We start from the raw sequence: 144,179 nt of genomic DNA, 5'->3' as shown, positions 1-144,179 counted from the left end.
CAAGGAATAATGCCGAAAAGCTGTACAAGGTCGACGATGAATTTTTAACTGGTATCACGAACATTGAATCCAAGAACATATTTTTAATGGGTCAAACAGGGAACAAGACATAAACAATGGTGTGCAAGTGGACACAATTCACAGATATCAGAGAGAGGAAGTTTAGACTGCGATTCATCAGATAGGAACAGTCTACACACGCTAAAAGGAATTTGATATTCTATTAATTTAACGAAGAGTATTTTGTAAATTCATGACTAAGTTATGAAGTCACTCCATTTGTAATCTACATAATGTATTAGAGATTATACAAAAGTCCTTATGCGTAGTCCCACATCGAAAGGGAAAGTAATTTAAATACAGCTCAGCGCAAATTTCAAGAGAGATGCACCATCGTCAATGTTGTAATGAACCCCGTTGTCAGAAGTATATTCAACGATACAAAAGTAGAGAATTTCCATTTCTTATTAAAATAAATTGATGGCGGTGACTGCGCGTTATCTGAAATAAAGAAGTAAATAAAAGAAGTAATTTGTTGTTGTTTATCGTGGTCTTACGCTTTCTGACATCCGCTCGTACTGTAAAATGCCAGAGGCAGTGTGCTTTTTAAACGTGGCACTGTACGTAAAACTTTTGTTGACTGTGGATTATATTGCTGAAGGCGCTGGGGGAAAGCTTTGATGAGACGAAGGCTTTCGTGTAAACGCTGAAAAAGCAAAGACGCACGGAGTTGGAGGGAGTTTAAGAGAGCCGTAGCTGGGAAGAAGAAAATAAACCGAGCTGAGAGAGAGAGACGGTTGCTATTTTTTTCCTTTTAACATTTTAAAATATGAAACATTCCCTGTAGGAAGCAAACTGTTCCCTACGTATTTCACAAATGGATAAATTTTATCTTTTGGTGTGGTGGCATTATAAGAAGTGCCTACGGTTTTCGGACTTAATAATTTCACACCACCCTTCCACGATATTAGATAATGCAGTTAAAAACGATTTGGTCCTCTTTTAGCAGCAAGAAACTGCAATCTAGTTTTACAAGGAGTGCACGGGGATTCATGGCGATAAGCTCTTGAAATTCGACATGAAATCAATCTAACAAATCTTTACGTTCTACTTTACGACTTTAGCATCTGCCCATTTACCAACTGCTGGTGCAAGACCACAACCATTTATATACTCGGGTATTAATTGATATTCAAAAACACAGCTTTTTGATCCTGGCTACTTCGTTTGCCCATTAACTCAAGTTGGATGTGACACTGAAAGCTACGAAGAGTTCACTGAGATTCGAAAATTTCTGGGTGTGTAGGTAATATAGCAGTGCATCAAGAGTACGAGAAATCGCCCAGTGATGAAACAGCTGAGCTCCAGACCAGCATATGGGTTTTATTCGAGTAAATACAACTTGTATGGTGTGCAGGACGCCAGTCTGGCGAGACCACTTTGGCTAGCCGACAAGTTCTTTTCACTGTAGGAAGTGCTCTACGGAATGTTTACCAAATACGAGCAGCGATCGTGGATAAAAATCTAGATCGCCTGAGGATGTAAGGTTAGTAAGCTATGTCGACACTACGTTGTGCTGGCGTCGTCCTCGTGAAGGATGTGGAAGCGGTTCACTGCCGTATCAGAATGCCATTCTTTTGTGCTGGATGGTTGGTTATAATTAGAGTCAAGCTTACTAAGGCTATGAAGAATCGTTATAAGATGCTTCCATGAAGCTATTAGCAACTTTCTGGTTTGATGGATCGATGGAACAGGAAGATGCTGCAGCGTGTACCATATTTCCTGGAAACGAGATCTTCAGACTTTGACAGCCTTTTCAACTTGACAACATTTCAGAGAATCTTTATACCTTAATGCAGTTGCATTTCAAATCTCAAATAAAGCAGTTGCTGTATTAAAGAATATGTAAATAAAAGAAAACACTACTTCATGTGAGATGAATAAATCTGAGGTTATTGCAGAGCTTAGTAATTGCACAACCACACTTAGCAGTAACCAATCAAAAATAACAGAGGATAAGAAGGGAGGGAGAGCCATCAGTGGATTAGGAACTGGTTGAAGAGTAGCAGACAGAAAGTGGGCATAAGGTGGGTATTCTTCATAGTGGACTGGAGCAGCAAGTGGAGTCCCTCGGGAATCAGTACTCAGACCACTCTTCTTTCTCATCATTCCTAAATAAAATTGATGAGAGAATACGGGGGAAGCTTTCAAAGTTTGCTGACTACTTAATGGTTGGGGGTGGTTAACTATTAGAACCGGCTATGCTGCTTTAAAAGGATTCGGACTCTCTAAGTTCTAAAAAAATGGCAGCTAAAATTTAATGCTACCAAACCTGTTCTCCAACACTTTGCAAAAGTGTTGGAGAACAGGAACTTAGAAGTAGTTATAGATTAGGAGGAAAGGAATTAAAAGCTGTTTAAGACGAGAAGGACACGGGAGATTACAATACAGAAGGACACGAAGTTCAGATGGAGCGCAAGCAGCGGAAAGAAGTACACGTGGTATTCTGGCTATGAATTATCAGAATTTTGCAAGAAGAGAGAAAGAGGTCATTATTCATCTTCATAAGATGATGGTACGGACAAACCACCGTCTTTTAAAGTATTGAAATATTGTATCAAAGCATCGTGAAATATTGTATCGAAGCCTGGAGGCGGCATAAAGAAAGACATAAACTTCTGGAAGAGGTACAAAGAACGGCGAGTAGATCACGAGGACCAGCTTAGAAGATGCGGCCTTCAAATCTTAGTAACTAGACACCCTGGGGAGGATTTGATTGAAGTATACAAGGCTCTGGAGGATCAGTAAAATGAACGAGAGCGAATATTATCGCTGGTGAATGAGACAAGAATCAGAGTGCACAGATATAAAATTTTAGGAAAGAACAGTAGATTAAATCTGATGAATTTACATTCGGGCAGTATGTTGTGGAACTTGGGATAAGTTGCTTGCAAGGGTAGCTAAGGGGAAAGCTCGATAAAATTGAAAGACGAATTGGATAGGCACTTTTTTGGCGATGGGAAAGTTATTTATTTATTTTTTTAATCCTGGCAGATTTAGAATAAATTCAATTCCTTACACAACTGTGTCATTTTTATACTAATATTAATACTAATACTAAATACGAAAATATTCTGGTTTCTGGATTCTTGCTGAAACCTATCATCAGTGTCATCAAGTGTGGAGGATGTTAGGCAGTTCCTTTCAAGATGAGATCTGTAGAGACGCTGTTCAATTTCATCGTAGTTGTGCCATAAATAAAGTAAAAAATATCATTTCGCATGTGCCCTCGCGTTGGTTAATAATTATAATCTTTGTCCCTGCGCACCCTGTGGAAAAGGCCGGGGTTCGAATCCTGTCTGAACTGATGGAATTTTTACCTACTTTTTTCACAACATAGCGGTATTAGTTGCTCTCGGTTGAGGAGTGCCTGGTTCCATTTCTTATAAATTCGGTTTTTCATCCAGCAAGAAACAAACCGACCGAAGAACAGATATAATATACTGATCCTCTCAACGGATTAGTGTTATCCTTTGACGCTTATTGCTATGATTTGATTGACTTTTGGATCCGAGTTTAAATGTATAATTCTTTCTTTTTTTTTTAAATTCTAGCTCGAAGCATTGGAGGAATAATGGTGCATTGGCCTTCTGTAATATCCTGTACCAGTTAATGTGTACGAGAATGATATACGTAGAGTGAGAGAGTTCAGAGATACAATCATTACGAATTTGCTATTTGCAAACCTCCATTATTGATATACGAACTAGTCAGGTTCTGTCATAGTAAATATTGAATGGTACCGCTGGATGTCTGTCCGTATAAACAAGGAATGGTGTTAGATTCAGTGGCTGCTCTCCTTATTTATGCCAGTTGCGCATAGCGTATGTTTCATCTCTCACTCTCATCTGTAATACCTTTTGAATGAGTTTACTAGCAGGGATTTGCAGTAATCGACAGCCTTAAGGCGTTCTTAAGCAAGTGACAATAATCTCATTAATCTCCTACTCTGGTGAGCTAATTGAATATGAGGATCTCATCGCATTCTTCTTCGATATGCGGTCAGCAACCTTACTAATTATAATACACACGCGTGTTTCACAAGTAAATTTCATCGAGAATGTTGCAAAACATGCTATTAAAACCATAATTTTATAACTGAGGACGAACAATAGGCAAAAGTAAAGCCTAATGTTTACAGGATATGTTTGAAATGAGTCACATTGCTGATCACGTGCAGGAAGATTAGTTGCTATCCTCAGCAAGGTTTATACGAGGTTTTTATTGTTCAGAGTTCATATTTTTAAAAAGTTGTATATGGATGGATAAAGAGATTGAGTTTGCCAGTATGTTGCAAGAGTTGCTGTGAGACCAGGAATCGCGTTGCGATCATGTAATCCAAGGGTTTTGGAGGCCTAGTGTAATTTGTGTATTTTTTATATTGTGATGTAAAGTAATGTAATGTGTTCTGGGTTGTAGAGAACCGCCTCTCTGATGACAGGGGATATAACTGTGCCACTAGGTCTAATTTGATTAAGCAGTGACAGGAACTAAGTGGTCAAATAGACGCTTTTAAATTTAGTGTTATTTTGAGTTGATAAAAGATGCCCTAATGGGGATGGGCCTACGGCTCGGGTAACGTGAAGCGGAGGTTAAGAGAAAATTAAAATGAAATAATGAAAACATCCTTAGGAAGGTATTCCACACTGCCTGGCCCCTTTATTAGGACGCCTAAGAACCTGCGCTTTGAAGCTCATATATACAAATCTAGAAAAATAAGTCTGATTTAAGGGTATGTGTGACTTATTCAAGAGATTTCGAATCTCTTGAATCGAATTCTGTTCTCTAGCAATCGGAAAAGGAAAAGAATGGAGCCCCGCAGCTTTAAAACAGCTGTGATTGTACTCGAACAAAACGCAGTTTTTCCATGTCAAACGATAGAATTCGCAACAAGCCGAGAACTCTCAAAGAATGGACTCTGATATCTGGAAAACACTCCGAAGGCGATCGATCTCAGAAAAAAATCAGAAAAAAGTAACGCACTGGTGGAAAGAACGGAAAGAGTGGCGCGATTAATCTTGCTTTACATTATTTTTAAGTTATGGCACCGTTTAGAGTGCGCCAACAGTACAGGCGCACTCTAAACGGTGCCATAACTTAAAACTGTACTTCCCACGAGAGCCCTCCTGCTGGTACAGTGGATGTAATCACCGTAAAGGTCTGAGTTCGAATCCTATCGTTAGAAAGTCTGAGTTCGAATCCTGTCGCTAGAAAGTTTTATTGTTTTTTTCATAATATGGCTGAGTTAGTCGGTGTCAGGTGAGGGTAGCACGGTTCTTTCCTCCCGGAAACTCTGGTTTTTAACTCAACAAATAGCAAATCGATCACAGAACACATCCAATTTACAGTCGTGTTCTATACGGCACAATATGGTCTCATTTGCTGATGTACATCAAACCCTACGACAACCAACCAACCAAATGTGCATGCTTGTTTCAAAAACACGAGGAGGCTTAATACATTTGTGGGCAATGCAATCCCTACATTTAAATTTAACCATGGATCTTTGAGATGACTTTATCGATCCCTTTCGGGAAAGTGGTGTCGCGAGTTTTGCTAGGTTTCCAGTCTACACCTGCTTTTTCTCTTTAAATCATTGCTAAAAAGTCCTATGTCTTTTTTAGGCAAGGATCTCAGATTTCTACATAATGTTCCAAGTTCTGTGTCACCTTCATTTTATACCGAGGGACAATTATATCCTTTCTCCTACTTGCAATGGTTCGATTAATTGTTGATAGGATACCATGTACTATCCTGGCAGCCTGTTTATACTGAACGGTAAACTTCGTGTTTGATTTTGAGAATTATAACACAATTTATAATTCTTAAAATATTTTTCATCCTCAACCACATTTAATTCCTCGTCCAATGAAGAAAAACCATATAACCCTCGACTGAGAACGACTAACTCAGCCATATTGTGAGATAACCCATAAAAATTCCTCGCTTCAGTAACGGGATTGGAATGCAGACCTTTTCCATCCATTATGGGAGGATTGTGATTATAATCATCCTGCCCTACGGGAACGCCTATTTGAAACTACGTATATTAAAAGCTTTGATAGTTTCAAATGCCAAATTATTATACCAAAATTATTTCTTGCATCCAATTATTTTATGATCTGGTAATAATAATTAATCAGACTCGTCAGACAAGACTTCTTCCTTCATAAACCCGAGCTGTGGTATCTTTAGGTTTCCATCTTTATTCAGGTGGTATCGTAATGTCCCCTTAACCATAGACTCCTGATCTTGCTAATCTGAAAGTTACACTAATTGATCTACAGTTCCGTGATCTCTTTAGGTTCTACTTTACGGATTGGGGAAATATTAACCCTTTTCCAGTCCAAGAGGATCATCTGGACTTTTATAATATTTTTAATACAATACCTTTAAGCCCTCCCGCGAAGAAATCTCATGAATATCCCATCAGGCTGTCGATCATCGAAAGACAGCTACACCTGGTTTTGATGGTTAAAGAACCAATCTTGCAAACAGCTTTTTAGTATTGATTAGATTCGATAATTTTCTTTTAGGAATCGGTACCAAACTTAAATAACTTATTTACAAAGACCACCTGAAATAGGGATATTCTATCTCTTCCTGACAGTATTAAACGCGCTCCAGATTGGAGAGCTTGGAGTATGCTTTAAACTTTAAATGTACCTTTACTCTTTAAAGGATTCTTTCATCGAATTATGACATAACCTTCAAATGCCTCAAATACTTTAGAAAGGAGATATGAATTGCCAACTCTCGAGATGATCTGGGGGGTAAACACCTCGAAGGCATGTGTTTCCAGTCTTCGCTGAGAATTTATCTGTGTTCTTTCCAAAATAGCGAACGCAGAATGTGGAAAATTAGAACTGTGACGAACAAGAGATCGGAATGATTACCTGAAAGGAAAATGCCTATGTAGAATCTTATAGAAAACATGCCCAACTTATTCTACACGAAGAACAAATTTCTCAAGTGCGGTGTGAACACGAAGCTTTTCTCATATTTGCACTTCTCTAAATATTGGACAGTCCAGCGAAGGAAACTGTCAGAATGATCACGTCCATGAAATGGAAGTCACTTTGTATTGCATTGCCGGGTTAATATTTGCTGACTTTGTCCTGTTTGTAAAAAGTTTTTAGTTCTGGACAGCTTCCGGTAGGCAGTAGGCACCTTTTGATATAAAACCTGATGAAAACTGATTGCCACTCATGCCAAGAAAAAACCCTGGAACTTGTTACCTATGTTACTTGGTTATTTAGAAATCACTGATGGATATATTATGCAATTAAGCATCAGTTTGTTTTTTCCTGAGCTACTCTCTCTCCTGCTCAATAGTGTTTGAGAAGCTTAATTTCCTCGTTAAAGTTTCACTCGATCCCAGGAAATTAACTTCATCATGCTGCACTAGGTACCAAGGGTTTCGCCTTTTCTTCTATCTTTTTATCGTGTTTTTTAGATTAAAATCTCACCGAGACAATGTTTGATCAAAGACGGGTTGCAGTAGAAATGCCCTTGAACGGCTCCTGCTTTTATCGAAATGGTTACCCACCCTACTCTTCCACTGGCATGAATAATAAAGACTGAGTTCGATTAACATGGCCAATTGATTCGCCATGTGAGAAAAACTCACATGGCGAATTAACTGGTTTTTGTTGAATTGGTTTTTCACAGGATACCTTATTTTTTTTTAATAAGAGTTTATGTTAGCTACTTAGATGTTAGGATTTTTCTCAATGCCACTGTTGTCATCGAAAAGACAACCAGTAGGATGGAATGCAACTGTAAGAAGCGGTTCTCAAGAATGTCTTCTGGATCTGTAAAACAAGTGTCGTAAAGACCATTGAGGGTAAGCGTGATGTCCTTTGCAGAGAGATGGATGAGGATAAGAGAGTATTTGCTTCGATGTAGAAGTTGAAAGCAGTATTGTAACCAACAATGAGATTGGCAAAATGATCATCAATCAGTTTCAGAAATGTCTCGGCTTCTCATCCTCATACTCGGCAATTGCGAGTACGAGGATGTCGCGACTGTTTGTTGCTCGTCTTGAAATAATAAATAATTCTAAAAGCCTTTAAAGGCTTCTAGAATGTCAACTTAGTGTTTCTTTTCAATAATATGAACCGATTATAATGCTTAGAATTTCATTCTGTTTTAAATTGTTCTTTGCTTGTTCAACAGGAAAAATCGTGATGACAGGACAGCGTCGGATTAATATCTGTTATCTGAGGACAAAAAGGTGTTAGCGTCTTTAATTTATAGTGAGTCATTTTGAGTAATAAAGGGATGGGTCGAATGGCAAGGCCAATCGATTCAGCTTAGTCTTGTCTTTTATTAGTTGTTTTTTAAAGTAGCGCAGGGAAGTAAATATGGTCATAAGTGAACTCTTTCATTTATTTGAAGGTAAATGATTAAGTGATCGAGTTCTCATTGTGTGTATTAATACAAGATAATAATCCAAAAATTAGCAATATTAAAACAAAAAGCAACTAGCGATCTGTTTTGAAGTGTAAATTATTGATTAAGGTCAGCGAAGGGAGTCTGACAAATACCAGAGGGAAGGGGAGGGGAAGAAGACAGCAGCTTATAGTCTTGTTGGTTTTGTGGTTAGCGTTTTAGAATAAATTCCGAGACTGATTAGGCTGTGAGGAATTCTGTATCTATTCTGGAGTTTGTTCGCCTAGTTTCAGAGCAGGGACGAGGGTGACTGAAGTCCCACTTCGGATGCAAGATGGAAGGGGCCCAGTTACCCACTGATGAAGGATAAATAATTGTCGATAGGGTCCACCGGGTAATGACCGTGAATGGAATTACAGTAGTGTTCTGAATTTAATGAACAAACACAAAACTCGTGTACATTTTTAAATATAAATAAAATAAAACAGAACTGAATATTTGTCTGAAAATAAAACAGAATAGTTTCAGTCCTACCCAGTTGTCGCAAAATCTGTTACAACATACAAATCGGTAACTAGATAAAAACCCTGCATTTATCGATTTCAAGGAAGCCATAATTTTGAAAGTGTTACAATGAAACCGTTTTGTGATTCTTTGAGGCTGAGGGCAACAGGGAAATTGGAGGCAGGACAAAGTCAAAGTAAGGAGTAGCCAGGTGGCTGAATGTGACTATCATCGCTGTAAGCAGACTGTGAAACTCATTCAAAACCACGCAGACACACTCTTGAATGAGGTGTCTCTTCAACAGGGTGTCTTATTGCCTTTATCTGGTCCTAACTGCGAGACGTCATAGAACGCTTACAGCGCGGCAACTTTCCTCACAGCTGGCTGGATTTGCAGAGTTTTATCCAGGCATATAGTCAATAGAAGGCTTCACGAGATCTTGTATGGTCGGACTTCCAGCCAGCTTCCCCAGAGCATGCCTAGGATGCTCTAGATAAGACAGTCGACAGCTACATTCCTGCCTTTCCAGAAACCTCTCCAAACTTGAGTCAGCCCTCATGCAAGAATAATTGATAACTCCAGCACTAATCAACAGTATTGTTCCCAGTATGAAGAGTAGAAGGCACGCCACAGATTATTAGCCTAAACAGAATATTCGTACATAAATTATCGATAAATCATTTTGGCAGCCCACATCTTGTTGTAATCTAACAACAATGTTCTTTTATAATCTGGAGTATAAGTGGAATTCTATTTTTTTCCTCGAAAATTCGAGCTTAATCGCATATTCTTTGTATAAGCCAACCATATTTTTAGGCATATTAGCATATATGCTTAAAGAACTCATTGTGTTCACCACCTCTTTCTCTCTGTCCATGTCTACTCGACTGCCAGTGGATGGATTTTCACAAATTTTATTATTTGGCTTTTTTAGGACGATTTGTCGAGTCCTGTCAAATTTTATTAAAATTAGATTAATAGAAATACGGCAATTATTATTATTTTGCGTAACACCTATCATGTAGGCTGTCCATTATGGCGCATATTGTAGCTGAAGAATTGGATATTGTTACCATTCGCAGACTGGAGGAATCAATAGACAATATGGTGGATGCGCAGAAAACAATCTCTGTTTTTTCTGTAGCCTCCATTGATGTGATTTGTTAGTACAACCTTTCCACTTCAATTAATCATCTAAGAAAACACCCGATTACATGCGAATTGCAAACACGGTTTAAGTAACAGGAACGGAATTTCTTGGATATTGTCAAATGGATGATTTTTTTCCATCTTCGTTTATGGTATTTAATTTTAATTTCATTAAGATCAAATTACTTCGTGAATACTTTTATACAGGAAATGATTAGATTATTGACGTTGGAAAATAGTTCGAGAGTTAGATTTCCCCCAATTTCTCATTTTCTTGCTGTCTGTCGCGGTATCCTGAAAGGAAACTGCCTTCAATCTCAATGGTGGAAAGAATCCACTCACAGCAATAGAATGCAAATGAAGATACAAATTATTCCGAACTTTTAGCAACGAGGTTGATTTTTACATGGCCATTGATCAGAATCCAGAGTGTCGCTAACAAAAAGAGGTGATGAAAGCCGGTACCACCGAACATTTCTTGGCAAGGTAAATTCTTAGTACTGCTGAGAATATTCGCATTCTGCTCTTGAAGAAACGTCGAGAACGCATTTGTAAAATCGATCTGTACTCGCTTTAATTTCTTAGAATTCTAAGTTCTAACACCGCAACATGTCTCACGTGAGTTACAAGGATTTGAAGCTGTGAGGAGTTGAGGGAATTGAGATATCGAATGTGGAACAAATTCCTAGAGCAGCGGAAACAAACGAAATCAGATACGAAAGAAACATAACGCTGAAGAAAAGAGATTTCTCTACTATTGCAAACTGTACATCCTAAGATAGAAGGAAGAGACGGATCAAAATAACTGTAATCGTTTTCCGAGCTTGATATTCGGTATCATCAGAGAAAATGGTCCTCTGATGAGGACTTCAGTTAAGCAGAAAACGCTATTTAAATTCTAAGTCTAGAATTGGGGAATTTCGCTGAATATAGGAAATTTTCCCCCAATCTATTGAATGTATCGAATTCCTGAAGAGATAAATTAGAAAGGGCATTTGAAATGCGGTGTCTCTAATTTCTGTTTTTAGAGAACCACTGCTTTTCGACCAGATTACTGACTGACCCAATTTATTATGTCTTTCGTCCAGTTGACGTGTTGAATTCCTGGAATACACTGAAATGACAGAATTCATAGGATTCCTGGTACCCGGGAAACGCGACACTGTCTGCCCTCTCGCTAGTGGACGAACTCACCGCTTGGCATGTATATAGGTACACTGCTTCACTCCATTCACATAGACGGTAATTCGATGTTAGAATGGATAAACGTCGTGAGTTAACCGACTTAAAAAAAGGGTTGATAGTGAATGCCCAACGCATGGGTCACTATCGCGGTGATGGTACAAAAAAATTATGATATTAGGGTCCCCAGTAAATGATTATATCTACCCATATATTTATATTGTCTGTAAATTTACATGTGTTCTCTGGTCGATTTGCCTGTTTGCTGTACGAAAAAACCCCAGTTTCTGGAAGAAAAAAACCTTGCCACCTACGCTTGAGACCGACAAACTCAGCCACGGAATGAAAAAAGACCACTAAAGTTTTTCGGACCATCAACGGGATTCGAACCCGGGCTGTTTCAACCCGGTGTTGGGAGGACGGTGACGATACCACTGTGCTACACGCGCATACCGGGGAGGTGGTACAGAGATTGCACTGTCGCCGTTCGACAGTAACAAGAGTGTATTGGGAATACGCCATTTCCGGAACAATATCTCATCGTGGACAGCGCTGTGGGCGGAGGAAGGTGGCGGATGGACGTGGTCGTCGACGTCTGTCTCGCATTGTTTCAGCCAACCGGAGAGCGACGGTGGCACAAATCACCGCCTGCCGAATTCAACGAGGGAGGTGCTAGAAACGTCTCCACCAAGATCATCAGGCGATCATTAGACGCAATGGATTATGGGAGCTCCCGATCCACAACAGTCCCATTACTAATACCACGACACAGGACTCTACGCCTCAACTGGGCGACAGAACATTGACACTGGATCTTGGATGACTGGAGACGGTCTCCTGTTCCGATGAGTGCCGTTTCCAATTATTTATAGCGGACGGGAGGGTATGTATCTGGTGGAAACCGCACGAAGCTATGCATCTGTTATATCAACAAGGAACTGTTCAGGCAGGTGGGCGGTCGGTAATGGACTGGGGCGTGTTCAACTGGCACACGTTGGGACCTCTGGTACGACTAGATGCATCGGTGAACGGACCAGGTTACGAGCCCATCCTTGTAGACAATCCGCATCCCTTCATGGTCATCGTGCACCCACAGGGCAATGCGCCTCCCCACAGAGCCGTGGTGACTAGAACATGGTTCGAAGAGTATTCCGCAGATTTCACCACTATGGAATCGCCTACCACGTTCACTGGACAGCCTGTGAGCCATCTTTGGGGTGTTGTGAAAAGGTCCGTTCGAGCTTTGAATCCTCCACCCAGGAATGCGAAGGAATTATGGACAGCGGTGAAGCAGGCATGGATGGAAATACTTGTGGAACGCTTTCGTGAACTAGAGGACTCAATGCCTCGCCGCGTGACTGCCGTCATCCGGGTGAAAGGTGGGTCTGCTTGTTACTAGTTAGGTATACCATGATTTCCGTCCACTCAGTAAGTTCCTTGCTTTGAATTGCATCGGATATTTTCTCTTTACAGAACTAACAGTTCATCCACTACATCCGACAGATCATTTTTCTGGACAGAGCATGCTATTTGTATGTTTTTTTTATTATTATTATAAACGGCTAGCACCGTACTGTATTAAGTATTCCTTGATAAATTTCTTTTGAACACCTTGAGAAAGCAATTTCAATAGTACTTTTTCGTTCAATGATGGATCTGTGAATCGTTTTGGATTGGTGGATTCTATGGATCATTTTGGATCTACGTTTACCTATTCTCATTTCTCAGAAACATCTTCAGTCGCGATATATTTTATGTCCGGTAATTGCGGTAAGTTATTTAAGCAGATCCTCTGATTTGGATTTATTGTTCAGATAAAAGAATTACACAGACGATTAGTCATCCACTCTCTGAAAAGCAATGTGGACATGGGTGCTGTTGTTAAGTTCAAATTAATTCTTGAAGCAGTTTTGATAACAAAAGTTGGCACTGTCTGCTGATAGGGAGGGAGAGGTGGGTCGGTCCACTTGGACTATAGAGTAAGAGGAAATGATCTCTGATTAAAACATAGAATATGGCATTATGTTTGCAGTCCTTTGTTCAAGTGATCTGCGCACTCTGGACTATGGTAGCTTAAAGAAATACTTCGTTTGACGTGAGAGGATTCCTCGACGACCGTCTAGTGGTTTTCTGGTAGATTCAGAGTGTGAAGATTTGGTGAGAGGATGTCGTTTTCGAGAGCTTCACCATTCCTGGTAGCCGAGCGGTCCGGTGTTAAGCTGTGCCACATAAGGGAGCAGCAGTTTGCATCAATTGCTATCAGCAGCTTAACCCCACTGGAAGAACATTGGCGTTGATACAGTGTGAAATATTTTCTTACGGAGAGAGCAGAGGTGATCTGAGAACAAGAGCTAATAGGTGTGCACAATATAGTAATCTTCGTGACCACGACGTGAGTATTTTTAACGACAATTGCAGCCCATGGCGTGTCCGTGGAGGTGTATATTATCTGGTAGTGGTTTGGATGGCCTGATACTTTATGACAATGGGGTTCATGCAGAAGTAAGACGTCTATTTGTTCCTCCCGTGCCTTAGATTTGACCTGATCAGCCACTGCTCTGGCTCTTTGTGCGTTTAGCTGCATGAATTTGAGGTTGTGTACAGTTTCTGAATTTGATCTTCTATCCGTAATTAATACGTGATTGGTGCACACTCTTGGCCTTCAAGTAAATGGCACAGTTTAAATCTCGTATTGAGTGCAGGTGAGGTAACTTTGCTCCTTTGCAGTTTGCACAGATTGGTGATCAATAAATAAATAAAAACTAAGTAGGTAAGGAAATACAAATTATATGTTTCCCTCCTCACACAGGTAACTAACTATCCAGTTGACCTTTGAATTTATTAAAACTCTCAGCCTCAACTACCTGCGAAGGCAACTTTTTCCACCAATCAATGGCTCACTGGCTAAAAGTAAACTTCCTGCAATCGAATCTAAACCTTAACTGCTTTAATTTGAATTTATGGCCTCTAGTTCTGGAGTTCTTTAGAACAGTGAAAATTCCACCTTCATCCATGTTACTAATCCTTCTCAGAGCCTTATAAACCTTAATCAAGCCACCTCTGAGGTGCCTGGTTGCCAAGCTCTGTAGCCCACACAATCGCTGTCTTTCCTCGCATGGTCGTCCTTTTGCCAATCTCATCATTCGAGTTTCACGTCTTTTTGGATCCTTTCAAGAAGCTCAATGTATTTTTGCCAGATGAGGTGCACAGAGAGAGAGAGAGAGAGAGAGAGAGAGAGATGGAGAGAGAGAGAGAGAGAGAGAGAGAGAGAGAGAGAGTGCATGGAGTTATTGATAATACCCCCACGTTCTCTCACAGATCACTTTTATTTGCCTTTCTCTCTCAGTAAAACTTCTTAGGATTTTGTTTATTATCTGAAAAGAACCTTTTGTGTATTTTCCTTAATTTCCAATATCAAACTGTCTATACCTTGAAAGATAAATTTAATTCTTTCGAGCAATCAGAAGCAATAAAGTTCTACGCTGATAGCCGAAGAACTATTAACTATAAATCACAGAAATTGCCAGCAGAGGGTGTGCTGTCCTTGGAGTTCACAATCAGAACTATAAATATCATCTGAGAGATTGCCTTCAGTAACACATGAAATTTCCTTGCCCCATTTCTCGTGTGGAACCTCGAAAAGTAAACTGTTAACTTGCAAAGAATCTTTTTACTGGAATCAATAAGGGCATTCGCATTAGAGATTTAATACAAGTGATTGTTTTGGGAGAAGAGTACCCCTGGGAGGTGGTAGATAGAGTGTAATAAACCACTGTTGTGTTACTGGAGTTTTTTTTTTTTTTATTCTCTCTCTCTCTGTTAATGACATTTCGAATGAAACTGGAAGCATCCAATAAATATTCTAATATATATATTAAATAAAACCATAAATTTAATTAATATAAATATAAATAAATTTATTAAATAAGTGCTGATTTGTGTAAAATACTGGTTAGTAGTGCAATACCAGTGGGTGCCTGAAATCCCGCCCTCAGGTCAAAATTCAAGTCTAGCTTGCCAGAATCCAGTTTAGAGAAGATCACCAACAACCAGGTTCAAAGTTCAGGATCAAGATCAAAATTCAGTGATCACAATCAATATCAAAGTTCAAAGTACATCCAAACCAAGCCTAACACAATGAGCTGGGTTCAATACGTAGCAGATCGCATTACAGCTCGTCTTTGAAGACTGAAATTTGAAAACTCCTGGAACATGTTGAACTTATCAATGTCCTCAAGAAGGACAGACACATTATCTTCATTTAAATTTGGAATTCCGGTCAAGAGAAGTCGACGTTCTTCTGTGTACTCTACACAAGAGAACATTACATGTGTTCACGTTCATTAGCCTCACAGCAGCAAAAGAGGTTTGGCTCCAATCTTCTCTCAAGTAATTTAGCTCGAGGAGATCCATGACCCGTTAACAAAAAGAACATAGGCATTAAAAGAGAAAACGAAGACCTCTGCGACACATATTCCATTGCTCTAATATATCTTTTGGTAACGTTACCATGTTCACTTGTGTCCAATCTACGCTGACAAATTCCTATTAAGTGGTTCCAAATACGTGACTTCTCTTCTTTGATATTATTAGCAAGATCCTTGGTAATAACTAATATATTCACAGAGATGCCCTTTCTTGGTTTATACAGCAAGCCTCAGTAAGCAATATATAAGTCCAGTGGCAAAAAAACTTGCAAGGACTTGTAAGGCATTATTCGATACTGTTCTAGGTACAGAAGTTATTGACAACAGCATTGTACGCTGTAATGATAAGAACTTCGATTCAATCTTAACTATATTCACTACAGGTGTTCAAAAAAACCAAATTATGATATTAGGGTCCCCTGTAAATGATTACATCTACCCATATTTATTTTGTCTGTAAATTGCCTGCATTCTGTGGTCGATTTTCCCGTTTGCTGAACGAAAAACCCCAGTTTATGGGAGAAAAACCTTGTTATCTACGCCTGAACTACAGGTGTTCAGGATTGTGGCTTTCTGGAGTTCCATGTAAGTGTTCTCTGGGAAGTCTATTGCTGCTAAGTTCTTATGGAGGTTCTTTGGCACCACGCCGGTGGTTGACACGGCAAGGTTGGAGGATCATTACTTGTTTCATATGCCACATATCTTTGATTTCCTCTATTAGGTCTGAGTAATTCGTAATCTTTTCCTCATATCTTTTCTGAAGGTTGCTGGTGTTGGGCACCGCTATATCGATCAGGTAGGTTGCCATTTCCTTCTTGTCGATGGCGGTTATGTCTGGTCTGTTGTGTGGGATCGTCTTGTCCGTTATTATGGCACGATCCCAGTATAGTCTGTAAGTAGAGGTCTTTAGTACGGTCTGAGACTCGTACTTGTAATTTGGTAAACCTTTTTTGATTAGCTAGTATTTTTGCGCTAGCTTCTGATGTATATTCCTGGCCGCCTGGTCGTGTCTATGACTGTGATCTGTCTGTATGATCATCCTGCATCCTGGGATGATGAGTTGGATTGTTTCTGGGGCCAGGCATCGTCAACGTGTGCTATCTGTTTCTCCGGGCTCCTTTACGATGTATTTCCTGTAGTTCCTAGGATTGATTACCTGTTCTTGGATGGTGAGCACGAATCCTCCGGTCAAGTGTATCCATTATTTTGTCCATATATAAGTCGAAACTTTATAACGAAAATGTAATTGAAGGACATCGCCTTATTTTGTACGTAGCAATGAGCAAACTATGTTCTTACTTGGTACATCGATCTTGTGTTGTGGAGGCACTTCGCCACGAGTTGTCTTGTATTGCACTATTCTAAAAAAGTACTGCTCCAACGGAGAAGTATATTACTGTTTTATTTTAAGTGTACGCTACTTCTTAAGCCTAGATATCGATCCTTTTTTAGGATCTCAACGGTGGACAGTTAGGCAACGTGAACACTAACAATCCAGTGAGGAAATAACCATACTATGAGAGATATGAGATAGTGCAGTAAATGACAAGGCAAGTAAACTTATGGGTAAGACCTCATAAAGTAGTGCAATACCAAAACAACTCGTTTTGGTATTGCACTCAACAATTCGAGATCGATGCACCAAGTAGTAATCTAGTTTGCTCAATGCTACGTAGAGTTTACTGCTTGGTGCATTTGGTAAATTGATATTTTATAGCTCTCCTAGCACGAGGCCTTTATAATGATAGATTTTCTTAGTGGTATGAATTTTTATTGTGATAAACTGATATTCGTTGCAATGAAACATTTTTACAAAAAGGTACAACACATATTGGCAGAGGAGGAGGAGGAGGAGGAAGTAATTACGTTGTAGCGAATACGTTGTTGTTATACTGACATTCCACTATATACAAGTTAACCTTCCTGTACCAATTTTATCGACTTCGCTAAGGACATTCACCGCTGAGTGGCAACAAAAACACTATTATTTCTTTCTTTTTCTGCCTTTTGTTCCCACGCATTCTGTTTTTCCGTTTTATTTGCTGGCCCAGTTATTCTTCTGTGACACGCGTACGATTTTCTGATGAACGCCATCCATTCCTGGGTGCAAACCTAGCAGTGGGAGACGTAATGTGGAGTCAAGAAGCGCGCTAAACAGTCCACATATCAGATGGAAGCAGCAGAGTGTTGCATAATTGATTAGCTGGCTACATATATTTATATGTAATCAGTTTTCTGCTTCTGCCAAATGTGAACGGTGGATTTCTCAAGGGCCATCCTGGAGCCTCCATCATTCTTCATATCCTTGGATTGTATAGCAACGGAAATCAAGCATTCAAATATTAAAACGGTAACCTAAGTTGCCGATGTAAATATTTATAATAATACTATTAACTCAATAAAATTCCAATGAATACGTTGCAAATTATCAAGTTGCACATTTTTGGCAGGCATCATGGGACTTGCAAATCAATTGGACCTCGATAGATCTCTAAATTATAAAATGTTTAATACGGCTCGATGAAAATTGGACTTTCCATCAAATTTTAAAATTTGATGAAAAGTAAGTGAACGTTTGTTTTGTTCTTTTATTTATTATTATTTTTTTAAATTTTAAATAGTTTTATGAAGTTTATGTATTCTTTTATTTTACTGTTTTATTTCTACGCTCTTTGTGTTTATATTTCATTATTATTATTATTATTTCAATTTTTATATCATGTTACTGTAACTTTTAGTTTGGAGGCCAAAAATTTCTCTGAATGGATAAAATAAAATAAAATAAAATAAAATAAAAATGGGCGAAGATTCCAATTACTACATATTAAAAACTTATAGAAAGATTCTTCTTCTACATCAGGGTTACTGAGAATCTCCATAAAGTGGGAAGTCAGTCAGTGAACATACACTGAGTGGACAGAAATTATGGGATACCTACCTAGTAACGGGTAGGCCCACCTTCCTCCCGGAAAAGCGCAGTCACACGACGAGAAATAGAGTCCACTAGTTCACGAAAGCATTCCACAAGTATTTCCATCCATGCTTGCTGCACTGGTGTCCATAATTCTCTCGCATTCCTGGGTGGAGGATCCAAACCTCGAACTGACCTTTCCACAGAATCCCAATGATGCTCCACAGAATTCATGCCCGGTGAACGGGGAGGCCATTTCATGGTAGTAAATTCTGCGGAATACGCCTCGAACCATATTGTAGTTACCGCCGCTCTCTGGAAAGGCGCATTGTCCTGCTGGAAGAGTCCATTGCCCTGTGTGTGCATGATGACCATGAAGGGATGCAGATAGTCTGCAAGGATGGAAACGTAACCTGGACCGTTAAGAGATGCGTCTAGACATACCAGAGGTCCCAACGTGTGCCAGTTGAACACGCCCCAGACCATTACCGTCCGTCCGTTTGCCTGAACAGTTCCTTGTTGACATGACGGGTGCATAGCTTCGTGTGGTTTCCGCCAGATACGCACCCTTCCGTCCGCTCGAAATAACTGGAAACAGAACTTATCGGACCAGGAAACTCGTCTCCAATCATCCAAGATCCAGTGTCAATGTTCTTTCGCCCAATCAAGGCGTAGAGTCCTGTGTCGTGGTGTTAGCAATGGGGCTCTGGTGGTTCGGTCGCTCCCATAACCTATTGAGGCGAATGATCGCCTGATGGTCTTGGTGGAGACGTTTCTGGCACCTCTCTCGTAGAAGTCGGCGGTGATTTGTGTAACTGTCGCTCTCCGGTTGGCTTAAACACTGCGAGACAGACGTTGATGGTCGGCCACATTTATTCTCCACCTTTCTGCGGACAAGGGATACTGTCGAATGGGGATAATGTAATTTCTGTACCATCTCCGCGATAGAGTGACCCATGTGTCGGGCACCCACTATCACCCCTCTTTCAAAGTCGGTTAACTCACGACGTTTATCCACACTGACATCGAATTACCGTATATGCGAATGCAGTGATGTAGTGTACCTATATACTGTACTTGCCAAGCAGAGGATTCGTCCACTAGCGACAGAGGTGACAGCGTCGTGTTGCCCTGGAACCAGGTGTCCTATGAATTCTGTCCTTTTAGTGTAGTTCACAGTTCATTTAATTTATTCTCTGGTTATTTTCCTTTGTGAACAGCATAGTCCAGTCCATATAATCACCGTCCTCCCAACACCGCGCGGAAAAGACATGGTTCGAATTCCATTAAATGAATCGAGGAGTTTTTATGGGCCTTTCATAACGTGATTGATTTAGTGAGTGTCAGCGATGGATACATGGTTTTTTCTTCCAGAAGCTTTGGTTTTCGTCAGGCAAAAAGGTAAATTCACCACAGAATACATGCAATTTTCAGAAATAATATACTGAAGCCCCTTATACTGAAATGTTTAACACACGCACATAACCTATCTGGTTATTTTGTATAGCCCCCTTCACACGATGTCAAAGATGGTTGATAAAAAGGCTGTGTGATATACACTGTGCTGCCACTTTATTAGGTACACCTACCTAGTAGCGTGTTGAACCTCCTTTAGCCTTCAAAACAGCCTGAATTCGTCTAGGCATGGATTGAACAAGATGCTAAAAACGTTGTGCAGGAATGGAGTACCATGCAGACATAAGTGTGTCACGCAGTTCCTTGAGATTCGACGGAGGTGTAGGCCTGCAGCGAACAGTCCTTTCCAGCTCATCCCAAAGATGTTCAATAGGATTGAGATCTGCGGACTGAGCGGCCCACTGCAGCCAAGAGAATTCATTCTCATGTTCCTGGAACCATTCCATAGTGATTGGGGCTTTGTGCACCGGCGCATTATCCTGCTGGAAGTAACCATCTGACTGAGGATAAACTGACAACATGAACGGATGCACTTGGTCAGCAACAATGTTTAGGTACGATGTGGCATTCAGACGTGAATCTATGGGTATCAATGGAGTGAGCGGAAAGGTAGTTTAATTTCTCTGAGATTAATATTTATACTGTCTCGTCGTGAATGGAAAATTTACGTTTTGCCTTGAATATTTCATCATTTTGTTCTCACCAGTACACCACTTTGTGTGCTTTTCCCGAGTACACGATATACAGGAATATCCATACATACTCCTTTTTCCTTTTCTGGCTTTTCAATGTGCCTTCTGAGGTTAACGATACAGGGGTTATTCTCCAGAGGATGTTGCCGTTAATCACCAGATTTAATAACTTACGCCAAATTAAAATGTATAATAACTTCCTCGATTATTAGTCGTAGAACAAATAATGGAGGGCAGAGACAGAGAAAGTATGATTTCGAGAAATTTGATAAACCCTGTTTGCTTTAAATAAACTCGTGGGAATCGCATTCTAGATTAAATTCTATTTGTCGGCAATGCTAAACTGATTACTTCTCTTCCGTTCTTCGTTTAAGCCTTGTTTAGGGACGGAGAACAAAAGGTGTAGGCTTCGGATTATTTCCAAATTAGTTTTCTGATTGAATTTCTATCAAGAACGATTACGTTAAAGTTTCCTCGATTTAAATGATAAATAAGTCTTTAAATGAAACGAAAATGATGATTCCCGTTTCCGACTGGTCTTTTTCAAATAAATAATTTGGATAATTCGATTACGCGGAAAATACTTTAAGATCTTTTACGAATTCTAATGCTATTGCGCTTCTGTTGATTATGTCGAAAAATGCACATTGAGCAACATAAACTGTCTTATCAAAAGTGTTGGGACATCGAGAGATATTCGTATAAATGGTTAAAATTCAAAAACAAACCGCCTACGTGGCAAATTTTCCATCTTTGGAAAAGTTTTAATGGAAAAGATTTCGCCAGTCTCCATGCAGGAAATCTTTTGACGAACCCCATTAACTCGGTCAATTACAAAAACATTTATTGAATTCATCTTTCAAATGTTCGGTGAGGTTAAGATCCGACTTCCAAGTCATTCATTTCCAGTGATAACACGTGCTCTTAAAATCAGGACGCGCATTGTGCTTTATGGTAGGAAGGGTCATACATTTCAGCAGAACAGTTCTGCTGAAATGTATGACCCTTCACCATAAAATCCCACCGGCGCAGAAATTGCAACAATTGTCCAGAACATCATGGACGGGGAATATCACAATCTGCTGACGCCTATTGCACCTACTACAATGGATACAGCAATTCAATACCATATCACGAAAAGCATCCCGACGCCATCATAAGTCCACCACTGTTTTTAAGAGATAATGCAGCTTAACAGCACACGGAAACATTGCATACAGATTCATCATTCCAGCGAAGAAGTTGTAATCTTTGTTATTTCTTCAAGACCTGCATTATATCGCTAAGTTGAGACAAGGCTGCCAGTCCACAAACAATTAGACATCTTGATGTAAGCCACACCATACAGGAACATTTAAAATTGCACTTCAACGCCAGCTTTACAAGGAAGAGATTCTGTCCATCCTGTTTTGTTTAATTCTCTCCATCCTGTTTTGTTCTCTAATAATGCCGATATGCGGACGATCTCCAGCTCTTTATGTAGTCTTATGACCCAAATAAATTCCTCACAAAACCCTAATCTCGAAGTTCAACTTCTAGATTAGGGCATGACGTTCTGGATAAATGTGAGATTCCCATATAGCACTTCAAAGAAACAAACATCAAAATGTTAGTAGCACTGTGGAACAGCAATCAGGAACTTACCAATTAAAAAAAATGATCACAATCAACGATAAATTGACACCAGTATGCATCGGTAATTTAGTCTTCTTCTTCTTCCCCCCCCCCCCTGCCTCGTGGGTAGCATAGTTTGTATAATCACCATCCTCTCCACACCTGGTGGAAAAGACCCGAGTTCGAACCCCGTCCATGGCGCGAGGAATCTTGATGGGTCGTTTTCACAACATGGCTAAGTTAGCTGGTCTCAGGCGAGTGCAGCTTGTCTTTTCTCCCAGAAACTCTAGTTTTTCGTCCAGAAAACAGCAAATCAATAACAGAACACACCAATTTACAGACGTATTATATACGGCGCAATATTGCCTGAGTTGCTGATGCGACTGAAATCCTATAACAACAACAACGATAACTTCTTCCCATCCCCCAACCAAGTCATCTATAAAAATTTCTTCATATTGAATAGTGGATCATCCGATGGCTAAATAAAGTTACTCGGACTCAGCCAACTTTCCCAAGTCAGCGATGCTTGCTGATCTCAAACTTAGGTCTTAGGTCATGCTGCATCTGAGTTAGAAAATCGTCAATGACGCGAGACATTTTAAGGGCTTTGCCCCCAACATGGCTGAATTAGTCGGTCGCAGATGATCAGATGATGATTGCATGGTTTTTCTCCCGGATACTCGGGTTCTTCGTCCAACAAACAACAAACAGACCGAAGAATACACGCAATTACGACATTGACGTTTCATAGCCATAGTTGCTTTGGCGCTTAAAACGCACATCCAATCTGTCTTGAAATTAATCGCAGATCAGAAATGAAAAAAATACAAAGAATAAAGAAACCTGTAACTCACTTTTTAAGTTAATAATCGAGAGCAGCGCAGATAATTGATTTACACGAAGACGCCCGCAGCATTTTAATATTTGGCTGATCAATTCGGTTACAAAAATTCAATTTCTGCGTTATTTGTTTCTTGGCTCATTAATGAAATTCTTCTATCCATCCCTGGATGATGTAGGATCCCTTTTTATTTGACAGCAGTTTTATGGAGTACCGTATTTAACTTCAGAATGAGAATGCAGTGGGAACGGTTAAGTCAAGGAGTCAACACACACAAATGGATACGTTTCGATGGTGTTGATTAATCGTTTTGGTTTCATCGCATTTATTTTTCTTTACAGAAAAAGTAAATTTTAAATTAAATGGAGAAGGGACATCATTTAGAAAGAAATGCTGCTACTACAACTACTACAAAAAGACCAAAAAGAAAGCTTTTAATCTAAAATTTTAAAGATTACTTCGTCATAATTTAAATCGCGAATTAAATGTTCATCTAAGGGATTCTGCGCTGTTATATTGACAGGACTTATCCTTGATAACCGTCTGGTTATTAAGCTGTATATTCCAAAAACATAGTGGAACTTGAGGAAACTAAGAGTGTCGCGAGCAAACCACACGGACGCGTATACAGTTTTTGAAACATATACGTGAATAGCATTCGGGCAGAAGCGAAACTTCGCATTAGTGCATTCAGTTTGCATCAGCTTTTAGTTGCACTTTCTGTTTATTTATTTATATTCACGTATAAAGAGAAATTATCTAATTACAACGAGGGTAAAGTTGTACGAGGTCAATAATGTGTTACTTCGTAAATGTTTCCGTGACTCCGGTCATTTAGTGGTACTGGGAAAAAGGAAGCTATCGTAAACAAAATAAAAAGGAAATACACTGATGGGAAAAAGTTGTGTTTTTGTTTGTTGTAGGGTTAGGCATCGCTATATTAAGCCGTCGTACTGTTTGCTTCTCGAAAAACTGGAGTTTCCGGGAGAAAAAACCAGCTACCAACCTCGCCCGAGACTAACTAACTCAGCCACGTGCTGAAAGCCAATAAAATAGCCAGTAAAAGTTTCTTACGCCATCCACGGGATTCAAACTCAGGTCATTCCCATCCAGTGGGTCGAAAACGGCGGTTCTACCAACTGTTAATACAACTTTGTGTAGTCTTATGAAACTTAACAAAAGAAAGTGAAGGCCATGAAAAAATAATCACCAAACTATCAAAATAAGTCAAATAAAACTCATATAAATCCATGGTTATAATACAGATTAGCAGACACACCACCCCTCACTGCTAAAAACTCCGAGAGTTAGTCCTTATACTGCCAACAAGGCTATTCAGGAGTCTAGTAGTCAATAAATCCCATTCCTCTTTGAAGGCAAAGTTTAGCTCTTGTACGGTTTATGGGTGACGACCTGCAATCCGCCTTTCCAAAGCATCCCAAGCATGTTCTATAGAGTTCACGTTTGTGGATCTGGTAAACATCTCAATTCTCTAGACATCTTCGCTTTCAGAATATCACTAATCAACGGAATCCAAGGGGAAGTTCTTAGTTCACTTGTTCATTTATGAACTAAAGCGAACTTCCCCTTGGATTCCGTTGATTGAGAACGAAACCGTACGTGTTATATCGACACACACGTACGGTTTCGTTCTCAAAGAAAAGAAGGTGGTTTGTGGCCATTAATGGTTAATCTCCCCCATCATCAGAGCTGTCCCCTTCCCATACGCTGGAAGGGCCGATATTGCTCGCTAATTTCTCTCCAGACGTTACATCTTCGAAAATCACTATTCGACTTGAATCGAAACTCCACTCACCAGAGAACTGGTGGTAGGCTTTCAGGCGCCTCAGCAACTTAGGCTACTGGATTAGAACTCAGGTCTTTTCTACCCAGTATGGGGAGGACGGTGATTATACCAACAAAAATATGTTTAAACCTATTTCTAGAAAGATTGTGAAAAACTGAAGATTGTAAATACAATTAAACACAGAAATAAAATTAGCCAAGATTATGACTGGAATGTTGCCCTCAGTATCAACACAAATTCTAAACGTTAAAGTCGCACATAATACTTGTTATCATTAAGAAAGTGAACGAGCATATTGTAGTGAAAGTATTTGCTGCTCATCTTATGAAAAATAATATTTTTGTTCTAAAAAAATGCGTCCAAATGATATCGGGACCAAATAACATAGGTACCATCGTAAGAACAAGTTTTAATCAAGATCTTCTCACTCTAGAAATTTTTTAGCTGATGTTTAATTGAAACGTAAACACCTGGGATGCTTCACGAACCACGCAGTCAATATGTTCTCAAAAACTGCACGTGCCAGTGAAGAAAGTGCCAGAATCTACCGCATTATTAAATTTACAAAATGAGGTACACCAATCTTATAATTAAAGGCGAATCTAAAGTATGCCTAACAGCTTAATACAATTACTGTAACATTTATTTAACTTATAAGTAGCCTTTATTAATTTATTAAATTTATTAAAAATAAACTATATTATCGAGTAGTTAATATTACAAGGAAAATAAACAAACCAGCTGTTTAGTTTTCTTCCCATTATAAGCTATATTAAGAATTAATGCAATAAAACGACAGTCCAAGAATAAAGCAACTCCTGGTGTAGATGGAAGCCTGTTATAAAGGCCCTGTTCTGTTCCAAGCAAATTTCATTCATGCACCTTCGCAAGAACAGGGATTTTGGAACAATATTCTATAACTTATTGAATCAAAAGTTTAGTTCCAGATGTTGCTGGAAGGAGAGCAGTGCTACAAAAAGTGATGTGCATTACTTTCAAAAGTACGTCGGTCATTCATTTTCCATTAATCATCACGTCAGACCAAGATATACCGATTAAACTGTACTACAAGAATTCTACGTCTGAGATAGTTGCTTTAAGGAAGTTTCGTTCAGAAAGATACACTAGAAGCGGAACCGGGTCAGTCTGGATTATCTCCGATGAATTAGGAAGGTCGAGGAAACAGGATACCCGGCGCTTTGCTAATGAAGTGATTGGAGTTAGTTTAAGGCACACAGATAGCCATCAACATCCATTACAGTTGTGTCCGCAGTTACAGTGCATCTACGAATTGGGTGCTTCATGGACGGATGGGAAAACAAGTGCTCTTGCAGTTTCACATCAATCAGGCGTTTCACGTGTAATAATGTGGCGAGAAATAAGGAATACGTTAAACTTTATAAAATCCAGCATTTTTAAAGGAAACTCCGAACACGAAAGGTATTAGAAGTGCTAGTATTTAGTACTGTGTACGGGTTAAAGGCTGAGAAGACAGAAGATACTTGTTGACATTAGACTTGAATTTCTTCGGATTGTGATTTTGGAGAAATATATCTGAAGGAAGGTCGTTCCATAAAACACAAGTAGAAGAGGTAAATAAGGAAGAGAAAAAGTTGGTTCTGTTCTGTGAGTTTGGAGTTGAAAAGTGAATGGATACGGCACGTGTTAGGGCTGGTTTGGAAGAGAATGAGGGAATTTAAAATGAAGCAACCCTCCAGATGCAGTGAAGCCTATCAGCAGAAACAGAACGTCTGCGAGACAGAAGGTGGAGAGAATTTGTAAGAGATGAGTCATTATTAACGTGACCGCTTTTTGAATAGTCTAGAAGCCTGAGAGACGTTTTGGGTGCACAATCCCAGGTGCGGGAACAATATTCCGTGGTAGGGAGGATTTGAGATTTGTACAGCGTGAGCAGTTAGTTAGAATAAAGGTAACTCCGAGAGCGAAAGAGAAAACCCAGCTTTTTTTGATGCAGTGAAGCAACAGGTACTACAAGGTTTACTAAAGCGACTGGATTTTGTTCAATGAGCCTTCGCTCATTGAACAAAACAATGAGTACAGTGAGATTTTTCAACGTGATTTGGACGGATTCAGCCTATTTTTCGCTAAATGGGGGAATGAACACCTCACAACTGCTGCAAAAGGACTACATCGAAAAGGCCTCCATCGAATCAGTTTTGCAGATTTGTTGGAGACTTTTTTTATTCAGGGAAAGTTGAGTTCCGGTTTTAAAATCTGGGTGATGGGTTGGCGACACAACAATATTCATACACGTTGGGTGCCCATTAAAACAATTACTCGAAACCTTTAGTGCAGACTGCCTAGTTGACTGGAGTGGGGATAACCCCCGGTGTCGCTTGACCTGTAACACTAAACACTAAACTGCCCAGTTGGCAGACATTGTCTACATTAATGGATTTCTTCATCTCAGATTTGACGCCATTGTTAGACGCTGATCTCGTGTATGTAGAAGTAATCTTGCATTTCGAATATCAATAAAAGATTCCCGATGCCGAGAAGTTGCAGAAATTCCTGGTAATTTTCCTCCATCGATACACTGAGCAGTTTCAGTTGTAAGGTTGTCATGAAGCACATCTCACTGATGTCACTTCCCTCTACTATAATATTTGGAATCCTTATCGAGTTCACAAGCTTACGAGAGAGAGATAGCTGTTGAACCAAGCACCGTTAGAGAGAGAGCCGAAACCCACAACTCAATTCGTTATGATGGACGTATTTCTCTGCGTGGATGTCCAAAGAATACTTTTGTTGGTGGTAAGCATTGCAACTATAAAAGCATTCATCTTCGCAGAAGATAAAGAGCCTTTGTACTAAACAGCGTGACAACTTTAGTGGAAGGTTTATTTTTTTCTCTTATGGCGTTGCTATCATTAGTTATTAATAATAAACATCATTATTTTTGGCGTATCTATATTTGATTTCGCATAACACAGAGATTTTTTTAATTAAAAACGATAAAAAAATTAAATTCAATATAATTGAGAAAAGCATCTTAGAAAAATTAGAGAGAGAGAGAGAGAGAGAGAGAGAGAGAATACTAATTAGGAAGTTGTGAATGTGTAGAAAACAATCAATAATACACGCAATAGCATTTTACAGAATAAGAGCTAAGAAAGGCATCTTAGAAAGAGCTATCATCTTATATAGCTACTTATTAAGTCAAACAACGAAAAGCAACAACCTAAAAACTTTTTACACCTGGAGAAACAGAAACTGGCAGAATATTTATCAGAAAGTTATTCGTCGAGCATAAATTCAGTGGTGCAACCGGTCAAATTCTCCAAACTAAAAGAAAGCAAATATCAAAATTAGCTATCTCATAGGAGGAAAACTGTGCTGCTCTTCTGTTGTCTGAACACAAGATATTAAGAAGATAAAAAGAAAAGTTATCTTACCGGTTCATATCCCGAGTTACGAACACCCGACTTACGACCATCGTACATTCGAAAAAGCTCAATAACAATCATCACCTTTCGCATATTTATTTATTTTTTCCCTGAATTAGATAGTGTAAAGATTGCTATATCGATGTTGTATAAGAAATTAATTATGAAATGCTTTCCAGGTAACTTTAGTTTTCGTGCTATCCTAACAAAAACCGGATATGATTTATTGGACTATTATCCTTCCACGCGTTCTCAACCGGTACAAAATTTACAGTTGCCTGGAAAGTATTTAACAGTATTTAAGTTCAATCTAACAGTCGCTAGACCGACTTGTAAAATTATACTCGTCAAGTTGTATTTTGTGGTCGCCATGGCCACCATGGCAATGTTTTTGGAGCCCTACTTATGAATCCAGATGTGTATTTACTTTGCGCTTCTGCCCCTAACATGAGTGATATCCATCCACAGTGGCACATCAGGCAGTCTCTACTCTCATTACCACTATACTCTCACTGAGGACAGCCTCTGAGGAGCAGTATATAGTCTAGGTGGTTAGTGCAGAGATTCAGTTTAAGTACTTCAATGATATGAGACCTGTTGTAGCTCTGGTAGACGGTTGTTGTTGTGTGTGTGTCTGCTATGAAAGAGCAGTCATCATCCAAATGAAGTATACGAAGGAGAAGAAGGACTATTAAGATCCAGTCTATAAAGGAGCTAAATGCATTGGGCTTGATGAAAATTTGTCTCCAAGTCAACTCTAAGCTTCAGAAATAGAGAAGTTATTGGGAGTATCAACCCATCAGCCCAGTGAAGAGTCGGTAGGAATTTTTACAGTGATTCTTTATTAGATGACGTTTTTGGTCCAATCTTGAGATCGAAGGGGAAAGAATGTCATTTGGGGGAGGTGATCTGTCCTGAGAACATCTTGACTGTGGTTGTCATCCTTCTAAAGCTGATTAGATTCGGGGAATAGAGCGATAGTTAACTGATCAGTCACAGCAGTGGTTCCTAGTTGGGAAGAAAGTCGCTGTTTGTGGGTAGCCCACCTTTGTAGAATTCGCATACCGAAATTGCTTTTGAAGTATGGGAGGGATTGATGCCCATAATTCCAAACCATATAGGATTGACGGATGCACAATAGATTTATTGTGTTTGTTCATGATTTGTTTATAATATTCACAATATTAACAAAAAAGAAACGTGTACTACTCTGGGAGAGCATTTGAGGTGAGCGAGAGAGAGAGAGAGAGAGAGAGAGAGAGATGAGAGAGAGAGAGAGAGAGAGAGAGAGAGAGAGAGAGAGAGAGATTTCTGGCGTTTCTTGGTTGAATGACTCTCAGATTCTTTCACCGGATCCAGACAAATATTTCTCGCTTTGGGAAATATCTGCGTAGCGAGGTTCCAAATTCCGCTCTTAAGCTCGAAAATGCTATTGGCAGGAAGACCAAAACACGAAAAACATGCTGGATGAAAGGGCAAAAATTCAACGTAACTACTGATCTCTGAACATAGAATTGTGTAAAATCAAATGCGAATGCAATAATATCTCCAATTAAAAACTTCTAACCGTATAAATATTGAGCAAATTCTTCGTATATTAGAGATCCAATTAACTCAATAATCCTTCACTCAACAGTTATGACAATCCACTTTGTGATTCATTTTCAAGTTTAGGTTCGAGTTTCCACTTACACTTTGCAGTACAGTATAGTGAGAGTGTGTTTGAGGAGTGGAAGTGGAAACTCGTATTTCGACTTGTAAACGAATTCCAAAGCGGATTAGAATCATTGTCATAATTGGGCAGGATTGTTTACTTAATTGGATTCTGTTTCTAATTATTACTTAGAACTAATAAAGTAAAAATTTTGCTCAGTATTTGCATAATGAAAAGTTTTTGAATTGTAATAAATTCTTTTATAAAGTGGATGCAATTATAGAGCAACAAAGCGCTCTTATTAGCAAACCTTGGATTCTCGCATTCGAGAGCACGAGGAGCATGGTAACCACTGTAAAAAGCTTCAGAAGACTACAACCAACCATTGTCAATATAATCGACCCTAAAGTGACAAATTTTCTTTATAAGCACCGTGTATATATTACCCTACTCTGTTTGCATTGTGCTCTGTGCAGAGTTGAATACATTTTCATGTGTATCACGCCTGTTTATGTACCATCTTGCACATTTGTTGGTAACTCACGATGGAAATGATACATCTCTGACTGAGGACAGTTAACTACAACTCCAGTTGAAAAGACATCTAAGAAATTCTTCCCAAGCTTTCCAAAGTAATGGAGAATAGTGAAAAAACTACACCATCAAGTGGAAGAAATATGATTATTTTTATGTTAGGATTTAACTTCAGAATTAAAGCACTTTCAGATTTATTCATTTTTTAAATGTTTTTTATTCTCAAGGGCAGCCATATGGAATGAAGAGTATTAAGGACTTCATTATGACGCAGACACATGCAGTATTCAGTTAAGAAAGGGCCACGCATTTTGCGGGGGTCGTGAGGATTGGAACATGCGATGTTCGTAATTTCGAACACTTGCGTTACATACAGTTATCTTTTTTACAGTTTCTTTTCCTTTCAGCCATTTATATAAAAGGTATATTTCAATTAATACTATGTTGTTTGTTAATTAAGCTGGTAGTTTTAGAGGTTAACCGCTGTTTTTATTCAAGTTATCAACCCAATACCATTTTTAAATAACTGAACTTCCCCTGTAATACTCGCTTCACAGCACAGCAACTCACTCATACAGGGAAGCTACAACAAGATTAATGAGATTTATTTCTCATGAAAAAATTAAAGCAGAAATGCCATAAACATAAGAAATTCATAGTTTATTCAGGAATCGGGACAGTTATTAAATTCACAATATAAACAATTGACAAAAGAGAGAAGTTAAAAAATAGGACAGTCTTTTTATTAAAATAAACACCCATCGAAATTTTCCCTCTCAGAACTTGTTGCATGTGTGTTAAAGCTGCTGTTAGTTGGGTGACGTTAAAAACACACGAGATTGCTTTCACGCAATTGGGTAGAACGCGTGCAGATATCGAAGAGATAATTTACTTTCGCCTTCGTTAATCACCTCGCAAAACCTGCTTGTTTCCATCAGTGTGCCGCTGTGTCAGTGTCAAGCAGCTGCACGATCCCATGAACTTGTACGTGAACGTAATTCTATGCGGAGATAAACTAGTGTCATTGTGCCAGTTAAAGTTCTAAATAAAAAAGTAGGGTAAACATACTTCGGAAAACGCGAGGATCTTAGCATACAACTTGAAGTGCACTCAAGATGAGGTCCGTGTTACTCTGTCTTGCTGGGCAAACTGCGGAACATACAGATCATGACGTTCAGGTGCTCGCTATGTTTCTAAGTGTGTTGTGAGATGCCAGTTTTCTCATACCTGGGGGAGTTACAGCGATATCTACCTTTAAGTGGACAGCAAGCGTGGGTGCTGAACGGTGACGTTGAAGATAAACGAACCACTAGCGACGACGCCTTTTAAGACGTCATATATAGGCGGTGTTGCAAGTTTCCGCGGCTAAATTCGTGCGCGTGCGAGCACGAGGGACACCACGGTCTAGTGCAGGAAGCCCGAAATCCTTAGCATCATATATCAAGCACCGGTTCACCTTGAAAAAAAAAATCCGCTTCAAAGTAATTCAGGTGCAACTTTTTTTCTCCCTGCCTGTCTCTCTCTTCCTCTCTCTCTTTTTTCTCTTTCTTACTTTCTCCCCCTTTCGCTTGACACCTGGTTTGTGCATAGAAGGCTCACTGGCTGCAGGAGTCCTGCACTGTTCAGTAGAAAATTCAATCTGAGCAACAGCAGGTAAATCCATCACTCCCTGGCTGTACCACGAATGAGAGCGATGCGCTGTACGTACGTATTCTGGATAGTCACCTTTGCAGCTGCTGTCGTTACAACAGGTAAGACTTGTTATAGTTTTTAACCGTTTGGCAGAGAAAGAAGTTCTTTTAATATACAAAAAATTACCCTTAAAAACTTGAAAAAAAAAAAAGGTTTTATGGATCTCGTCGAGCAATGCAAACATACAGCAAATACGAAGTCCTTACTTCTTATCAATAGTTTCAACTGCGTGAGATTGATAAGCTTTGCTTGATATTACTGCGGTTGACTGTTACGATTATAAAGTTTCATTCTTTAAGAAGATCTTCCCAGTTTAGTAAAAGAAAGCAAAAGAAAGTACATTAAAACTGTAATGAATGTTTCGCAAAGGGTTTTCATTTGTCGACTTCTACAGTACATTTCGGCTGGAGATGTATGCATTATCATAAGCTCGGTATGGAGTAAATTTAATGTGAAGTTAGTGTTTTTTTTCGTAAGCGATCTTAAAAGTCTTTATATAGCTCTGGTTACTAACACTTGTTGCTGTCCGAAACGAAAACCACCAAAATACTTTGATATTATGAAGCAATGTACCGGAAGAAATAATAAACACATTTAACAAAATCATAAGAATTAATTCATTTGCTATTCGCCTTAATTTAAACTTTGTATTCCACTTATTTTTTCTTTTTAAAATGGATCCAGATAAGTATTATATATAGGTATTTGTTTAACCTACAAAATCGCATAGTTAGTTTTCGATCTTTAGAAAATAAAAATACGCATGATGCTAATTAAACCATTAGCTATATATTGGTTTAAAAAAAGCAGATCATTTTGTTTTTTGTTGGTTTCTTTTCCTGAAAACTTAAGTCATCCAATACAACCGTTAGCATGTTATATACCGAGGTTTTGGATTTTTTCTAGAATGTTTTTTCACGTCATTTTTTGGTGGGTACATAGTCGTTTGAACCAATCTAGTTCGATTCTTATGGTGTTCGCTTTAAGCACGTTAATAATTGAAATTTTTTTGAAATGGAAGGAATTATCGAAAAAGAGTTGAAACACACTGTTGTTAACCGCAAATAACCCGAAATTTGCCGTTTTTAAACTATTGAATCAATAAAACTTCAAATCAAAACGCAACTAAAAGAATTATAAAAATAAAAAAATGTCTTTATGACTACATTTATTTGGCCTCGATTTTACATTCCGGTAGTAAACAGTTTACTACTTTTGATAATAAAAGTTACTAATCGCATTCCAGGCAAAACTAATTAAATAAAACATTATTTATTACTGCATACTTATTTGCAGAGAAAGAGAATGTTTCAGCTTGCTTTTAGCGTTGATTATGATCTGCTTCGACTGTTAAGATAAATAAGTTAAATGGTAGAAAAGTGAATTATATTTTGAAGAAAGAAGGGAAGATTTTGAAGAAAGAAAGAAAAGGGAACAGAGAAAGTAGATTTTGCATGCATTAGAGCTTCTACAAGTCCGTTTTGTCTTTTCCCCTGCAAAAGCCGCTTCCTTGCATCACCATACTGATTTACAGGAAAGCTACCTCGCAATAAATGGTATATTCACATGAACAGCATATGTTTGTATTGTAAAATTCAGTAGTTACACATTTATTATGAATTTCTAGTTTTTTTTATTTATTAAACTAGGCGACTCCAGCCAGCCTTTTGGCAACTTCGCCACCTATTTACAACACAGTACACATACATAACTCCTCTGGCAAGTTGAGCCAGACCAGGAATCTACTACCTAGCATTCTGATCCAGCATTCCTATGAATTAGAAGTTCTTTTTCTATGATGATAATAAGCCCAATTCAAATGCAATTGTAACGAATGACGAATACAATACATCAAATGTCAGTTCCGGTATCCAGGCCAATAAATGTAATAGCTATTACCAATAAACGCAAAAATTCAGTCCACCTTACATGCACACGCACAAAGATTCACATAGGAGACAAGGAATGGAATCCAGCGCTCGTTAAGGAGAAATCAATTTGACTGGAACGCGATTTTGTATAAATAGTTGTCGTACCTGGGATATGAAACTGGCAATTGTCATTTCTATAGCCGAAGGAAAAAGGGTGTCAACTTCTTATGACGAAATAAGGAGCTCTTGACCTGTAACTAATGTTAGAGATGGAGAGGAAGAAACTAGATGGTTTAAGAAGATTCTCAAACCGAAAAAAAGTGATAAGATGCTCTGTAAGTTTGTTTAAATGTACTTGAAAAAGGAAAACTCCCATAACAACCACCAAAACAACAGTAAAAACACTGTCATTTTTGTGCAGTGTTCCGAGGTACCGTGGATTTCTTAATCTTATAATTCTGTCGCGTTCTAATTAATACCTTTATAAATACGAAGGGGAGAGTTTCATAATTCTCGCCTTCTTAATTCCGCTATTTAGTGAATCAGACTTTATTATGGAAAGATGGAGAGCTTAAAATATTATACGGTACATAGGTTATCTTGTCATCCATAACTGATAATTAAAGGAAAAGAAGACTGGATAAGACTTTTGTCCAAGCCCTGGAGTGTGCAGTGAAATTTCTGAAACTGGTTTAAGTTCGCAATAATAATAGTAGAATGGTTTTGAGGGATGCTGAAAAACAGCGGAACACGCCCCTCTTTATCATGCTCCACTTCATCACTCCCTATAACAAAATAACCGTGGTTAAATATGGTTAGTTTGTTAAATATGGTCACACATTTAAAAATTTTATGGATTTTGGGAATAACAAGTCTGATGGAAGATGTGGGATACCGGGGATTCGGGGAAGTTTTACATTTCCTACAGATGATTCATTTTATTTAATGATTTTTAAATACAGTACATCTTTTCCGATTCTTAATAACTAAAAATACCATATAACCAGAGGAATCTATTATATGGAGACAGGTATGTATAAGTTAAGCTGTTATATATTTGTATACATGTAATATATAACGTACTATAAATTAAGTTAACATCTTCCAAGACGATTACAATAAACACACATTATTCTCAATAGGGCATGCATCTTGAAAATGATTTATAGAAATTATCCCACAGTGTCCACCTATTCTATTTTCCATCCGCAAGTGTCACAACATCACACTATCAGAACCATGGAGCATCTTGTAAGAACCTTTCTGTGTGCTTTCCTTCGACAAAACAAAATCTACTAAAATTCCACATATAGTGAAATTTTAGACCATTTTGATAAGACCAAGAAGGAGGGGACCCAAGATTTATGAAAAGATGTTTCACACCTGTAGCTGGTCTTCGCGGATAGCGCAGTGGTTGTAATCTCTGTCCTCCCACACAGTGTAGAAGAAGTCTGAGTTTGAATCTGTCAAAATGACGCTAGAAATTTCTGATGTGTTTTCTCAACATGGCTGAAATAATCGATCTCAGGTGAGGGTTATATGCTTTCTCTTTATTCCCGAAAATTGGTTTTAACGTCCACCGAACAACAAATTGGTTCAAGAATTCACGCAATTACAGATATGATATATGGACAGTTTTTGTTGCTTTGGCTCTTAGCACACGCCTAGTCTCGACAGCAAAGTTAAAATTGTAAGGTTCTCTCGACCGCACAGAAGAGTATTGGAGAAAATTTTGAAGCTAAGGTATACGTATTTTCTGCTATTTCAAAGAAAAGATTAAGGGCCGCCGTTCCACTCTGCTGAACAACCACAGTGGTAAGGCTTCCTCCATACATTGAAGAAATAGCAGATCCCACAGAAAAGAGAAGGCATTAAGAAAACCTTGATTTTCCAGCAAAGTAGAGCTAATCTGTATTATCACTTATGAGGTGTGGTGGGTTAGCAATGAAATGTTAGAAATAAGATGGATTAGGCGAAGTTGTCCGCGAACGTGGCAATCCTTCCATTACCTCTGATGATAAATCACAGTGCGACGTGAGGCGGAAATCCTTTAATGGAATTCTTTCATTGTAATAATCTTAGAGAAAAATTAACACTATTTACGATAATCCTGTAGATTATTCATAATTAGGTGCCCCATTTAAAATTTTTGAAAAATCACGTTACAGCCGTTTTAATTTTTGAACACAAAATTTCAGTGTAAGCTCTTTGGTTCCCAGAATGATGTTGACAAAGTTTTCAATAGCCGCTTAAGAGAATCCTTTGGCAAATTTTCGAAAAACACTGCAGATAAAGTTTACAGTTGGTCCAAATTAGGGTATTTTTAGTATGGGCATTTTCCTTAGTGTATCCCTATAGACCTGTTGCATGAAGTGAAATCACTACGCTTGGCCAATCACTCCACCAGCTTTTGTCGCCCGATCCATGCTTCTGCATGAAAAGTGGGTAATCAACCAACTACGATCTTCATTCGGGAAGTACAGAGGAAGCACTATTACCTCAAAAGCCCTTTCATCTACGTTGTCCCACCCACAAATTTTAAGGAAAGAACAAAGTTTTGAAGCATTTTAAAGTATACTATTGCTATTCGATGAATTATCATATCGCGAAGATGAGTTGAAGCCACTTTGCAACAAATAAACAATTTTGGATAATTTCTCTTGGTTATTTTGATTGCCATTTCTTGATTTTTAAATTATCTTCGTAAGACGCATATTTTGATTCCTTCTGCAAAATTTCTTGAACTGTACGGAAACTGATTTCATTCTCTCTTATCACTTGTTTAACTGACTTATTCGTTTCCAGCAAGTATCTCTAGTTCTCAGATGTTAAGGTTTTAACTGAGTCAGTTGTTATAAAGTTTTGTTGACAAAAGATTATTTTGTTCCTTTTCATTCTATTTTTTGTTGTACTTTAAAACTGTATTTACAGACTGCTAGACTTCATACTGTCTAGAAATCTCTGCTATTTCATTGACGGCTGGCTGACAAAATACCGAAATAAAACGCAGAGCCATTTTAAGTACTCAATAGTCAATTTAACATCCAAATAAACCACCGCACATTGACCTTGTAAGACATTACTATGACGCTGTTCAAGATAAATGAATTAGAGATTTTTATTTGGTTGGATAAAAATAGCAAAGAACATCGCGTTCCAAAATCCATTACTTCAACGGTAATTTCATTTTCCACTAACTTGCAAAACTGACGTTGGAGTAGCGGTCTAAAATGATATTAACAACTGCGAATCCTTTCTTAATTTTATTTAACTGATTAAAATTTCTCGGAAATAACATAAAAAGCTTTTTCAGCTATTTGAGTAGAGGATATTTCATCTATATTGCGTCACCTGCGATGTCACTATCGCTCTTTGGATGAGCGATGGCATTCATAAAAGTGCCAGACGGGAAACTTGTCTCTAATGCAAGACCAGAAGTACCAGAATGCCGAACAAAGTTATGGTAGGTGTCAAGCGAATAGCAAATTAGGATTTATCGTCTCTCTACCTTTTCTGAAATGCAAAATCACACGATATACTTTCAAAAACAACAATTCTTTTCAGAACAACTTATCAATTTTAAATTTCTTTTTGATTGTCGCAATAAATCTGGCTTTTGTGATAATAACAAGTCATCTTCTTGCATCTTCTCTTCCCAACCTTTAGTTTATCTTTCATTTGCGCAATTATTCTGGTTTTAACGTTGATATTTTATTTGGAAAACGAATGATGGAGCTAGACAATAATATTTGTCAGAAAAATAAATAAATAAAGCGACTCTGTCATTTGCTGTTCACTTTACTCAACAAATGAAGTTTTTATAAATAACTCTTAAGTATTTCGACACATAAAACAACACAATCCCTTCTGTAAAGATTTTCCAGCAAGCTTTTGTTGTGTGCATTTGGCTGCAAAGTGTGTTAAATAGTTGATTTCGAGAAGACGTTTTTCTTGATGAAGTCTTTCATCACAATTTTTCCTTTATATCGTGGAAATTTGTATTAAAAACATAAAAATGTTTTCATTTATTGATTGAAAGTTATTGTAACATTTAAAAGATGAAAGATTCGGAATAGAAGCAAGACAAAAGTATAAAAATAAAAAGAAACCCCGCTTATTGAAAGAGCCGGAAGAAAACAAGTCTATTATTTTTGTTAAAAACGTGTGCCACAAAACTCTGACAAGGAAAATTAAGTTAATGGTTAAAATGTAATGAATCCCGAATGTTGTAACTAGAGTTTTCTTGCTTGAAGAAGATAATTACTCTTTCTTCTGATAATTTAAGTCATCGGATTACACAAATATCAAGCTGATGGACTTCTGACTCTTTTACCATAGCACAATTCAATGAGTTTTCGAAAAATATTCTCATTCTCTGATATTGTTCATTCTCTCCATTGTGTACTTTATCAAAGATTAATTTTCGCTGGCCTCAAAGAAATGTTAACTCTGCGAATTAATTAATTTTGATTTTGGGAAACTTATCTTAAAATCTAAACCTTAAGACATAAAGGGTTATAGAAATATGTCTATAACTAATAATTTTCTGTGTTAGAGACTTGTAATGCGATGCCTGATACCTTTAAAATGTATTTAGTGTATCGAGTGAATGGAATTAGTCAGTAGGGATTAAAAAAGAGAGAAGCTCGCTATAAAGGCTTTTAGAAACTTAGATATCGAGTCCTTGTTTACTTAGGAATTCAAGATTTTTCTTCAGTCTTGAATCTTTCTTAAATCTGTAACTTACTCTCTCCTTAATTCGGCCAAGACTTATAGGAACCCTGAGTTATGAAATAAAAATTGGATGTGGGTGAAATATTACCATATTATGTGGTATTATCCTTATTATCCTGTTTGAGCAGATGTGGATGCTGCTGTTTTGCATCACAAATATTTCAATAATTCAAGAATAATTCATTATTCAAGACTAAAACTCACTGGACTCAAGAATAAACAATAGACTAAAATTACTAGTTCATCAGAAGTCTCTATTACTCCACCATATCTTTATTGCTTTGAATAAATTTTTCATATTTAAATATCCATGCCTGCTATATCGATGGATGCTCTAACAAGACCGTTGAAGTTTCTAGTTGTCCAGACTATAGACCTCAGGTTGGGGGACTTTGGATACGCATCTAACTTTTGAAGTGTCAAATAAAAATTATTAAAGGATTAAATTAAGAGAATTATTATTGTGGATTTTTCCTTATCAATTGGATTCAAAATTCGCGCAACAAAGAGTTCAAGTTTTACTTTAAGCTTAGTAAACCATCTCCAGAAACACGTGAGAGATTACAAACAACTTTGGAAAAGACGCATATCGAACATTACATTTAAACTCAGTTCCATATCTATACATACCCAAATCTATGGAGGTGGGGGATGCTCGAAAATTTCCCCTTCATATCATATTAGTATAACTTCATCGAAATTATGTGGTTGATATGTTTTCAGTTCATCTGACTTCCAATCATAGTTGCTGTTATTGTCACTGAGTCTTACAACAACGGTCTGTTGTCATCAGGTTATTAAATTTTAGGAACAAACCGACATTTTCATTGGCTATCGAAATAGTTTAATTCAGCCAAAGATGTCTGATATCTGAGATAGTAATCACATTTCGCGATTTATAATTAAATTCACTTCAATATCGACCTTGGTCTTCCACTGACAGTTCTAATCTTGGAAATATAAATGCAGCTCGTTATCAGCCATGCTATTCCTCTCTCTTAATATTTATCGCGTTTTACTTTCTCTGTTTCTTGTTTCCTTAATTATATGCAGCTCCCTATTGCCACTCCTTCGTAATATTGTGCCCCTTCGTTCATTTTCACTCCTTCGTAGTTGTAAATATCAATTAACTTCACAACGAACTTTAGTAATAAATAAAATTTTCTTCGAAAGGTAATCACTATTATATAGACTGCAGTGGTAAGAATTTCGAAGAAGTAATTTATTCACAGTCTAACTAGATTAAAGTTGAGGTAAATGTACTCATCAGTTTTAATTTTTTGAATTTATTTACTGTACGAATATTTTGAAATGGTTGCGTGTTATAGCATTGTATTTTATGGATGCCGTGAAATTATCTGCATCAGTAAACGCGGTCTTGTGTTCCTAAAATAACCGACAAGTGGTAAGATAATTTTTCAATTTAGTTTGTTTTATTATCATTTTGTCATTGTAGAATGAAATTATCTTCAATTATGAGCAAACTATAATGGCTGGTGTTCTCTACTGAAGTTGAATAACTATTTCGAATTATAATTAAGGGGATAATTAAAACGAAACTTCCAGGTTGCAGTAAATTGAACCAGTGCAAAACCATCCTAAAATTTTTGTGGCCTGTCATTTCTTTAAAATTTTCTGGCAACGCTAAGCTCATTCGCTGCTTCGTCCCTCGATGCTGTCTCTTGTCGATACCATCAACAAAAGATAGTATATAAAAAAGTGGCTTCACTGATGCCATTTCATGAAGATTGATTATGTGATCTGTAATTAATTTGTAGAGCAGAGAATGAGTAAAAAAAGAACCGAAGGATGCATAATTCTTTAGCGTTCTAGGTTTGAGTTGATATAGATGATTCCGCATGGCGCGTTACGTCATTCTCCATAATTACTACACTTGATACCCACTGATATTTATCTTTTCTAACCCCCTGAAAGGAACACTCGAAGAATGTCCCTTCCCCTCATGTGAAAAGATTAAGACAGCGGCTGTGATTAAACGAGATATTTCGCAAAGAAATTCTTTTTACAAGGAATGTACTTATTGGTTCAACGCTGGAGGAAGTGCGTAGAACATCATGAGGAGTAAATTGAAGATTTAAATATGTTAATATGAAGCGTCAGTATATTTTGTCTGTAATTGCGTCTATTCTTCGATTGGTTTGCTGGATGAAAACCCAGAGTTTCTTTTTCACTCGACATGACCGATTTCCATTTATCCAATCCAGGTCCAGTGAACCTTTCATGCTAATCAAGGATATGCATGTTTTTGTTATCAAAGGGCAATGCGTTGCATGCCTGGAAAATTAATGATAGGGGATCTGTACATGTTGGATACACTTAGTAGGTAGTTTGCCTATAGTCGCTCATAGCTTCAAACAAATCTACAAACCTGTTAGTGCTCTGCCAAAGACATATCTGTGTCATAAATCTTACCATCCGATATTCCACGTCTTCTTATCCTCAGCTCTCCTTTCATCATCTTCTCTCAATCTATCAATAAAATTTTTCCTTAAGTTTCCCTCTAAGCTTCTTACTCTATGTTTCCCTCCACCACATCCTTCATAATTTCAACATGTGTCCAATTCAATCTCTTCTCTTAAAAGACCAACTCTTCTTAAAAAGTTCCTCATTTGTCACTTTATTAACTCATATTTTCTTTTTCCGTACTTCTCCATATCCGCATCTCAAAACTCTCCTATCTTCTAACATCTCCCGTTGTGGGTATCCACTTGCTTCCTTGCTCCATAAAGTACCGCGCTGCCCACACCAACTCTCTTATCCATATTTTACTTAAACTAATTTCTAAGCTCCCATACAATATTCTTCTTGTATTCTCAAAAGCTTTTTTACCCGTTTATATTCTTATCTCCCTACTTTGCTCTGCTTATTCCGTCTTTAAACTTCCTAAATACCTACGCTCGCTAACCTGCTGATCTCTCTCTCCTACTATCTAAATATTTAACTCATACTTTTCCCTCTCCACTCTCACAACACATGATGTATATTAGTCACCTTTTGGTAAAAGTTTACTAATCTTAGATGAGTATAGCACTGTTCTTGTTTTTATTTCGTTTTGTTTTGTTCTTCTATCTTTCAACTTCTTAAATACCCATATTCGTTCACAACATATCCATTCATAAATGTTTGAAAAAGCAAATGAAGACATGTACTAATGTTTTGTTTCCCAAACCATCCCCGACTACACCGAACTGTTTGATTAAAGTTTCTCCGACTCAAGAAGCAATTGCTAACTTGGATACCTTTTACGGAAAAGTTGGTTACATTTAAGGTGGTAGGAATTTATCCATTTCATCCTAGCCATTTCTGACCACTATTTCCAGTCGTAGAATTATCCTGCAGCCACTCTAAAGATGTATTATCAGGTGCTGCTGCTTCATCAGATTCATCATCATATTATTTTAAAAATTCCCTCTGATATTGCTTCTCCGAATTCTCTTATTTGATCAACCTCTTCTATAGTTTTCCATCTACCATATCTTCTAACGAAGAATTCAATTGATGTCCCTTAAAAATTTAAGTTCCCTTGTCCCAAAGATTCCAATATCTTCCAACGACAGAGAGGAAACGGTTAGCCGATATAAATTTTTTCATTTTCACTCCGAGGCGGCCATATTGGATCAGAAGAGTCCAAGATAGAGAATGCATATATATATCTTGACATCGTTGGAAAACATTAAAAATACAAAAGCTTCTACACAATAAAAACAGGAAAAATCAATGAAAAGAAAGTAGTAGATTTGAACGAAAATGGAAATTCAAACAAACAATCTGAAGATGATATTCGGACTTATCAAAAAATATATTTCAAAAATATTTCATCTAATTTTCTTTGCTTTGTGCATTTTAAGGATATTATTATCGAGAAAGAGAGGTGGGTTGGGCATTTGTGAAAAATATTACTAGACTCTGTCCTGATATCTGAGTGATTTAACAGACTTTAACATGAACTCACTGATTGGAATGTTGTTGGTGGAGGATCAGATGGCAGAGAACGACGGAGTGATATCAGAAATCGAGAAGCCGGAGAAGTTACATTCATATGATCAATAATTCAAACGTTGCCAACTTTCATCTCTAGCAGTTGAACGAAAAATTCACCTTTCCTTATATGAACACCATAACCTATATGAAAGTTGAAATGAATAAAAAGTAATAATAGCTTTGAACTAGAGAAAAAATCTTCCCGATAGTTGGTCATCCCATCTCACAAAGAAATAAAGAGTAAAGAATAAGTAAGCACCCTTACTATAACGACCATTTTACTGATATCAAGCATACAGGGAAGAAAATCAGGGCAAAAGTTTTTCATTAGTAAGATTCCAAGCTAAGGATAAGCAATTGAAAAAAGTAGTCTGAAGATTATAATGATAAAGTAAATCATCGTAGATGTAATCTATGGACTGTAAAAAATACTAATAATTTAAAAGATAAGAAGATATCCCTAGTTAAGTTCCTTTGCTTATATTCTCGAAATTCTGGCTGAGAAATTCAAAGAACTTAAGTCTGTCTCAAGAATACCACAAGAAAGTAAGTTACAAGCAGAAATTTAGGAGAAATAAAACATAACTGTGAACTGAACCTACTTACAGATGTATGAGAAGGAAGTAAAGTTTTAAGATGTACGATAATTATATAGTACGTTAATTAATGAAGTTTATAATTGTGAACAAGAGTAGCACTGTTCAATCAGCTCCAACGATCAATTATGTAATACCAATGGAGATTAGTTTACCAGAATAGCCAGTTCCTTCCCTTCTGTATCAGCCACAATTTGGAAACTTAATAATTGACTAATTGTTCCTAGTGGGAAAGATATACGTTTCGAGCACATCCCAGATGATATATAAGTCATGTGGAAAGGTAATAGTATCTTATGCCTTAAGAAAATTACTCTTTTAATGAGTAATAAATGAAATGTATAATATAGAGTATTGCGTCGATTTTCTAACTAGCCAAGAGATTGTGATAATTATAGTGTGGATAAACGGAAATTAAGGATGTAGATTGTTTTCAAAACGACCACCAAAATGTTAAATGATAGAGGGGTCCATCTGTAATGCTGCTATATGTTGAGACTGTTGATCACGAATACCTTAAAAATTTTATACAATTCTAAGCTGGTCAGATTCGGAACGAAGTAAGACGCGTGGGCGTAAGAAGCAAGAACTGCGTGGTGGAAGAGATTAAATATCTTGATTGGGATGATAAAGTACTATTTATAGAACTGCAGTGTCCCCATTAGTGCTCTTATCACAAATGAAAGAAATAACGGGTCCATCTCTTCTCCTGGTACGAATGATTGAAAGACACGAATATTGTTTCAAGAAATGGCTGGAACACACTGGAACGACATCAAATCCATTCACTAGAAATGATAAAGAAGTTCTTTCTCTGGCACTCTAACAATTCTCTCTCTCTCTCTCTCTCTCTCTGAGCAGTGTGATTCCAAAATGTAACATATCACGCCAACACGCAATTGCTCTTTGGAACAAACGGAATTAATTCTTCTGTCATTCAATATTAGGACTATTTTAACCATTGAGAAGGCCTCGGTAATAGAGTGGAAGAAGATAATATCTGCGGTATCTCTCCGAATATGACGGAAGTGAGACAATCCGAAAAATAACGATATTTGTTGGTCAAAGATGTGGAACTGCTATATTTATGGAGTATTGTTTTCGCTGAAAGACAGTTGCGTCATAACCTAGTTACTTAAGTCACTCAGGAGTTACAGAATGTCTCCAATTATACTAAAAGGAGTTCGTTGTTCTCACCAATGGTGATAAACGTATGGAAAAATGAGTCTTGGAACAATAAAGACTCGTCTACTGTACTTAGTATACGCTCAGTGATCACTGAATTATGACCACCCCAGTCGTAATGGACTATGACACATAACACGCACTATAAAAAGCCGCAGTAGTAATTTTCATTTGATAGTGCAAGTCAAAGTGATAAAGCAGCAGTATTGGACATAGTAAAGATATCACAGAGTTTCAAACGGGCATGATTGTGGGAGCTCGTGCGTCGGGTGCTTCCATATCGGAAACAGCATTAAAGTGCTGTTTAATTGATTAAGGTGCACAAAGAATGGTGCAGAACGGGTCAAACCACCTCTAGCCGACAGAACTGTAAAGGATTACGCAACGTAGAGGTTCGTTGTGAGCGAAGGCTAAAGCCTGTTGTAAGAGTTCAATAGCAAGCCATTGTGCGAGAGTACACATTGGAATACAATATGGGAAACGCAAGAACAAATCCGAAATGACAATACGCCACACACTTAGACATATGGGATTCCACAGCAGAAGACACAAGAGACACCCTCTCTTCACCGCTGATCATCGTCGACGGCGAATTCTGTGGTGACAATAACACACTGCTTGGATACTTGGAGGACTGGAAATGAGTGAATGGTCGGATGAGTCCAGATACCTGGTGCAACACGCTGACAGACGCTTTCGTGTGTGGTGCAAGCAATGCGAGTTCATAGATACATCATGCATGGTGCCGACTATCCAGGCAGGTGGCTGCGGTTGCTTAATATTGGACACGTTTCGCTGGCAAGAACTGGGACCCCTGTTGCGTATGAACCAACGTTTCTCTGGTGAGATCTACCGACAGTTCTTAAGAGACCATGTGTATCCACGGGATCTTCCATGACGATAATGAGCCGTGTCATCGGCCCAGCATTGTGCAGAGTGGTTCTAGGAACCCTGAAGATATCACTCATCGTGATTGGCCTCCAAATTCGCCTGATCTCGATTCAATTGGACACCTGTGATATGTTTCGGAACGGGGAAATGAGACGTATGGACACGCAATCGTCATCTGTTCAGACACTGTGGAAAGCTTTTCTGGCTGCATGGCTGCAATGGACGTCTTCAGACATCTAGTGGAGTAAATGCTTAGGAGAATAATGGCTATTATCCGAGCGAACGGTGGCCCAACATGGTATTAAGTAGGTGGTCATCATTCAGTGATCATTCAGTTTATACTAAGAGAGACGGTCAGAAAGTAAGTTTAAAGGATATACACTTCGTAGCTACTTTTTAGGAGCATGAGTTGATAGCATGATGGACCGTCTTTGGCCGGAACCACTGCTCTAACACGACGTGGCATGCATTAAACAAGTTGTTGAAAAGTGATGAGGATTATTAGACCATTCATTTAACAATTCTCTTCTTAACTCCTGGGTTGACGTAGGCAGAGAATTGTGCTGATATAGAGGCCTTTCCTGTTCATCTCAACGATGCTCAGGCGCTGCGGATGGTTGCATTATCATCTTGAAAGTACCCATGTCCATGGGGGTAAACGACGCGCAACATTCTGTGATGTACCTGATATGCAACAATTTCTGGGGATATTCGATGGTGTTTATGATGTCCTCCAGTGGGATCAGGAGACCAAGAGTTGGTCAAGAAAGCAGGTTCCACATTGGAACGCTTCCTTAGCAGCTTGGACTTTTAGTGCAACAGGATGATTTTCTTGCCTCGAGTAGTTTCCTGCATAATAACACTTTTCAATTGGTGCTGAAAAGGTGAAATCGGAATTCATTGAACCACGTGACTTTCTTTCATTCCACTAGTGTCCAGTTTTTACTCTGCTGACAGGAACGTAGCTTATTTTCTAGTTGGCCTCCGAGAAAAGATACTTCCACCAGTTTTCGTAGTTCATTATCTGTAAGGCGCTCTGAGATTAATTATTTTAAGACCATACTATGAACAATGCAGAGAACTTGCACTGCCATCCAACTACTTCTCGACATAGTGTTCACAAAGATTGAGACACTTTTCATATCAGGGATGAGAAGCTCGTATCTTTTACGTTCAGCTATTATTGCATTGCAGCCAGGTTGTCATTATTTTGAAACCAACCTGTGGCCACGAATATTTTTGTTCAGACGTCAGACGAAAGATGCTAATCAGTAGAATCTTTTTTTACTCTGAAAAAGGACTATATACTATATACAAATTAGGACTATATACAGGATGCACTGATATTTTCCCCAGTGCAGTGTGGCTTGCAGTTCTTGCTGTAGTGAGGTTATCCTTCCTTTCATATAATTTTTACTTTCTTGTAGTCAAAAACCCAATTTCATTAAGGACCCAATGGAATAATGCTCCAAGGTTCTTGGACCATTGTTTCAGTCCAGCAGCTATGTTCAACTGATTGGTACATACACAATATGCGGCAGATAACAGGTGAATCGACATGCAGTTTTACCTACAGTGATTAACGAATTCCTCCGAAATAACTGCCATAAGTGTGGGTCCATCGGTTACGAAATGTCAACTGTATGGGTACCTCTGGCATTACTATGCCGTGAAGAGAACAATCGTATATTACTCTTCATTAAAGATTCAATTATGTTCTAAATATGCCACATAACGCTGACTTTCTGAGCTGTCGATTCTATATTAAATTGTCTTGCAGTGTTCTCTGAAGTTCCGTGTTGGGATGCGTTAAATGTTCACAATGTTTCTACGAGGTATTTGACCTCTCTCTCTCTCGCTCATTCTTTTGTCCTGTCCTCCATCTTTTTTATTTCTTAATTAATCACAATAGATAGCGGCGCATATATTGTACATCTTCAACTGATTCTCCACTGCTTTTAAATTCTGCTGACAATATCGAAGCAGAAGAAGAATCGGAGAAAAAGTTGCCAATTATTCTTCAGAATTTGTTTAACACGTTTCCACCTTCTTTTGTTTAAAAACTTTTATCACCAATTGACCTTGTTGTTGTTGTTGTTTTGGTTTTTAGGAGCATTAGCAATAAAGCCATATTGCTCCGGGCTATGCGGTGGTCATTCCCTGACCTTTCCTCATCCTCCATATTTGGTGGTCACGGGCTCGAACCCGGTCTAATCAAGAAGCGTGTGCTACGCACTGCTGCTCCTTCCCACCTGGCTACGGAGGCGCCAATTGACCTTGAGTTATTAAGACAATAATTCCCCTTTTGAGTTATTAAGACAATAATTCCCCTTTTGAGTTATTAAGACAATAATTCCCCTTTCACATAACCAAAATCGCATAATTAAAAATGTAGCCGAGTGGTCAGGAGCGGGAGTGCAGTAGCACAAGCTCTTTGAGTAGGCCGGGGTTCAAGCCCCTGACTGCTAAATACGGTCGATCTGCCAAGCTGCACTGGGCCAGCGTGGCAGATTATGGTCCATTTCCCTCAACGTGAATTGTTGAGGAGGCTTCCATCCTGCAGTGGATTGATAATGGCTGCATTTTACCAGATTGAGCTTTAAGAAATTTAATTTTATGTGCAGCTATTTCTGAAATAGCTGCACAAAAATACGCATCAAGGAGACGAAGTAAGTGGAACCCACTGATCACGATTCTCTTGTTCGTGTTCATGGTATTTAAATTATGCAATTTCAGAGACTACTCGTTTCTTTCTCGCTTGTCCTTCAAATATTGCTATAATGGTTCCATGAAGGCAGTAAGGTCCGCTCGTTTATTCTTAATTGCTCTTAACAGATGAGATGAATGCCCAATTTAAAATAAAATTGGCATTTACCAGTCCGCTGTCTCAGACTAATCACTAGTGGTATTCCGATATGTGTGCTTAATTATTGCCCAAAGCAAATAGATGCCAAACTTCGTGTACTATTGTAATTGTCTTTTTGCGTCAGCTACTTGGACCAATTACTGTAACAGAGCACACGTTCTGCCAATAGTACATGGATCAAGTTTCTAATCACACTGAGGGAGTGTAGCACGCATTAAATGGAAGAGTCTTCTTGTTACTTTTGTCTGCTCCTAAGCGTTGACATCTTAGATGTGGTCAAAGTTCGTGTTATTCACATGATTATGCCTTTAATTGGGAAAACGAACATGTGGAGGAATTAAGTGACACTGCTGCGAAATATATCCTCGATGTAACACAGGGTTAAGAGGGAGCAGCTGCTTGGAACTCATCGAAGTATTACCTCAGAAGTGGCGCTGTGCTTCACAATGCAATAAGTCCAGCTTTCTTTTATCTTTCCTTAAATACAAAACAGTCTGACACAATTGAAGAAAGGTCAGAAATTTTTCGTGTAGGTATTAGAACTTTTTGGACAGATTCTTTTATTTTTAAATGGCATAGTTTTTTGGTAAATTTCAAATTTCCGGTGAGCAGTGGTGATACTTTTCTGTTCAAATAAACGTAGGTGGGAATGTGCCGATCATATGGAGTTTGTTTAATGTAGTGTGGGCGATGTAACAGAATACGCCTTTTCATAGTCGAAAAAATCGAGCAATCTCTCTGGGGATTATTTCTCCATACTCTCAAGAGTAATGTAGATGGTGTGAATTTAATGAATGAACTAAACTTCAAAAAGAATTAAAGGTAGCCTAAAACTGTTCAGGATTTCGCGATTTAAATGTTAAAAGTTGACATTTTGATTCTCATATTGAATCACGCGAATAAAATGAGCAAATATATCTTTGGTGATAGTAGGATTGGTGGAAGTGAAAGATGCTGCATTCATTACACTTCAATCATCAGAAATAATAACGGCAGACTCTTATGAACACTAAATAAACCTCTCACACATTAAAAACCTCTGGAATTATTAGTTAAAATATAAATTAGAAACTTTTAAAACACATGAATGATGTGGAAGATAAAGGAATTTGTTTAAATATCTGAAAAATTTTCAACCGCTATTGAGTAAAGTCTAATCACCAACATTCTTATTCTGTAAAAGCATAGAAATAGAAATGCGCGTGTAAAGTGAACGTCAGACTTAAGGGAAGGGGAATTATATTTTGCTAATTAAGTGGAAAAGGAGTGCGGCACAATGTAGTGAATTATTTCACAATTACCTGTTCTTACTGGTTACTTCAATTAAGTCAGCCACTCTTCGAAAACTACCACCTGTGGGGTTTTCAAGTCACCGCTTTTCAGCTCGTTCTGCCCTTTGTGTCAGAGCTATTGTTTCTGCTAAGCGTATCTTTCCTATTCAAGTATATTCAATAGAGAGAAAGCCAGAGAGAGAGAGGGAAGAAGGATATTATTAAAAGCAGCCACTACACTGCCATTTATTTATATTTTCGTAATAATTTGCCTTTCAAATGACTACTCCACCTTGAAAACAAACAAGCAAAAAACAGGCAAAGAAGAGACAGAATAAGGGTTAAACAAAAGGCAGAAATCTTTTTAATTACAAGACATCATTGATTTTTGTTGTGTAAGTAAACTTGATGTGAACTTTACACAACGAACATCGTATTTACCCCTTTTCCAACATCACTTTAAGGGGATCTTGGACTGCCTAGTGACGTTTCTACAAGTAGAAGAAGTGAAGAAGGGTATGATAATGTCTAGACCAATGTCTTGTTGGCTGTATTTAACTTCGTGACGTTAGATCATTTTCATTTCAAAATATTTAATTTTTTCATTTATGTAATCTGCATACTAGATGAGTTCTTTAGCTGGTTTAAAAATGGTCTGAACTTCCTACGTCTTTTATCTTTCTCAGTCAGGAAAATTAGTTTTAGCTCATAGCGGATAAGACATTTTTCACGCCAGCTGATTTTCTATGTATTTTAGATTTAAATTTATGTATTTTGCGTATAATCCAATGTCATAGGTCTACGAAATTTTATCCTCAACTGGATACTCTCTGTATTTTAGCGATTTTACATTATATCGAATTATAGGATATAAAATCAGCAAAATGAAAGTGAATGTATACAAGTTCCAGGAGGTGTGCGTCATTCGATCTACTTCTGTTTATTCTTTAGTGGAACGATCTCTCGACTGTATTTCAGCCTGCTAATGCTGAGTGGCACATTAACAGATTGAATCTCTATGTTGACGAACTTAAAGCGTCATCCATATCTCTAAAAAGCAATCGATATTTTGTCCACGGAAAGGAACTCCAAACTTATCTTGATTCTCTTTCACTTAACTAAACTCAATAAAAATAATGTATTTATAAACCATGAAATGCAAATTACGTTACTTCTGTTCCAGTTGAGCAGATTGACTGTTCGATTTGAAATTTTCTCGTTGCATCCAGAAGCACCGTTAAGGACTTATAAGTCTTGTCAATTATCTAATCATATATCAGACTTCCAAACTTTTCGATTTAATTAAGCATTTCATCTCAGATTTTAAGAGCGATAACGTCGTAATCCTTTTCTAAAAGTGACTTATATCCCCGCATTTTTACTATTTGTGATATCATCTGCTCTGGAAATGGCAATATATTCTCCAAAGACATAAATGAATTCAAATCAAATTCGTTAAATGCTTATGCTATGGAAATCATCTTGTCTTTTACCGGCCAAACTACGATCCCTTTGCGAACCTTTCATCTATAGTCCAGAAGGTAACTTCCATGGCCACTTTACGTATGCAATATGAAAAACGCCATCTTTGATTCTCCATCTCTTATAGGGAAATACTTTTCACCATAACCCCCACCGCCATCAAATTTACTCTTCACTGCCTGTCCTCCATACTCACCATTAACTGTCAACCATCTGTTCTGCTCCCTTTAGGCAATCTTTGTTTAGCCTTTTAAATTTTGTTATAAAATTCAATATGTCCTCTAAATTTTCTCGCCTGAGTTTCAAATTTTCAGTGCCCTGCAAGTATATTACAGTGTTCCATCATATCAGCATCCATCAATGCAGCGTATATACATCAGTATATCATAAAACTATTGGAATTCGGCTTAAAATGAAGATGTTAGAGCTTTCAAAGTGAGCAGACCGAGAGAAATACACTGATGCCTATTTCATCTCCTAGAAACTACAGAATATTTCAATCACGCGTACATTTAAATCTGAAGCAGACCAGACATTTTCATTTTGACATTTTTCCAGGGAAGGATACAGCGAGACCAGAATGAAAAACATGATATATACCGAATTGGAGGGAGGAACTCGAACATTTTACTGCGCCATTTCAAGGTCATATTATGATATTCTATGGGGACTCAATAACTCGTAATCCTATGAAATATTTTCCAAGGAATATTATTTGGCTGTTTTAGAATAAACAAAAAAAAAAAACCACCAACATATATGTAAATTAGCATGGAACGAAATCCATTGATTCATCAGTCGGAAGAAAACTGAGTGGTAACATGTGAAGAACGGGAATTGGAATGCGTAGAGCGCTGACCTTTTATTGGCCACTGATTGTCAACAGAGGTAACTTTCGCCTTATAACACTCCAGTCAAAGAAACGAACAAATTTCTTTGGCTCCTGCCAAACTCGTCGCAATATATGTTCAAAAATATCTGAGGTTATTACATCGGACGTGAACGTTTGGATGATATGACGCCCGCAGGGTTAGCCTTCTTTCATCTTTTCCATGACAGGTGCACCGTTACAACGTACGAAAGATCCTCGACTGCGGCTTTAATTTTCGTCTTGTTTTCTGCTGAAAATGTGTGCATTCTTTTCTATCTATCTGTACGATGTTACCAAAAGTATCGGAAAGCTAAAAGGAGATACAACAACGGATTACTGATCAGACTTGAATTCGGTGCAAACCTCTTTCGGCCTGTAATAGAGCGAGCAGTCTTCGCTGAACGTTTTTCTTCAATTTATGACGAAAATATCTTTCCACATTTCTTTATTGACACAGACATCTGATCGTCCATCATATAAAAATATTGCCTGTCACTTTGATTGCATTTGACATGGCCACCTCTATGGAGGTAACGTCAAGTGTCTAGATACATCAAATGCTATATTTTACTTATTTTTATTGGTCCTTTGGTGTCACAGTTACTTGCATCTTCAGTTTCCATGCACCGAGCTTTTAATAAGACTTGAACATTATTATTGGAACTAGCAGCAAGTCCATTAAAATCCCTGGGACTTCGAATACTACGAGTATTATTATTCGAATATTATTACCATCCTAGATTCAAATACAAGATCCCTCGTGGGCAGCACAGTTGTTATAATTGCCATCCTCCCCACTCCGGTTAGAAAAGACCCGAGTTCGAGTCCCGTCGGCGACGTGAGGAATTTTTATGGACCCTTTTCACAATGCGGCTGAGTGAATCGGTCTCAGACGAGGGTAGCATGGTTTTATCTCCGGTAAACTCGAGTTTTAATTCCAGCAGACTGAAAATCGACCAGAAATCATACGCAATTTACAGACAATATACACGGTGCAATATGGCCTTAGTTACTGATGCTCCTAAAACCTACAGCAACAGCTTAAATGCTCTTTAACATTATTGATTTATTTTTCTCGGATAGAGGCCATGAACGGTCTCGTCTCAGGCTAGCAAGATGTGGGACTTTACATCAAGGATGATACGCATGCACAGAGGAAGCTGTGTAATAAGATAAACATATAGAATTGAAAGACAACAATTGGTGACTACAGTGGTATCAGACAGTTTTTAAATTCTATACAGTGGGGCCAACTGATGATGTTACTAGCAGCAAATTCTAAATCGGAAGCATTTTGCCAGAAGTTTATCAAACTTTAACAGAGTGCTTAATGATTTTGTAATAACTGAGAGCAAATTGGAATAGAAATTGGAGGCGGCTGGATTTCAGGAAAGCTTTTGACACTGTTGCGCATGGAAGACTATTGTACAAATTGGAGCAATATGGTGTTAAGGGCAAGTGCTACAATGGATAAAAGGGTGGTTGAGTGGCAGAAGACAGAGAGTGGTAATCAATGGACGCTGCTTTCCGTGGATTAATGTTATTAGTGGAGTCCCGCAGGGTTCGGTGTTGGGTCCACTGTTGTTTTGTATATTTCTTAACGATATTGATCAAGGTACATCAGGCTTAATGTCCAAGTTTGCAAATGATACAAGGGTTGGCAGGGTTGTTAATGACACTAAAGACAGTATGCTACTGCAACAGGATCTAGAAAAGTTGGACAGATGGGCTGAGGAGTGGCAACTGAAGTTTAACATCGACAAATGCAAAGTACTGCATATGGATAGAAATAACCCGAGAGAAACGTACCAACTGTGTGGTACTATACTTAGGGTTGTAGAAAATGAAAAAGATCTGGGAGTGATTGTGTAGTCAGATATGAAATTTTCAGAGCAGTTCAGATAGGCTGCGAGAGCAGGTCATGGGGTTTTGTCATGATGCACAGGAATTTTTGCAGTAGGGAAAAGGAGCTGATTATCCCTTTGAATAAGGCAATGGTCTGGTCACGCCTTGAGTACTTCGCACAGGTCTGGAGGCCTCATTTTAGGAAGGATGTTGGGTTGTTTGAGCGAGTACAGAGAAGGGCAACAAGATAATCCTTGGCATTTACTGCCGTGAAGGGAATTTGTCACTCACCATTGTAACATTTTATTTAGTATGGTAGGACAAATAAAGATTATTTATTTATTTATTTATTGTTGAGGTCAACGAAGGGGTGGCCTTATCAAGAAAGGCTTAAGTTCTACAAATTTCAGCGTCTGGAGACTAGGTACCTGAGAGGTGATCTGATCGAGGTGTATAAGGCCTTGAATGGGTTGAGCAGGCTCAATGCTAATGGGATTATTCCTCTTGCTCAGATTAAGAACCTGAGGGGCATAGATTCAAATTGAGGAAAGACCGTAATAGAATAGATGTGTGGAAATTTGCTATTAGCCAGCGGGTAGAGGCCGCCGTAGCCGAGTGTCAGGCGCGTTGGTGCATAAATACGCGTGCCTTGAGTGACCGGGGTTCAAGCTCGAGTTGATTGCTGGAATAAACTTCCATCTGTTGTTGCTGAAGCTGACAGCTTAAATAAATTCAAGGAGGAACTGGACAAACGTTTAGAGGGAATGGATGTGTGAAATGTTTTTTTTTTCGGCTGATGCTACATAGGCTTGCCGTCTTGCATCACATGCCTCTACTACTACTACCATAAGTTCGGCATTCCCAAGGTGATTTAATCATCGGTGATGAAAGTTTTAAGTAAATTGAAAGAGAAATATATGAAGCTGAGTAATGATACAGCAGTGAAGAAATAGATTCGGAAGGAAAATGCTGCTTCGCAGCAGATGGATGGTCTTCAGGCAAAGATGATAGGAGTTAGCTTCAGAATTAGACAATAATGAAAATTGCAGAAAGTGTTTGTTTCCTGTTATTGTTGGGTTTTTAGGAGCATCAGCTACCTAGGCCGTATTGCTCCATGTATATCCATGTTAAAAAACCATGTTATCCTCTCCTGAGACAGACTAACTCAGCCACGTTGTGTGAAAAGGCTCATAAAAATTCCTCACGTCATCGATGGGACTCGACCTCAGGTCTTTTCTACCCAGTGTTGAGAGGACCGCGATCCTACCAACTGTTCTATCAACGAGGAGACGAGAGGGGAACAATATTTTCTTAATAGAGATAGACTTAAGATGTTTTTGTAGATAAGAAATAACAGAAGAGGAATAGGACGTCATTAATATCCAAAGAAGTTCATAATTATGTCTGTTATTTTCTATTTCCAGCCTTAAAAACTGAAACTACACTTTTGAAATTATTGTCCTTTTTAGAACGATATCAAAAATAATCCAAAGTAGGCTTCTTATTTAGTTGGAATGCTCTATTCATGAAAAATGAAAACTTGTGATCAGCTAAGATAATCAACCAAACCAACGGAAAAAAAGCTACTAACCCAGCATGCATTAAATGGGTGTACACTTTAAATCTTTGAGCTGTTTTACTATCAATATTTCAAACGTTGCTTTTAAGAATGGGACCGAATATTAGCGAAAAGTAGAATTTTAAAGATAATGTTGTTGTCCATTGCAGATCTTAGACGAACTTCAACCATTATTGTAAATATTTTGCGCAATAATTTTCAATAATTAATGCACATCTAAAGTGTGCTTTGCTCATCAGTTGTCTCTCATTTTAACATCATTACAATATGTTTTCTTAAAATTTTCGTTCATTAATAAAAAGAGCTTGAGAAATACATAAATATTACAAATATTAATCCGTTCATTTTCATCATAAATTTCTTAGAAATTTTCCTCTTTGAAATATTAAAATAAATAACGTACTTTACTCCTGCCCACAACTTCTGCTCGATGCTTAAAGTTTCCCTAACTTGTTAAATGTGCTACGAACTTGTTAGGATATTCAAACAACTGAAAAACTCGAAATTGATCCGCTTTCCAGTACAATGAATTTCAATCAGTTCTCTTAATAGACACTTTACATTGCTTGGAAGCTTTTGTTGAACCTAACTCGAAAAGAAAGCTGTTATCTATTGAGGAAAGTTTCCACCGATTGGGGGATGGAAAGAGGAGGGAAGGGAAAACGAGGGTGCCATTAACACGTTCGATTGAATTAGAGCTAAGGCTCATTGCTGAAAGTTTAATTTATTTATAAAAGAAAAAAAAACTCCAACGTTTGCTGAAAGGTGAGATGGAATCGAACGAAATAAAAATATTTTATTTTTCAGTTTGTTGGAGACCCAAAGATTTATCCTTTTTTTCTGTTTGAAGTATGCACCATTCTCCAGGATACTTTGGAGGTTTGTTTTTACGTTGATGATGTATTCGAAATAATACAAGGGAAGGGCGTGAATCGACCTATATGAGTATGGATTCATCTTAAAAGTTTTTACAACCAAATCAGATATTTGAAATTTTTACTGCGATTTCTTTTCTTCTAGAACTTCGTTATTACGAAAAATGAGATTTCTTGGGAATAAAAGATTCTCATTCTTAAAGAAAATAAAAGCCTTATGGAAAAGGAGAAAAGCACCGCTTTGGACATTTGTCATTATTCTGTTTCAAATGCTATTATGCTAGTACAATAATCGACCGATGGTTTCATCCATCGATGCTTCTTATATCTTGTTTCGAAAATTGATCGGTATTGCAAAGCCTAAGTTGTAATTTTTGGTGAGGAGAAGGAAAAGACGAAAGTAAAATAATAGATGGAGCTGTCAGAGATGTCAAAGATGGAGCTGTGATTTGTTATTGACAAATCTGACTACGATTTCAACGTATTGCGAAATAACTATTGAGTCGTGTATTTGGAGTTCCTGAATTTTTTTAATATAAGAATTATTTGGATTTCTTTTTTATATTTTCGATATTAGATTTCTTCCATCCTGATTATGAGGGATGTACACATTGCGCATTGTTTCTGAAGTTTCAAGTTCGTGTTAAACTCGTATTTGAAAATATCAGAGAGATATTGGTTAACTTCAAAAATAACAGTTACTCCAAAAACGATAATGCGTTATACTCATTGCAAACAGTTCATCTCTTGCTTGTGTAGAACTGCTGTATCTTGTTTGGATTAGCTCGCAATTACAGACGGTGGAACTCCATTTTGCTTCGCCACAGAATTCAACGAGCTGTCCAAACACAAGCTCTGTTTGTCGAGTCCGCTTCGGATATTAATCTGTGGAATTTAGATGGAACAGACATTAATAGCGTTCTTCAACAGGTCTTGCGAAGCTCGCCTTAACAAAAGAGTTAATGGAGCTTTTCTTACGACAATTTTTCTCATCTTTCACGTTCTCGTAGTGTCCGAAGTGTTCCAGCAATTTCATTCCCTTCTTTTGAGGCCCGCAGGCTACGAGAATTGATCTAAGGGCTGATTTTTTCCTTATTTTTTCATTCTAGACAGTGTGGTGTTGTGACGCTGTCTAGAATGAAAATGTTTTATTGAGTTCGTGGATACCATGACGACAGTAGGAAACATTTCCAGCCTGTTTTTCGTTTTTCTATGGGCTCTATTTGCTTTTTGGAGCCTAAAGTAGAGGTCACTGATGCATATTGATGTGCTTGTGGTTATGAGCCGCGTACGTCTCTTGATTAATATGTATCAGTCCCACACATAACCCTATTTCCAGTTAAAAGCACCTTCTGTCATACTCTTAAAAATCTTCATTTATTGGAAATGCAAAAGGGTGATTTTATTTCAGTAATATTTCCTGTAGCTGTAGGATTAAATCGTACTCTGTATCTGTTTATCATATTCGCATTTTTGTATGTTTTTTACACAAAGAATGTATCGTGTTGCATTTTTTGTATTCCAAAGAGTTAGGTTCATTAGTCCTGTGTACCACGTTATCCACTGAGGGCGTGGACTGAATGTTTTGGAGATTTTTACAAAAACACAGGCGTCAATTGCCATTTATTGATATTAATAGACTTACAATTGGTTTTCACTTTTCTTAACTATTCCGAAAACCAAGAAATTCGTCAGTGAACGCAAACTGGACTCCATTTTTATATCAGTGTAGCCTCACTTACATCAATTTTTGATTAAACAGGGATGGCAAAAAGTGCATGAATGGAAGGGTGGGAAGTGGGCGGGGGATGCGACCCGAAAAGTTTATGGTTTGAGTCCCCCGCTGACTGCAGGACTTTTCCAGAGGTTTTCTTCCAGTAGCGAGACAACTTTGGTCCCTCTGCTAGTTCTTCTTTATGCGATGAAGTATCTCACGCCCTTATATCCATTTATTTTTCTATTTTTTATTTTCTGGACTTGGTTCCCAGCATCCCTTCTTGCACGCTCTTCCTACAGCATCGAGTAAAAACAAGCCCTGGTTGGCACACCACATAATAACGGACGTCACGAGCGTGTCCCAACACCTAAGTGTGTTTTTCAGCGGCAGAGGCAAATACCCATTCGGAGCAGGCACTTTGTAGATGCTCAGAACCAGATAACGGCAATCCACAAGTGGCTCCACGTGCCCGGCTCTCACGCTAACCTGGACTGGTAACGATCTACGGCTGAACGTTTACTTACCGGAACTAAAGCTTGTCGCTACACAGCCATTGCTGCAGCATAACACCATGTGCACAAGTCACACGCGCACTTCGTTAAATTAACGAAGACGTAACGAGTATGCTTGATGCTTCTCACGCCAAAGGCCTGGTTTGCATGGCTGACACATGTACGACTTGCTATGCAATGGAATAGCAGAGTTAATCCAAAGGATTAGATTCGCAACCCTGTCGACACATCAATCATCATTATACACCATGTTTCAATATTCGTGTTCCTGTCTCTCTCTCTCTTTGTTTCTATCTATTTGTTTGCATGTATATCTATCGATTTTCAGCCAATCATTTTGTTCTTTTGTCTATTCCTGTCTTCCTCATCCTCTTTCTGTCTGTCCTGCTCTCTATCTTTATGCCTCATCCACTTTCTGACTCTATCTTTCCCTCTTTCTGTCTTTCTTTCTTTCTGTCTTTCTGCCTTTATTTTTCTCTCTTTATGTCTCGTTCTTTTATATCTCTTTCTCTCAAAATGCTTCTGCCTTGCTATTCTTTGGCTCACCCAATGTGTTTCTGTTTATTTCCTCAGTTAATTCATTAGAATTCTCGAATTTCGGCCCATTCGGCTATCTTCATTTTTCAGCGTGATCTGTTTTTTTCCATCTTTCACTACTTCTATCTTTATCTCTTTTTTCTTCCTCACTCCTTATATTGCTTTTCGTATTTTGATATATTTATTTCTTCTATTTTTATCCATTTTATCGATCCATTTTATCCATCTTTTGCCAGTCAGCCAGTAACCCCTCCTCTCCTACCCCCATCCCCCCCTCTCTCTTTCTGTGATGCTATTATTTGTTTTCAGTTCTATTTTTTCCCCATCTGGACAATTATTTCTTCACGACACAAGGAGGAAGTGGGTCAGATGTATTTAGATCCGAAACGTATTGTGTCAACATCTTTTTCCGACCGGTGTGGCTCTAGCGATATTTAATTATTATCGGATACCGTATCTTCCGCGTGCACACCGGTACACGGATGGAAAGACCAAGTCAACTATCTCAAAACAACTTCGGGAAAAAATAATCGAAGAAAAATTGCAGCTCGCTGCGTGTCTGTTTGAGAGATTGTCTCTGTCAAGATGTTATGAGTTCACGTGGTACAATTAAATTAGAAACGGACAGGAAAAAGCCTAACTCCCTCAGAGTTGACTTAATTATTTCATTCTTCTAAAGATGGACTGTTGATTGCACTTCTATTTCAACGGAATGATCGCGTGCCGAAGAGCAGTCCTCATTTGTTGACTTCGGATTACTCATCAGAGATATTTTGCAGAAGGTGATAATTACATCCACAAGATAACCGAACGGTGGAGCCATAAAACATATCTGTTGACATATTTGGTCTTATTGAAAAAGCAACCGTTAGAAGAGAAATTCAATTGTATTCAAGAGTTCATTATTATTCTGTATGAAATTTGAAACTTAATTTGAAAAGTACTTTAGTCTGTAACGCTGCTCAGTTAGTTTTACGAAAAATCACATTTACACTTTATAGGATTTAAATTATATTTATTGTGGCATTGGAAAATGTTTCCAATTTGCTTTTAAAGAACTTGTGAGCAGTTCATTTAAAACGGTTACGAGAAGTTAACATTTTTACATGCTTTAAGTGAACTATTTAAAACTGCTTTTAAAATACTTCTGATTACTAAAAACCGATAGTAATTTCAATTAGCGATTCTATTCAAAAGTCTTAATTAACATTTAAAATTATTCTCATTAACCTAGGCGACAGGAACAGAAACTATGCTACTGCTCTTTTAGTTCGCATTATTCTCATTACTTTAAAAAGAGGATAGAGCTTTAGAAATAGTCCAGCTCTCACTTCAGAAACAGTTCGGCTATAACGTCAGAAATAGCTCAAATTATTTAACTCTAACTTCAGATATAGTTCAGATGATTCAAACTTCAGAAATGGTTAAGATAGTTCCGTCCTAACTTCAAATACAGTTCAGTTAGCCGAAATATAACTTCAGATATACACTACCCTACCATTATATCCCGACACCCCTCCATGGATGGGGAAACAGGTCCTATGCTTGCAACACGTCGCAGAACTTGCTATAAATATGCACAATGGGCTTCGAACAGACAATTGCAAAAGTGTGCGTACAAGATGATACGTTAGACAGAATTACCTCAACAGTTCAACAGAATTGATCACCTCAACAAGTGCTAGAGGCCGATTAACATGGTGTAAGGAGCGCGAATTCTGGACTGTAAAGCAGTGGAAAAGAGTCCCATGGAGAGACGAGTCGAGGTTCCCACTCTACCAGTCTGAGGGCCGTTCCTGGGTGTGGCAAATGCCAGGGAAACAGTTCCTTCCTGATTGTATCCTCCCAACAATGAAGTTTGGTGGAGGCAGTGTCATGGTATGGGGCTTCTTTCATGGTTTGGTTTGGGCCCATTACTCGTTATCGACAAAACCATGAATGCTGTGCAATACCAGGACAGCCTGGACAATTATGCACTTCCAACATTATGGTAATACTTCGGGGAAGATAAATACCTGTATCAGCAAGGCAACGCGCCATGCCATACTGCTCGAGTCGTAACAGAGTGGTTACGACCCGAGCAGTATAGCATGGCGCATTGTGGAAAAGTTGGATTAGCCAGCCCAGAGTCTTGATCTGAACCCTATCGAGCATATTTGGGATGTATTGGATCGTCGGGTACGTGCACGTCTAAATCGCTCAAAGAACAAGGCTAAACTGGTGGCTGCGTTAAGAGCCGAGTGGAGGAACATATCACCTGACATTTATAAAAAGCTGGTTGAGAGTATGCCGCGAAAATTGAAGGCCGTCATAAAAGCAAAAGGTTTCAAAGTATTAAATGACACCACAATAAAAGCTCTTTTTTATGTCTAAAGGCAGGTGTCCGGATATTAATGGTAGGGCAGTGTAGTTCATTTAGTTCAGATATAACTTAAGAAATAGTTCAGATAGAACTTCAGAAAAAAGTTCAGATAATTCAACTCTAACTTCAGATATAGTTCATTTAGTTCAAACTTAACTTCAGAAATAGTTCAGATATAACTTAAGAAACAGTTCACCTCGAACTTCAGATGCAGTTCAGTTAGTTCATTTCTAACTTCATAACCCTTCGCCGGTGTACAGTTGGTATAATCACTGAAGTATTTCTGAAATAGTAGAAACCGTCAGAAATAATGTTCAGTCTCTGCACATATATTTCAGCAACTTTAAACGTAAATTAGCATTTCGTGATCATTCACGAACGATCACTAACAGCTGATTTATTACTACCCCTTCACAAAAGTGCCCACAAATCAATATCGTAAATTTCATTTACTTCAAAGTTATATTTACGCGCATTAGATCTTGCGCTGTGAAGTCATGAAGTCACAAAGGAGCTGACTGCAATTTGTGGAGTTTCCAGTTATTTTTGTTCTCTTGAGCTGGAAGTAAAGCGAGACAAATTTCAGTATGGATTCGTTTCTAATTGAGCGAAAGAAAACGGCCAAGTCTTATCTAATCGCACAAAGCACACCAATTGCTAACAAATGGAAAATGCCTTCTGCGGAAACTGCAAATCAAGAAACAAATGATTAGGAAATTGTTTCGCATCCTTTACATTAACGTATAATAATTAACGACGCACTCTGAGATCAAAAGGGAGGAAGTCATGCCCTCTAGTGGAAGTTCTGAAGACTTACTCGCGAACCCGCATAACCTAGAAAAGAATTAGAAATTTGCTGCGGGTATTCAGAATTTTAATACGCGATAATCACTCTGGCATTTCAATTAATTGCAATATTACTGCAGTGCACCGTCACTGCACACAACGAACAATGCACAGCGCACACAGGGTCTTCGGTGACAGTTAATTTTAGTTTGATACAAATTTCGAAAGGCTAATTAATTTCGATTATGTGATTCCCTTGGGCTGTTTAGCAGATTATTTGACTGAAAGTAGAATTTTCATTTGGTGTAAATGCCCTTCCTTCCCTTTTCCTCCTCTCTCCTTTGGATGGCTTAACAGTACACCTTCTGCTGAAAGGAGATACTGAAAAGTCGAAATTCTGAGGGGATATGTGTGTGTGTGTGTGTGAGAGATGTTTTTAATTACTCCTTTCAAATAATTCGATTGCATCCAGTAAGCGTATGAAGTTGTAAAGAAAACGGAAAAAAAAAAAACTCATGTTCTACGAAAGGCATTACGTAAAAATAAATAATTAAATTTCCAACGGTAAAAACCAGACAACGCGTATGGTTGCAATTTTAAAGGTTTGTTGATTGTTATCTAGAAATGGACAAGAGGATTTACCACACAAAAGCATCTTTCGTTAACTACATAAACTTGCAATTGATGTCAATGTTTTGGATCCAATTTGGGATTACGTTCTCAAGGAATGTTTCTGTACTATACAGATGACGACCCTTCTGAGACAGCTTCAGGTTACAACCTGTCGTAAAAGATTCCAGTCGCCTCTACAGTATGGTAACTTTTCTTGAGAATACAGATCTGAAACGTTGACATCAATTGCAATTTTTAGTTCATCAAACGTGCCATTGTGCAGGAAATCCTCCTTTCCACCACTGGATAACGATGAATAAACCATTCAATACGCAAATATACATTAAGTCTTTGTTTTTTACCTCTTTAAATTTAATCATACTCTTGTGATAGCGATCTTGATCTTGATTTGTTTATGGAACTCTTTTAATCTGTTTAGTCCATATCGACTGCATCCCTTAGAAAACTACACATTGGTTCGCAGATACAGTGGTTATCAGACACTTAAGTTGTTAGAGAATTCGTGAAGAAGGAAAAATGACAGCCTATCTCTCTTGCGCTTTCTCTCATTTGACGTAGAGGCCACCCTCGTCCATATTGTGAACGTTCCTGTGACAGCCTTGAAAGTAGAAAGCCGACGAGATGATGTCAACTTGTTGCTTTGTATCAACAGTCGAAGGTATTTGTACTCGTTCCAGGCTCTTGTCTACATTAGGGCAACAACACTACGTCAGGTGTTCTTGTAGTAATCCCAACTCTTTGAACCTTGTAGGACCATTCTTCAAAATCTGTGGACAACCGCATAATCAACATCCATCTGTCTACATTTTTTTAAGTGACGAATGACTCACCATGCAAACATTCCGACTGATTCTTTCTGACATACTCAACACAGTGAAAACCCTGACATACTGGCTGGATCTCCAAACGAGGATTTAGCTCACTTTCTGCGCTCTCTTATAAGTTAAGGTTGCTAGATGGGTGACACCATACTGACGAGTTGCTTCAGCAACTCGTCAGTATGGTGTCAGGCATGCGTAATTTTCATACGTAATGTGAAAGCAATGTCATCTTTTTGCTGTGTAACGAGCCATTCACTGCGTGTTTAAACCATGCACTATACTGCCAAAAATAACCAGACAGCTGAATATTTCAAAGGACCAGTTACTGATACAATATTTAATAATGCGTTCTCACGGACCAAAACACGGCCATCTTCACTCCAAAGTTCCCTTGCTCAATTATAATTGGTTGTGTACCCGACAAGTCTGCGCATTGCACGCTGATATTTGATTTGAGTTCTGAACCTCTTCCGTAAAATTCAATACAATCCAATCCATTACGGTGGCCTTTCTGAACTTTTGATTAACAGGCGCCCTCCACTCTGTTTTTTTTTTCAAATTCTGCGGTCTATTCGAACGTTACAAGATTAATAGCATCATGATGTTTCCATTTGGTGATTAAGTGAGCAGGCGTTGCAGTGTTGCTGCAATTGTGTATTCTGATTTTTTTTGGTTTGTTTTGGCACATCAGCGATTTAGACCATATTATGCCAGTAATGGCATGAGTAGACCGATTTCTATATGATATCCTATTATGAATCTCCGATGGAAGTCGCTAAGCTCAACGACTCGACCCATTTACTGTACTTTGTTGATCAGTTTACTTCTAGCTTGAACCCGGTCTTTTATGCCCATTCCTGACACGTAGATGGCGTGTACGGTTTATTTTCCTCAAATCCAAGAGGTATCCGGACATTTTTAGCGAATACAATGAATATGGAAATCTGTTACAAAGTTGTGTTACTTAAACTTTGGAAGCTAGTGTAGTTTAATAGCCGAGCAGTGGATGGGAGAGCAAGTTATGGAAACGAGACAGAATTTTAATAAGAAAGCTACTTTTTTGTCGAGTGGTATTTACTTTGTTCAGAAGGGAAGAACGGCGACAGTTGTTTATTCTCACAAGGTCGTACAATTGGTGGATACTAAATACAGAAGTAATTTCAAACTGAATTTAAATATTGGATTTAATAACATCTCTTTTGTTAACCTTACGATTAAAAGTTCGAATTCTCTATTCTGGCGTGTATGTGCAGTGTATGTGTACTGGGGGGTGTTAACCCTACTCAACTCGAAATTCTAAAATTTACAGGATGATTTTGTTTTTAATTAAAACTGTTTTGTCTGTTTGGACGTCTATTGATAATTCTTCTGTGAACCCTGTGTGCGTGTTCGAAGAATAAATACATTTAACACAAAAGAACAGCTACTGGTTATTAAATTAAATTCGGAATAGTTTCGCACTCTGTTAAACTTCTTTTATTTCTTAAGATCACGTGCTCATAAAATTACGATTTTATATTGATTAATAAATAGTCTAAAGAAGTTCAATCTATTCCCGTTGGTTGAAGAGTTAATTTTTAAACTGTGTGAGGTTTGCTAAAGCTGTGATTATAACGATTATATTAATCGATACTTTAATTAACTAATACGTTTATGAAGAAGAAGACAATTCAGCTCTTCTACAGTTCTATTTTAGTTGTTTGTAGATAATAACCTGACTTCAAATAACGAATTGAAATGAAAAAGAAAAAAGATAGTAGCAGCAGTAAAGTTTCAAAATGAGAGAGAAAAGACTTCGTTGTATTTTAATAGAGACGCGAAGCTTTAATTTTTATTTTTTTATACAGAACTGTCAACAGTTTCGAAATTACAACGAGAGGATTAACTTCGACGCTTTTTGGTGCAAGTATTTGTGTCTTGCCATACTTGAAACTACGTCTTTTTTAAACTGTAAGTTTTATAGACCGAGCGTAGGATTACTGCTTAAAGACACAAGGACTTATCGTATAATCCGCTGTGTAAGGGGGAGTTCTGGTATGTTTGTTGCGAGAAGTGTTTCCGACCGGGTGTTGAGCTGTTTACTTCTGGAGCTGCAATTTTCCGTGCGAAGTGCAAGATTCTTGAAAATAGCTCTAAAAAAAGAAAGAAAGAAAACGAGCTTCAAAATTAACTTTAAATATTTTTACATTAAATTTTATTTAAAAAATCTCAACTTATTTCTTTCTTATATATTCATATTTCCACAGTTTATTTTTCGTTTTGAGGTACTCATTTTTTACGCGTAATATTACAATCGTTTCACCTGTTTATTTTAAGTGGACAATACAATGAAATATGAAAACTGCGCTTTTATTCTTGCTTGGCTAATGATAATGTTATTTTTAGTTCACCAAAATTGCCGATAGAGGTCCTGCACATCATTATATTGTTATGAGCGTGGATTACGTCACAGCATGACGTCATCTTCTAGTAGTTGTGGAACTGTGGTTATTCTTTTAGAATAAAATTAAAGAATGCTGCTTTACGTGAATACTGTGTTTTGATAGTAAAATATTGTTTTCTGGAACTAGTAATTTATTCAAATTTCATTAAAAATTAAAAGAACTTTATATCGATGTAAAACCACTGTAATATTACTGGGTCAGCTGTAACATTTAATATTAATTTTATGTGGTAATTAATTAATTACCACATAAAATTACCATTGTGGTAATTAATTAATTACCATAGCGAAAAGATGGCTTATTTTGGGTGTATGGCGCAACAGTTTTTTGTATATCTATCCCTTTTATATAGTCTTGTTTTTATCAAGCACGCAATGTGGTTTTCTTCTTAATTTGCTTCGTCTAATTTTTATTTTAAGTTTTCAGCTAACAGTTCTAAGCCAGTTTTTCTGTTTCTGTTTCATTAACAAAACGAGTTCAAAATAATAAACTACCCTTGTTATGATTATTTAAGGCAATTACCGCTTTTCTTTTCTTATTTCATTATGTGTGAAACTCGAAGTTACAAAAAATTACATATTCAGACATCTCACGGAAAGAGATAAATTGGTTTGCTTAATTCTTATATTAAATGGTCATCCCTGAGAATGTACGATACAAGAAAAGCAGTAATTAAAATCTAAATAAAGTGAATAGGCTTTTATGGCGTCAAAAATTTAAATATCAAAGGAAATGGATTGTTTATGCAATTTAAATGTCAAAAGTAATGGATGGTTTATGAATTCAAAGGTGGTTTATGAACTCAAAGATAATGGATGGTTTATGAATTCAAAGGTAATGGATTGTTTATGAATTCATTTAAAATCATGTTTTGAAATCCAGTGGGCAGCTATTATGATGCCTTCAGAAACTTAATTTTTTTAAAGGAAACTTTAATACAACGTATATATTGGTACACTGGTATATGTACATGATTTCTGAGTGATATGTTTCTAACTTAAACGATTCAACACATTTATCACACATTGGACTATTGCTTCAAAACGTCTGTCGTTTTGAAGTGATTTTTCAATGTCCAATGAAGGAGGGCTTTAGAAACAAACGTCTGGAAGCAGTTAATCGTTGAGAGAATGTTTACCAGTATCCAGAACTTCTTCAGAATGATAATTACGCTGATACACGCGAGCAATGACTTCGTCGTTGGAAAATACGTTCACAAAAACAAGCATAGTACTTTCTAAAGCAGTTCTTTCCTTCCTGTCTAACTCTGTCATATAAACATTAGGGCTTACTGTTTTCCCTAAAATCTCAGAGGAATTTTAAATATTAATACAGCTCGGTGCTTGTCGACAGAGAATAATGTCCAAAATAGATCAGTAGGTAAGCGGAGCGTTATAATCAAGAAGAGTGCAAGTCTCAGAAGTTGGGGCATGCAGTGAAAGACTCAGAAAAGAATGAGACAATAAATGGCTACTGTCTATCTCCATAAATCAAGGTCTTCGATGTTTGATGATGGTCAGGTCGAGATGGTCAGGTGCGCTACCTTTCCGGAAACCTGTGCTTCCTTATTTGGTTTACGATCCAGTGAAACTGTAGAGCATCCCGATCGTAATGCAGCCGAGAATGTTTTATCCAACACAGCGATGGAAACTCCTACTCTCGCACTAACTTCATTATCTAATTCAGTACATTTCGTAAACATGACGCGGCGTTCATTGTGGATGGACATCATCCTCACTGGGTTTTACTACAGAATTAATGGGCCCTGCCAGAAACCGTGCCTCTCTTTCTCACTGCATGGTTTTCGGAAGGCTACAACTATAATGAAAATCAGCAGAAAAACTAGAATAATCAGACAGAAGTAAGAGGAGTTCCAAAACGTGTTTATTTTCAAGAACTATTAACATATCCTGGTAAGAAAAGCTCCAAAATAAGATAGGGCTAAGACAAGGACACCTCAAGCATAGGGTACTTACTAGGAGACCAATATATTGTTAGCACAGCTAATGAATTACATCACCGGTACACCAACCAATCAAATTTAGTTTCGACCACTAAACTGCACTTTTCTTCCAATTAAAGAGATATTGTAGACAGATGGATCAGCGGCGACCTCTATTGTCACATTCCATGCGCTCCCAATAAAGTTTTGACAGAAAATTGAAAGGAAATTCTAATTTCCAAGATAGATTTAAGGCAAACATACGAATATGCACTTAATTATTCATAATCCGTTGGCATCTGTGGACATCACGTAGCGCACATGCATTGGTTAGTTTGGCGATATATAGATGAGAAAGAGGCCACGAGGAACTGTGTGTGTGTGCGCGTGCGCGTGTTCGAATCGGTTTCATTTTTTTAGAAAACGTTTTCTCGGTTTATCCGCTTAGGAGTGACGAATCAAGTGATTTAACATACAAATTAAAAAACAAAAAAGTTGTGAAATTCATAATTTTTGGTTTTACTGACTGTTAAATGAGAACATCGTCAATTATTTTTTTTTTTTTAAGCAATCATTAACAACAAAGTTTATGTTTTTACTTTACTCGTAGTAGCAAAGATTTCAGGCGCATCGATGACTTTTTTTTAATTACCGACTACTGTGACTTTTAGAAAACACCTCATAAAAGTTTTCTGGCTGCGTGTTACATTGCTGGCTTGATGCTGCTTTGAAGAGAGGGCTCAACGATTGTATTAGTATTGCAGAAACGAAAAACTCTTGTAGAGGAGAAGTGATAATATTGCTCCTGGTGAAAAGATGTTGTGATGCTAGAGACGATCGCACGCCTAGCCCTTTGAAACGTGTCTAAAAGGGAACTAAAAGGAGAATTAAAAAAAAAAAAAAGAAAAGAAAAGACAGAGAACGTGAACTCTACAAGCAAGCAAATCGAGTTTGGTTTCCAGCTCTCAAGTGAAACCGTTAAATTGACGCAGATCTTAGCGCCATCTATCGTTATAAAGGCAAGCTATTTTATTTGAACATCTTCTCGCCTCCAGTAAGTATTTTGTATACAGTCTAAGACGTAGTTTACACTAAATAATGTCTTAGGTTGTGTTGTATTATACGTGAGTTAACTGCGAATATGTCTTTTCTCTCCTGTTTTCCTTGGGCTGGAAATTTTAAAATGAGCCCAAAAGTGCAATTTTAATGTTTGCTAAAATTCTAATTGCAGTTTCCTGTACTTGCATCCATCCTGTGTCTTCTTCATCGTGTCTGTACGAATCTTCTAGCACACGCCGGAATACTCTGCTTCAATTACTGTGACAGATAAGGACATCCGCTACTCTCAGACCTGTCAGAGAGAGATTACAGAACGAATCACACGTTGTCACAACTTCCTACTCCAAACAGCGGAATTATAATCGGAAACTGTAGTAATCTCTAAGGGAGAAACGAGGAGACGCAGGTCAGCCATAATATTCATGAACTCCCAACCGTGACCGCTCTCAATTTGAAGTCTTTCTTAATATTCGAAAATTCCAGTTACGCCTACATACGCGCGAACATTATTCGAAAAAAGGAATAAACATTTTATGTAAAAACATCTTTTTGACGAATAAGTAGTGATGGATACATTGAACAGTCATCAAGTGATGCGGAAGATGATCTCCAGCATCTGGGATGTTGAATAAAATCTCCTACGAAATGAGGAAATGAGAATAACTTTTAAATATTCTATTTTGATTAATGTTAACTACAATTAACTCCCTACCAAGAATAATATTGTGTAAAATCAAGATATTTGCTAATTGTGAAAATTTAAATACGGTTTAGTTCACAAAGGATTCGTCTACATCTATTAATGTCTCTTCTTTGTTATATATGAGTCTGTTTACAAATTAAATTAAAAGAGTGATGATCTTGTTGTCTGCGTCCATAAAAATACCAACTCGTGTTGTTAACAAAAAAAAAAAAAAAAACAACTAAATAGTTTGTTTTCCACTAGGTGCTGAGAAATTGGAGTCGTACTCCACATTGGCTTATTTTGCTCAATAGGAGTTTCGCATCCTGTAATTTATAAAACATTACAAGCGAGGCTAGAGCACGCGCATATCTCTAGGCGTTACTTCACCTGTACATTATCCATTTTACAGGCTCGATTCTGCTTAATAATGCACAGGAAGAAGAGCAGGCATCTCTCGAAAGAAAATTCACACTTCGGTAGCGCACTGAATGAAGAAAGGACAGAACAAAACACGCTTTCTGCACTCAGTAAATGATTCTTTTATCTCCGAAATTTTCACATAAATCCGCCGTTATAGTTTGCATTCTTTCACAAAAAATCAATAAGAATATTGCCCATATGTGTCAGCTCCCACATGTATAACCACGTCCTGTGTCGTCAAAGAATGGTTAAGGAATCTACACGGCCATTCAGAATATTACATGCTGTGTCATGTCACATGTGCAAGGGAGGATCAAACACAACTTCCAAAATGCTGACATTTCATGCAAAGGATTGCACAAAATCGTTGTAAGACATTTCTTTAGACTTAAGGCTATTGCTATAAACTTATACTCTTGAAACCATCTCATTAGTGTAGTCTTCACACCCCCTTCAGTGTAAAAATGTTTATAGTATTAATATTTGAGCCCTTTTTTAAGGAACCCAAATATACGGGAAAGATCGAGGCTGTAGGGAGAGTGTTTTGAGCTCTTCTCAACAAAATCTATCCAATGCAGCTTTCGTAATTCTCATCCTGCAAAGGAGATCATTATCGTTTAATCAAACCAAGCTAACACTTAACATATTAAGGTTTTTCATTGCCTTCCACAGATGGGGTGCTGTTTTGTAGAAGCGTGTTTATCGTAGTGCCTCATGGAGGAAACTCTATGAATGATGGTAACTGTAATATTTGTAACTATAATAGGGAATTAAAATATTTTATATTATTTATAAAAATCAAAAATCTTAAAAATATTTAAGAAACAAAAGAAATTTCTAGAATATTCCAGAAAGGTGTAAAAGACTCCTGAATGTGATAGAACATTGAAGAAGATTCCTCAACTTTGTAGATGATTCTAGAATATTCTAGAAAGTGGGAGTATTGTTTCAATATTATAGAAAGTCGAAGATGATTCCAGAGTGTTTTGCAAGAATATAAATTGAGTAAGAGTTGTAACCCATAAATCGAACACCCCTCATAACGAAAGAGTGTTTGGTGTAAGTTTTGTGTGTTTCGTGATAAACATGGCAAGAAATAAGGAACTGCGGGTCCAAAAAATAAACTATTATAACATCGTATAAAGAAAGTTATTCGACGAGAAATATTGACAAAAAACTAGGTGTTTCATTTAGAGGTTTAATGGTGCAAACTACCATTCAATGATTCAAGGAGATTGGCAGTTTAAAGGACAAATTACGATCATGACGACCGCGTGTAACAGCGGAAGCACACGATAAGACCACAACACTAATTTCTAAACGCAATCGACTAGTTACTGCACCTGAAATCCGATTTGAGTTGAGCAGGAACAGAGAAACTTCCATGTCCACATCCACTGTAAAATTTCGTCTTAAACAAGCAGCACTTCATGGACATGTAGCGGTCCAAAAACCCTTATTAAAACTGGAAATCGGAAAAAAAAAACACCGTTGGATTGGGCTAAGAGCCATCAATAATGGGTAATTAAAGAGTGGAAAAACGTTCTGTGGACGGATGAAACCAAATTTGAAATTTTTGTATTCAGGCGTAGAGTTTATGTGAGACGATCAACGAGAAAAAAATGGTGCTTTATTGTTTAGTGCCTACAGTCAAGCATGGTGGTAGTTCCATCATGATCTGGGGTTGCTTCTGTCTTTCTGGAGTGGATGACGCCTTCAGAATTGAAGAAATTTTAAGAAAATAAGGCTATAATACTTTTGAACGTAATGCGATATCCTCTGGACTTCGACTATGTAGAAGAAATTTTACATTATAAGAAGACAATGACCAGAAGCAGCTCTAAGCTGTGCAGGGACCTTTTAGCAGCTAAACAAGAGGAGGTTATTATAAATTATGGTGTGGCCACCCCAATCGCTTGACTTAGACCCAATAGAGCTCTTATGGGATCATGTAGACCGTCAGGTCCGTGAAGGCTGCCCATCTTCACAAAATTTATGGGAAACATTGCAGATCGATTGGAATAATGTTAGTCTAGACCAGCGTTTCCCAACCGGGGTCCACATGGACCCCGGGGTGTCCCATGTGGACCCCGGGGTGTGCTAAGCGTCTCTTTGTGGCTTAGCACATGCCTAACCTAAATTTCTCTTTCTCTTACTTTTTTCTTTACCTCTCTCTCTCTTTCCTATTCTGCATTTTTATTATTCTTTCTCTCATTCTCTGGCTTTATTTCTTTTCTCTGATTCTCTTGCTCTCTTTATTCCTCTCTCTCTCTCTCTCTCTCTCTCTCTCTCTCTCTCTCTCTCTCTCTCTCTCTCTCTCTCTCGCTCTCTCTCTCTCTCTTTATTCACCCTTCTTATTTTCTATGTAAGAAAGTGTTCCTCTCATTCATTTGCTCTTCTTTCAATAGAAAAGAACCTAAAGGAAACCACGTTATTTGCAATTTTCCAAATCTCTTCGAATATCAAAAATACACCACTTCCTGATCACAAAGTGTGTATTGAGCATCTTATTCACAATAATGTATGAAATCTGCAAAACGCAAGAATTTCTGAATCGTACAAGAATGCAGGGTTGTTTATTTATTATTATTTAAGAAAGAAAGAAAAAGGCGAGGTATAGAAACTGGACTGAAAGTGTATCCGGTAGAGGAAAAGACGAACGAATACCGAAGACCAGAGACAAGATAAGACGAGACATATTCCTTAACAACTCACAAGCAGCATAATTTCAGGCAAACCTTTATTAACAGCGGAGAGCCGGCCCATGAAGATTCTTAAGGACCCTCAAGTGGAGCGTAGCTGTGGAATTTAATTAACATCTTAATTCAGGAATTTTGAAGGCAAAAACAGGCTTTCTTTTCTCATTTCATTGAACGTTTTCTTTTTATAACCTCTTGATGCGTTTATCTGGGTTTTTTCAATTTTTTTCTGGCCCTGTATTTGCGGTTTTAAATGCCTCCGTCGATGCGATTCATAATGATCTCGTGCTGACATAAAGAGGTGGCTAATACAAAGGAGAAGCACGGTTAACCTGTTGTTTGGAACGTGCCTGTGTCGAATGCACTAGTTGTGGACACTTCTCCAACTTTTCTCTGTCAGCCAGGGCTGCCCTCGTTGTTGTCTTGTAATTGCGAATGCGAATCTTCTCGTGAAGTGCACTTCCCCTTCTAGATAAGGCATGCCTCAGATGGACATTTACGCTTTCAAAATACTCGGAGGCGAACTGGGTCTTCACACTCCTCGAGACGAAATACCTTACGTTTAAAATAAACTAATTTAAACTGGGACGAAACATTTTAAAACTCTGTCACGTGGTGTAAGTGTTTTTAATTTCCTTTAAATCATAAGTAAGTTAAGTTGTTCTAAAAGCATTAATTATATTGGAGTTTGCGAATAAACGAGCCATCTAAATAAAGATGAAAATAATTTTAAAAAATCATTCAGAGAAAAATGGTTTCTGCTGTTATGCAAAAATAATTTTGGCAAAGGTACAGTAAGACTTTCGACAAAGGTACAGTAAGATGGACTATTTACTGACGCTAACTATGGATAGCATTATTTTAAGGAACAAATCTCATTAGCTGAAGAAATAGGGCGAAGAAGAATAGTCATATCCGGCTTTCTTTAGGTAGGATAGTGCGAAAATTAAAAATACTTGGAGAGCATTTCGTAATTGATTACTAATTAAATGCCGACAGCAAACTTTATTCTTTTAAAACATATCAGAAGAAAAATAAATACATATTCGAAAACTGTTTATTCGTGAAAACGTTGCACTTCTTATCTTATGGACCTTTTTTCGCATCCACGATGTTCCTAAAGTCGGGTAGATATTAAATGTATCATTTATAAACAGTGCAATATCATGTAAATAAATTGAGCAGCTTTTAATTTTCACAGTATTTAATTATAAATGTCATAGCATGATTTTAGCGTTTAGTATTACAATTAAAATGACATAATGATGCATAAAAGAGAACTTATTCTGCATCTGTGAAAATAAACTCTCACATTATTTCCATAGTCACGACGTTCTTGGCACCAATGCAAATGGTGCCGAGAACGTCGTGATTGGACAGTGGAACACTGGAAGAAGGTTATGTGGTCAGACGAATCACGATACACTTTGGTTTGCACTAATAGTAGGCAGAGAGGGTGTCGAGAACGAAAAACAAAGCCAGTAGCAAATTTAAAATTGAGAAAGCAGTTCGACAAAGAGGTACAATATCTCTGAAGTTGTTCACGGCTGCCCTTAAAGAAGCTTTCAGAAGATTAGACTGGTAGCAGAAATGAATGGAGAGTACCTAAACCATTTACGATTTGCAGATGACATTGTAATCATAAGCCACGATCCCAAAGAATTAGAGGAAAATCTTAATCAGTTATGCACAGTTAGTAAGGATTTTGGACTAAAGATGAATATGGCTAAACAAACGTAATGATGAACAAGTATGCCACAGAAAAGAATAATAATCATTGAAGGAGCAGTAATTGAAAAGGAGTCAAATCCAACAAAGTGTAAGGTATTACACCTGGGAAACAGTAATCCCAAAATAACTCATTCACTTGGTGGAGTTCAACTAAACCCAGTACTGGAGGAAAGGGACTTGGGTGTTACGATACGGTCAGACATGAAATTCTCTGAGCATTGTAAACAGGTTGCAAGGAAGGCCCATGGTGTCCTATCGATGATCTATCGAACTTTTGCAAGTAGAGATAGGGACGTGATAATCCCATTATATAAGGCCTATGTTAGACCACACTTGGAATACTGTGTTCAAGTATGGAGACCGCACCTAAAGAAAGACATCGAGCTTCTTGAAAGGGTGCAAAGAAGGGTAACTCGCCTGGTGAGATCGGCAAAAGGGCGTCCTTATGAAGAAAGACTTCGAATATGTGGGTTGCAGAGTTTGGAAACTAGACACCTTAGAGGAGATTTGATTGAGGTGTTTAAGGCTCTGAGAAGCATCAGTAAAATGAATGAGGACGAAATTTTCAAGATTATAAATGATGCTAGAACTAGGGGACATAAATTCAAGTTACGGGGGGAAATGTTTAGATTGGACTGCAGGAAGTTTTATTTTAGCCAGCGAGTTATAAATTATTGGAATAAATTGCCTTCATGGGTGGTAGAGGCCGACAGTTTGGGGAAATTCAAAGGTCATCTGGATAGTACTTTCGGGTAGGGAAGCGCATAGGATGATAGGATTCATTTCCTTTTTATTTATTTTTTATTTTATTATTATTTTTTTTTTATTTATTAATTATTATTATTTATTTATTTAATTTTTGTTTTTATCATTGTTTTGTTCGGATTTTTTTTTTTTTTTTTTTTTGGCTGGTGCAGCATAAGCCATAGGCTTTCTTGCACCATACGGCCGTTACTAATACTAATATACTTATCTGGGACAAGTTATTAGCTGTAATAATGATAAATGGCTGGAAGTCAAGAGAAGAATACATTTTGGACGGATAGCATTCAGGAAATATAGTCACATACTGAAGAGCAATATCTCAGTTTGTCTGAAACGTAAAATAATGAACCAATATATACTCTCCACCATGACTTATGGAATTGAAACTTGGGCACTCACCAAAAGAATGGAAGAGAAGCTGAGAACTACACAGCGAAGAATGGAATGAATTATATTAGATAAGATATTAGATAAGTGTTAGATATATTAGATAACTGTTGGATAACAAGAGAAACAAAAGGATTAGGTAGAAAACTCAAGTAAAGGACATTCCTATAAAAACTAAAGAACTGAAATAGACTTGGGCAGGACACATAGCTCGAAGACGTGATGATAGATGGACTAAGAAAATAACAGAATGGTACCCAAGAGGAGTTAAAAGAAAACCTGGAAGACAACGGAATGAACAGATGAAATTGAAGAGTTTATGAGCAGTAAATTGATGGCCATTGCACAAAACAGAAGGAACTGGAAAGTTGCTGGAGGGGACTTCATCCTGCAGTGGATTGAAAATGGCTGATGATGATGATAATGTGGCGAGAACCTCACAAAGCGATGGACCCGCCTGCCTTGTTAAGACAACCCAAGCATCTCGAGGTGGTATTTATGGTATGGACTGGGTCCGTTGATGTCGGTGGAAGGTCGAATGTCATCTGAATTTTGTAATATTGGGTGAAAGAAGCTCTGATTCGAATCCCGTTAACAACACGAAAAACTTTGGGCTTTTTTTTCACTCTGTGGCTGAGTTAACCGGCCTGAAGCGTAAACAGCAAGGTTATCCCCAGAAACTCGGGTTTCTCTTACAGCAAAATAGGAAATCGCCAAAAGAAACACGCAATTTACAGACATTTTGTTTTCGTGTGGCCGTAATATGACATTTTTTTAACTCCTCAGTAAACTTCGACAGCTTTAGGAAGATAAGAAAGCAGAGATGCCCCAGCTGATCCTTGAGGAACCCCCACTTGCTACTCCATAAAGCGTCATTGGAGTAGCATCAAGGATGCTCTAGTGGTATCACTGGTATCTCACAGATTCACTCTGAAGAATACCCATTCATGGCCACATTCCTTCTCTGTCACTCTCTCTCTCTCTCCTGTCTTTCAACCAACTACTAAATCACCGATAGATCTTCCCTGTTGTCCCGACTTGCTCTAATTAATATAATAACTTTTCATGATTAACCCTCAAAAGCCTCACCCTGTGTTTATAATGCCAGGGTTGTTTCTTGTATCCAATTGCTTTATAGCCTCGTCGTAGTAATTTACCCGATTAGTCAGTCAAGATCTCCCCTTCAGGAGGCCACGTTCATATCCATTTAGGACACGTTCCTTCTCGAAATACTCCTGTGTGTTGTCTTTAAACACAGATTCCATAATATTACCAACCACCCTATCAAACAGACTGGTCTGTAATTGGCTATCGTTACTTTAAAAGGCTTTAGCACTTCCCATTCATTATGGATTGGGGGGACATTAGCACTTCTCAAGTCCAAAGGAATAATCTGAGAATCTAATGATGATCTCATTAACATTACTAATGTTAATGAGATAGTCATTAGTATTAGTAACGGGTGAATGCACTCAATTACCACCTGTTCCAGTATAATTGTACAATATATCATCCCTGGAGCTTTACGTTTTCCCAGCCTCAGTAGCTTTTCGCATAGGCGCTTCTCTGAACCAATATATAACTCATTTTACAACGCTTCAACTCCACTTCACTATTCGTACTTGTCACTAATGTGATTTCAGTATTAAAGATGGTTGCAAAATACTTGTTCAACTTGCACAATATTTCTTCGGCTGGATGTTCCATTATCCCACCATTTTGATGTTTCATGGGACTTATTTAATTTACACTCTGGTTTTTTGGATTCATGTATGAGAAGAACTCTTTTTCTCCATTCTAAGAAGCTGTCTTTTGTAAATCTTCACCCGTCAGTAGTTTTATTACATATTTGCTTATAGTTCTCATATGAAGAAGTGTCACGCGGTAGCCCATAATTGTCCATTCCTTTTTAATTTTGCTTTCTTTTTTTCTTTTATTTATTATTAATTTAATTTATTATTTATTCTATTTCATTTATTTTTTTCCAGCATGACCTTATATTTCTTCGTCAGTTTTTTTAAGTCATTATTTTCAACATGTACACATGTATTAGGTACATCAACCTTTTTTAAATGAAATAGAGCGCTCCTTTGGGAACAGTATCAGGTTTTCATACCACGCGATATAAAGCTGGTAAGAGATGCCATCGAGGGTAGCACAGTTGGTAGATCGCAGACCACTCCATACTGACTGGAAAAGACCGGATCTTTTCCAGTCAGTATGGAGTGGTCTGCGATTCGATCTTTTCCTGACTGGAAAAGATCGAATCCAGCCAATGACAATGGGGATTTTTATGGGTCTCTTTCACAACGTGACTGAGTTAGTCGGTCTCAGATGAGAGTAGCATGGTTTTTCTTCAGGAAACTCGGGTTTTTTCCTCTAGCGAACAGCAAATTGACCATAAAACACACGCAATTTACAGGCATATTATATACAGCGCAATATGGCCTAAAACTCTGCTGGAACCAAACAACCAACCTGGTAAAAGATAAAAAAACTATTTATTAGAGTCACCCAGAAAGTTACTTCATTACTCATGTGTACTGTGTCTGTAAATCGCGTGTGTTCTCTAGTCGATTTGTTTGCTTTTCTGGACGAAACATCCCGTGTTTCGGGGAAAAAAAACTTGCTGTCTAGGCCTGAGACTGACCAACTCAGCCATGGAGTGAAAAATACCTTTAAGCGTTCCTCGCGTAATCGATGGGATTCGAACCCGGTCCTTTTCCACCCGGTGTGGTGAGGACGGTAACGAACCCACTGTGCTACACGCGCAGACCTGGTAAGAAATAAGTCTAAAGTGTAAAGTGTGTTCAGTGTCTAACGGCACCAGGGGCTTCCCACATCTTCGCGTTGCTTTAATTGTGGGTGTACCAGTTCACTAGGAAGGCCAGAGACTTAAAGGTTTGTGGTTCATGTGAGTGTGCATTTTGTGTACTGTTATTCTTCTGGCCATTTAGCCACTGGTCCCCTGCTGAGGTCCACCGTCGCTCGCACTTCGCCCCGTGGAGGCAGACCAGGTACCCAGTAGTTTAATTTTGTGCTCTGGCAGGTCCTGCCATCCAGTTTTCTGCAATTTCAGTGGCTAGGACCTAATCTAGTAAGATATAGTAGGGATGCTATAGGTGTGCAGTTCAGTGCAAGAATGGGCAAGACGAAAGACTTAAGTGAATCTGAAGATACGATGTTTGTCATAACCAGACGTGCTGAGTACCTTACAAACCTTACAAATGAGTACCTTACAAACTGCAACCCTGCAGGAATATTCAGATGCGAATGTGACTCGAGTGTATCGAGATTTATCCGAAGCCTAAATACCCTCATATAACATCCAGCCAACAGCAAGCATATGGTCGGAAACAGCTTCTTGATGCGAAGGCCAACGGAGGCTAACAACACTTGTGTAGGGTAAAAGAAATAGTAGTAGCACACTCGTGTGCAAAACTTAAGGACCAACACTATTTCTAAAAGTTACAATCACGAAATCTTTACTTAAGGTACGCTTTACTGATGAGAGTAGATATAGTCTCAGCAGCGATCCTGGACGTCAGCTAATCTGGCAAGAGATTGGCACACTGTATTACCCCGCAAACATCACTGAAAGGGATCGATACGGCGGTCGAGGTGTTCTCGTTTGGGGAGGCCTTATCTTGGATGCATGTACACAACTCCAGATACTGGAAGGCGGTATTGTAACCGGTGCAAGCTATTGCACTGAGATAATTCTTCTCCATGCGCGTCTGTTCCGAGGTGCCATTGGCTCCGAGTTCGTGTTTATGGATAATAACGCCACACCCCATCGCACTGCAGCTGTGATATGCTTTTGGAAAGTGAGGACATTCTTCGTATGAATTAGCCTGCCCGTTCCATTGATCTAAATCCCATCGAACACATATGGGACACTCTGGGGAGACGCCTAGCGGCACGTCCACACCCACCAGAAAATGTTCACCAGCTGAAGGTGGCGCTGACAGAGGAATGGACGATGTTACCGCAAGAACTTATCAACAACATTGTTCTATGTATAGACAGGCGGTGCAAAGCCTGCATCGACATTAGGGGTGGCCATATCTCCTACTCAGGACCACCTCTTCCCTTTGTTCCATCTTTGGCAGTGATGCATCTGTATCATGGCAGCCAGTGCTATGTTGCCATTTTTGAATAAAGTCCTTCTGTACCATTTTGTTTCCGTTTTTGTATCAGTGTTGTTTCTTTCTGTACCTCTCGAGGTCCCCTTAGTATGCTTTTAGCATATCCAGGCCGCTCCTATGAGGAGCTACAGGTGAAAACATGATTGGTCCTGAATTTTGCACACCAGTATATTACACTGGTGTGCAAAATGACGAAGAAAACAACACCGAAACAGCACCGACACCGATGAAGGAAACAACTTCCTCCTTGAATTTATTTCAGCTATCAACTAACGTAATCCGATCAAGAGGAAGAATCCCATTAATTTTGAGCCTACTCAACCCATTCAAGGCCTGATACACCTCAATCATATCACCTTGTTGGTGCCTAGTCTCCAGACGCTGCAGAATTTAAGTCTTTCTTCTTAACAGACCTTTTCGTTCCCTTCACTCACTTGGTTGCCCTGCTCTGTACTGGTTCAAACGACTTTACATCCTTCCTAAAACGAGGTCTCCAGACCTGTACGCAGTACTCAAGGCGTGGCCTGACCATTGCCTTATACAAAGGGATAATCACCTCCTTTTCCCTACTAGAAAAATTCCTGTATATCATTGACAATACCTCATGACCTGACAGGTGCTCTGGCACCTGTCTGCACTACTCAGAAAATTTCATGTCTGACTGCACAATTACTCCCAGGTCTTTTTCATTTTCTACCACCTTAAGTGTAGTACCACACAGTTGGTACGTTTCTCTGGGGTTACTTCTACCCATATGCAGTACTTTGCATTTGTGAAGGTTAAACTTCAGTTGCCACTTCTCAGCCCATCTGCCCAAATGTTTTTGATCCAGTTGCAGTAGTACACTGCTATTACTGTCATTAACAACCCTGCCAACCTTTGTATCATCTGGAAACTTCGACATTAAGCCTGATATACCATCATCAATATAACTGATAAATACACAGACAACACAGTGCCCAACACCGAACCCTGGGTAACTTCACTAATAATATTAGTCCATGAAGAGTAGTGTCTATTGATTACCATTCTCTGTTTTCTCCCACTCAGCCATCCTTTTATCCATTGTAGCAACTTACCATACAGCTCCAATTTGTACAATAGTCTTCCATGCGCAACAGCGTTAAAATATTTCCTGAAATCCAAGTAAATGTTATCAAAATTATTTTTTGCATCCAGTTCCTTCGTAACCACATCATAGTATCTAAATCTAAACAAATTTGTCAGACAAGACTTTCCCTTAACAAACCCATGCTGTGTCTAAATAATTAATGAAATGCAGTCTCGTCTAGATGATCTTGCAATGCATCTTTAACCAGCGACTCCATTATTTTCGCGGAAACAGAAGTTAAAATTACAGGTCTGTAATTACTTGTGTCACCCTTTGTGAATTGGGGATACCTTTAAACATCTCCAATCTGTGAGGACCTCTCCTGAGTCCAAGAATGCTCTCATAATTATGAATAAGGGTTTGCGTACTTCCTTTGCCGCCTCATTTATTATAACTGGATAGATCCCATCCACCCCAGTTTCCTTTCTTATGTTTAACTTCAAATATTTCTTCTCAGATGAAATCACAGATGCCTTGAATGCGTATATACCATTAAAAAAACACTCCACGAGAAGGGTTCCAAGTTGGATGAATAGTGAAGTTGCCACATTACTTGAGCAGAAAAAGGTGGCATGGAAAGGTTACAGAGCAATAAAAAGTACTGAAGCCTATAACAGCTACAAGGTGGTGTGTAATAGAGCCACAGAAAAGGTTCGACAGGCAAAGGCAGTTTATGAGAAATCACTAGCAAACAGAGCAAAGAGGGGGGATAAAGAATTCTTCACATATATAAATGCCAAGAAGAGCAGGACAAACCAGATCGGACCTTTACGTAAGGGAAAGGGGATAGTAATAAATACACCAGCTGCCGTTGCAGATGAACTCAACAGTTATTTTGCATTGATATTTACAAATGATAAGCCTTTTGTGGCAATGGGAAATTGTGGGAGCGAAGTTAAAAAATATGTAATTAATGATATTGAAATTTCGCAAGATTATTTAATGAAAAAACTTTCGAGCCTACAGACCAGTAAGGCTCCTGGAGCTGATGGAATATACCCTATAATCTTGAGAGAGGCGGCAAGCGAGTGCATTGAACCACTGAGGCTGGTTATGCGAGCATCACTAGACTCTGGGGAGATTCCCTTGGATTGGAAAAGTGCAAATGTATCTCCCATACATAAGGATGGCTCTAAAAGTGAAGTGGGAAATTATCGACCTGTCAGTTTGACTTCAGTAGTAGGGAAAATCATGGAGGCATTGATCAAGGGTGGAATTCAGGATCATTTGGATCGAATTGAAATTCTCAAGGATACTCAGCATGGTTTTGTAAAGGGAAAATCATGTTTAACAAATCTGGTTCGCTATTTCGAAAGGGTCACTCACGAGCTGGATTTAGGGAATAATTTCGACATTGTTTATTTAGATTTCAGCAAAGCTTTTGACTCAGTCCCACATGAGCGGTTGCTTTATAAGTTGTAACAGGTTGGAATCACTGGGAAAATCCTTAGATGGATAGAAGGATGGCTTCAGGGCAGGAGGCAGAGGGTTGTGATAAATGGCTATTCCTCAGATTGGGTTGATGTAAGAAGTGGGGTTCCCCAAGGATCAGTATTAGGACCACTGTTGTTTTTAATTTTCATAAACGACATTGATGAAGGGATAGAGGGCGTGATGTCTAAATTTGCAGATGATGTTAAAATTGGTAGAGTAGTTAATGATCACTGTCAAGCTGAGCTTCTTCAGAGAGACCTAGATAGACTTCAAGAATGGTCAGAAAAATGGCAGCTGTGCTTTAATCCAACAAAGTGTAAGGTATTACACCTGGGAAACAGTAATCCCAAAATAACTTATTCACTTGGTGGAGTTCAACTAAACCCAGTACTGGAGGAAAGGGACTTGGGTGTTACGATACGGTCAGACATGAAATTCTCTGAGCATTGTAAACAGGTTGCAAGGAAGGCCCATGGTGTCCTATCGATGATCTATCGAACTTTTGCAAGTAGAGATAGGGACGTGATAATCCCATTATATAAGGCCTATGTTAGACCACACTTGGAATACTGTGTTCAAGTATGGAGACCGCACCTAAAGAAAGACATCGAGCTTCTTGAAAGGGTGCAAAGAAGGGTAACTCGCCTGGTGAGATCGGCAAAAGGGCGTCCTTATGAAGAAAGACTTCGAATATGTGGGTTGCAGAGTTTGGAAACTAGACACCTTAGAGGAGATTTGATTGAGGTGTTTAAGGCTCTGAGAGGCATCAGTAAAATGAATGAGGACAAAATTTTCAAGATTATAAATGATGCTAGAACTAAGGGACATCAATTCAAGTTACGGGGGGAAATGTTTAGATTGGACTGCAGGAAGTTTTATTTTAGCCAGCGAGTTATAAATTACTGGAATAAGTTGCCTTCATGGGTGGTAGAGGCCGACAGTTTGGGGAAATTCAAAGGTCATCTGGATAGTACTTTCGGGTAAGGGAAGCGCATAGGATGATAGGTTTAATTTCCTTTTTATTTAATTTTTAATTTCATTTTATTATTTTTATTTATTTATTAATTATTATTATTTATTTATTTAATTTTTGTTTTTATCATTGTTTTGTTCGGATTTTTTTTTTTTTTTTTTTGGCTGGTGCAGCATAAGCCATAGGCTTTCTTGCACCATACGGCCGTTACTAATACTAATACTAATACTAATTCTCCACTTTGCACTCAGTTATTACAAAATCATTAAGCACCCTGTTATGGAAATGTTATGGTCAGTGAAACAAGAACACAGTAAAACAGTAATAACCAAAAAGGCAAATCAGAACTCACAACTCGTCGTACCGCATCATGAATGGGATATTGCAGTAAACAGCACAGCCGACTTCCACCCCAGTCAGCAAGGAACAAGACAAAAAGCCTACAGTGGTCTCAGAAGTTGAAAACAACACTGGACAATAGAGGATTAGAAAAGCTTTACCTCGTCTAACTAATAGCAGTTCCAGCTGTTTCATGCTGATGGAAGATACAGAATATGACAAAAACAATGTGAGTTCATGAACCCGTCCTACCAGATGTCAAAGATGCTAGCTGTTGGCAGAGGTGTGATGGTGTGAGGAGTGTTTTCGTGGCACACACTTGACTCCTTGATACCAGTGGATAAATATTTGGATGCCACAGGGTAACTGGAAATTGTTTCCGACCAGGAGCATCCCTTCATGGCTGCGGTGTACCCATTTGCTAATCGTTCTTCCAACAGGATAATGCGCTGTGTCACAAGACAAGAATTGTACCGACATGGTCGTAGGAACATAAGAGGGCAAAGTAATTGAGCCAATTACTTTGCCCTCTCCAGACTCAGGATCTCAATTACCTGAAGGACCAGTGGGTTGAAATGGAATGAGCTCTTCTGAATGGAGATCTGGAACCAATTAATTTGCAGGAACTGTGGAAAGCAATCGAGTCAGCATGAACCAGTAAGACACAATTTCAATAATTTATCGAATTCACGTTATGTGACGAATCTAGGCTATTGTATGTGGATCCTAACCCTCATAACTGGTTAGTAATTTCATCAATTCTTAGTGTCTCGTAGACATGACCTTGTTTTGTTCCATCTGTGTGGATTACAGAACACATTTCTCAGTTTCCATAACAATTGATCCATCCACTAAAATTACCTTATTTGGAATCAGAATATTCTCCCTCTGCTGATCCATTCTGAATGCTCAGTCCTTTTTTAGAGAGGGCCAACTGGATTAGTGCTGAACACTTGAGAAACTGCCAAGTCTCCAAATCTGTTACTCTCCAGATCAGAGACATAGCAAGTGGTTGCCCTGGTCTTCCCCATTAGCAAGCTAAGTTTTGACTCGAGATCATTGCATTCCCTTCACCTTGAGGGTAAAAAAAAAATGTCATATTAGAATTACCGAAAACAACCTCATCAACTCGTGTGTATTATGTCCATAGATTGCGTGGGTTCTCTGTTCGGTTTTCCTGTTTTCATGAACGAAAAACTGAATTTCCTGGAAAAAATCATCTTGCTATCCTGGCCTGGGACCGTTTAACCCAGCCACAAAGTGAATAAAGCCCATTAAGCCCAGAATAGTTATGGGCCATAAAAGTTCGAATCTCGAACTTTTATGGTCCTTTCCCGACCGTGGGTGAGTTAGTAGATCTCAGGTGAGGGTAGTAAGGTTTATTCTTCCGGAATCTCGGGTGTTTCCATACAGTAAAACAGGCAACCCGACCAGAAAACAAAAAATTTACTGACATAATATACATGGGCAGATGAGTGCTTTTTCTAGGTAACCTCAAGATTTCTTAATTTTTTTTTACAAGAAGCTAGAAATTAATAAGAAAAACTATATATTTCAATGTATGAAAACTTGACATCTGTAAATTGTTTATGAAAAATCCACAGGAAGAAAGTCATTGCATTTGATGCGCAATTCTTAAAAAACAAAATTTCTAATGTATGTTTCTTGATCAATCTCAAACGGTGTTAATATTAATTGATACCATAACTTAAATCCTTTTCCCATCACTTTCTACCCAAGAGAGAAAGACAAACGTTTTATCGCGAGACGAAATGTAATATCCCTCGCTTAATATACAATAGATGAAATATTAAAAATCGACCAGGATCAAGAGCACAAGAGGATTTGCTTTCTTTAAATTAACATCTTCTCCATCCAGGAAATACAAAGAAGGAATGTTGTCTTAGGTTTATTGCAACTATCACTCCAAATTGTCCAGTAAAGATGAATAAAGGAAGCAGCATAGTGTACTGGAATATGCAGATCTTCTTTCAGAAGAATTGCAAGGTCAAATTTGCAATTTCTTGTAGAATAATAATGAAAGAACGTAGGAGGAATTTCATATTTTTTCTTATAATTTTACTCCTACTTCTTATAAACACAGATGGCTGCTGTTTGATATGTGCGAGTGGTGGGTGGTTGTGGATTCCCACTGAGATTGAGTTCAGGTGTAGGAAGACGCATCACAGTGAAATTAATTAATGAAATCCGTTGATAAAACTTTTCTATTAATTTTTTAAAAATTAAATAATAAATTCCCATATCAGATTTACTGTCTGTATTATAAATATTTAGCTCTCTCTTGGGACTGCACGTGCCCACTGCTGTACTCGTTAAATAGTGTTCAGGATGCAGATTATTTTTTATGATGTAATATAATAATAAAATAGTGATTAACTGGATATAATTAAACAAAAAAAATTCACTACACGTAATTTAAAACATGACAATCTACTGGGTTTGTGAAACTAGTTCATGTACAAAATTAAATTCAACGCGCGGCCGACAAATTTTATTAGTTTGTTTTTTGGAAAGCCGGCTACGATCTCATCAAAGAGGGAATGACAGAAAAAGCAGCTTAATACGATTTGTTTAAATCAAATAGTGTGGTTCAAAATATTGAAATGGCTCAGAGTTCGCCTAAAATTAATTAAACAGGTACACAGAACAAAAACTGGATTTAAAAATAAAATGCTTTTTAAAAAGAAAGTCAGAAAACAATAAGGCAATTTAGACTAAACACTTGATTAATTGAAAGTGCCTTATTATTTAAAACAACCAGGAAAAAATGGTACCTTTAAAAACTAAAATAATGCCCACGTGGGTAGCAGTTGGTAGAATTGCCATCCTTCCCCACACCGGGTGGAAAAGACTTGAGTTCGATTGCTCTCAATGATGCGAGGAATTTTTATGGGTCATTTTCACAACTTGATTGAGTTGTGGGTTTTTCATCCAGCAAACAAAAATCGACCATAGAACAATCGACCATAACCCCTGGCTTTTTGGCCGTGAAGGGTATTAAAGATTATCTCTCTCTCTCTCTCTGAACACAGTTTACGGACATTATATTCGGCGCAATATAGCCTAAGTTGTAAATGCGCCTAAAACCCTACAAACCCTACGCATATTGACGCTACTTCTAAGGTCCTCAAACTTCTAAACGCTACGCAAATACAATAATAATAAATATAAATAAATAATTCGATAATTAAAATTTTGAGAGTATATTTTTAAAGTTACTTAAAACGCACGGTTATAAAAATAAAAATCTATGATTGAATATAGACTTATAAAAGAACGAATGCCAATAAAAGGATCAAAATCTAAAATATTTATTAAATGTAAAAGATAATTGATTAGACATTGATTAATTGATGTAATCCGTAATTTCTGATCCATCACCCTAGGTGGGGTATAGAAACATAATCTTCCACCAGGCCTACCCGCCACCTCCTTGACATTAATTGCTATTCCATCTAGCAGACCAACTCTCCGTTTTGGCTGCTGATAATATCCCTCACTATGTACCCTTTTCCATATGGCTATGAAGGAAATATTTCTTTTCTGTTAATATATTAAAATGATATTGCTCTGTATGGATTTTTATTTTGATAACCGGGAATCATTTAAAATTAAGTTCCGTAAGAGTTATAAATTCCTTAATAGAGATCAAAATAGGTGAATAAGATGCTTTATTGGAGAATATTCGAAATTTACGATTCACATATCTGTCGTACTGTGAAATTGCAAAAGCCAATTTAGCTCAGACTGATCGCGAAGGAATCCTTTGAGATCGATGGAAGTAGTGAATGGATTTCTACTCCACTTCCCAAGTAGGACAACGCGTTGAAAGCACCTTCATCACTTCAAAGACTTCCTTTATACTGCGATTAAGTGAATTTGTTGATTTTCTTTTATTTTCTGCTATTCAGACACTACCAGTAGTATCATTCCACACGCCCAGTCGCTCGTTTGTGAAATTCGTTAGCAGAAAGACTTACGTGAATTACAAATCAATTTGTGCAAAGTTTCTTCTCTTCAGTTTTCTGTGTCTACCCTCTCGGTTAATTTATATATCGGTTGCACCATTATCGAAGTTCTTGAAGCACAAATATTTGAAATGCTCTCTCTCTTTTTCACTTTCCAGTCGATTGCAGTTTACAATTGAAGCAAATAAGTACTTTTCTTTTGTCAAGGACTTTGATAGCGTGGCTTTAAGGTGATGATAAAATAATTGAAGGTTGATATCAGACTGTAGCATGTTCTGATTTAGAAGAATGACATTCCCGCTATTATCTGACTATGCACTGCCTGGATCTTCATGGCACGGAGTCAACGAAATATAGAAAGCGTTCCACAAGGATTCTTGCTGATTAAATTATTTCCCACAGTTGTTGCAAATTGGATGATCGCTGCTCTCTACGCCAGAGGGATCCTCACCTCGTTCCACAAGCGTTCAACTGGATTGAGATCTGGTGAATGGGGAGGCCACTGCAGTACTCCGAGTTCACTCTCATGCTCCTAAATCCAGTTCGTACATTATGGCTTTGTGACATGGCGCACTGTCCCGTTGGAAAAATCCATTCGTAGATGGATACACTGCAGCCATGAAGGAATGTACCCAATGGGAAGCAATTTCCGGTTAACATGTGGCATCCAAATGTTGTTCATTTCCTATTAAGGTCATTCAATATTGGCGCATTATGACCATAGACGCCCATGCGCCTAAAAAATTCCCAAACAAACAAGCATTCAATACGCATAACAAAAACACCACCCGCACCATCAAACCTTACAACCAGCCCGCATTGTTGACATTAAGAGTCCATAAATTCATGCTGTTTTTTACTTATTCTGGCCCTTACACCAACGTGAGAAACAGCTGGAATCGGGATTCGCAAGACCAGACAACGCTTTTCAATTCTCTACCATCCAGTGTTGGTGTTCCTAAACCAGCTTTAGTCATTGGCAGCAAAGCCCATCTGTGAGAAGGTACGACAAGTTGTGCATTCTGAAATGCATCGTTGGCTATCACTCCTGTTTTAGGTTTTATTTGACTGACTGCGTTCTGTTATCCTGAGAAAGCCTCCATTGAAATCTCGCACCAACTAGCTATTTCCGACTACACGATCATCATTAGCCAATGAAATAACGAAACAACGAGTAGCCCAGAAACGAAATAACATCCAGCAGGATGTTACTTCGTTGTTGGGCTACTCTAGAATCATTTGACACAGCGGATTGTAGTTTCAGTATTGAGGCTATAATTTCCAGTTGTAGCGGGACTCCTGTTCCTAGAGATCAAGAATTTGGACACTATTTCACCAAAATGTTGCTTTTATAGTTATAACTCATTCGAAGACAATAAATTCAAAAACTGAAGTTTTTCTTCAAAACTTTAGAACAGTTGATCTCGATTTTGTGCTGCAAACCCCTTCCTTTCTGAAAGATTTTTCTGCTATTAAATTCCTACTCTTCTACCACAAAGGTCTATCAAAGATTTTTAAAATTGAATGTGGCAAACTAGTTTTATTTTGTGAAAATCATTGTAACTCTCCCTGCTCGAAGAAATGGCTCTGGATTCCCAAGGGGGTTGAGAAGTATTTACTTATTTGTCCATTTAAATCTTTAATAAGAAAAGTAAACTGTTATGATTAGAAAAACATGGCTCCACCCCTCCCACCATCCCTTACCTTTTTAATTTTATTTTAATAAAGTAGTAGTCATAAGCGACTAATTAATTTCAGGAATCTTATTTGCAACGATAATCTTAATTGATGTTAATACTATTTTTCTACGCCACACCCTGTATTTACTGGGTGTGATGTCAGTAGTTATATCGGAGTTATTGCATATGCAGGTGCAGATATCCACTTAGTAGGAGGAAGTAATTTAACATGGCCACGTGCTGCATAAATTTTCTGTGTATCGATGTGGACAATGAAGTTATCATATTGACTGTGAGGACATTATTATCTGAGCAGGTTTCCATTTTAGGAGTGGAAACATCGCATTGGACTACAGATCAGCGAAATTACAAACTGTCCAACTGAAATTAATGGGTTGCAGACAGTGAATCTTAATTCTTTCTTAGAGTTTATGGTTTATATTTCTCTATTAGCCTTCCTTAAGTAACATATGAATCCTGTATGATCTTCCTATTATAGTACAATCTGGATGTTTTGGAGTTGAATAGCGGCTTCTGTAGAAGAAGGTCGGAATTGTAACAGGTCTCATGCATAATCTTCTATACCTACGGAAACATCTTCAGGATGGAATCTGTAATGCAATTCTGGACCAAACCATACATCTACTGCAATGAAGGTGCCCCATATTCACTATAGAAGACCTTCAGATACTATTGATGATGTTTCCATAAAGGTCTAGTCATTAAGGTTTACAGTGGATCTTCTTTTTGGGAATCTTTGGTGCCTCCAGTACTCAGGCTATAGTACGCCAGTTTCAATGGTAGTCTAATAAAACAGGAGAAATCTCATGGACTAGAACACTGTCTGAAAAAGTGTTTTCACGGACTGGTTGCATATTACGAGGGTTGAGAAAATGGGTAATAACTCATGAAAAACACTAAGGCCTCTACCTCCTCCTCCAGAGATCGGTGAATTATATACCTGGTGGAATGTTAATCCATATAAAATAGCCCTGATCATTATACCTTCATAGCTTCCCACTTTCCCAAAGTCTTCAACAAAAAATATGGGAAAAATTAAACAGAAAACTATATTTTCCATTTTATTCTCGAAAACGATGAAGGAAATTACAATTGGTAAACATGGTATTTTGCTAGGAATGATAAACATAAATTTCCTTCAAAGGCATGTTAAGATCATCATTAAAATAAATGTCGAAATCGTTTTCCAATAGGCCACAAGCACTTTGCAACGTATGATTAAAGTAGTTTTAGTTCACAAGAAGAAGGACATCCTGTGATATAAGGGTGTATGTGCGTGCGTATGCCTCAGTGAGCCTTTTATTAATCATACCACAAACTTTGGGTGTTGCAATAACATATCTAAACCCTGTTGTAGCTTATATTTTACGATTCGGAAAGTATATTTAAAGAACGAGGTGATTATAGCCATCTTGAAAGTGGAAGTCGTCTAAAAGAAGAATACACTTTTCTTTAGCAGTCGTAATTTCAGTAAAGATTTACAGAGGAAGTACCGTTGGAGGCGTAACGCAATATTACCATGTTCTTTGTCTGATTTGTAGTTAGAATTCTCCTTTAATTTTGCTTCATATTCGAAGAGAAGTTCCCCAATGATAGCATAAAAAGAAGCCTTTTTATGCTATCAATAAGCAGGGCCAAGACACGGCCAGTCTGTATTTAAATTCAGTTAATTACAAGTCACTCTTTGTTGCTATTGCAGACTATGTTTGTGGACTTCTTTTCCACTGGAGCAGCATAAACAACTGGAAGTGTGCAGAGTCGCCTTCCATACCGTTGTTTCTCAATTGTAGACATGCTGGGTGGAACCGAACAATTCATTTTTCCTAAAAAAGAATTCTTTTTTCATTATACTTCCGGAATTGACAAACGATATTGCATTTGGCTGTGCAACACGCGTTGCTATAAAGTTAACATCTCTGGGTTAGCAGTGGCGTATTGTGTGTGTATTAAGAGCCGAAGAAACTGAGGCTATGAGGCGTCAGTGTATTGTATCCATCCGTCATCGCATGTATTCTTCGGTGTTTGCTGTTTATTGACCGAAAAGCCTGAGGTTCCGGGAGGAAAAACCATGCAATCCTCGTCTGAGACGGACTAACTCAGCCACGTTGTGAAGAAATTCCATAAAAATTTCTGTTATCGTTGAAGAGATTAGAAATCATGTCTTTTCTACTCGGTGAGGAGAGAACAATTATCATGTCCACGTGCCACCTGCGAAGGCTATATGTTTTTATGGAAACTTTGATAAGTCTGCTAATGTCGAGTGTATGTTTAAATATGCACAATGCGTCCAGTAATATCTGCACATTGGCAGGTAGGTCATTCATCGAATTTCAATATCATAGGTCCAAAATGTGCTCAATTTTGTGGAGAACGGGCAATTGAACGGCCACGGAAGACAGAATTCATTATCATGTTCCTAAAACCATGTTGCTAACCTGTGGAGCCTTGTAGCATGGCGCGTTGTCGCAGGAGATTTCTGGATATACTGTCACCATGAAGATGTGTACTCGGTCGGCACTATAATAAGGTAGACGTTCTCAAGGAGACATTGATTAAAGGTGATCAGAGGTCCCAGAGCATTCCATGAAAACTGTCCCCAAACCATAACACAAACCCCTTCAGCCTTCCGAACACCAAGAGTGCATCCAGTGACATGGCCTCACATTGCTTTCTCCAAATGCAAATACTCCCATCAGCACGAGAGAGTTGGAAAAGTATTCATCAGATCAGACGACAGATTTCCACATGAGAGTGGTCCAGTGTTGGGGCCGGCGTTTTCATGCAAGGTGCAGTTTCTCGAAACTGGACCTTGAGTGATTGGAAGACAGTCGTCTGGTCCGATGAATCATGTTTCCTGTTGCACCATGTGGACGGCCCGGGTACGTGTGTGTCGTTTACCTGGGGAAGTGATGGCGCCTGAATGCACCGTGGGACGAAAAAAAAGCCGATGTCGGCGGTGTCATGCTTTGGGCGATGTTCTGCTGGGATATCCTGGGTCCAGTCATCCATGTGCACGGAACTCTGACGTCTACCACCTATCTAAACATCATTGCTGACCAGGTACACCGTTTCATGGCAACGGTCTTCCCCTTTGGCGGTTCCGTCTTTCAGCAGGATAATGCGTCATGACACACCGCCCAGATTGTTCGAGACTGGTTCGCGGAACATGAGGAAGACTTTCAGGTATTGCCCTGGCCTCCAAATTCCCCAAACAGCAATCCCATCGAGCATCTGTGGTTTGTGTTGGAACAGCAACTCCGATCTGCGGTCTCTCAACCACGAACTTTAGAGGAGTTAAAGGATCTGCTGGTTACGTCTTGGTACCAGATACCACAAGACACATTTAGAAACCTTGTAGCGTCCATGCCTCGCCGGGTCGAGCTGTTTTGGCTGCAAGTGGAGGACCAACATCATATTAGGTAGGTGATCATAATGTTTTGGCTCATGGGTGTAGGTTATGGAAGGCCCCGACCCACCAGAGTCCCGTTGGTAACATCCCGACACAGGACTCTACGCATAACTGGGCAAAAGAACATCACCACTGGACCTTGGAAGATTGGAGACGGGTCTCCTGGTCCAATGAATCCCGTTTCTAGTTATTTCGAGCGGACGGGAGGGTGCATATCTGGCGGAAACCTCACGAAACTATGCCCCCGTTATGTCAACAAGGAACTTTTCAGGCAAGTGGACGATCGGTAATGGTCTAGAGGCGTGTTCAATAGGAACACGTTGAGACCTCTGGTACGTCTAGACGCATCTTTGAATGGTCCAGATTACATACCCATCCTTACAGATCATCTGCATCCCTTCATGGTCATCGTGTACCCACAGGGCAATGGACTCTTCCAGAAGGACAATGCACCTCCCCACAGAGCCGTGGTGGCTAGAACATGGTTCGAAGAGCATTCCGCAGATTTTACCACCATGGAATGGTCTCCTCATTCACTGGACATGAACCCTATGGAGCATCTTTGGGATGCTGTGGAAAGGTCAGTTCGACGCGACGGAATTATGAACAGCGGTGCAGCAAGCATGGATGTAAATACCTGTAGAACGCTTTCGTGAATTAGTGGACTCAATTCCTCGCCGTGTGACCACTCTTATCCGGGCGAAAGGTGAGACTTCCCGTTATTGGGTAGGTGTCCCATGATTTTTGTCCACCCTGTGTATATTGTGTTTCTTAAACTTTTCGCTATGTTTCAGTCCTATTTGGACGATATAGTTCTATCCACAGAGTTTCTCGTTTATACTCTGGCACGACCACCAGTTCAGTGGAGTTTACAATAAATCAATCAATACAAGTGTTAAGGGTATTCAACAGTCACCCCAGTCCACTCGACGTGTGCTACTGCACTGGCGCTCCTGACCACTCGGCTACGTCAGGCTTAAATTAATCTGGTGGGATTCGAACTCGGGTCTCTGAACTTAAAGGCAAGTGCCTGAACCACTAAGCTAATAACATGTTTTGTATTTTTATTTTTATATTTTAAATCCTCTTTGCACCTGATTTGTTTCAACAATGACTATTAAATGTTCCTTAACACGTTCCTACTACCAAGAATATCAATAATAACGTATTTATTCTTGTACTACATTGCAAGAGAGTTTCACAGCCAATCGAGAGGTCGCTGACACTGAAGGTTTGTTATACGCGTAATCCCTTGTAGGACGTTTTGCATAAAATTCTCCCGCAGTACTGTGGCTAATCTCCTCTCCTTCACATTCACGTTTCATATATTTCTGATTTACTTTCTCTCTGACCGTAGGATCACCCATTCTTTTTTCTTTTTTCTTTTGTTATTGTAACAGTCTTACGACACTTTCCAGATCGCTGACCTCATTTATTGACGCGCAGATGTACGGTTACCAATATATTTATTAGGATGAGATTTGGGGTTTCATCTTATCATTCGCTTTTGTGCCAGATTATTCTGAGCATAAAGTTTGATTTTGCAATGGAAAACTTAGAAAACACTGAATAAACAGATGGGAAATTTCAATGACCCCCGGTTAAAATAACTTTGAAACATATCTCTTAAGAGATGATTCACCTTGAAGATGACGCAAAGAAGGTGATTGAAATACACGTATACCTTAAAATTGAATTTAAAAAAACAGGAAGCAGTTGCGAAATAACATAAATTCAAAAGCTTCTTTATTAAATCGCGAGGCAAAATAGTTTGACGACTTTATGCTGCTCTCCATCCACTTCAAATAACTAGCCATAAACTATTTTTAACATAATAATTCATCTCTCTCATCAACATCATCGTACGATTTACAGTTCAGATGGTGTTACAATTATCATAGAAAAAGAAAGGTTCCTTTTCATTTTACCACAACTGTAGCCACCCGATATTCTTTTTATGTCGATCCAAACCACGATCTGTAGTAATTCAAACTTAGAGCATTATCGTGGATGGGTGGATCATTGAGGTAAAGGAAACTTTCTAAGATTAGACTTCAATTTCTTTAGATTATAATTTGCATTAAATATACAGGAAAGAAAATTGTTCCAGAAAACCGAAGGAAAAGAAATAAAAGAAGAAGAAGAGTTATATTTTGAAGAGTTTGCAATTTAACTGCAAATAAACGGCTTGTTGCTGTACGTGTTTAGGTAACACAGCTCATACCGGTACTAAGAAAAGACAGACATTATGGTTGTTCTAAGTAAATCTAATCTTCGATATTTGAAAGTTATCGCTGGTCTCCTAAAAAATTCTTTTTCTGGGAGAATAAAGATTAATGCATCAGCATATTATACCTGTAAAATTATGTACACTGGTGTACAAAATTTAAGGATCAGCCAGGTTTTCACCTGCAGCTTCTCATAGGAGTGGCCTAGATATGGGAAAAGCATACCAAAGGAACCTCGTGAGGTACAGAAATGATGAAGGAAACAACACCGACAAAACGGTACAGAGGGACTTTATTCAAAAATGGCAACATAACACTGGCTACATGATACAGATACGTCACTACCAAAGATGGAACAAAGGGAAGAGGTGGTCCTCAGTAGGAGATATGGCCACCCCTAATGTCGATGCAGACTTTGCACCGCCAGTCCATACTTAGAACAATGTTGTAGATGAGTTCTTGCGGTAACATCGTCCATTCCTTTGTCAGGGCCATCTTCAGTTGGTGAACATTTTCTGGTGGGTGTGGACTAGGCGTCTCCCCAGAGCGTCTCATATGTGTTCGATGGGCTTTAGATCGATGGAACAGGCATGCCAGTCCATATAAACAATGTCCTCACTTTCCAAAAGCATATCAACAGCTGCAGTGCGATGGGGTGTGGTGTTATCATCCATAAACAAGAACTCGTGGCCAATGTACCTCGGAGCAGACGCACATGGGGAAGGATTACCTCAGTACAGTAGCGAAGATAACGCCTTCCCAGACGAGAACACCTCGACGCCATATCGACCCCTTTCAGTGATGTTTCCGGGGTGATACCGTGTGCCAACTTCTCGCCAGATTAGCTGACGTCCAGAATCGCTGCTGAGACTGAATCTACTCTCATCAGTAAAGAGTACCTTAAGTAAAGATTTTGTGGTTGTAACCTTTTGAAATAGTGTTGGTCCTTAAGTTTTGCATACCAGTGTATATTCTAATATTTTGCTTTAAAGGTTAGTTTTCTGTTAGTTAACTTGAAGCTGTAGTGTAGCATGTTAATGTAACGTCTGTATGTGAATTCCAAAACCTTGGCTCGATGACAGCTTACCATTGTACATTCAGGATATTTGACTGAAAAGAATTCTGTTATTAGGTGTTGAAATTACTACGTTCGGCCAGTTTATATTTATACGTAATATACTATACTAAAAATATTAACACAATTTTTCTTCAAAATCAGCTAACCTTATGGGCTGTTTGTCTTTCGGGATGAAAAACTTGAATTTTGGGCTGAAAAATTTTTTTTTTGCATAGCAGTCTGTCTGTCGAAGACAGACTATTATGCAAAAAGTTATGCGAAAAGTTCATAAAGTAAAATCTGTCCTTCCAGGAAATATATATATTTTTAAATTTTGGTCAAGGAGAAGAATCGAGCCCCAGTCTTTTTTCACCCGATGTGAAAGGGCACGATGGAAACAGCGATCTCATTTTGCTGACATGGAGGAAATTATTCATAATAGTAATTGTTTCCTATCATAGAGTACATTCTTTTAGTCTTTGTTTTATAATTTATACTTCCTGGCACGACTTTCATACCTCAGTTTTAATTATCGCAATCCCTTGCACTGCAACACAGCAATCTATATTTTCAGAGATTTTCGTTCCTTTTGCAACGATAATGAAATCTTAACCACTCTTCTATGGCAATCATCCGTAATAACAGCAGTTCGTCACCTTCCTGTGATGTTATAGATGCCATTATTCGCATTTTCTAATAATTACGCTTACATATACGCGGCTTTGATTCTCTGCAGTAATCTAAAATTCGCTAATAGAATTCAACTGGCTAGTGCAGTTCATGGATTAAATAGTGAGTGAGATGGTTGTGATTGGTCGCTCTGTTACTACTGGTCAATTAAATACGCGTCTATCAAGTAAGTGGTCAAATGCAATGAAATATTAACCTCTCGGTCAATTTTCAGATAACGTTTTGTTCGAAAAGTCAAAGGAGACTAAAGGAGATTTGAAAAGTCAAAGGAGGTAAAAGACAGAAAGCACAAACCTTGTAACAATAACATGGTTCAATTTGGCGTTTAAGGTAAACTCCAAAGCAACTAAACTCTGCAAGGGGCGTGTATTCTTCGGTTGATTTCCTCTTTTCCTGGATGAAAACCTATTGTTTTGTGACTCCAGTTCATTGGGACTCTTGTTTTATTCTGTGATTAATGGGATATACAGTAGTCGCCTTGCATAACTCATTATTTGAAGCGACTCGTAAACATTGTGTCTCTAATCTTCACGTGGTAGCAATAAGTTCCAAGTCAGTCATTACCTTCAGTTATAACGACTATACTGTGAAGTGGCTCAAGGATGACCCAGAGACCTTTGTGATATGTTCTCTATTACTGTAACTTTTTATTTAACCTCCTTTTCTGTTCGGTGAATATTTGACAGTTTTGCTACCTCTCTTTTGGAAAATCTTTCTTCCAGTCACCCTTGGAACAGTCCAAAATTTGCCACCATGACATTTTCAAAAATCTGTACACAGTAAAATGTTTGGAGTCCAAAAAAACAAAAGATAAAATAAAGGATGTAGATTCTGAAGTAGTTTTTATATGGTTCTTAATATGATATTAATTAGTCTGTTATATTCGCAGGTACCGTTATCAACAGGTATTTTTGGTGTCATACAATGAGCACCAAAAATACCTGTTGGATAACCAGCGTTCTTGTTGTAAAGTATTCAGTGCGTCAGGGGCTTTGACCATATTCCGCAGTGTCTGTAATTTGCTCGTGTTCTATGGTCGATCTGTCTGTTGGACGAAAAACCGGAGTTTCCATTAGGGAAAACCAAGTAATCCTCGCCTAAGACCCACTAACTCAGTCAGGCTGTGGAGAAGTCCCATAAAAATTCCTGGCGTCACTGAAGGGATTCATTATAACGTATGGTAGGTACCTTGAGTACTGAAAATTCATAGCTTGAATTGAAAGTATGATTAATACTTTAATTTTAGATTATAAAATTGAATTGTGCTGTACTTTGTTGTCAGTGGAAAATGGTTTCGTGCTGAAGGTTCATTTTCGCACGATAAAAAAAAATATTAAAATATTTCCTAAAAATTGAAAAAGCCGAAATCCCATGTTAACGATGGTGCCAGTTAAAACCTTTTCTCAGTTTGGTCATCTTAATGTAATGTTGTAAGAATTCTGCTTGAGAAATTTGATGTTTCACATTGCATTTATCTTAGGAAAAGTTTCAATTGAGATTTCCATTTGTAGTTTATATTATTGCTTCTTCATTTAATTTGGTTTACAGCTTCTTCATTTTCTAATAATTTCTGACATTGTACAAAAAAAGGAATGATGTATAACACAAATAATTCCTATCACAGGGCCCAGTTGTGCTCTGAAACAATACGATGTCTAGGCCATATGATTGTTTTAGTATCACCGGTATTTTAATATCACTCTGTGATTCCAAGTGATATTCTCATTTACGAATTATGAGCTGAGATTGAGTCTATTGTATGATGACTTGATGTACGACAATGCTATGTCAAGATCTCTGATTTAGTAAAAGAGGTTTCGCGAATTTTGAATAAAGGGTCTAAAAAAGATTTGATGGATTTAAAGATTTCTAAATTCCGCTGATCACTTTCCAGGGAAAAAGTAAAATCAAGGCAATACGTTGAATATCTTTAATATGGTGGTGTAAGATCTGAAAATCTTACAAAAATAAAATATTTTTTTTGACTTCTGAAGTTAGTTTTCCTTTTTGGATTCTTGCCGTTGGGAGAAATGTTAATAGCGTCAGTTCAATAAACAAGAATTATCCAGTAAGGATTGTAAAACTTAAAAGGTAGGAAGAACGAAAAACAGAAAAATTAGCTTTAAATCCGTCAAAAACAGAAAACTGACGGGAAATACTATAGCAAGCCCAGCAGGTGGTACGGCGCAACAAGTTTATGAGGGGTCACGCACCGGAAACGCATATGGCAAAACGCACACACAAGCCTCTAAAAATAGACGCGATGGTCTCCAGTGACACATTTGTGGTTTGTCTGTAGTGCTTTTGAGACAAGCTGTGATGACCCAGAAGGAGTTGTTTTGATGCATTCGGCCTACATGAAAGAGCTCAACGGATGTTAACAGGTAGGAAATAAAAAAGGAGAGGGGTATTGTGAATCACGTGCCACAGGGCTGGCTGACCTGCCAACAAATGAAAGGATAAAAATGAATATAGGAAGGAGGAGACTGGTAGAACACTGTGGAGAGGCGTGACAGACTGGTAAAAAAAAAATTTGTGGATGGAGACGGACAGGAGAAGAGTGAGTCAGTGTCAGTGAGTTGGGCAGTAAGATGAGAGTGGGTCAGTGTCAGTGAGTGGGGCAGTAAGATGAGAGTTGGAGAAGAAAAGAAAGGAATGAGTTTTTTTAGATAGAGTAGCCGGTGGAGAAAAGTGGCTAAGTTTAATGTGTAGTCAGTATGAGGGGTAGATAAGCTTTAGGTGAACAGTTAAGTCGTTGATCTAATAAGTTAGTGAGAGAGGCAGTCGAGTAAGTGGAAAGATGAAGATGAGGTGCAGAAGTCGGTCAGACAGTCAGTCAAAAGTAGACTGAGTTTCGAAGTGAGAGATGAACACGTGCCATAGAAAAGAGGGAAAATTTTTCAAGATCCTTAAAGTAGATGAGAAGGAGTCAACTCCATTATGAAGGAACGATATTGCCTGATATTCTGAGAGCAAGTACGCTGGAGCTGATGAAATCCGAAGCCGGACAAAAAGAGTACAGCCATTCTGATCAGATGAAATTAATGCGTCCATAAAGAAATAAAAAGGTACCCAGGAAGGAATCCAGTATCTTATATCGAACTCCCCCAGTGATGGTGAGATGCGACCCAGATAGAAAGAATCCCCTATTCGCTTAGAGAAGGATGTACCGTGAAGTCTGCCAAGTTATGTAAGTAAGTGATTAGTTTGCTTAAGTAATCCCAACATCACACCGACTATAGGCACTCGATAACCAGTTTATCAGAACTTTTGATTGAACACATATGTATAAGTAGTACTTTATTGTAATGAATAAGTTAGTGAATGTTATGGACTGAAGGACATTACCCAGGGCAAGTCAATATACATATAGATAAATTTTGGAAGGGAATAGATATAAAATTTTTGATGTGATTGATACTTGTTAATATTTGGTTAAATAAGTGAATGACTAAGTATGAATTTTGGAAGGGGATAGACGGATGTCACTAACCCCCAAATGTGCAAGTAGTTAATTGTAGAAATTTGATAGTATTGATTACCTAGATTAGAGAAGGTTGTAGGCTATAATCTGTTAGAAACCAGAGTAATGATTTATACTGAAATTAAGAGTATCGGAGCTTTATCAATTTGGAGTAGGAATTGTTTTGTAATGAAAGGAGAATGTTAATAGATTCTTTTGAAAGTTAATTGAACTCAGGAGTAAGGAAGTAGAAACATTTTGTTAGTTTAAAAGAGGAGATAGTTGTTTATGATTTATGTAAAGGAAATAGCCCTCCTTGAGTTTGCTCAATAGGCAAATTACTTTGCTCATTTACATTCTGTTATAAGAAGATGAAATTAAATCTATTTGGTCATGAGTTTAATAAATTTCTTTTGTTTGATGTATCTATGTAAAAGTGTCCAATAAACTGTATTTTTATTATACAACATTTGTGTGTCTCTTTGTTATTCTGAGAAAAAGCCTATCCAAAGGGAATTAAACTCATCAAGGAGATTTTCCCCTAGAACTTGGAATTTTCTGAAGTAAAATAGTCAGATGCGCAAGTGGGGAGTTATTATAAAGGGGAGTTGTTAAAAGGGGAAATAATAAAATATAAATAATATAAAAAAAAAAAAAAAACATTATCTAAAATAACCCCCCCCCCCCCACAGTGGGAGGAGGTTTCAATATCGTTAATGCAGAAATTAAAAGAGAGAGAGAGTTGGTAAGACTGATTAGTTTTATTGGTTGGTAAGTCGCAGAACCCTCTATCACTCAACGAAGCGTATAAACTCTTGCTGTTCTTGATGGTAAAACTTCATAACAATTAGCTGATCGGATAGATGCCAGTATTCTGATATGATGACTTAAAATAGTACCAACAGTTGCCCCTCCAGTTCTTAGTGGAACTGTGGACTGATTGGAATTATAACACGATATTTTTAAGGGACACTACGTTTTGTCTTGAAAAATTAGAAGCGAAGCTGCTCTTGTGTTTCGAAACACAACAGAACTGGCTCTTCCAGTTGCGCTGTAAATGGGTGGTTCGCGTTAAAACAGAAATAGCTTGCTCTAAATACCATACATGCATATTACCAGAAAGGTGACGCCACTGAACTTTGCAATTTATTTTTAAAGAACAGTTAGTCTGACTTTATGGAAGATGAACACATCCAGAAGAGTGCGTGAAATTTCTACCCTAATTCTCTGCTTTTGGTAAGAAACTACATCCGCAGATGTTTGTCGTTGTCAAGGTGATGCCCGCAGTATCTATTTATGCTTAGCTAGAAGGCGTGTTATTACACACCATCTCACCTTGAAGTGTGGAAAAGGAGGAAAGTGACTGCTGGACTTACAGAATTGGAGACTTTTAATACCAGCGAGGCTTAAATCTAAATTCAGAAGGCTTTCGCATCTCTTAGCAGACTAAGTCCCGCATGAAAGAATGCTTCCTTCTGAAACATGATTTTCCGGCAGTGGCGACTGCTGATTAAATCTGAACTAAACAGCCTTGACTCTTTGGCGAATGATAAATTTTCGAGCTCCCTGTTGAGTAGAACTCAGAAAACCATACTGGCAGACTTCAATGTTCTTTTATCATTAAAAGCGTAAGACGTAATTAGATATGGCGAAGGTAGACACGCGCTCATTAAGGCAAACAGTCTTAATTAAATATTATTCGGAACGATGGAGTTATTTTTTCTCCAGTATTAATGCGGGCAGCTGTATAATAGGTCAATAGGACACTGCTGAGTGAGTGCTTGCTTGAGGATGAACTTGTCTGATATATGAAAGAATGTTTCATCCAGTATTAAGGAGAAGATCGCTTTTCCTCCAAGTCAAACTTATTAGAAGTGAACAAATTAAAATATATCGTCACTGAACACATTTAAATTCATAAGGGTAGATGAACCCGCCTCTGTTTGGCCCAGAAATACAAAATGCACGGGCTGGGTTGATATTTTCTAAATAATGGCCTACAGTAAATCCAGATTGCAAATGCGAAGTTAACATTTACCAACACCACCCTTAACACGATTATTGTAGATTACTGACGTGGGCGACCCGCACATATTTAAGAACCTCATTTATTATACAATATGCGCCTGAGAATGTAAGTTTATATAAATTAATGGTGTGTGGCTAATAATTATTTTACGTTTCTCTGTCTGTTAAAAAATAGGGCATCATCTCTTTTGAAATATTAACTTTAAAATATTTGATAAACTTTGATATATTCCTAATTAGCCAGGAAGCATGTCTTTGGTAGCAGCGCAATTTATCTCAAATTTTTAAAATTAATTACTAAATCTGTGACTTTTTATTGGGCCCGATTATACTATCATCACGCAGTTCGCTCGCTAAAAAATCAATCAAAAAACTGTGGCTTGTAATCCTTAATTCATACTCATTTAACATTTAGCACAGTTAGTCAGTCTCGTGAGAGGAAAGTAGGGGTTTTCCCCCTTCAACAAACACCGATCATGAAAGACACGATTTACAGAAACAGTACACCTCATAGGTTCTCATCCAATGAGTAAATTAAGCATCATCAGACCACATCAGTATTTGCAATGCCATAAATAGATCTGCGAAACTTGTTTGGATATTTTCAAACTCAATTCCAAAAAACTTTGATGCAATTTCATTTTTTAAATAAAACTAACGAAATGATCGTTAAAATTAATTTGAATAACGTCGTCTACATTCGTTGACTTTGATGATTTTCTTACTTCTTCACATCCCTTTCATTATGCCTGATACAATATTCTGCGTTGGCAATTTAATTAAATGACGTTTTCGGTTAAAATAACAGGAAAATCACATGCAGAAAAACAAGCAATGGAGATTATGGTCATCGTAGTCATTTAGGATGACTCTGAGGTTTCTGCAATCTCATGCACATGTAACTCAATACCTCTTATTGGATTGTTTTTCCTTGTGCATTCACAATAAGTGCTATTTTGGAGTTCGAAAACAAGAAAAAAGAAAAAAAAAAAGAGGAACGAGTTACGCGCTTGTTCCTGTATTTAGACTGAAGACAGAAGTGTCATAATTACATTAGGAGAATGACATCCCTACAGACTTGATATTTAGTCTAAGTAAAATTCGCTGAAGAGGAGGTGAAGTTCCAGAGTGCATTTCCGTGTATCTGTCATCTCCCTCTGGAGAGAGAAAATGATTTGTCTTCGTTTAAAAATGGAACCAATTAGAGTTTTGATGTAGGTGTTTGTTGTCTGTCTGTTTAGTTAATTAAAGTTAATATTGTTGCATTCGTTATGTGGTTCAGTTGGCACTCAGTCTTTTATCTCTTTAATGTGTTTGTGGTCAGCGAAAATCCAGTTCATACTTCCTTATACTTTAGAACGCAATGATAATAACTAGATGTCACAGAAGATGGTACAACACTGGTATGCGCATTGCATCGTCGGACTAAAACGACTTGTGTGTCTAACCATCCCCCGCACAGCTATACATTGGGTGGCAAAGTTATTAGGTGCACGATCCCGTTACATGAAATGAAAGGCTCCTTCAGCCACGTGTTCATTATGCAATATAAAGCAGATTTGCAGATACACAGGAAAGCTTTGTGTGTGCGAGAAAGCACAAGAAAAAGATTTAATTGGCTTTCAATGTGGCATGCTAGTGTGCACCAAACTCCCCAGTATGAGTATTTCTTAAACTGCAACCATAGTGAGACAAAAAATTGAGAAACATTGTTTAATCTGAATTCCAGTTCCTGTTTCACGCTGGTGGGAAAATTATGGATAAACAGCGTGAGTCCATGGACCCATCCTGCCAGATGTCAACAATACAGGTTGCTGGTGGGTGGAGGTGTAATGGTCTGGAAGTGTTTTTTGTAGTACATATTGGACCCGTTGGTATCAATGGGACAAGATTTGAATATCACAGGTTACCTGGAAATTTTTTTCCGACAATGCCATAATTGTATGGAACTGGTTCCAGGAACATGAGAGTGAATTCAGCCTACTTTGCTGGCCTCCCTAGTCATCACATCGCAATCGAATTGAACACCTGAGGGATGAGGTGGATTGAAATGAGCGCTTCGTAGAGATCCTTAACCATCCATTTTTTGACAACTGTGGGAAGAAAATGAGTCAACACGGACCACAATACCTCCAATGTCTTCTTTAGGACATGCCAAAAAGAATTCAGGCTGCTGAAGTGAAACATACTCGCTATTGGGTAGGTGTACATAATCACTGAATGCTCAGTGCAAAGAAGAAAGGCAAAAAAGGCAGAAAGAAGTAAAAAAAAAATAATAGGCAGCTCAAGATGATTCACTAAGCCTACTCACTCCATACTCACACTGTTCATTGAGTGAGCAGAGGACTCTCACTAGAAGGCATAGTGATTGTCCTTTCGCTTCATTATATTGGACAGTGGAGCTGCCAAGGCCTTTAATCGGAAGGGAGGGTTCTGTGACAATCTCCGTAGACTGGAGACGATTGTGTACATAAAATATAAACGCAGATTAACTTGGTTTATCCTATTTTAAAATGAGTTTAAATCTTTCAGTAAATTTAGCTTAAAGATGAGATACAGGAATATCGTTTGGGAACATACTGTACACTTGTGAATTGGTACCAGTGTGGGAATTCTTTTAATTCCTATTTTGAGAGGTAAAAAAAAATCAGTATTTCACCAATAGGCGTCACTGAGAGGAGTCAAATAATCAAATTATCAATTAATTGTACGTGGATATACACTTCCCTACTACGATAAGCATTTGGACATCCCTTCCCGGTGTCATGGATAGTAAGAACGAATGAACAAAAAGGCAATAAAGCAAAATTTCATAGACAGTATACACATCCCATTAAAGAAATATAAACCTTCTAAAGAATCTGTTTAACATGACCATAATCAAAACTGGTTGACCTCCAGTATTCTATGATTAAATTTGTAATTTTCTTCCTTCCATCAGACCTTCTTCCGTATCTAAGATAATAGACTGGTGTAGGCGATAGGCGACTTCAAATATAACCGCCGCAGTTGTCGGCGAAAGAACGAGAACTACAGCAGAGCGCTTGTTTTTATCCGTCGTTTAATGTGCGAAGGTCGTAGACACGTAGCTATCTGCAGCATCTGAACAAAACATCTGGGTAGAGGGGATCGATACGCGGTCATCTTAAGAGACGGAACGTCGAGGATGCGAATAGGAAGAGCTGGATGAAGTTTGTGAGGAGATTAAACCCTGATGGACCAGTCCAGACCACCACTGCTGGATGCCACGCAAAGAGAACTAATCGTGACCGACAGCACAAAGAAACCACTCGCTCTTGTGTTTTTGTTCCTCTGCTTTAAATTTTCTAATATAAGACCTGACATCTCGCGCGCAGTAGCGCTACCTAATAATATCCGCTCGTATCGAGTTATTAATAAAATTTAATAAAACCATTAGGAGAGTTGCAGCAGGAAGTGGGGGGAGAGAGAGAGAGAGAGAGAGGACAAGGAAGATTGTTGAGAAAGGCCCGGAGGAAACCTCTTTCTTGTTAAGATGCAAACAGGAACGGAACGAAGTGCATTTGGTGGCAAAGAGTCCAGTGGCTGTTGATTAAGAAAACTTAAAGCATGCGGTTTCCTTAAAGAACCAATTCTTACACTATGAATTCCTTTCTCTTTGTGATTTTATTAAGAAGTATTCTTTAACGAAGTTAGAAACTTCATTTCCTTAATTATAATTAAACAACCGAACAATTTTCGGAAGGAATTGAGAGAAGGGTCTTTCGGAATTCTTGACTTTAAGAAACCTCATAAACAAGCCACGTTAAATGCACTCAACACAAGTGAAGACGACTCGTGTGACAAAATCATGACATCATCGTCGTTCGAGTTAAAAGGTTTCTGGGTCTTTTGCGCCGAGGTACCTAAGGCCATGAGACAGCATACTGTGTCTGTAAATTATGTGCATTTTGTGATCGAATTTTCAACGCTATAAAAATATAAAAATAATAAAATAATATATAAGAATAAGCAGACAAATAACTAGTAAATTTATTATCAGAATCGGACAATTACATGAACTTTTTTCATTGTTTTCAGGAACTGAATCAACTTGAAATTACCACCTACACGTTATGAAACACCCTGTATATAAATACGTATTTATAAAATTATAAATTGTTGATGATAAAGAAATATGTCATAATACTGAAAATTAAGAGACTGGAACATAGTTTTCTGCTCTGATATTTAGCAGTACTGAAAAGGGAAAAAAGAAAAGAACCAAAGCCAATCTATAGATGCTTAAATCTTTTTCCTATTTTCCGTATAACTTTATTATGAAGCATTTAGAAACGGATTATTAGTTTAAGATTCAGTATTACAAAAAATAAATAAATAAAATAACGAGAGTGACCGAAATTGAATTAACACCTTTTATCAACCACGATCTTGCTGAAATGGAACTTGTGAAACATGAATGCCATGTCAATAACGTCAGTAAGAGACAAAAAATGGTTGAAAGCCATTTAGCTCTCAAATAAGAGATAATCCTATTATCTTTCAGCGCACTCTATGGGCGACCCTTGGATAGACATCGAGAACAAAAGTAAGTTCACTATTTATGAATAAGGTAAATACTGGAATTTCATGCTTTGCTCTCGAAAACTAAAATGGAATTTTAAAGGACATTGAAGAGTGTAATGTATTGACTTCGGCTATCCAAATCTATCTGAGAAGAATGAATTATAACTGGGGACTATTGCTGCACTAGATGAGCTCGAAGAATACGGATATATATACACAGAAAGAGAGAGAGAGAAAATAAATAATTTATTTTTTTTGGAACGTAATCTTATCAAAAATCGAAAGCTATTTTGTTTTGAAAGTTTAATTCAAAATGGCAGGCAAAGGTAGAAAGTTCTTTAATCCTTTAAAACATACGAATGTTTGTCCAACCCTAGACTTGTTTGTTTTACTTCAAAAATATTTATACCTAAATGACATTATAGTATTATTTGTAAAATATAAAAAGATTTAATTTTTATTACATAAAAATTAATTACTTTCATATTCAGTTCTATGTGAAAAAGATGAAGCGAATTGATTCAGAGCAGATGGTCCTGTCCATCAGAGGTAGTCAAAGAATAATACATGTCATAATATTCATAGTAGTCACTGGTTTTATATAAAGTTCATTCTCTGAATAAAATTTGGCACTGTTCATTTTCATCTGATTTGAAGGTGATTTCACCATATCATTTTGGCAAGCTGGATTATCGATAACGAATCCTGCATCGGTCTCAATGGGCTCCCGGCATCAGGATATATAATAATAATTATTATTGATAGGAAATCTGTTTATTGATCTCAATATCAGTCCCTGAAATGACCAACAAGCTAGAGAGAGAGAGGATCCCGATGTGGAATACGCCATTAATAAACATCACAAATTACAGTAAGGAGAAAGTGAATTCAGCATAGTGCTTTTAAGTAGACTGTAGTTGCGGAATTTTTGGTCGCATACTCGCATACCAGCACTCGATATATCATTTTCAAACTGCTTATTCAATATAGTGACAGTTTAGATTCATCTTCCGTCACCACAGAAAGAAGAAATATCTTGTAGAAATGAAAATGGAAACTGACCATTGCAACAAGAGCAAAAGAAGAATGTAATTTTGGTATTTCTTATAGAAATGGATTCTTTCGTAAAGAAGAGATTCCTGGTTATACTCCTTACTTTGAATAACAACAATAACCTACGTGAAATTCCATCGATTCACAATGGAATCGATGGTTATTGGAACTATCCCACCATGAAAAATTATTCTAAAGATGAATATACTTGTCACGTTGATGTATTTTGAATGGATATGATATATTTGTCTGTTGCGCTATCAGTCTTTTGGGAATATGTTGAAAGCAATGTACGGTATAATAAAGCTGGTAAAATAATTAAAGAGGACAGCAGCACTCGTATTCCAGTGGGATAGAAAACATCATTTCTGTAGCGAAGCATAATAGCTGGGTCTGAGCTCTGCAATGCGTTACAAAACCTACGATATGTGCCTTTGGCAAGTAGGAAGGTAATAAGAATGATGGTAAACTCCATTGTTCCAGTAGCACCCTTCAGTAGTTAGGATCTGGCTGCGTTCCTTCTGCTCAGTTATTGGGATTAAGAAGGGCGTGTTTAAAACTTAAGAGGTTTATGAGACGGGTATTTAGCGCGGTAGAATGTGCCATTTGGCAAATGAACGACAGAGAAGCAGGAAAAAAATGTTCATTCAGTTTTATTAACAAAGTATATATTTCTACATTCTAGAATTTAAGATTATTAGTACAATAGACAATTTGACTGTTCGTGTAAATTTAAGAAGAGGAAATTATAGAAAAAAAACAAGCAAAATAAAAAAAAAAAACGAATGATGGATGCTACTATTGCAGCTACAGTCTCGATTAATCGCAATTGTGTGAAGACGCTAATGTGCTACTGGAATTGTTCAGTAGCTAAAAAAAGTCATTGGAAGTAACTTAAGATAGACTTCGCTTAACAGGTATCAAAAGTATTATGGAAGTATCGTTAAAGTAAGTTTTAAAGCAGCGTCTTTGGTAGAGTAAATCCAACAGTATTAAGGTCTCGATTGATCTTCATTATGAAATCGGATATGGAAGCAGTTTGCACTGGGTGAGTGATGTAGGTTAGCTAAAGTAAATGCCCCTCAACAGAATCCACCCTTTATAGTTACTTTCCTGCTTGACTGACTTAAAGAAAAAGGAAAGTAGATCTATTTACGTTAGAGAGAGAGTCTTGAACAACTTATTTACAGAAGTCAATCTCATCTGTTCATTCTTTTACAGTTCTCTCTCTGTCTTGGGCATGTTCTTGTCTAACTTTTTGATCTCTTTGGCTTAAAATCTTTCTACTCCACTTTATTAAATTCTTCTGTTGCCTATGTTATTCTGCAAACTCTTCAAATCACTTAGACCTTTAGATTTCCATTCCTTGAAACTGGAATTGCTCTATTCTAACTTTCGTGAAATCTATAAGTAATTTTTCACCGTGATTTTAATGCTCAAAACTCCAATCGCCACAGTATTCTTGCTATACGGACCGAGTCAGTAGAGATACTGAAGGTTTTATTTATTATTTATTATTTTTTTTTTTTGGCCGGTGCAGCAAGTCTGTGACTTCCTTGCACTATAGGGCTAATAATGATGTTAATACTAATATTAACAACCCTTAAAAGCACATAGGTACAGACATTGGGTCCTCCACATACCTTAAATCTAAACTCAGTGATGGTCTGTTCTCTGAGGAGCCTCCCTCCCCCCTAAGGTCATTCTCAATCTCCTTTTTGTTTTACAATAAAAGGGCGAAATGGGATGATCTGCGCGATCTTTATTCCTCTTTCCCTTGTTTCAGTAACTACATTAAACTTTCTGATCCAAATATTTTCTCAGATCGTGTCAGAGATTGTAGGGATGAAATTGCTCACTTTGCTTCTCATTCCACGAGCTCTGGTCTTTATAGAAACAATAGTTTTCCAAAAATGTGCTGTTCAAGATAAGAATGGCAGTTGCCTTATATCTCCAGCTTCATTTTCTGTCTAAGCTAAAACTGGCAGCGATTGTAAACAAGTTATCAATAAATTAAAATTCAATTTTGCAAAGGTTAAGAGAAGGAACCTTGTCCAAATGCCAGTGATGATCTTGATAAATCTCCATCTACCATACTGGACACATTCCATACAATGCCTCCTTTGTAGGGTTTCCAACAAAAAGAAAGAAAGAAAGAAGAATCCTGAATAATCTTAATGTCAATAAGTATTTAGGTCCTGATGGTATTTTACCTTTTGTTAAAATATGTGCCTTAGAAGCCAGTTCCTAAAAAGTATGAAAAATACTTCCCTTCCAATTATCTGCTTTCTGAAGCTGCTTTCTGCTTCCTATCTAAAAGAATCTAATTATATTCGATGATATCGTGTGCTCTGTTCGGAAAGTTACTGCTGTAGTACTCACCTTTGACCAATGGATTGTGCAATAAATGCACAACCCTGTAGTTCTGTGGATGAAATCAGGTGAGACAGACAAAAACTCACCTTCACACCTACAGAGAAAGTATTGTAAAATAAAGACCTATTTTTTGTATCAAATGCTGTCTCACACTCCTTTGATGGTCCCTTTTTTCAAACAGATTTGAACCATTCTTTAAAAAGCAGATTCCAAGTTTTTCCAAGTTGAGTTAGTAGCACACAGATAACAAATGAGGTTGTATACGTCGAATATGGTTGAATATTATTTGATGTATATGATCAAAAAATAACCTTCGGCGCTGTCCCCAAAACAAAAATCTCGTCGGCTGAACCCTTTTGCAAAATAAATTTTACTTCTTGATTCTCTTTACCGATTGCTACGTTTTCATAGAATACAAGTTGAAACCATCTCTGATTCATAATTTTTAAGCCAATAATTTTTGGGAATAAAACGAAAGTGAAATGACAAAGGTTATAATTTTTAAATCTTAATTATAGTACCAGGCGTTTGGATTCCAAAGAATTTAGTTGCTTACACATCTCTTGTTCTATTATTGAACAATAGACGCAATAATTTTAAACGTTGATGTGCCAATTTCGACAATTGGCCAAAGTGACATAAGACTTTCTTTTAGGTAACCAAAAAATAAAAAAGGGACAATACCCTTCCCTTTTGCACATAGGAAAAGAATCATAACTTTTACAGTAAAATGTTCACAGTTTTAGATATCCTTTAAGATGCTAATCCACAGTATTGCCATCTTAATGAATAAGATAAGACTCAACATGTTTGTTTCACAAACAACGTTTAGCCACTTGAAAAAAGAACTGGGTTGGCCAAACCAACTTTAAACCTTACATTCTTAGTTCTCTTCTAAGATGCCTTTATCTTCAAGATGAACAGAATACAATAACTTAAACGCGGTTAAATTAAAAGGGTGTACAGTTGGCATAAAAGTCGATTGACCATTTTATTTAAATGAAAACGTAATGTTTTGTGCTCGTACAGAATTAGCTCCCATAATAATCTTGGCAAGAGACAGTCAAAATTTTCTTCTATTGGTCTTTCCTTATGGACAAAGGGAAGTCATTTTCGAGTGAGCGTAAATCGAAGATTATGTCACTCGAAACCTCCTGACAAATATCGCGAACTAAAGAACTGATAGGTAGCTTGAACTGTGGTCGTTTATCACTGCCGCGCTTCTGCTTGTAATCCGCACATGTTATTCTGATGATCGCGATCGGATTTTTGATTGCTTAGTTGAACTGAACTATCCTTCCTTGTTTGAGAATCTTCAACAGATGCGATTAATGGACAAGTGCAGAATTTCAGAGCACCCAAAAACATCGAAAGGAAATCGATCTTAAAACTTTTCGCTTGATAAATTTAATATTAAGTGCAACTGGGTGTTTAGTAATAATTTAAAAATTCCAATTTCTAAGCTTTCCACTGACTAAATAATAGCCAGCACAAGTAGCCTAACATCAGAGGGCAAATCGATTGAGCAAATCTCCAATAAAATGCATATTTTCTCTTACTTTCAAATTATCTCATATAAATGGTAAAGAAGGTGACACAGCCAATCAACTCAGACCAATTCTTTCAGAATTGGTTATCTGTTCAGTTAAAGTTAAATTGTTCAATTACTTATCAGGACAATCGGTTAATTGTTCATTTAATCTCTAGAAGATACACTCAAATGCCTTTGAAATGTGAAGATCTTCTTTGATTCAGCAGCAGACTGACCTGGCTGCACAGTAGTGTGAAGCACAACGATTGAAAAACCGGAATAACTGAAGGGGAAAACCTGACCACCTCCACCAGAGATCGGCTATCTTTGGCCTCAATTCAAGAGGACTTTTAGAAATTCCTCCAGTCGTTGACAGGCACAGTAGAGCCAGTGCCCCTGCCAGTGACATAGCATAGGTGGTAGACTGTTTCTCCACACTTCTACAACTATTGACTTGTGTGTGTTGAGCATCAAAGCAATGAAATGTATGAGACGTCAGTATATTGTGTTTGTAAATTGAATGTGTTCTTTGATCGCTTTTCTGTTTACTGGACTAAAAACTGAGTTTCCGGCAGAAAAAAAAAACTCGCATACCTCGCCTGAGACCAACTAACTCAACTACGTTGTGAAAAAGGCCCATAAAAATTCCTCAAATTATCGACGGGATTTGAACTCAGGCCTTTTCCACTTAGTATTGGAGAAAACAGTGATTCTAACCACTATGCTACCTGCGAAGTCTTGTGGCAACTCATGTAGGATTATGAATCTGTAGTGGAAACGGGAGCCAGCTGATCCGTCATACGTGGTGGAGATAACTGAAGTGCTAGAAGCAGTGTCATAATTTTCACAATTTCTGTTAGAAATTCCAGGGTCCTCCCGAGGGGGTGCGGATGTTATTGCTATTTGGTTTTCAGGAGCATTCGGTGGTCATTCCCTGACCTTTCCGCATCCTCCATATTTGGTGGTGACGGGCTCGAACCCCGGTCTAAACAAGAAGCGTGTGCTACGCACTGCTGCTCCTTCCTACAGGGGGGGGGGGGGATGTAACTACACGATGTTGCATAGAGGCTACGTCATGCAGAGATAACGTGAATTCATCGACTATCAGTTCTTCCTGTTTTACTATTGCTTATCCCTTTTACCGTCATAAATGCACTTAACTAAGTGTGATATGGTTGATTCTATTTGTTGTAATTGAAAATTGACCGATAATCAACTCGTACGATGTTTTCAAAGGTAATTTATTTCAATATCCCAGATGTCCACTCTATCAAAGTAATGGAAACTTGTTGTTGTTGTTGTTTTCATCCGTTCAGTCGCAGCTGACTTTCGGAAATTTTATGGCTGAGCTGCCCCCATGCTGTCCGGTCTTCAACAGCTTCTTTCAAATCCTTCATGCACATGCCAGTGTCGCTCTTGATGGTGTCGAGCCAGCGTGTTCTTTGCCGACCACTTCTCCTTGTTTCACTGACCTTTCCTAGCATTACCGATTTTTCTAATGAAATTGGATCACATTACGTAATCGAAATAGGTCAATCGCAGTTTGGTGATCTTGCCTTCCAATGATGTCTCTAGCTTGGTGCAATCCAAAACCTCTGTTCGTAAATTTCGCTGTAAATGGTATGCGAAGCAACGTTTTCCAGCACCAGAGCCCAAAAAGGTTATAGCGTTAACAATTCTGATCTTCGTTGTAAGGCTGACGTCTTTGTCTTTCCCGATCTTTTCCATTCCCATCATTGCGCTGCGTCCAAGCGAAATTCTTTTTTTAATTTCAGGGCCAGATTCTCCGTCTCGGTCGATCTTAGATCCAAGAAAGTTGAATTCTTGAACGGATTCGACATCTTCATTCTTAATTTAACTTCTCCAGTCCTGGATGTTGTTATAATTTTTGTTTTCTTGATGTTAAGCTGCAGTCCCACTTACAATTTGTTAATCATGTGTAAATGATACACTTAAAACTCGATTTAAAAGTATTAGTTTTCGTGTGTCATCACCTACTGAGTACAAGACAATTTGTAGAATTGATCAATTAAAGTTGTTTTACCCAGCAGACACAACTGCTGAAATCAATTGATTGTACTAGATCGGATTAGGGGCACATGTTCGACCATTTTCGTACTTGGGAACTTTTAAGTAAGGAAAAGAGTAATTTGATAATAAAAAAAGGTGATAATTTAGAATTTAGGTGAGTTCAGAAGTCTATATTGCTTCCAAATTGCTTTCAATCAGTCATTTCTTCACTCCCAGCTTTCAAGTAGACTTTTAATATCACTTTAAGTTAGTTTTCGTAGTTCCAACAGGTCATAAAAACGGCAGCGTTCTCCACAATGTTACCGCTATGCGGGCCATCGTCCATCCCCAAGGTAACAGGTAGAGATCAATTCTGTATGTATGTGTGCAGTTTGGTGTTGATCTGCACGTGGAATATTTTCACTATTGAAACCTAACCTCTCACGCGTTAAAACTCGCCCGCTCAGTAGAGATCAATTGGGCATACAGAGAAAGTGAACTATGAAATATGTATGGATTCCTTCTCAATATTCACGAATTAGATATTTTATTCAGTCGATTTTTCTTTTTTGGTTAGCCCAATAGTCCTCTGATGAAAACATATATTTAAAGGTGAAATTTCGTAACATATTTTCCTGCCTTAGAAACGTATGGAATGACGCGTCTCTTATGTGCACGCGCTACTTATACCGAGAGAGAAAAACGGGAGGAGGGGGCGGTTAAAAACACCACCCTAGATGTATTTCAGAGTTTGTATTTCTGCATTCAGAGTCCGCGCTTCTCTGTACTGCAATATGGAAGTCCTACAAGGTTTCCTACGCATTTACACCCAGAAATGTAATATTTAGGTGCGTTATAAGCAACTGAAATGGTTCTTTGATGTCACGCACATTTTTCGAGTTAACTTTCCGTTATTCATAAGTGGAACAGAAATAGATGGAGTTTTTCACACCATTAGGATCCTTCGTAATAGAAAGAGAGAATTGTAAATTGAACTTCAGTAAGATACCGACTCAGGTCGAGGGTGGTTATCGGCTAGAGGTATAACCATTAGCTATGACAGGTACGAAAAGACTAGTTTAATCAATACTCATTGCTTTAATGTCCTCATGAAATTTCTCACATAATTTGATATGCAAGGATGGAAGGAGTAAGTTTTGTGGTCTGCCGGTGGTTTATGAATTATAGAATGATACTTTTAGTAATTACCATTCTTATGCCACGTGAATATTAACGTAGAATATTAGAACATAATATTAAGATATGAATATGAAAGGATCTGGGAATTACAATATGCGCAGATATGAAATTTTCTGAACGATGGCAGCCAGGAAAGCCCATGGTGTCCTATCAATGATTTATCGAACATTATCCTGTAGGGATAGGGAGGTCATAGTCCCACTGTATAAAGCAATTGTAAGACCACATTTGGAATACTGTGTTCAAGTATGGAGACCTCATCTGAAAAAAAGGCATTAAGCTTCTTGAAAGAGTCCAAAGACGGGCAATGGTGAGATCGGCAGAAGGATTACCGTATGAGAAAAGACTTCGAGTAATGTGGGCTACAGGGCTTGGCAATTAGGCACCTCAGAGATGATTTGATTGAGCTTTACAAGGCTCCGAGAGGGATTAGTAAAATGAATGAAGGTGGAATTCTCATTGCTATAAAGAATTCCAGAACTAGGGATGATCATAATTTCAAATTTCAGGGCTTCAGGTTTAGATTAGATTGTAAGAAGTTTTCTTTTAAGTAGGAGTCGTTGATTGCTGGATCAAGTTGCCTTCGCAGGTAGTTGAGGCTGACAGTTTGAATAAATTCAAAGATCAACTGGATACTTACCTATGTGAGGAGGGAAGCGTCTAATTTGTATTTTCTTATCTACTTGTTTTTTTTTGCCAGTTCAGCAAAAGTCTGTAGCTTCCTTGCACTATATGGCGAATACTATTACTATAGTTTAGCCAAACAACCTCCAAAGATCCAAGATCTCTGGATTCCGAATAACCTACCTGGAACTCTACTAATTAACGATTCATTGACATCCTATCGTATAAATAACCTGCTGAAATCTTCGTATAAATAACCTGTTGACAGCACCTCTTGCCAGAATGAACAGCAGGGATCGAGACATTCGGCAAGCAGCGGCTGACAACAGATAAGACTGCATGTTATAATTGTGTTTAACCTTAATTATATGTTTAATTGTAACTTTAATTGTAAAAAATTCAACCTGGAACTTTTACTTCCATTTGTATAGATAATTCTTACCCGCTTTGCAATAATATATAATATAAAGTAAAAAATGTGTAATATAATAAGTAACAGTTATATGTAGAAATTCTGTAATTTAGCACACAAATATTGAAAATCAATTTTGTTTTTCTGCCCTTTAGCAGCCAATATATGGTCTGATGATGGGTACCGGCAAGGTAATACTAATAGTAATAGTAATCGTGGCATGTGATGCAAGTAAGCAAGCGTATGAGCTTATGTAGCATCAGCCAAAAAAAAAAAATAAAATAAAATAAATAAAAAATAATTCACACAACCATTCCCTCTAAATATCTGTCCAGTTCCTCCTTAAATTTATTCAACCTATCAACTTCCACAACGACAGATGGAAGTTTGTTCCAGCAATTAACCACCCGCTGGCTAAAGGCAAATTTCCGCACATCTATTCTACATCTGTCCTTTCTTAATTTGAATTTATGCCCCCTTAGGTTCGTAATCTGAACAAGTGGAATGATCCCATCAGAATTCAGCTTGCTCAATCCATTCAAAGCCTTATATACCTCAATCAGATCACCTCGCAGGTGCCTAGTCTCCAGACGCTGCAATTTGCAGAACTTAAGCCTGTCTTGATAAGAGGATCCCTTCATTCCCAATCTTGTTGACCTTCTCCGTACACGCTCAAGCAAATCTACATCCTTCCTAAAATGAGGCCTCAAGACCTGTACGCAGTACTCCCGAAACATCACTTTAATGTATAGGAATTTAGTCATTAACTGAATAAACTATATAATTTAATTGTATGGAAAATCAACCCGTAACATGCTTGCCCAGCTACAGTGGGGGACAAAAAAAAAAACTGCATCACCTTAAAAAAAGTAACATTTGTAGTGAAACATATAAGATATTGTTTGATTACAGTCATTTTGTTTGTCGCAAAGCAAAGATATTGCGTCAGATAATGCTTCTATTGCATCAGACAGTAATCGCAAAGTATTTCATCAGCCGTTTCTATAAATATGGCGTTGGAAGGGTATATACACTCATTAGTATCCTGTTTTACGAAGGTGTAAACATGGCTCCATATGTTCAATTGACACCAAGAAAAAAAAGTGTAGCTGTTGCTCAGTCCCAGGAAGGGCTTTCTACGCGTGCTATCACTGATAAAATAGGCTGCCACCAGTCAACAGTATCCCTGCTGAAATTAAAGCGTGAAACCTGTGATGTGAAGAGAAAACCTGGATCAGGCCGTAAGAGAGTGACTACGCCTTCCCAAGATCGATATTTGAAACGGCTATGCCTTCGTAATCGCTATGTTAGTGCTCTTGATCTAAATCTGGACTTTGAGATGGTGCTGAAACAAGTGCATGAACTATCCAAAAATGGCTTTCTGAATGTGGTCTGCATGCCTATTGGCCAAAAAGAAGCTTTTATTGACCCAAAAAATGAGGAAGAAGCGACTTGCTTGGGCTAAAACGCATCTTTCATGGACAAAAGAGCAATGGGACACCGTCATCTTTTCTGACGAATCGAAATTCAACCTGCATGGCTCGGATGGAAAGCGATATGTCAGAAGACGAAAATCGTAGACATACCATCCTGACTGCGTAACACAGACTGTAAAGTTCCCCGCCGGTCAGATGGTCTAGGGATGCATAACAAGCAAAGGGGTGGGGCGAATTAAGTTTATTAACGGAACGGTGAATGCAGAGACCTACACTGCAACCTTGGGACAGTGCCTGAAACCCGTTATTAGGGTTCCAGGGATTATTAGGGATCACCACACAAACGTCCAAAACTGCATTTTTCAAGAGGACTCAGCACCTTGCCACACAGCAAAATTGGTAAGTTTTATGCTATTTAGATTTAATGATGAGTTTGTCTTCTTGTCTCACAAGGCTTGATACATATTTACACGCCACTTTGTTCGCCACTGTATATTTATCAGCTATGTTCCTCGATCTACGCAACAAATTACCCCTCTTTGGCCACACCATGGCATCTTAGTGCCTACGCCTTTCCCAATTGTACGACTCACAAAAAGCAAGCATTTTTATGCAGCTAGATTGCTGCCCAAGTAACATGCCTATCACTTTAAAGTCAGCATACACCAACCAACCATCTTCCTCATACTTAATATTTATTGACCCACATTTATTTCCATTGTGGAGTAACAGACCTTTGAGACTGCTCTTTGATGAGTTATTAAAAAGCTTCCGGTGTATAGAACTGTAACTTAAGTCATTTATATAAATGCAAAATTCATAGACTCGCCCTCAGAAAAGTAGGGGACTAGTTCTTGTCCTCTGTGTCTGTACCATTGAGAAAAATTCCCCATGTGCTAGGTAAATTTAAATCTCTTACCAGATCAGAGAGTTCATGCCGTGAAAACTGTTGAGGACTGGACGCAATGTCTCGAGGCGCGTAGACTCCAGTTTCACCTTCAGAAGCTTCACTTTCAGCACTCCCTTCTGCTATAATCTCCAATATAAGTGGAGGACGTGGAATCAGCAGGTTATCTCCATGTGGCACTGGTCTAATGGCAGATGGAATGGAATATTATACACGATGCCCTTCTTACTCTTTGTTTTATATCTCTGTACATTAAGTAAGTAACAGTCATCATAGTGGCTTGCAGGCTCCCGCGAAATCATGGGAATTGCAATTGGCGTCACCTCCTTTTTACCATTTTTCCACAATCTCGATGTTTCAAAATAGGTTCGGAAAACTGAGTTAAAACCAGCTTAATTTACAAACATCAAAAACCGTGCAGAGTGGAGTTATCCGTTTCAATCCGCTAGTAAAACTTATTATAAAGACAGACGATTTATGCAATAATTTTAAATGAAAACTTTTAATGCCCCACATGCTGGCATGGTAACCGATTAATTATTCACCCGCTTCTCGTGGTATGCTCTAGTCAAGCGGAGGAATTAGCGTTTTCTTCGTGAGTTATTCCAGGTTTTTCATGCCAGACAGCATCCTCTCATTTGTGACTAAAATACTTCACGATGATTATTGTGGTAAATCATTGTTGCATGCTGTACAGCTAGAGAGTACGTTTTTCGCGTAAGTTGAGGCCATAAAACAAATGCCACCTAGATGGACCTTGAGGAAAGTTTCCCATTGCTTTTAATTGCCAGACGATTATTACCACCCAGAGACAATTAAGGGAAAGATGATCCCTGTAATTAGATGGCACACAGTAAGCAGCGCAATTTGACATAGGCATTGCCCTAGTTAGCATACTTGGCCGACGCCCTCCTTGGCTACTTGATAGCTAGCATTGTATTTACTCCATTTATTGATCTTTGGACACAATGCGTGTTGACTGCTAGACGCGCATAATTGCTTTCACGTAACTTGTTTACTTCCCAATAGCGCTTGTGATGTTTGAAAGATATTACGAGTAGGCAGAGATGGGTAAACAGATAAAACCAAAAACCAAATATTAGGCGTTGTGAGAGCACACGAAGGCCGAGGCGAGAGTAAACCACAAAAAATCACCAAATAAATGATTATCCCGGGAGATGGCTGTACAGGCTAATTTAAACAAAAATCCATCAGCGATTGGAAAAGTACTATGGGGTATGGAAAAAATATGTTACGCTTGAAGAAAATATCACATATTTATGAATAAAACATCAAGCACAGTTGGTAGAATTGTCGTCCTTCCCACAGCGGGTGGAATCCAATTCAGTATACAGGTTTTTCCTGTATACTGAATTGGAACTTGCCATCCTCGTGGAGTACAGTGCCTCCGTAGCCGAGTGGTCAGGAGCGGGAGTGCAGTAGCACACGCTGTTTGAGTAGACCGGGTTTCAAGGCCCTGACTGCTGAATACGGTCGATCTGCCAACCCGCACTGGACCAGCATGGCAGATTATGGTCCATTTCCCTCAGCATGAATTGTTGAGGAGGCTTCCATCCTGCAGTGGGTTGATAATGGCTGCACTTTACCTTTTATCCCCGTGGATGGCAAGATGTTATGGGCCCTTTTCACAACTTGGCCGACTTAGTCGATCTCAGGCGAGAGTAACATGGTTTTCTCTTTCGGAAACTCGCGTTTTTTCGTTTATCAAACAGAAACTCGACCTCAGAAAACATGCGATTTACAGATAGTATATACGGAACAACATGGCCTTAGTCGCCAATGCTCCTAAAATCGAACTACAACAACTATATTGTAAATATTTGTTTTTCACTTTAATACTTTTATTTTTCTCATTTTTTTCCATATACCAATCACATCGCTAGTCCCGGAGTATAAACAGAAAATGTATTTATTCAGGCTGTGTTTGCATCCTTTGCCTGTATACTGGAAGTCAGCGAGATTCAGGTGTTTCTCAACCACTCGTGTCTGTTCGAATGACCTTGAACTTTGCTAATGGGGCATTATGTTTATTGGTATTATTAGAATGCTAACGTGTAAAATGAGAATTCGTTGGCAATCTCTCCACGTCTATAAGAGATGTGTGGAGACTACAAATGGGTGGAATGAAAGTGTACGAGTAGGGAGTTTAATTTAACTGTACGAGTAGGGAGTTTAATTTAACTGTACGAGTAGGGAGTTTAATTTAACTGTACGAGTAGGGAGTTTAATTTAACTGTACGAGTAGGGAGTTTAATTAATTTCAAGTAACCTGAAACCTTACTGTGGATTATATTTTGTGCCGGTGGAATTCCTAATATTTAGTTGATAAATCCAAACAGAAAAAAACGAAATCGCTCATAAATGACTATTGTAGAGCTTTTGGATTTTTCTCAGGAGCATCCGGAGGCGAACTTCAGAGTTTCTGGTTACTAAACTCATCATTCAGCTTCTAAATTACTGAACGGTTACAGCACTTTATAAGGGAAATTTAATCTATCAAGAAGAATAAATTAAAAGTAGTTAAATATAGAGAAGCGTTGAGATTCAAATGGATCAAACTACTCTCCATGGCAGTCTGCGCGGTTGTAGCACAGTGGTTATAATCACTGTTCTTTCCGGGCGAAAAAAGACCTCTTTCGAATCCCGCCAATGAGGCGTAGAGCTTTTGTGAGCTTTTTTCACTCCATGGCTAAGTTAGACGGGCTCAGGCTTGGACAGTAAGGTTTTTTCCTCCCCGGAAACTCGTGTTTTTCATCCAGCAAAACAAGTAAATAGACCAGAGGACACAAGCAATTTATGGACATATTACACATGAGCAGATGAGTTAGTACTCGGGTGGCCATAATATGACAATGATTTTGTTTTTTTTAACCCTCCTTTGCGCGAAACTGTCAAGTTTGTTAAATTAATCGGTTCTGGCTGAATTTCGCCTTTCTTCGATATTGTCGAGCAATCCGAACACACATATTACAAAAAAGATGGAGGAGTTGAATGAATGCTTTTGGGTTGATGCAATTTATTTTGTTTTGAAAGACGTAGTTAGATTGTTTTAATGAGCTTAAAAAAACATTCCGGCTCCGATGGATTTTTTTTTTTTTTTTTTTTTTTTGCCTTGTATGAGTAGATTATCAAAAGGTAGATTGTTTTGCTGGATGAAAAACCGGAGTTACCTTTGAAGAAAATGTATGGTCAAACCGACTGAATGCAGTAGTACTAGAAAACAATCCTTTAAAAGTCACTCCTTATCGAAAAAGATGAATATAGACCTTTCCATTCTGTAGATTCAAGATGTTACCTAGTAAGCCATTGAGATCCGAAGTTAAAATTGTTTCCTTTTTTAATGATATTCAACTTTCTTCATATCATTCGTGGTTGTTTGGTTAGTCAGAAAGAAAAATGAAAGAAAGGAAAGGAACGAAAAGCCTTAGAATCTGATGAATGCGGTGCACTCAGTGTGATGAAAGATTATTCATAATTAATTAGTAATAAGTCTTATTCAACCTTGAAGTAGTCCTCTAATCCTGAAGGAGCAATGTTAATGTCGGATAAAAGATTTGAATAACAAAAGGACGAAGAAAAACTTTGTTTTTTGAAAAGAGAATTTCTGTATTGTTTTCAAAAGTAAATTGTATCGAAAATTCGTCGAGGAATTCCCGAGATCTCCGAAGAGGTACATCTCGTATAATCATAATGGCCAACACCTGCTGTTTCGCTTAAATAGCACCTTTTTGTAAATCCATTTTCTCACATCATGCCCATTAATATCATGGATTTGCAATGCCACATATCTACCATTGGTATTAGTAGTATTAGGAAAGGCAAAGTGATGCAAGGAAGCCTTGCTGGTTCAGCATAAGCCTTAAATGAGATTAATGGGACGAGGAAAGAGGTACAATCTCTCGCCTACACATATAAAAATAAACCAAAATTCCTGTTTCCCGATTGTCATGTGGGAAGATAATTTCGTAAACTGTGTATGTGTGTGAAAGTTGCTGAAACAATTTCCTCGGATTGCGCTTGGCATAAGAATAAAGAGCTTTTCACCTTTGTTTTATTTCTCAAACTGTAAGAGATTACAGACTCTGTAGAAATATTTTTGGATCTTTGTAGCGTTATCGCTACTAAATTCAAAGTAAACTTGAGTGAAGCGATGAGAGTCAAGAGCTAGTTTTTGTACTTTCCATATAAATAGAATCTTTCCATTCTTCAAAAATCCAGAAGTATATTGCTATTTACTTAAGAATGTCACCGCTTTGAGAGCTATTTCTGTAGTACTCAGACTTCATCAGAGTGTGTTAGCTGTATGCTAAACGCCAAAGCAAATAAGGCAGTTTGGTATCAGTATATTCCTATGATGTTACAATTGCGTGGATTCTGTGGTCGATTTTTCTGTTTGCTGGACGAAAAACCCGAGGTTTTGGAGGAAAAAACCATGCAAATTTCTCTTGAGACCGATTAACTGAAACACGTTGTGAAGAAAACCCATAAAAATTCCTTGCATCGCTGACCGAATCCGAACTCAGGCTCTTTCCCCCGTGTGGTGAGGACGATGATTGTATTCACTGTACTACATCCGCGAGGACTCATCAGAGAATAGTCGGATATTTTACTTTAACATTGCAAAACGCTCCTTTAAATTCTCCATTTGGGAGTTCCCTTTTTTTACAATACACGATAACTCGTCCATAATCGAAAACCAAAGCCATGAAAAATTACTTGTCAGTTGTTAGTATCTCACCTCCTTGAAACGTATTTTCTTAAGAATTGGTTAATTTTATTCTATCCTTGGGAATTTGTATCCAGAGAGCGAGAGAAGAACGATGTAACCACCTAGGTTTGGGAAAAAGTTGATTGATATTTTTTAATCAAGAATTTTGCAACTGGAGAAAACTCTTTAAATTTAAAATCAAAATTCGTGCGCGTTACCTGCGTTCTATTTGATTTTGATTTATCTCAACTACTGAGTTGGAATAGAACTCTGTAGTGTTATCTGTTTATTTATAATTGTTTATTTAAAAATAAAGCACTCAGTCAGCTAGCGTCACAACCAAATCGTGTGACAAAACTATATTTGTTCTGTTTATACTTGCATAAAGCAATTTTAAACTCAAAACAAAATATCTATTAAAGTACAACTACTATCTGGATGGGATGGTACGCTTTTAGAACAATACAGAATCAACCGCTCTTCTTCATGAAAAATAATCTTATCCAAATCCAATCACTGGTAACTGTTCCTTCAATAAAATGCACTCATCAATACATCTGTATGAAACGCCACGCCACGCTGAACTTCGGATACGTTCAATGCCTTCTCCACCTGAATGTTTGGATTATCAGGGGACCAATACGCACATGTCGGTTCACTGTACCATTGAACTTGAAAGTTGCCTCATCCGACCAAACAGTGTTGTCTGAAAATGTTGAATACTCGTCCATCTTCGCTTTAATCCATTCACAAAACTCAACTAGGCGATCGGGATTCGTACTGTGTAGCGATCTATCGCTGATCGTTATCTTCATTCACATATGGTAGCAATCTCGGCACTATGATTTCAACTTAACTCTTTTGAGGATGCAGTGGACACTTGCTTTGCTGATTCCAGTCTAACAAGAAACTTGCCGTACAGATTTTATGGTAATAATGGAAATCGCTGCAACCAATATAAATTTTTTCTCACCCGGACCTTTGCTTTCACAGATCTTGCACAGTATCAGAGATTGCAAATTTATTACGAATTCTTGAAATTGTTCTTGGTGATGGTGGTCTTGCAGCAAATTCATGTCTCCACTGTCTTTGAACTTCACACTCATTATCGGATTTCCAGTACCCCTTTAAAATTGCTTTGGACATTTGAACGCCAAAAATCCAGCAACTACGATGGTTACCATCGTAGTTGCTGGATTTTTGGCAACTAACATACTAATCAAGGACGAAACATTTAAGTTCAACTGTAAATACGTGATTAAATATTTACGATGGAAATGTATGTACACCTTTTGGAGACAGTGTGTCTCGAAAAAGTGTATCCTGATGTCCTTCATGTTTTCTGACTGAGATATATTAGAATTAGTATTTATACTGAAAACTCAGTATGGTTGTCGTAAATTTGTAAATGAATAAATTTAGAATTTTGGACTGTAACAGATGTAAACTGATGATGCACTTGCGTATTGTTTTGCTTTCACTAGAACATTCTGACCGATGGTATTTTTTGACATCTTTATTTTCCCTTTCCTGTCTTCAATCCCAATGGTGATTATAACACATTAATTTGGACTCATAACATTTCGTAACCTGTTTTGTTTAACCTGATGGTCCCTAGATGTTTCCTACAAAATACAATAAACTGGACCTTCCAATCTTTTATTGAATTCAGAAGATTAATGAACAAAAAGAATGCATAAGAGTATTGATATCTCAGGAGAGGGTAACAGTAGGTCAGTTTACTTTCTTAATTATCACCAGATGTTTAATCGTAATTAAGGCAGAGGAACTTTGAACAAAGATATCGCTTAACGTTTGATAAATGTATAATTCTGGTTAGTATGATAGTAAAGTATTTTCTTAATAAAAAATAATGGTTATAGTAATAAACAGGTATAAGTAATGGCAATGGGATTTTTTTAGGAAAAATCTTTTGATATCAAATTATTCACTTTTCCCGTACTTAGGGCACATTGATAGACATTTTTGGGGCAAAGTGGAGATGAGTGCATAATTATAACAGTTTAAATCAGATATTGTTAATTATTCACTTAGAGTAATACAATAGTGGACATAGCGTGTATTTATCAGCGGTACCAGTGGTCCCCCACAAAACTGCATAAAAGTGTCACTGTGAAGAAGCAAAATCTTCCAAGGCCAGATGCGGGTGTGGTCAGTATGGGTATTGTGAGAAATGTCTTGGTGTGTTATTCGTGTTGTTCATCTGGCCGCTTAGTTACTGGAAGGCACCTTCATCAGGAAAGGACATTCCAGCAATTGTCCGCGGCACTGGGAGCAGGGCCAGGGCAGGAGAGGGACGCTTGTCGCAGTCGGAACCCTCAGCAAAGCAAGGAAGGAGAGGGCTAATGAAAGGAAATTGGGGTAAAGGGCAGGGGAAAATCAGGGCATAGAGGGATTCGAAGGCGAAGTAGGAGGAGAAGCCACTAGTGGGAGAGCACTGTTAAGAATGGTTGAGGAGAAAAGTTAAAAGTCCATAGCAAGAAAAAATAAGGGGGCGAGATCACCAAAGGCAGCTACAAGAGAACACATGTCCACAGATGGCGGTGTAAGCCGCAGGAGACAGCCTTTGCCGAGATCTTACGCCAAGGAGATGGCGTCAGCAGCCAATCCTACTTCGAGAGGTTAGCAGAAATGAGGGGGAGAACCCTCAATAAATGAATCTGACATTTAGGATAATGCACATAGTGGCATATTGTTTTGTGGAAGCCGCCACCGGTGATTTCCCACATCTGCGCCATAGTACTTTGTGAAGACGTACAGAACCTCTGTAAAAGTCAGAAAAAGTGCAATGTCTGTTCATGTCAGAGTAGTATTATGTTCTGTTGTTGTGTCTCTGGCTGCTTGGCCGCAGGCCCCCTAGTGGGACCACGCGTTGTCCTCCAACACCACCACCGGGAGGGGAGTGAGGCTGCTCATCATACTCTGGCTGGCCTCCTCCGCCAGGGTCGCTGAGCTTTCTGCCGGAGACCATGTAAAAAATAAAAAGACTGGAAAGAAAAAAAAAACAGAGAGAGAGAGAGAGAGAGGAAGATATGACTGAAGGGTATAAACAAGTTGAGTTTAAAGAGGGAAAAAAGAGATCAGACTGAAAAGTAAGGAGGTAGTCTGCCTTGAGAAACTGAGTGGACGAGATAGGAGTAACCGCTCTATCATTCGTCTCAGTTGGAAAGTTGACTGTGCAAATTCAGTAAGGGCAAGGTAACGAGTCTCATCCTGGAGGTAGAAGTGTTCCTGGTGTCGGAGATTAGCTTGGATTTCGGTTATAAGTCTAATTCTGAAGTCCTAGTGAAAGCCAGGAAGGAGGCTTTGGGCAGGTGAAGGTAACAGATGGATGAAAGAGCTTGGTTATGGCACCTTTGGTGGTATTGGTCCAGAAGTCTTGCCAGATTCCAAGGAGTTTGTCAGTAATACGCTTGCGCTCTGCCTCAGGATAATTTGCCAAGTCAAGATGGAACTGAGGGATTTTTGTAGGTGTTCCTTTCTTTAAGTTTTAGAAGAGACCTCTCTTAATCACCTCAAGGTAGAAGGGAAGAATCCAGCTAGGAGTTATAGGGCTGGTTGTACTCACAGTACAACAGGCTCTGGCAACTGTGAGAAGCATGGCTCTTTGTATTGAATCAAGCTTTGTCTTGTTACGTTGAATGGTGGCTCTTGTGCGCAAAAGTGAAGCTCCATAACTAAAAAATAGGCAAGAAAATAGATCTGCCCTGAAAATTCTAGCGATCATTGCCGTGTATCTCCTGATTTTGGTCGAAATATAAACAATGTGGGGAAAGAACGTGAGTTTCATGTCAAGTATGATGCCAAGGTAAATACACAAAAATCAAATCAAATTATTACATTAGGGTTACCCGTAATTGATTACTTAAACCCGTATTTGTGTCTGTAAATTGCGTGTATTCTCTAGTCGATTTACCTGTTTTGCTGGACGAAAAAAACCCGTTTCTTTTGAGGTTTTTTGAAAAAAAAAAAACCTATTGCTGATAAGTTAACAGTTCTATATTATCATTAAAATTATTTTACTACCATATACCAGTTGCTCCCCGAAATATTTCGGATTCCCCTTGCCGTGGCAACGTGGATGATAGTACGGAATTATCCCGCTGGACAATGATACGTATGCATAGTAGTTTTACACCAATCCTGCTCGTTTGGCTTGCTTCGTTGTCATTTTGAGTACCTCCAAGCAAGGCCATGTTGGGTACGATTTCTGTATTTCAACGGAATGACGGATTCGAAAGAACAATGAGGTTCACGCGGTCAAATGTTAATTATTACTTTTACAATGGGATTCTACAGGAGCTAAGAGAGGCTTTCAGGTGCAACTGTCCAGGAAAAAGACGTGCTGGAGATTGTTTGCAGTATCGTGACAAATCGAATGAGTGAGCCAATGCATCCGCTTAAACCACCTTGTTGCCACGATTTCATTCCAAAACAAATGTTCGCATTCCTCTCTTTCCACACTCTTCAGATCCTAAAATTTTAACTCAAAGGAAGTAACAGATTTCAAACATTGAATAAAATTTCGATGATTCAATAACATTTTGGAGATCCAGTGAAAAATCGAAAAAGTCACTGAATGGAATATCAAAACTGGAGTTCCAGTGGTGCGTTCAGCACTGGCGGAATTACTGGACAAGGTGTACTCGACCTGTTAGCTAAACACTTTCGAAATCGTTCCTCATACATCAAATTCCCGAACATAGAATAGAAGGAAATTTCACCACCCTGAGGCTTATTTATTTCACGTTCTTTCATTCTCTAATTAATGAAATGTTAATCTCACTGAGACTCTTTTGTGCAACCATTAATTACTCACTGCATTGAAAAGGAAACTGTAATAAAGCAAAATCCACCAGCAATCTAACACCACATGGAAAACATTTTCAAGTAACTGTAACGGGTTACTAGGATTGTCAAAAGCAATAAGGAACAACATTTAATTTATCTATTCAGTAATGACAGGAGTACTGTAAACAAATTAAAAGAATTTAAGCTTTTGATCAAGTCAACTAAGGCTGATGTAGTTGGGATTACAGAGACCTACTGTCACTCAAAGATTCAAGATGAAAAATTTAATTTCGGTGAACATTATACGTTCAGAAGAGATAGAAAAGGACCGAGGGACGGGTGTACGATGCTGTTAATCAAACTATGCCGAAAAGTGGCAAGAATATTCTCTGAGTCAGATCAAGGCAATGCGGATGTTGAGTCTTCAATTGTGTATCGATCTTACATTGTGGAGGTGTTTCTCCACCTGTCAAATTTAATTAAAAACAGACAAATAGAAGTCCAGCAATTATTATTTATATTTTCCCCCATCCAATGTGCTTGTAAAAAAGAAATTCATAGATTAAATGTAATTTTAACGCAATATTGTTAGCTTTAGACATTCCGTGCACGCTCCACGTGTATTTTATGCAAAATTCGTGAACGTGCTATCGTTTGTGAAGATATATAAGTGTATGGGAGGAGAATAATGAATATTAGACAGTTCTAATTAAACCGAAATGCTAAATAAGTTTAGAAATAAAATTAGATTTTTATAAGAATAAAATTAAATAAAATTAGAAATAAAATGAAATTAAGTTTAGAGAATGTAAAACTATAGTTTTATTTTTATTTAACATTCTCCTTCGGTGCAAGAATACATATTCAAAATGGTGCTTTGAATATATATTCTTGCACCGTAACTCTACAGGAACTCTCCTCTGATTTCTCGATGACTTTGCCTCCTGTCATATGGATAGTTTCTGTCTAAATGACAGAAAAATAATTGAGAATCGATTTTTGCCTAGACAGCCATAATTTACGTTTTCGTAAACAGATTTTTAAAATGCATTAGGCTCGATTGACTTTATAGTAAAACGATACTGAATGTAAATCCAAGGAGTGGACACTTTTATTTCTTTATGAAAAACATCTAAAAGAAAAAAAAATGACAAAAACTTAAGGTCGTTGACTTGTTTACAATACTTTACGACAAACATATAAACAGAATTAATTCATCAATCATTATCAGAGGCGTTATACGATGAACCACTAATAGAATTTCCCCCCTCCACCCCCAACATTTACATTACCACAAAACACAGATGGCAATAATAAGATAATGATTGACCATTAAGAAGGCGTGTGATTCGAAGAGCTCGAAATTACGCTTGGCAGATTAAAACTCAATTAGCTGTTACCTGAACATTGACCTGCGCGAGATTCTTAACAAATAAATAACGTCATTACATTTTTCTGTTCCTTGGAACAAAAAGAATTCTTAATTCTCCTTCTGATGGTGTTCAGCTACAGTTCATTGATGTCATTACTTATCTATTTCCGCGCTAAATGTTCTCGGACGCATAGCCGAAATAACTGAGGCGAGTAACACCTCATAACTTGAAATTCCTAAGCGATGAGATAATAAACAACAAAAGTTGTAGGAGTATTTCACATTTTGAAGGTGGTAACATAGTTTAACGACCTCTTTTCTAGGCATTTCTAATTGCGAACTTGAATGCTATTTTGTTGCTGGCAGAGAGAAACAAGTTTAATTTGTGCTGACATCTAGTGAGCATCGATTGAATTAAGAAAAAACAAACTTTAGAAAATTCGCGTTTAGATACGTTTCATATTACGATTATTATTTAGAAATTTCCAATTTCTGAACAATAATAACGGTTTTGGCCTCCTGGAAAAAAAACAGGAAAATCGACCAGGGAGATCACGCAATTAATGGTGCAATAAGGTCTAAATGAGCGCATCAAGTCTAAAGTTGATGCGTTTAAAAATCTAAATTTGAAACAAATATTTCAAATTTTATAATTTTGTCTGGTTCCATCATTTCATCGAAAAGCCCTTTGCAAGAATCGAAATTAATTAAATTATTTTCCTGCAAATTTGATTTTTACAATAGAAGTTTATTTCTATGGTGATACGGCCATGGAGATAACAAATGTTTGATCTTTTCCTTGTAAGGGTTTATTCAAGTCATTCAAATAACTTGTAATTTCTGTTAATAAAGCAAGCGAACTTAGAAAATTAACATCAGCAAGACTTGCTGTAAAAAATCATCATATTGCATTCCTATTAAAAAATATGAATTTCTTTTCAAAGTTGTCCAATTCCTCCTTGAATTTATTTAAGCTGTGAACTTCCACAACGATAGATGGAAGTTTGTTCCGGCAATCAACCACCCGCTGGCTAAAGGAAAATTTCCGCTCATCTATTCTACAACTGTCTTTCTTCAATTTGAATTAATTCCCCCTCAGATGCGGAATCTGAGCAAAAGGAAGAATCCCATCAGCGTTGAGTTTTCTTAAACCATTCAAAGCCTTAGGCACTTCAATCAAATCACCTCACAGGTGTCCAGTCTCCAGACGTTGCAATTTGCAGAATTTAAGCCTTTCTTGGTAAGAGCATCCCTTTGTTCCCCTCACCAATCCTGTTGCCATTCTCTGTACTCGCTCAAGCAACTCTACATCCTTCCAAAAAAGTTTTGAATTTTGTGTGTGTAAGAGCATGATTTCCCCCGCGAATAAAATTGATAATTTACCTTTTTTGCCAGTGCTATTTTAGTGTCGCCTGTGCATGAAGAATAATATTTTTGATGCATCCAAAGATAATGAAGTTTTAAGTTGTATTCCTTACGTACAGTGGCAGTTTGTAAACACTGCAAACAGGCCCACGTGGGTAGCACAGTTGGTGGTAGATCCGCCGTCTTCCCCTCGCTGGGTGGAAAAGAATTAAGTTCAAATCCCGTCAATGACGTGAGAAATTTTTAAGGACCTTTTTCAACAACGTGGTTCAGTTAGTCGGTCTCAGGAGAGGGCACCATGGTTTTTCTCCCGGAAAGCCAGGTTTTTCATCCAACAAACAGAAAATCGGCCCCAGAAAATACTCAATTTACAAACAGCATATACAATGGGCAGAAATCATGAGATACCTACCTAGTAACGGGTAGACCCATCTTTCGCCCGGATAACTGCAGTTATACAGCGAGGCATCGAGTCCGCTAGTTAAGAAAGCGTTCCACAGGTATTTCCATCCATGCTTGCTACACCGTTGTCCATAATGCCGTCGCATTCCTGGGTGGAGAATCTAAAGCTCGAACGGACCGACCTTTCCACAGCATCCCAAAGAATGGGAAGGCCATTCCATGGTGGTAAAATCTGCGCAGTAGTCACCACGGCTCTCTGGGGAGGCGCATTGTCCTGCTGGAAGAGTCCATTGCCCTGTGGGTGCATGATGACCATGAAGGAATGCAGATGGTCGGCAAGGATAGACACGTAACCTGGACCGTTCAGAGATGCGTCTGGACGTACCAGAGGTCCCAACGTGTGCCAGTTGAACACGCCCCAGACCTTTACGGACCGTCCACCTGCCAGAAAAGTTCCTTGTTGGCATGACTGGTGCACAGCTTCGTGGGGTTTCCGCTTTAAATAACTGGAAACCGGTCTCATCGGACCAGGAGACTCATCTCCAATCATCCAAGGTCCAGTGCCGATGTTCTTTCGCCCAGTTGAGGTGTACAGTCCTGTGTCGTAGTGTTAGCAACGGCACTCTGGTGGGTCGGCGGCTCCCATAACCTGTTGCAGCTAATGATCGCCTGATAGTCTTGGTAGAGACGTTTCTGGCACCTCCCTCGTTGAAGTCGGCGGTGATTTGTGCCACTGTCTCTCTCCCGTTGGCTGAAACAATGTGAGACAGACGTCGCCAGCCACGTTCATCCACTACTTTTCTCCGCCCACAGCGCTGTCCACAATGAGATGTTATTCTGGAAATGGCGTATTCACGATACACTCTTGATACTGTCGAACGGGGATAGCGCAATTTCTGTACCACCTCCGCGATAGAGTGACCCCATGAGTCGGGTACCCACAATCATCCATCTTTCAAAGTCGATGAACTCATGACGTTTATTCATACTGACATCGAATTACCGTTTACGTGAACGCAGTGTACCTATATACCTGCCAAGGTGTGCTCTTTCACTAGCGAGAGAGGTGACAGCGTCGCGTTGCCCAGGAACCAGGTGTCCCATGAATTCTGTCCTTTCAGTGTACAGAGCAATATGGCCTTAGTCGCTGATGCTCCTAAAACTCTACGACGACTCCAAATACTGCCGCTTTTCTTTGTGTTGTAAGACATAAAGCCTTGCAAAAATATTCCATTAGTGAAAACAGGTGGGAAGTAAGTTAGGATTATATTTTCAAAGAGCTTTGAAATGTTGAAATAAAGGAAAGGGCACATTAAATTCATATCAGTACACTTCCATTAGTGAAAAGCAGGCGGAACGTGATGTGAGTAAGGATTAAATTTCGGAACCCTTTGTAATCTTGCAAGAAAGGAAAGGGTTCACTTTAGAAATCTTAAATGTACAATTCTGTTAGTAAGAATAGGTTGGAGAGAAACAAAGAGAACACGATATATTGAGAAACAAAGGGAACACGACAAACAACCTTAAACAGTATTTCCATCGGTGGGAGGTGAAAGGTCGTGTGCCGAAAGAAGGGTGAGCTTACGAAAGCTTTCAAAGGGAAGTAGTCAGCGAACAGTTAATTCGTAGAATGCACAGCTACTAGGGCGCGAGACACTTAAAAGTAATAATGATGAAAATTTTCCGTTGTGGAGGAAAAAAACGAATTTAAGAAGAGGTTAGAAAACATCATAATTTAAAGTACTGACGTATGAGAAGAGTGAGTTGAGTATTACAGTTGTAAAGAGAATGGTTAATGTTGAGCAAGAGAGATAGTAAAAGGGATGTTATAGTTGGGTCCTGATCTAAGTCGCCTAAAACTCTACGAAAACAACATTCCTCAGATATTGCGAAAGGGGGGTCGACAGAAAATCTGTCCAAAACATTCAATAAATTATAAATAAGATAAGAAGCACTGTACCTGCCTTAAAATCGAATTTCTGAGCTTGATGTGGAAGCAAGGTTTGAAAAGCAGAAGCCCCAGTTCGTAGATTAATGAAATATCGATAGTTTACTTACAACCCTGTCTTTGTGCAGGATAGAAGAAAGCCAATCCGAGCGATTCGTTATCAAAGGCAACTAAAAGTAATATTAAAATTCATGGAGGTCGTTCAAGTTCAGTTGATTTTCAGTCTATCGATTGGCAGCGGCGAATAGTATCTGACTTTACTTAGTGTTTATGTTTCTTATTAAGTGATACACAAGAGATGGCAGCATTGGACGTGGTTATGTTTGCGTACAGAATTGCCTCAAGATATCTCGAAAAGCTTCTCGTGTTCGAGATTTGTTTTAATTTTGATTTTTTTAGTACTCCACAGGGCTGCTGACCACAAAAAAGTAAATTAAATTTAAAACATCTCGAAATTCTTCTATGCCAAGGATTTTTCTGTAAATCTCTGGTGAGATGGGTCATTCTGCAGTTGATTAAATAAAAGCAAGTGAGAGGAATTCTTTAATAAAATTTCTGTTCGTTTCAGGCTCCCTATTTTGCTTTTATCTGTAAAAAAATAATAAAAGAATAAAATATTATAATTATAATAAAGTGGTATTCAAAAAAAACGCAATAATAAAATTTTATCGACAGCTACAGAATAGAATAGCTTTAAATAAATAAAACGCTGATACACAGAGAAAAAATTCTAACTATCACTCTATTATATTCGCCATGTGCTGAATATAATAGATTGAACTGGTTTACTTATAACTTAAAACACGCGAAGCAGACACCATTCTTTCACACTGACCCATTTTGGTAACACCGCTTGGATCGAATTGTCAAGAAGCAGTCCAGACTTAAACACTGGTTATAATAGGATTAAATGAATACAATATGGTAAGACAGCCATGGAGACGATCGAAGGAAACTAAATTTGATAAAAAGAGCTGTCCAACACGGTTACAGGAGGACCTATCTATTAGCCCTCGCGAGTATTACAGTTGGTATAATCATCATCCTCCCAACACCGGGAGTAAAAGACCCCAGTTCGAATCCCGTCAATGACAAAAAAATTATCGATCGTTTGTGGCGTTGGAGATTATTGCGTTAGATTGTATATTATATATGTCATCCCTGGTAGACCTCGATGTCAGTCTTGATGTTGAAACCCCATAACATCTTACAACTCCGTAAAAATTCCCATGTTTCCACCAATAATGTAGTGTACACGTGAAGTACATATGGATCCATGAGGTTCCATGAGGATCGCCAATGAAGGAGATATGGCATATTTTTTGTGGTTGCAATGTTTACCAATACTGAGGAAGCAAGTTCATTAGCATAATTTTGGCAGACTTAAAAAATTTAGGGTGAACATGTCTCTTTTTAAACGGGATCATTTAAGTTTCGACCCGACATTTGTCCCGACAAAGATGAAAATGACAAACAGTCTCTTTTATAAAAATCGTATCATTTTATTAAAGGTTACACAAGAATATTAATTTAATTAACACCGTTGAAAAGTTGTTCGAAGTTTTTGAGAATGCACAATGAAGGTATTTCTTCAAAAAACAGACAAATAATTTTGGAATTTTTGCTTTGTTGACTAATAAAAAGAACGATTTCTTTCATGCAACGATTTCTACAGTTGAGTAAATCTGGCCTTGCTGTCAAGAAGAGTAAGTCCGAATTTACCGAGGTGCAATTTCTCAGGTTTCAAAGGTCCCAAGGTCTTACTGTTGGAACAGTGGGTCACCATGCAATCTTAATTTAGAGATTCTAAAAATATGAGATCTATGGACCCAGACTACCTAACTTTGCCATCGAAGAACAGGAACCAAGTACTTCAACGTCATAATGGAAATAAAATCTAAATAAAATTCAGTGAATGTTAATTTTAATCTTTAATACGTAACTTCTAGTGTTGATGTATGAATATTTACGTATTAAATGAAATTGTTGAATAGGTCTATTCCTTCAGCACGAAGGGAATGATTGTCAGCGCTAAGGGCTTTGTGTAATCGGCCTGACCAAGTTACAGTGAAAACAAAAAGAAAGCTTGAATCCCTGTTTTGTTACTTTACACAATTCGGGTAATATTCACTATTCAATATGCCTTCTAGATTTATGGTCTCTATTTTCTTATTGGTCTCGTGAGGTCAAAATTGGCTCCAGAACAGCATCGGGGTGCACACTTCTTTTTTTAATCCTTGAAGGTTGCTCTATTTAATCATAATCAACAACCCGAAAGTGCCATTGCACGCACAACTTAATAATAATTTAATATTTATTTTAATGATAGACTAATATTAATAATTATCGTCATAAAATACATACACCCAAACGAAATAATTAATAATTAAAAAACAACCTGAAGGCATCATATTAATTAACCAGTGAATGAAATAGAGATTCACTTGAAATTTTATTCATTAAAAATAAGAAATACATTTGCGTTTCGCTGTAATTTAAATGACATTGGACCAATTAATGGAATATAAATCTTGTGGTGGGTGTCAGCCATTGGATTTCTTTACATGGTTTTAAATAGTACAAAACCATTAAAATGTCACGGTGTCCTACCTGTCGTAATTAGAATTTATATTTAAACCAACTTCATCTTTATTATAAATTATTGTGTTTGTATGAAATAATTAAAACTGGGAGTAAAGTAAACATTCAATGTTTAAAATTTACTTAACCTTGATATATGACATAGAGTAAAAAATCGGAGGTCCTAAAGTCTGGAAATTTTATTAGACAGTTGGACAGACAACTTGAGTAGTCGAGACCCCCTAATTTCACTTAACCCTGAAAAATTCGGGTGCAACAGAAGAATAAAAATCCTATAATTTAAACTTCAATAAGAAGAAATTATACAAACATAATGAAATTATATTTTCGCTCTATTTACTTGTTTTATCACTGCGACATTTCGCCAATTTGTATTTTACCCTTCTTCAGGTACATACAGCGAGAGATTACATCTAGCGGAAGAACCACAAAAACATTGTCTGCTCCAGAATAAACAATTTCATTGATTTCGTTTGAATATTTGTTGTTTTATTAATTATTCGACGTTAACATCTCAGATTATATCAGAATCTTACTTTCTTCACTTTTTTTTAGCGTCCAAATATGAAGGAGATCTCCAAGGGCCCATGAAGGAAATCGAATGGCTTTTCAAACGGTTGTTTCCTATTGTACCTGAAAAGGCTCATTACTTCTGGAAAACAAGCCATCTAGGAAGTGCTTTAGTGATGAAGTCGCCGAATGGAAACAAGCCAGTTAAAGAAGGAAATGCATACAGAGGGTCCCTTCCTTGGAGGGTGGAAGTACAGTTCATGAAACGTGGTCCGGACTGCATGAGGAAATGTATATCCCAAGGTGTTCTTCATCCGGTTCAGTGTCACTCCTTGTGTTAAAGGCCCCTCCATTCCTCGTCTATCATCGTGCAACGTTGGTTTTAGAAAGGTCAGTCTACATACCAGTATGATTTTATTATTTAAAAAAATGATAATAATAAAAAAATAAAAATATATATGTATGTATAGATAACAGTTTCTGAGAAGAGAAAAGAAAGTGAAAAGAAAGTGAGACACCGTTGCACCTTCCTCAGTGTAAAGAATCGTGGGGTGAGGTGGGCAAAGGTCTAGGAGGGCTTTTCTTACGAAATTGGGGAAACAAAATTATGGCTAACGTTTGGGACGGTTGTGGAAATATGGCGAATACGTAGGACGTATGGGACCCGCACTCTGACGAGCGCTAAGCAGCTATTGCCCAGAGGGGTTAGTACAATAATAAAAAATACACTTTTAGAGCATAAACAATTTTTAATTAATAAATATTTTTGTATTAAGTAAGGCTTTTTGTATTAAGTGAAAATATATGTAATAGTATTATCATTCCTACGTCTTGGTATTTGTTATCGGTAGCCATCTTCTGCAGAAGATGGCCACTGATAACAAATACCGTCGCATCTCCTAAAGTGGATCACATCTGTTCAGCTGGATTAACTCTTTCCCAGTCTTGTGATTTAAACTGTGTCAGATTATCAAACGATGAAATCAGCCATCTACAATGCCTATTTGTGCTGCGCTATGATTTTGATCTGCAACAAAAATTGTTTATTAATCTGTTGTTTGTTAGATCAAAATCGTTGGTTTGATTTTGACTCACCTTTCCTGCCATTGTTTACAGTTTTAATGTGCAACGATGTGTGATTTTTGTAGGTGATTTTGACTTCGTAAAATATTATCAAAATCTGTAATATGGAAATTTGTGAAAGTGTTCAGAGGAACTGCGAATTATGTGAGTCGTATTCGCACACCAACTATTGTAACTGAAACTTGTTTATTACAAGTTAAGAGAGTTTGGCAGCAAGTGTACTTGTAGTGCAACAGTGAGGGAATTAAACCTGTTTCCATACAAACTGCATATCACAGCAAATTTTGCCACCAGACTGTGGAAAACGAAGCCATTATTGTGGATGGTTATTTGAAAAAATGGATGAAAACCCTCAGATGTCAGAGCGGACTTTCTTCTCCGATCAAGCATGGCGCTATCTAACTAGATGTATTAACTCTCAGAATCCTTGTCTGTGGTGTACAGAAAATCCCAATGGAACACATAAAACTCTCTTATACTATTGAAGTGTGGAATGCAATGACTTCCCGCAGGACTGTTGGACCAATTTTTTTTTTTTTCAGAGAAATCATGATCTCTCAATGATAGGTTGACATAGTCCATGACTTCTGGGACATCTTGCCGAGGAGAAGATTTTTAGAGCGTGTTTCGTCAAGATAGCGTAATAAAACACGTCAAGTGCATTTATGGCCGAACTATCCGTCTAGTTCAGAGTTCACATATTATAAAAAGGAATAAAAAGTTATGCATTGTGCCTGTGCATCCAACTCAGTAGCAAGTGCTCCACTTGGAGACCGGTGCCAGTTTTGTACTTTGATTTTACCCGAAGGAGATATCAGTTTCACGTTTTTACCATAAGCTGTTTTTGCGCCAAAGGGTGCTAAAATGGATGAGTCGGATCAGTTAACCTGTGAAGACCAATGGTGCTACGTCAGAATCGAATCATTACGTTGCAAAAACTCAATTGAAATTCATAACAGGTTGAAGGAGTACACTGAGCGGACAGAGATCATGGGATTCCAACCTAGTAAAGGGTAGGCCCACATTTCGCCCGGATAAGGGCGGTCATACGGTGAGGCATTGAATCTACTAGTTCACGAAAGCGTTCCACAGATATTTCGACCTCTTTCCAAAGTTGAACCCTTCGTGGAATTCGGTTTTCTTCTTTTACTGGGAGCTATGACTCAACACCTGAACCAGAATACCTTGTTAAACGATATTCCAAAGTTTCCACGTTGACGATAAGCAGTGGTTAACAAACAGGGGATTACACTGAAGGATTATAATATTTTTTTTAAAATAAAAAATGAATGTATTAACGATGGCATAGTGTGCATTACTTTTGGAACCAAACAGATTTTTAAATGGCTGATAATATTTTATCACTATAAAAATTCCTCTTCAAGCAGTTTTTAAAATATCAATAATTCCGTACTATTCTAAGAATTCGCTCATCCATTTCTCTTAGGTAAATGCTCACAGCCCAGTTTGGGAAATACAGGGATTTTAAAGATTCTGTTCAGATATCTTAGTTGCCAAGTTAGATGACCAATTGCGATTTTTACATCATAATCCGAACCGAATTTTTCTAAAATTGTTTACGATGTTGCCGCATTCATTTTAGAATAAACTAAACCTGATTTTCGCAAATATCAGCGAAAAGGAAAGCTCAAAAGTGTTAACTTTTATTCTCTTCAAAATAAAGTTTTCCCTTTTGTCATTTTCAGTGTAATAAATATTTACCACATTCAACTTCATGGTGAGCAATTTTTGACAAAAACGTTACGTTCTGGAGGTGGAGATTGAAAAGTAAAAAAGGAAACTCAGGAACTCTCGTCCTTCGCTTCTCTCTACATCTAGGTCAAGTGGCTTACATCCGGTATTGCAGCGCTGTGGATTCTTTAAAGAAATTTTCATGTCCCACGAACCGAAATCCCTGAATAGCAACAACACGTACTGGATCGCTATTGTCAATCACAAGCAGAGACAGATGAAAATTCAATGAAAGTCTATGAAAATTCTCTATTCCTAATTTAAATGTATAGTTTCAAATTCCTCTGGGAGTCCAATTTGAGAAATCTCTCTTCCTCTTTTGATCTCCTCTGCTTCCACATTTTCCACCTTAGAACGCAATTGTTTCTTGTACACCCTGTCAAACATTCTGAAATGTAAATTAATGGAATCGTGCCAAACAAAACACGGAATACATAAATTCACTAACTTTTCAGTATTATTTAAAACATATAATTTAATGTAATATGTACATGAAAATTCTCTATTCCTAATTTAAATGTATAGTTTCAAATTCCTCTGGGAGTCCAATTTGAGAAATCTCTCTTCCTCTTTTGATCTCCTCTGCTTCCACATTTTCCACCTTAGAACGCAATTGTTTCTTGTACACCCTGTCAAACATTCTGAAATGTAAATTAATGGAATCGTGCCAAACAAAACACGGAATACATAAATTCACTAACTTTTCAGTATTATTTAAAACATATAATTTAATGTAATATGTACTAGATAAAACAGAAAGGCCTACTTTAACTGTAGACGCAAATTTACAGCTATCGAGCAGTCTGGAAAATGGTTGGTAGATATTAGCACTCTTTAAAGTGTAGCTAAAAATAGATACACTAAAGTTTTGGCCGGAAATAGATATGTTTGAGTACTGCTCTTTTGAATGATAAACACCAATTAGCGACTGCTAATGATTTCAGCTTAGTGGCAAAATAAATAAAAAATACACGATTTTCGCTAAGTACATTGCGTTTCTACAATATACAAATCAAGTAAAGATCTGCTTAATCATTTTCAATTTCAAGATTTCCATCTTATAAGAGCGACAATTTTTTTTAATTTTAATAAATTATTTATGTTATTTATTACGGTCTAATATAAAAATTTCAAAGCATTCGCTATTCGCACGCGTAGGTTATTTGCTACATGAGTACTGCGAGAGCCAGTTTTACAGTGGCACGTCACTTCGTCTTCGTTCTGATGACTTACGAATACGACTGAATTATTAAATATTTAATAATTTATGTTGGTTATAAATACAAACTACAAAAATGTATTTGATTTTACTTTTTAAGTGTCATTTTTAAAGTTTCATAGCTTGGTGGTATTTTATAGCCAGCTGCCACTGATGAACACTATTTTTTAGGGGATGACTTCACCCTCAGTATCCTAGATTCACAGTAGAACGAGTTTCAGTAAATGGTTTCGGTTTAATCTGTACATATTAAGGCAAGCTCTCGTTCTTGTACTGTGTTAATTTTTACTTTTATTGGATTTTAATTGCGAATTATTCAAAATGTATTACATACCAACAGCATTAATGCACAATGCCATAAATTTCAAATTTCGTATAAGTGATCAAACCAGCTATTTAAACTGTTTTTTGTTTAAACATATTTAAATTAACAATGTTTTTTATATTTAAAAAATCTTCCAAAATTAAAGTTTTAATATTTGATTTGATTTATTGTTTTGAGAATTTTTTTATATTACAATTCATCTTATTTTTAAAATAGTTATAATACATTTCGGAAATACTTTACTGATTCAATGGCTTCTGCGCTGGCTTAAAGATTTTTTTTTTTTTTTTTGCAATAAATATTGATTTATAATAATTGTCCGCTAGATGGCATTTATCATAGAATTGGATTAGAAAATAAACTGGTGAAAACTATTTATAAAACAAAAAATGAATTTTCCTTTAACTTATTTATATATTTATTTTCTTTTACAGAAAAAAGGAAATTTTCTTTAATGGAAAGAAGAAAATATTATTGGTGAAGAAGCAAAAGGAGTCACCTATCAAATGTGGGACGCTATTGTTGCAAAAATAAAAAATAAAAAGAGCTAAATATAGGATACAAAACCGCTCATTTCTCTGAGGTAACAGGATAAATTGTAAAACTGTTATCAGAAACAAAAAATTCCCTTTCAATTACATCCCATAACTTCTTCAGATCATTATGTACATTGAATGAATGAAATAGAAAGATTTTAAGCATCATTTTTTGCCTTACGTTAATATAAAACAACACATATCACATGACAATCAAACTTGTGCTTTCTTTTATTTTCTGAAAATTGATAGATATCATGATATGATTTTTTCATCTCCAATCGCGCATGCGCCTATCTAAAAACATGATCAATGAAGGCGTATTCTGCCAGCTTCAGAGAAATGTGGGGAACTCAATATCCATACCTGTTGTATTATCCATACCTCTGTACTTTATTAATAACACGTGACGTAAAGGACAACATTTATAGCACCTTTTTATTTTAGTACATGCAATATTAAACGAAAACAGATTACTCAATAAATACATAAGACGATTTTAAAGACAATACTTATTTTTTTAAATGAAAATACAGTAATGTTTATGAATTATTCATTATTATTATATATTAGAGAATGTAAACGATTGTTCTGGCTGGCTGACAATCGTTATTTCAATGCAGTTTAGAATACATAACAAAAAAAAAAAGTTTAATATTTAATTAAAGGCTTTGTTTTTGATAAACATATTAGGCCTACAAATAGATGAATAATTACCTTATAATTCGAGACCGCTCTTTCTTTAAATAATATGCTTTTTTTCGGTAGTTGCTGAATGTAGAAAACACACAGAAATAAAGAGAATCAAAGTTTGTTTTTTTTTTCTTTTTCGTATCAGTGAATTGATGTTTGCTTGTGTAAATCAATACTGCAAAGTTGTTTCCTATCAGTGATATGTTGCACATAGATATTTATATTATAATTTATATATTGCTTGGCCATATTAATATGAACGCTGCTAGCATAATTATTATTGTAACATTAACCTTAATGTTAATGTTAATAATATATTAATTAACATTGATTTTAGACCTTCAAAATGTGTAAACTCACAGCTGTCTGTAAATTGGCTTTCAAGTGCAAATCATTTTATGTGAGGTGTCGTAGACTGTCCTGAATAATTTTTCCGATGGCTGAAAATAAAGAATAAAAGCAAAAATTATATTTGACTAACAGTTCTTTGTTCTGTTAATAACTGCTGTAAACACACAAATTTATGCATGAATCCGAGAGAGTGTCAAGTCCGGTGTAGACAAAAGATGATATAAATTTCCACATCAGGGATTTTATGGTAATTCCCAGTTTCTGGGAAAACAAAAATCAGAAATGTATCCATCTAAAAGGAAACAGAAATTAGTGCGAAAATTCTAATCAGATTTAAGGCTTTTTTGCTGTATAACAAGCCAATACATCATTAGAAGAGTTTACAGGAGGTCTAAACAATATTAACAAATGTCCATTTACCTCTTCTATCGATAGAAGAAAACTATTTGCCATTCGCAAAGCATCCTTCATTTTTTTCTATGTTGGATGGAATACCTCAGTTGCAATCTGAAATTTCTGTACAGGAATTTAACCATTTAAGTATGTCGTATTTTAACATTTAAATTGTCACCTTAATTATGTAAGCTTTTTAAGAATTTCGCACTTAAAAAAAAAGGATATTTGGAGATATCAGGACTGACAAGAGTTCTGGATAATACGTAGTGTTTTTAAGTCGCTAAACACTGTTGTATCTCTGGTTACGTACAAGTTAACAAGTAAGTCCGAAAAACTTTTCTCTCTAAACCTTTTCTAGAAAATGATAGCTCTGGACCATCGGCCCTTTTTCTTTACAGAAATAATCAACACCAGGCGATATCTGGACATATCTGAGAGGTTCATTGGACATAAGGACGGCGTGGAATGTCGCAGTACTTCGAAAGTTGAAAACAAACATCTGTGGTATCATTGCAGACAGCGAGACAGTCACATCCGCAAACAGACATCTGTGTTTGCCCATCGCATGATCTCTAAAGAACTCTGGCCACTAAGATCATCTGACCGTACCTCTCGTAATTTTTTTTTCTCTGTAGGAAATTCTTAAGGAGAGAGCATTTGTAAACAGTCTTGTGACACACTGTGGCCTTGTGCACATCAACCAAATTATATATTATTCCCGCAAGTGTAATAGGAGAAATAGAAACATTTTCTGTTCACACTCCTGGGTGAAATTTCTCCTGATAGGAGAGATTCCTACCGGGATACTGCGTCTTTTATGATTAAGTTTATAACGCATAATGGTTGGATTTAAAGGATTATAATGACGCAGAAAAAAGAGCAAGAGAACTAGTGCACTTTTTTTTTAATCATTTGGTCCAATTAAAGTATTATTGCCACGATGAAAACTGGGCGGTGCTATGTTTTCTGCTAATTTGCTCCGGGCATCTGATCTTTGGTCTTTCTAATTATTCTTTACCCAAAAAATAATTAATTTTGAGATTCCCAAGGCTGTTTCTGATGAATGTTTTTCTATTCTTTACTTTTACTACGTGCTTGGATTATATTTTAAAACAATTCAAGTACAATACGCATTACGCTTTCGAAAAAAAAAAAAAATCGAATGTCTCTGGAGAGTTGGCAATCGCTTATTATTCTATTTTTTAAAGATCACCAGGGCGGATCTTCTCGACAGGACAGTAAGAGTCTATTCAATGGGAGGACAAAAACAAACCGTCATATTAAGGTCAGCCAAAAAGTAACTTATATGTCTATGGATATTATGTGAATAACTTGCGAAATGGATGCATTTCTTTTTGACCAATGGCTACATCACCGCCATCTTTAGCTAAAAACAAACAAAAGGCAGCTTCTACAATGTTAGTATATTTAAAAGAATATAATAAACAAAAGATATTTTTAAATAGCGTTTTCAAAAGAATGAGGTTTTAAAATAAGAACGTTGACCACACAACATTGAAGTCCAGAGACACACATCCACATATTAGATTACAATCAATCATTGTCG

General features: G+C 37.8%; 1 protein-coding gene across 1 annotated transcript; it reads left to right on the top strand.

Annotated features, from left to right (window-relative positions):
* The first annotated feature begins 31,978 nt into the window (after positions 1 to 31,978).
* On the top strand, positions 31,979 to 136,647 carry LOC150080500 (uncharacterized). Its single transcript, XM_090381427.1, has 2 exons — positions 31,979 to 32,346; positions 136,303 to 136,647. Exons 1-2 carry the CDS (start codon positions 32,280 to 32,282, stop codon positions 136,596 to 136,598), a joined length of 363 nt encoding a protein of 120 aa, XP_090237553.1. The 5' UTR covers positions 31,979 to 32,279; the 3' UTR covers positions 136,599 to 136,647.
* The last annotated feature ends 7,532 nt before the right edge of the window (positions 136,648 to 144,179 follow it).

The sequence above is a fragment of the Mastigoproctus giganteus genome, chromosome 9, assembly GCF_048544385.1.
Source record: "Mastigoproctus giganteus isolate SK-2022 chromosome 9, ASM4854438v1, whole genome shotgun sequence".
Taxonomy (NCBI): domain Eukaryota; kingdom Metazoa; phylum Arthropoda; class Arachnida; order Uropygi; family Thelyphonidae; genus Mastigoproctus; species Mastigoproctus giganteus.
This window is presented reverse-complemented; position numbering and strand designations above follow the sequence as displayed.

Coding starts and splice junctions, on each gene's coding strand:
- LOC150080500 (XM_090381427.1), top strand. CDS start 32,280: ATGAGAGCGATGCGCTGTACGTACGTATTCTGGATAGTCACCTTTGCA. Junction 32,347..136,302: donor AGCTGCTGTCGTTACAACAG/GTAAGACTTGTT, acceptor ACTTTTTTTTAG/CGTCCAAATATGAAGGAGAT.